This window comes from Plasmodium brasilianum, chromosome 12 (genome assembly GCF_023973825.1).
Source record: "Plasmodium brasilianum strain Bolivian I chromosome 12, whole genome shotgun sequence".
Classification (NCBI taxonomy): domain Eukaryota; phylum Apicomplexa; class Aconoidasida; order Haemosporida; family Plasmodiidae; genus Plasmodium; species Plasmodium brasilianum.
In genome coordinates this window covers 299257-440000 of record NC_090125.1, presented here as the reverse complement: position 1 = coordinate 440000, position 140744 = coordinate 299257, and the positions used below count along the sequence as shown (strand labels likewise).

General features: G+C 23.3%; 27 protein-coding genes across 27 annotated transcripts; 16 read left to right on the top strand and 11 right to left on the bottom strand.

Annotated features, from left to right (window-relative positions):
* Positions 1-139: 139 nt before the first annotated feature.
* Positions 140-1819, bottom strand: MKS88_004079 (AP2 domain transcription factor AP2-O4; the record flags this gene model as incomplete). Its single annotated transcript, XM_067217226.1, has 1 exon — positions 140-1819. The coding sequence occupies one exon, from the start codon at positions 1817-1819 to the stop codon at positions 140-142; it is 1680 nt and encodes a 559-aa protein (XP_067071676.1).
* Positions 1820-9056: 7237 nt separating this feature from the next.
* MKS88_004078 (phosphatidylinositol transfer protein) lies at positions 9057-15820 on the top strand (the record flags this gene model as incomplete). The annotated part of the gene is made up of 4 exons (XM_067217225.1): positions 9057-14852; positions 15186-15304; positions 15464-15529; positions 15736-15820. The coding sequence occupies 4 exons, from the start codon at positions 9057-9059 to the stop codon at positions 15818-15820; spliced, it is 6066 nt and encodes a 2021-aa protein (XP_067071675.1).
* A 705-nt stretch (positions 15821-16525) lies between these two features.
* Positions 16526-18330, bottom strand: MKS88_004077 (uncharacterized protein; the record flags this gene model as incomplete). The annotated part of the gene is made up of 6 exons (XM_067217224.1): positions 16526-16576; positions 17032-17143; positions 17481-17554; positions 17707-17770; positions 17930-18011; positions 18243-18330. The coding sequence occupies 6 exons, from the start codon at positions 18328-18330 to the stop codon at positions 16526-16528; spliced, it is 471 nt and encodes a 156-aa protein (XP_067071674.1).
* Positions 18331-20353: 2023 nt separating this feature from the next.
* MKS88_004076 (uncharacterized protein) lies at positions 20354-23023 on the top strand (the record flags this gene model as incomplete). The annotated part of the gene is made up of 1 exon (XM_067217223.1): positions 20354-23023. The coding sequence occupies one exon, from the start codon at positions 20354-20356 to the stop codon at positions 23021-23023; it is 2670 nt and encodes an 889-aa protein (XP_067071673.1).
* Positions 23024-23046: 23 nt separating this feature from the next.
* Positions 23047-25188, top strand: MKS88_004075 (uncharacterized protein; the record flags this gene model as incomplete). The annotated part of the gene is made up of 1 exon (XM_067217222.1): positions 23047-25188. The coding sequence occupies one exon, from the start codon at positions 23047-23049 to the stop codon at positions 25186-25188; it is 2142 nt and encodes a 713-aa protein (XP_067071672.1).
* Positions 25189-26188: 1000 nt separating this feature from the next.
* Positions 26189-27436, bottom strand: MKS88_004074 (uncharacterized protein; the record flags this gene model as incomplete). Its single annotated transcript, XM_067217220.1, has 1 exon — positions 26189-27436. One exon carries the CDS (start codon positions 27434-27436, stop codon positions 26189-26191), a length of 1248 nt encoding a protein of 415 aa, XP_067071671.1.
* A 3255-nt stretch (positions 27437-30691) lies between these two features.
* Positions 30692-32219, top strand: MKS88_004073 (uncharacterized protein; the record flags this gene model as incomplete). The annotated part of the gene is made up of 3 exons (XM_067217219.1): positions 30692-30731; positions 31008-31276; positions 31932-32219. 3 exons carry the CDS (start codon positions 30692-30694, stop codon positions 32217-32219), a joined length of 597 nt encoding a protein of 198 aa, XP_067071670.1.
* A 2092-nt stretch (positions 32220-34311) lies between these two features.
* Positions 34312-35817, top strand: MKS88_004072 (glycerol kinase; the record flags this gene model as incomplete). The annotated part of the gene is made up of 1 exon (XM_067217218.1): positions 34312-35817. The coding sequence occupies one exon, from the start codon at positions 34312-34314 to the stop codon at positions 35815-35817; it is 1506 nt and encodes a 501-aa protein (XP_067071669.1).
* A 3151-nt stretch (positions 35818-38968) lies between these two features.
* Positions 38969-43571, top strand: MKS88_004071 (inner membrane complex protein 1f; the record flags this gene model as incomplete). Its single annotated transcript, XM_067217217.1, has 3 exons — positions 38969-39013; positions 39283-39342; positions 39666-43571. 3 exons carry the CDS (start codon positions 38969-38971, stop codon positions 43569-43571), a joined length of 4011 nt encoding a protein of 1336 aa, XP_067071668.1.
* Positions 43572-45600: 2029 nt separating this feature from the next.
* On the top strand, positions 45601-46827 carry MKS88_004070 (uncharacterized protein; the record flags this gene model as incomplete). The annotated part of the gene is made up of 2 exons (XM_067217216.1): positions 45601-45676; positions 46199-46827. The coding sequence occupies 2 exons, from the start codon at positions 45601-45603 to the stop codon at positions 46825-46827; spliced, it is 705 nt and encodes a 234-aa protein (XP_067071667.1).
* Positions 46828-48053: 1226 nt separating this feature from the next.
* MKS88_004069 (uncharacterized protein) lies at positions 48054-49535 on the bottom strand (the record flags this gene model as incomplete). The annotated part of the gene is made up of 1 exon (XM_067217215.1): positions 48054-49535. The coding sequence occupies one exon, from the start codon at positions 49533-49535 to the stop codon at positions 48054-48056; it is 1482 nt and encodes a 493-aa protein (XP_067071666.1).
* A 559-nt stretch (positions 49536-50094) lies between these two features.
* MKS88_004068 (GTP-binding protein) lies at positions 50095-56215 on the top strand (the record flags this gene model as incomplete). Its single annotated transcript, XM_067217214.1, has 3 exons — positions 50095-50715; positions 50763-51545; positions 51596-56215. 3 exons carry the CDS (start codon positions 50095-50097, stop codon positions 56213-56215), a joined length of 6024 nt encoding a protein of 2007 aa, XP_067071665.1.
* A 1005-nt stretch (positions 56216-57220) lies between these two features.
* On the bottom strand, positions 57221-60469 carry MKS88_004067 (ABC transporter B family member 6; the record flags this gene model as incomplete). Its single annotated transcript, XM_067217213.1, has 1 exon — positions 57221-60469. One exon carries the CDS (start codon positions 60467-60469, stop codon positions 57221-57223), a length of 3249 nt encoding a protein of 1082 aa, XP_067071664.1.
* Positions 60470-61886: 1417 nt separating this feature from the next.
* Positions 61887-64704, top strand: MKS88_004066 (U3 small nucleolar RNA-associated protein 15; the record flags this gene model as incomplete). The annotated part of the gene is made up of 8 exons (XM_067217212.1): positions 61887-62051; positions 62320-62970; positions 63357-63442; positions 63658-63742; positions 63908-63999; positions 64159-64322; positions 64477-64544; positions 64630-64704. 8 exons carry the CDS (start codon positions 61887-61889, stop codon positions 64702-64704), a joined length of 1386 nt encoding a protein of 461 aa, XP_067071663.1.
* A 597-nt stretch (positions 64705-65301) lies between these two features.
* MKS88_004065 (uncharacterized protein) lies at positions 65302-67005 on the bottom strand (the record flags this gene model as incomplete). The annotated part of the gene is made up of 1 exon (XM_067217211.1): positions 65302-67005. One exon carries the CDS (start codon positions 67003-67005, stop codon positions 65302-65304), a length of 1704 nt encoding a protein of 567 aa, XP_067071662.1.
* An 823-nt stretch (positions 67006-67828) lies between these two features.
* MKS88_004064 (uncharacterized protein) lies at positions 67829-68511 on the top strand (the record flags this gene model as incomplete). The annotated part of the gene is made up of 2 exons (XM_067217209.1): positions 67829-67839; positions 68148-68511. The coding sequence occupies 2 exons, from the start codon at positions 67829-67831 to the stop codon at positions 68509-68511; spliced, it is 375 nt and encodes a 124-aa protein (XP_067071661.1).
* A 108-nt stretch (positions 68512-68619) lies between these two features.
* On the top strand, positions 68620-72996 carry MKS88_004063 (uncharacterized protein; the record flags this gene model as incomplete). The annotated part of the gene is made up of 1 exon (XM_067217208.1): positions 68620-72996. The coding sequence occupies one exon, from the start codon at positions 68620-68622 to the stop codon at positions 72994-72996; it is 4377 nt and encodes a 1458-aa protein (XP_067071660.1).
* Positions 72997-74885: 1889 nt separating this feature from the next.
* MKS88_004062 (thioredoxin-related protein) lies at positions 74886-75901 on the bottom strand (the record flags this gene model as incomplete). The annotated part of the gene is made up of 2 exons (XM_067217207.1): positions 74886-75376; positions 75766-75901. 2 exons carry the CDS (start codon positions 75899-75901, stop codon positions 74886-74888), a joined length of 627 nt encoding a protein of 208 aa, XP_067071659.1.
* A 1385-nt stretch (positions 75902-77286) lies between these two features.
* On the bottom strand, positions 77287-80655 carry MKS88_004061 (protein kinase; the record flags this gene model as incomplete). The annotated part of the gene is made up of 15 exons (XM_067217206.1): positions 77287-77324; positions 77666-77749; positions 77875-77964; positions 78062-78119; positions 78221-78324; positions 78523-78608; positions 78741-78799; positions 78935-78968; positions 79071-79133; positions 79246-79324; positions 79514-79561; positions 79670-79767; positions 79918-79964; positions 80144-80217; positions 80346-80655. 15 exons carry the CDS (start codon positions 80653-80655, stop codon positions 77287-77289), a joined length of 1272 nt encoding a protein of 423 aa, XP_067071658.1.
* A 2132-nt stretch (positions 80656-82787) lies between these two features.
* Positions 82788-90017, top strand: MKS88_004060 (intron-binding protein aquarius; the record flags this gene model as incomplete). Its single annotated transcript, XM_067217205.1, has 1 exon — positions 82788-90017. One exon carries the CDS (start codon positions 82788-82790, stop codon positions 90015-90017), a length of 7230 nt encoding a protein of 2409 aa, XP_067071657.1.
* A 1054-nt stretch (positions 90018-91071) lies between these two features.
* MKS88_004059 (vacuolar fusion protein MON1) lies at positions 91072-95556 on the top strand (the record flags this gene model as incomplete). The annotated part of the gene is made up of 4 exons (XM_067217204.1): positions 91072-93266; positions 93619-93640; positions 93817-94214; positions 95469-95556. 4 exons carry the CDS (start codon positions 91072-91074, stop codon positions 95554-95556), a joined length of 2703 nt encoding a protein of 900 aa, XP_067071656.1.
* A 372-nt stretch (positions 95557-95928) lies between these two features.
* Positions 95929-98210, bottom strand: MKS88_004058 (uncharacterized protein; the record flags this gene model as incomplete). Its single annotated transcript, XM_067217203.1, has 4 exons — positions 95929-97576; positions 97693-97748; positions 97869-97963; positions 98198-98210. The coding sequence occupies 4 exons, from the start codon at positions 98208-98210 to the stop codon at positions 95929-95931; spliced, it is 1812 nt and encodes a 603-aa protein (XP_067071655.1).
* A 3417-nt stretch (positions 98211-101627) lies between these two features.
* MKS88_004057 (tryptophan-rich protein) lies at positions 101628-103636 on the bottom strand (the record flags this gene model as incomplete). The annotated part of the gene is made up of 3 exons (XM_067217202.1): positions 101628-102339; positions 102412-103220; positions 103451-103636. 3 exons carry the CDS (start codon positions 103634-103636, stop codon positions 101628-101630), a joined length of 1707 nt encoding a protein of 568 aa, XP_067071654.1.
* Positions 103637-111605: 7969 nt separating this feature from the next.
* MKS88_004056 (uncharacterized protein) lies at positions 111606-112566 on the top strand (the record flags this gene model as incomplete). Its single annotated transcript, XM_067217201.1, has 2 exons — positions 111606-111692; positions 111958-112566. 2 exons carry the CDS (start codon positions 111606-111608, stop codon positions 112564-112566), a joined length of 696 nt encoding a protein of 231 aa, XP_067071653.1.
* Positions 112567-114789: 2223 nt separating this feature from the next.
* On the top strand, positions 114790-115690 carry MKS88_004055 (uncharacterized protein; the record flags this gene model as incomplete). The annotated part of the gene is made up of 2 exons (XM_067217200.1): positions 114790-114888; positions 115019-115690. 2 exons carry the CDS (start codon positions 114790-114792, stop codon positions 115688-115690), a joined length of 771 nt encoding a protein of 256 aa, XP_067071652.1.
* A 1658-nt stretch (positions 115691-117348) lies between these two features.
* MKS88_004054 (uncharacterized protein) lies at positions 117349-118390 on the top strand (the record flags this gene model as incomplete). Its single annotated transcript, XM_067217198.1, has 2 exons — positions 117349-117516; positions 117677-118390. 2 exons carry the CDS (start codon positions 117349-117351, stop codon positions 118388-118390), a joined length of 882 nt encoding a protein of 293 aa, XP_067071651.1.
* Positions 118391-137016: 18626 nt separating this feature from the next.
* On the bottom strand, positions 137017-138783 carry MKS88_004053 (uncharacterized protein; the record flags this gene model as incomplete). The annotated part of the gene is made up of 2 exons (XM_067217197.1): positions 137017-138564; positions 138700-138783. 2 exons carry the CDS (start codon positions 138781-138783, stop codon positions 137017-137019), a joined length of 1632 nt encoding a protein of 543 aa, XP_067071650.1.
* Positions 138784-140744: the final 1961 nt, after the last annotated feature.

Below are 140744 nucleotides of genomic sequence, written 5' to 3'. Positions count from 1 at the left end.
AGCACGAATTACGAATTATTTACTTTAATTCTTGGGTTTATACAGATATGTAGTTGTATGTTTATATTTGTATGTATATACGCGTATGTATATATGTGTATTCGTATATATCTGTGCGCACATGCAAATCGCAGTAGGGTTAATCTTTTTTCGGAGTATTTTTTACATATTTAAAAGCTAAGTTTGAAATTGTAGAGTAGTTCAATTTTGTGATATTTTTGTTTTGCTCTATTTGAGTTAAAATTAGATTAACTTCTTGAATGGATGACGATCTAATAAGTCTTGAAATAATAGCTAGATTTTTTGCTCTTGTAATTCCATATTCAGAAATTTTAAATGGTACTTTAAACTGCTTTTTTTGGTTGGTTTCCCACCAATTAGCTACATAAGAACCTTGATAAAAATATACTCCTGTTGGTAATTTTTCTGAATTGTTATAATTCTGTTTGGCTTTTTTTTTTTCCATAATATTTTTTTTTACAACTGTATTTTTAGATTCATTTTCTTCATTTTTATTTGCATGGGTAATAGTAATAGGACAAGTACTATTAATAATGTGAATAAAATCATTATTATTTGGTTTTAATATATCGTTAAATAATTTTTCACTTTTTTGTGTTGTTCTAATAGTTTGTAGCATTTTTTCTTTTTGGTCTGCTGTTAAGTTGTCATAATATTTTAAAGCATTGTTTAGATTACTTATTCGTAGGTTTCTTGAAAGGATAGCTAAAATCATACATTTTTCTACACCAAATTCTGAAATTTTATACGGCATTTTAATTTGTTTTTTCGTTTTATCATCAATCCAATTTGCTATAAAAGACCTTGATACCCTACTGTAGAAAACACCAGTAGGTAAATATTTATATTTGATAACTTTCCCTTCATCCGAATTCTCTTCATAATATTTATTATGATTTAGTACGTGATAATTACTACTATTATTATTACTATTATTATTGCTGTTATTACCGTTAATTTGATTACTATTGCTATTACTATTAATATTATTATTATTAGTAGTAGTAGTAGTATTATTATGGTAGGTAAGATTTGTATATAAATTGGGGTTATTATTACTATTACTGATATAACTACTATTAATGTGGTTATCAATTTTACATTTATTTCTATAACTTCTTTTTTCTAAGTAGTTTAATCTTTCGTACACTTCATCTTTAGTATGATACGCTGCATTTTTCTCTGCCTGGTTTGCCTTCTTTTTATGGGTTGTACTGTTGATATTGATATTCGCTTGAAATTTTTTCACATTGCTATTATTATTATTATTACTGGTATTAATATTAGTACTAATATTGGGACTAATATTAGCACTAATATTGGTACTAATATTTGTACTAATATTGGCACTAATATTAGTACTTATATTTGTACTATTATTATTAGCATCCATTACATCATAATTTTTTATATATTCAGATTCTCCTTTCTTTTTAAAATGATTTTTATCATTTTCATCCACATATCCTATAGCTAATTTACAAAAATAAGAGTTGTCTACATTTTTTAAATATTTTAAATTTTGATAATTTTTCTTATCTTGATTAATTATTTCATTTAACGTTTTTCCCCTCCATTTTTTGGAGTATAAAAGGTATTTCCTTCCTTTGAAAACACTACCATATAAAATAGACAATAATCTTTCTTTATCTCTTTTTCTTTTAGCAATATTTTTTTTTATTTCTTCTTTGCTACAACCAATACTCTTACTAATAATATTTTCCCAAACTTTATAGCATCGTTTTATTTTTTTCTGACTTTTTAAATATTTAACTTCGCTCTCATCGAAGCAATTCATAGTCCACTCGAATTGTTGGGAAGACGTAAAACAAATAGGTTAAAGAGGTGTAGGCATACACGCAATACATACGTACAGACTTACACACGTACACACGTGGGTGTATATATATACATATATATTATACGTACGTATGAGCATTTATATCACTAAGCACATGTGGGTAAACACATACATAAAATTAATATGGAGAAGGAATGAAGACGGACACTTGGTAGGCAATCCTCGAACTTCCCTTTTATCCTTTTTGGTTCATATGAATGACCGTATATATATACATACACGTACATACAAATATATGTACATGTATACATACATATATACATACATGTATACATACATATATACATATGTATATGCATATATAATACATCAAACTAGAGAGCCGCTTCTTCCTCTTAATAAGCTACCATAATTCTATGTATCAACTTGCAGGGAAAATGAAAAGTTCTATAACATACAAGCGTACGCAATTTTCTTTACATTAACAGGTGTATTTAAAGAAAAAAAGAGAAAAAAAGAAAAAAAAGAAAAAAATAAAAAAAGAAAAAAAGAAAAAAAGAAAAAAAAAAGAGACATAAAATTTGGTATAAAGGCGAAAATCTATATACACTTAAATATGCATTAGAACAAGTAAATATAAAGAACGTTATGTAAAATGAACTAATATTAAATAAAATAAAAAATAAAAAGTATATATTTTTATAATTGCAGCTATTTCAAATATTAATATATTTTTTGAAGATATGTAAAATTAATTTAAATATGTAATGTACTTCAAATTACTTTCATGTAACCATAAAAAAATAAAATAAAATAAAATAAAAATAAAACAATAAATAAAATAAAACAAAATAAAATAAAACAAAATAAAATAAAGCAAAATAAAATAAAACAAAATAAAATAAAACAAAATAAAGCAAAATAAAGTAAAATAAAGCAAAATAAAGCAAAATAAAGCAAAATAAAGCAAAATAAAGCAAAATAAAGCAAAATAAAATAAAACAGAATAATAAAATAAAGTAAAAACAGATCAAAAGATTATAAAAAGTATATTAAAAAATATATAAATCAATATAAAAATAAATAATTAAAAATCAACGCCTCACCAAGCGAAGGTACGTAAAACACATGTTACAACGTTTATATGTAGGTATACATTTAATTATACACATTATACATGTCGAGTATATGCATATATAAGTATATATAAACAAAACATAATAACGATAATATGGCTTAAAAAAAAAAAAAAAAATAAGAAAGTACACTACGAGGAATAAAATAAATGTAAATATAAATAAGAAAAGTTTGTCTTAATACTAATTATCTTTCTCCATTTACCAAATGAATGTATAACTTGGTTTTATCTTAGTTTAAAATTTTTTATTATTATTTTTATGTTTACTTTTATTTTCATTTTTTTTTTTTTTTTTTTGTTTAGTTGTCTACCATTCAAATATTCCACACATATACGACTATTCTATAATAAACGAATTAAATATTTTCGTGAAATAGTAATTTTAAAAAATAAATACATAATTAAATGTAAAACAAAATGTAAAGCAAAATATAACTTAAAAAGGTGGGAATAAAAATAAAAAAAAAATTTATACAATAAAATTAAACGTACAAAGGTAACTGTGCAAATTCATATGCATTTTATTTTTTTTGAAAACACGAAAAAAAAAAAGTACTCTCGATTGGGTTTATAGCTTATATACCCTTTTTTTTTTTATTTTATAAAGGCTCTTTTCAGAGAGACAAATGGTTCATGGAAACGGCATAAATGCATACAGGTACGTTAAAAGTGCAAATGTGCGGTCAAATGTATTTATGTATATACGTGCCTATGTATGTATGTAGTATATATAAATATATATATATATATATATATATATATATATATATATATGCACATATGGTTAGAAAGAACGACCTAATTCGAACGCACATCTGAAAAACAATAAAATTTATCTAATTACAAAATATTTATAGGGATACATAGAAAATAAAAGAAGATAGTGCAGTGAATGCATATGAAAAAGTGAAGGTGAAAAATAAAAATAGGTAAACATAAAAACATAAATATGTTCCTATACGCGTATATATACATATATATATACATGTAGCATGTAAAAATAAACATAAAATTTTTGATGTATTAGCGTAGTTTGCGCAAATTATAAAAAGATGTTAATATTAATTCAAATATATACATCGTCGTTGTTTATAAAATATGGAATTAATACAAAATTTTCTTTTTAAGGAAAATGACGTTATAAAATATTTGTACGTGTATATATGATATATTTTTTTTGAGTGCAATATTTATTTTTGCGAAAATATATAAGAAAATATTTACACGTATGTATATATATATACATATATATATATATATATATATATATATTTAAGCATATACAATTCATCATTGTTTTATGTAAGTATATCACTTAGTGATACAAGTATGTATGTATGTATGTCACTTAGTAGTGTGTTTGTTGAATAGGCATATATTTCAAGTATACATACATACATACATACATACATACATACATACATACATACATACATACATACATACATACATACATACATACATACATACATACATACATACATACATACATACATACATACATACATACATATATTTATATATAAATATATATATGTATAAAATGTATGTTTGTACGATTCAGGTTCTATATTTAAAAAAGAACAAAATTGTATGTTCTTTATGTGATAAATGCAATTTTTTTTTTTTTTTTTTTACATTATTTCTACTTTTTATGCGAAATACTTTTTGGAAAACATATATATCGAAATGTTTATAAAAATACGTGTAGCTAATTTTGAGATGAGAAAAAATGTCCATACATACATGTATAAGCATATATTCATATATGTATACATTAGTATAAATATATATGTTTATTTATTTATACATATATGATAAATTTTCTTATGTAATGTGAAGTGTTAATTTTCGATTAATCCATAAAAATAAAGAGAAAAAAAGGCGAAAATGTGAATGTATTTTGTTTACAACTAAAGTTGATGAGGGGATAAAATAATAATTAGCATAAAGAACTACATTTAATGGAAGGATTATATTTAGAATTATGGACTGTATTTAGATTAAGGACTATAATAGTATAGATTACTACATTCTTTCTTTCTTACATCCTAACTTTCTTTTTTTTTATGTAGTAAAAAAAAGGTATTAACCTCAAGTCAAAATCTAATACGTTGTACTTTTGATTGTTGAACTTATAATGTTCTCAAAATAGAAAAAAAAAAGAAAAAAAGAAAAAGAAAAAAAATCTATTACATTTAATATGGATGTAAGCGTATATATTTGTACGCTTTCTAAGTTACGCAAATAACACAATAGCATGTATAGTACACAAATATACTTCTACAATGAGTTATACTATATTAAAAGGAAAAAGGAAAAAAGGAAAAAAGGAAAAATTAATTTAATTAAGTAATTAATTTAGTTAATATGTGTTTATATTACTTTAACCCATTAAATTAATAAATATTTCAATTTATAGAAATATAATAACAATAAAATAACTACGTATTTTTTGCAAAATAACAGCATGTTCTTCTTTGAAAAAAGAATATTAAAAGGAAAGTAAGTGTATATTACTGCCATGTAAAATAGAAGTCCACAATAATATAATTTTTTTTTTTTTTTTTTTTTTTTTGTTCTTTCATCTAGTGAAATAAATATATTTTTTTTAAAATACTATTTAAATATTGTTCCACATCCACATGATAATTATGTAATATATTGCATAAATTATTTATTTTTTTTTTTTTTTTCTAAAGAGTTTTATTAAGATTATATTTGCTTGTATACATGTACGCATGTATGCATATATTTTATTACATACTCAAATATGTGAAAGCAAAATGTGCTCTTATTTAAAAGGGGTCTTAATTATTATTTGTCCGACGTTTAAAAAAAAAAAAAAAAAGAAAAAAAGTGGAAAATTGAAAAAATTACTTAGTTGGATAATCAAATAAAAGAATACACATATGAAAAAAGAGGTAAAAAGAATGGCTAAAAAATTACAAACAAAAGTTACTATTTTTTTTTTTTTTTTTTTTATTCCTCTAATTGAATTTATATGTATATACATATAATATATATTATATAATTACTTTAATAGTAGTAGCATTACATTTGCACAATTATATGTGTTAAAAGTTTTCAATGTGCTATATGTATTATGCGTGTAAAAAGTACGTATTATATATATATGTATATATATTACACTTTTTCAATTCGGTAATCTGCTGTTATGTTAAGAAAACTAAGGAACGCCTTTTCCATTTATAGCGAAGTGAGTTTTCGATATATAAAAGCATATATATATGTATATGCGCACTTAAAACTCTTTGAATGTTACCACTTTTTGTGGAACATACCTAATTTCCCCCTTCGATAAAATATATATATTAACTACTAGCATATAATAATATGCTACTCTTGCACTTAATTTCAAGCATACGCATACATATATAAATATATATATAAATATATACATATGTATATAATGTACATATGTATATGTACGTATTCCTACATATATTTGGTGCTGAAAAAGGTAAGAACAACAAAAAAAATAAAATCTTGAACAGCGTGAAAAAATAATAATTAATTAGACGCTAACAATAATAAAAATTTGATTTTCTTTCTCCTATCGTATATATGAAATATAACAAAATTACAATGTCAAAATGATAGAAAATATTTTCTTAAATTTGCTACGTATGGAATAAAACAAATTACAATAAAATTTCTGTTAAAAAACCACTGTACTCCTTTTAGCATGCATACATATATAGATATATTATAATACGCTAAGTACTCGTTAATATACATGTATATATATATAGTATAAATTTACAAATATTCGTATAAGTTTACATATAAGTATACACATACGAATATACGTATGATTATACAATATATACATAAAATATGCAAGTATACACATATTCTTATAAATATAAATAAATAAATAAATATATATATATATATATATAAACATTTGTAATTATTAACGTTAATATTAGAATTATACCTATATTTTAATTATTCAATTTATATTATATATCATATATTATTTATTATAATTTACGTAAATTATTTACATATTTTATTTACGTATTCTTTTTTACATATTTTTTACATACATTTTTTACATACATTTTTTACTTAAATTTTTTACATAATTTTTTTATATATTTTTTTTTATATAGTTTTTTTGTATAATTTTTTTATATATTTTTTTTATATATTTTTATATATATTTTCTATTTCATTTTGTTTTATTTTTTTTAGTCAAATTCGTCCATTACTTTTTTTTTTAGAAATTCTGTATATTTAATATAAATATATATATATACATAATATATATTATATATATATATATAACCATAAAAAAAAAAAAAGGTATACAACTATATATATAAAAACCAGGAAAAACACATAAACCACAATATTTGGATAAAAATATTAGTAAAAATAAACGTAAATATTAAACAATATTACGAATAAAATACTAGTATATATTTACATATATATATATATATATATATATGAGGTACATATGTACACGTATAGTATAATAAAAGTATACATATTATATAATAATTGTATACAAATGCTAATTCATTATAATTCTTAAGAGTAATTATGATATTCATTTAGCTCTTGAAATTTTTCTATATTATTAATAAGGAAATTTTTTAAAAATACAACATCGGAAAGGAATTATACTTATATAATATATTTTATATATATATATATGTATATATACGTATATATATATATATATATATATATAAATATAAATATATAAATAACTGAAATTACTACTTAAAATAATAATTTAATATTATGATTAATTATACTAAAATAATATTTAATTAATATCGTATAAATTTATTTTTATTTTAAATTAGAAAAAATATAAAGGAAAAAAAACAAGTTCCAAAAAAAAAAAGTTGCTGCGTTTATTTTATATATATATATATATATATATATCTGACTAAATTAGAGATTTATATATTACATACCAAAAATTAAAAAGTGTATGGTTAAAATTTATTTATTATGTATATTTGTAAATTTATAGTAAATTATATTTATATTATATATATGTATTATATACGTATTATATATGTTGTACATATATAATTATTATCCATATTCTTATAGTTTTCATGTTCAAAAACCTTTTAAAAAGAAAATAGTGTAAAGAAAATTTGACATATTTTATATTATTTGTTATTAAATTTATAATGAAATAATTTTTTGAAAAAGATTTTGTTCATTTATTTGGAAAAAATAAGTAGTAATTATAATATCTTACTAGTGAAATATAAAATAGTAAAAATATTTTTTTTTTTTTGGAAACAATTAACAGAAATTTAGAAGAGTACAAAAAAATACAAAAAAAAAAAATACCCAAAAAAAAAATCATTTAATATGAAATAATAGAATGATTAATTAGCGTAAACTATTTTACTACAACTTCGAAAGAAATAAAAGCTTTCATTATACAAACCGATAACGTGTTCATTTTATACATTTTTTTGAGGATATATATACATGGACGTTCGCATATTTTGCTAGTTTTCCAAGTTCACTGAAATTTTAGAGCGTGGAACGTTACATTAGTATAGCTCGGGAAGAGCTTTATAAATGTAGCTGTACCGCCTATGTAATTATATATATATATATATATTTATTTATTTATTTATTTATGTGTGAATGTATACGTACGTGTATATGTGAGTGCTAATATATTGGAAAACCCTTGAAGAAATATAAGTACCAATTTGCACGTTTGTGTGCTTGTGAGGAAATATTTATCAACGGATTCATAGTAGTTTAGATTTATATGTATAAAAATACGAGTATATATAAAAGGTATATGCATATGTAAAAGTATACGCATATAAAAAGATATATGGATATGTTTGTACATGTATGTACATCTATGTAAATGTGCGCGTGTATAAGGCAGATTAAGGCATATTCATAGGTGATATCATAAGTGTATGGAATTTTTGCAGCATTTTGTGTAGCTACAGCATAGACTAGTAGAACATATAATATATATATATATATATATATATATATGTATGTATGCAGCTTGTGTGTACGCATATATATATATAATAATATTGGAACAAGTTTTTTAAGAAAATGAAACTGGTGGAGTTTAGGCTTGCTATGCCCTTGACGCTTGAGGAGTATAGACTATGTCAATTATATTTAGTAGCAAAGGCATCGTTAGAAGATTGTGAACAGTTATTAAAGAATTCAGAGAATAGTAGTAGTAATACTGATGATACAAATAAAGGTATTGTTATATTAAAAAATGAACGATATGAAGATGAAAAAGGGAATACTGGGCAATTTACATATAAAAGAATAAACTTATTGAATAGATTACCAAAATGGTTGTTAAGTTTTGTTGATCCTAAATACTGTTCAGTTGATGAGAGATCATGGAATTTTTATCCTTATCTAAAAACAGTTTATGAAGCAATAGGATTTCCAAAAGCAACTATTAAAGTTGAGTCAGCACATCATATAGGTTTTAATACAGAAGAGAATGCTTTGAACATACCAGAGGAATTATTGCCATTAAGAAAAGTTGTATATATAGATATTGTTAATGATAAAATATCAAATAAGGATTATAAAGAGAAAGAAGATCCTTCTTTATTTTATAGTGAAAAGGCAAAAAGAGGTAAATTTGATGAAAATTGGAAGGAAAACACAAAAATTATAATGACATGTTATAAATTATTTAGTGTTAATGTTCCTTATTTTGGTATGTTTTGTTCAAAACTGGAAAATTGGATTATTGGTACATTGAGAGATAATATTTTAAAATATCATAGAAAAGCATTTTGTTGGATTGATGAATGGTTTGATTTATCAATTGAAGATATTAGAAAGATTGAAAAAGATGTCCAAAAGAAACTTGAAAATTTGTGGAATAAAGCAAAGGCTGAAGGATCTCTTTCTGATAACTTGACCCATTGTGATGAAAGTCTTTTCTTTAGTAATCACCTCGGAAACAAAAATGACAAGAGTATCAAAAGTAGTAATGGGGAAAATGAAAACAAGGGTGATAATGAGGCCTGTGGGTCGTCTATCCATGGTAAGGTCGTTGGGGAATCGAAAATGGTTTCAGGTAAGCACACTGCTAAGAAGAAGGAACAAGATAATGGTAATGACAACAGTGGTAATGGTAATAATGATGATAATAATGACGATTTTGATTATAATGACGATAGTGATAATAAAAATAGCAATAATAACAACAACAATAGCAATATTAACAACAACAATAGCAATATTAACAACAACAATAGCAATATTAACAACAACAATAGCAATATTAACAATAACAATAACAATAATAACAATAACAACAATAACAATAATAACAATAATAAATTAACCAACACATGCAAACAAATGATAAGAAAATCAGGAAGGAAGACATATGGTAATAATAAAAATCATGCATGTTTTGATGAAAAACAAGTATCAATTAGCAATGTTCCAAATGAAGAGGAGCATCATAATAACCACTCCCAACCGTCGACATTATCATATGGTACTAGGAGTAATAAAAGTATTTCATTATGTAAGGAAAACTCGCATACTACAATGTGTCCAGATACTTTAGAAAAGGTAGTAGAAAAGGAAACACTTGAACAACAGGAGTTTGTGAAAACAAGTACAAGAACCTTAAGTAACGACATCGATATTGATAATGATAATGTTAATGATGATGAGGAAGATGTTGATGATACACAGTACAGCCAAGGGACTAAAAGTGAAGATGATGAAAATTCAAAGGACAAAGATCTAGGGTTCAAAAATTTTAACAAATTGGAGGAAGAAGATATTATGGACTCAAGTAATAACTGTAAGAATGATATGAACTTAGAAGAACAATCAGAAAGACATTTAAGTTTGCCAAGGGAATCAAGAGTAAGGAGTAGAATGTTGAAAGTGAAGGAGGAGTTGTATATGGAACCGAATGAGGAGAAGGATGATAAGTTGAACTGTGAAGATATGACTGTGTGTATAAATGAGGATGTACATAAGGATACGCACAGTGAACCGAGTAATAAGAACAAGACATTTGTAGAAAGAGTAGACCCAATAAGAATGAGCGAACAAAAGGAGGAGTCAGACAGCTTTTTCTTTTTCAAAAAAAATATAGGCACGAATGCATATGGTGAATATTTGTACCGCTTAAACGATGGTATGTTTTACTCGTGGAAACTTAGGTACTTTGTTATTAAAGGCAATAAGTTGAGTTACTACATTAATGATACAAGAAAAGAGTTGAAGGGTGAAATGGATTTGTTGAATGCACAGATACAGTGGATTGGTGAGTATAAGGGAAGGAATAGCGTATTTGTTGTTAACCCTGTTTCGAAAAGTCTTAGCTATCTAAGTGCAGATAATGAAATCCAAACAAAGAAATGTATGATTGATGTTCAAATGGCAACTCTCATGAATAATGGATTTACTGAAGGAAAATATCAAATGAATCATAAGGACAAACAGATGAAGGAGCACGAGGAAGGTGATAATATTAACAGCATGACAAAGGACAGTCTCACTGTAAAGAATTGTTGCACGGATGTTGTCGAGATTTTTAATAATTCTCTTGAGTCATTCAGGGGGAATAGCGATGAACTTCGAGACGAGATGGGAATCGGATCGACCGATGCTGCTAGTTACCTTACTGGTGTTCATAAAATTGACAAGTTCGATATGAACAGTAGGAGTGATATTGTGAATGAAATTGCTCATGGTAAAGAGGAAGGGGAAGAGAAGGAAACGTTTATACATAGCGGTAGTAGTAGTAGTGTTATTAGTAGTAGTGGTAGTGGTAGTGGTAGTAGTAGTAGTAGTAGTAGTAGCAGTGGCAGTGGCGGTGGCAGTGGTAATTACTGTAAGAAAGAAGTAGATATGGAAAGGAGAGGATTATTTATCAATACCGGTGAATATAAGGAGAGGTCAGTGAACAAGAATGAGGATTACAATAAAAAGGAACAAAATGTTGATACCCATTACGGTAGGAGAAAAGATGCAGAGTATTCAGAAAAAAATGACTGTTATTTTAGCACGACAGATGAACAAGTTTTGGGTGAAAAGGAAGGCAAATGGAAAACATATGGCAGGGTATGCACAAATAACAGTAGTGATGGTAATAATGGTAGTAACAGGAGGAACATCAGTAAGTATGGTAATGGTGATAATGGAAAAGGTAGTGGAAATAGCGTTAACGGTATTAATGGTTTAGATGATAACTTCTTATATTCCGGCGAGAAAATTAACAGTGAAGCGACTCAGAATTTTTTCATCAAATTTAACGAGTATAGACAGAATTACAATTTAGAGGGAGGAGGAGGAGAGGCTTACGAAATGAGGAATAAATTGTTGAACCCATCAAATGAACATTTATATGAGAAAATTAATTCATTCAATAATAATAATGATATGAAAAAAGAGGATGATGATGATGATTATTATTATTATCAACATTTTAGAAATTATAACCATGTTGAAAAAGTTCATTTGGATGATAAATATGAAAATATGATACCATATAATGATGTAGAAGGTTTTTTGAGTTCTTTATTAAATATGAATCTAAATCATGTAGATCGTAACGTGTTAGATGATTTTTCTTATCATTTGGAGGATTTATATATGGACAATAATATAAATAACAGAAGGAAGAATAATGAATTGGTTTATATATTTTTTTATATTTTTTCTATTCTTTCATGTTTTTATTCATTTATATCATTATATAAATGTTTTAAATTTCTTTTTTATTTTTTATCTTCTCTTTTTTTATGCTTATTTGTGGTTTTCTATAATAAGTATTTGCAAAATAATTATTTTAGCAAAATTATGTATACCTGTTCAATGGATATCCCTATGAATATTAATTTTTTGGCATCTTTTTTAATGAGTGATGACAAATATTATGTAGGAGAGGTGGACAAGACTGTATTCAAAACGAAGAATTCTTGTTTGAGTTATGTGTATAGTTCTTTTAATCTTTATTTTATGAATCCGTTACTTAGTATCTTTTCCTATTTTTTTAGACCTAGAAATTCTTACAGTACTCAATATTTACAAAAATGTTATAGTCTGAATAGTACAGATAAAAAGGAACATGAACACTTGCGCTCGTATTTCTTTATTAAATATACTAGCAAAAATGCGAAGAACTTTTTTAAGCTTTTCAATTATGGAGAAGCAGATCGGGATGTTGTATCTGAGACACGCAGGGTGATGTTACCTCATAGTGAAGATGGAAGTACTGAAGGGACCATAAGGAGGAGAAGAAAAACTTATGAGAATGAGGAAACTATTGGAAATAGAGATGGTTCATTAGTTTGCACAAGTGGAGTAGACGCAGTAGCAGAAGAAGCAACGGTGGCAGTCTGCTTGAGAAGCGGTGCTGAGGAAAAATTAGAAGTAGAAAAAGCAAAGAACGATCAGGGTTATAGGAGCATTATAAATTTATCTAAGGAAGATTACAATAGAGAAAATGGAATGAATGGAATACCTACGATCAATTTGAAACATGGGGAAGTTAGGAGTATGAGCTGGGTTGACACTGTAATGAACAATCCAAACAGTGTTAAAGATAATGGTAATATAAATATTATGGTGAGTAGTAAAAGCGGTACGAACGTGAGTGATGATCGACAGTGTAGAGACAGTGGGAAGGTTGATTTTCGCTCGATGGACGGAGATGTATTCACATTTTGGTTTGGGCCAAATGTGGGGACAATTTTACGAAAATTGAGGAACAACTTTTTCTATTGGTCATTTGTAAAGTTGAAATATATTTTAAAAAATTTTAGAAATTTTAAAAATAATTTTTGTAAAAAATATGTACAAGTTGATGGATTTGATTTATTTCTAATCCATGAAAAAAATGAAAAATTGTGTAACGTCAATTATTTTACAAGTTATAATTTTAAGTCATTACTTTTTAATAATTTTTTAAATTATGCTAGGTGTTCAAGCATTAGTAAATCGTTACTAACAAAATGTAATTTAAATAAGCACAATATGGATGATATGTTGTATACTTTTAAGGAAAAAAAAAAAAGGCGAGGACAGGAACATGTTACATATGATGAAGATACAAAAAAAAAAAAAAAGATTGAAATACCAATACTACAACTATTAGAACTACAACAACTGCAGCAGAGATATGATATGAAAGAAGCGGAGAAACAGATATGTCGAAAAATTTTTTATAATATTAATAATGAAGAAATTTCAAAAAATATGATACGATACATATATGACTTAACACATACAGAATATATTAACTGTATGAAATGTATACCTTTGATAGAAAATGTGGATGATATTTTTTTTATTATTAATTTAGCTAAGATGTTTTTATACATAGTTGAGTACATACGTTTGTTTGACATACCGAATAAATGTGTCCTAAGTAATTACATAGAAAGATTAGAAAATAATAAGGACTACTTAAATTATTCAGATGATTTATTTATTAGTAATGTTATCCTCTTATTAAAATCGATGATTTTGTTGCATACCACTTTTGCAAATTCTTTTATTTTATCGAAACAAAATGAAAAATTGGAAGCCTCATTTGAACATTCAAAAATTAGTATGAGCATGAAAAATAATTATCCCATATGTTTTTCCCTAAATGCGGAAAATGTAAAAACAAGAGCACAAATTACTTCAGATTTTAATCTAAAAAATATGTGTACATTTGATGAAATTACCGTAGTTGTAGACAACGAGATACAAATAAAAAATAAGAAGAGTAACTATCAGATGAATCTAAAATTGCCTCACCTAACATTGAAGGGCTTGTTACACGGAAATCTGTCCTTTACCTTTTCCGACAAATTGGTTGTACGCGACTCCCTGCGCAACTGTGCGGATATACGGGTATGAGAGCAGCCTAGAGGGTGTTTTTCTTTTATAAACGAGCAGACGAACGTGTAAATGTATATATGCACCCTGTACACACAAAAGCGCAAACATGTATATATACACTTGTACACACGTATACACATACATCCATACACCCATACACGTGTGACGGGTGAGTAAACAAAGATTTCCCCGTAAAATTATGTATATATATATATATATATATATATATTTTTATGCCTGTATATATATGTAGGGTGCCACCTTCTATGCATATTGTAGTGAGAATATACATATGGACCTTTAAGGCGCATTTTTATTTTATTTACCTTTTCTTTACCTCCTTAGTTTGTAGATAAGACGAAAAGAAATGGAGAATTTTTAGGAGTCATTAAAAGAAAGGAAACGATTACGAACATTTTGAGTGGCAATGTTTTCAATAAAATAATTCTGAACAGTGATAAAGAGTAATGCACTTTTTTTTTTCATTTGCGTCGCGCTTTTGCTTAGCGTGGATGTGATGTGTATATCATAATTTATATTTATGTACGCGTATTATATATGCTTGTATTACGTATTTATGTTATAATATGTAAAACTTTTTTTTTATTTGGGGTGGTGAGCAGATATGGCGATGAGCAGGATATTAAAGTGAATCTAACCTACAAGGAAAACACGGCTAACTTAACGAAGTAAGGACTGACACATGCACAGTTATGTGTTGATGTGTATGCGTTTTTCGTTTTGCGTTTTTCGTTTTGCGTTTTTACGTTTTGCGTTTTGCGTTTTTACGTTTTGCGTTTTTACGTTTATATGTATGTATATATTTGAGCATACAACATGAGACTTTTAAAGAATGTGCCTTTATATAAATACGTCCCATTTGCACCGTTCGTAGGTCAAACCACGACTACATAAAATTACGAATCCTCATGGACAACTACTCAAAAAAGAAGAGAGAGGAAAAGACAACAGATATGTAAGGGCGATTTTTTTCGCCCCTTAAAAAATTTATACATTTTTACATGTGTATTTGTGAAAAATTAAAATATTATAAATGGAAATTTTTTTTATTTTTACTTGCCATAATTATGTGCATATTTTCTTCGTAGCATGTACGTTTCATTTGAATATTTACTTCTGAGCGTTTTTGTTTCATCTGAATATTTACGTCTGAGCGTTTTTGTTTCATCTGAATATTTACGTTAGTGCATATTTATTTTATTTTATTAATTATTTCTTTCTGTATTTATTTCATTTTTATCTTACTATTTTAGAGTTTTTTTATTTATTTTATGATCGTTTTTATTTATTTTATGATCGTTTTTATTTATTATTTTGTCGTTTTTATTTATTATTTGATCGTTTTTATTTATTATTTTGTCGTTTTTATTTATTATTTGATCGTTTTTATTATTTGGTTTTTTTTTTTTTTTTTTTTTTATGTGTATACATGGAATGTATTTAACAACACTATAATTTTTTGAAATTGATAAATTTAAGTTTATTTAATATAAAAGTAAAAGTGTTATTGTGACAAAATAAGTAAACAATAAATGTACGAATTCATAGTACATATTACTTGTTATATAAGTATAATATAGTATAACGTATGTGTATAAGGTAAATATGAAAAAAATGCATCTTATGCAGTAAAAGTTGTATTAACGTTTACACACTTCCTGGACCTAATTAATTTCATATTCGAAATTATATATCCCTACGCACATTTCATGATCCTTAAAAAAGAAAAAAAATATAATATTTATCTATTTAAAAATATATATATATATATATATTTATATATATATAATTTATTCTTTTAAAAAATAATAATTTACAATTTATCCTTTTAAAATATATTATAGCTACAAATATTTATGCCTTTCACATTTTTAACAAATTTGTGTGTAGAAATAAATGCAGTTGTTATGATGTTCGATTTTTCACGCAGAGTTCTTTCTTTGCATCACTTAGGTATGTGTAATGTGTATGTTGTATTATATATGTATGTTTTATGCACTTAAGTGTACATATAAATATATACATGTTGTATATATATTGGCACTCTTGTATTTTACTCCTTTTCCCTTTGCAACAGTACGCAAGGAAAAAAGGGAGTAAACTAATTAATATGCTCAAAAAAAAAAAAAAAAAAAAAAAAAATCCTTTTCAACATATAGTTTATACTTACCTGATTGTAATCACACCAATTTAGATCAGATAAATTTACATCATAATATATTTTTCCTTTTATATCTTCTACGATAAAATTATTAGTTGGGATAAACTCAACAATTTCTATTCTAAAAAAAAAAAATGAAATTATGAAGGGGTCATATATTTTGGGAAATAATAAAATGGATAGGTAGATGCACCGCATAGGTATAAAAAGAATATTTAATTTTATTCTAATTATTTCTAATTTATTCTAATTTATTCTAATTTATTCTAATTATTTCTAATTTATTCTAATTTATTCTAATTTATTCTAATTATTTCTAATTTATTCTAATTTATTCTAATTTGTTCAAATTTGTTCTAATTTGTTCTAATTTGTTCTAATTTATTATATTTTATTTTACAAAATTTTATTATATTTTATTTTTTATTTTATTTTATCCTATTTTCTTCATTCTTTACCCTCTGCATTCAAAACTAGCAAAGTCGTGCCATTCGTTGCTAACATCTTCACCATATGAGCAAGCATTTTTTGTCTAAGAGATGGACAAGAAAGATCGCCAAAAGGGTAATACGAACATAATAGTAGATTACATAAACTTAAGTATGTACAGATATGCATATATATATATATGTATATACGCATGCATGACTATTTGCTCCTTTGGACCCTCGTTCATATTGTTACTTCTACAAAATTGATGGTTGAGTACTTGGGATACTCTGTCCACTTAACTAAGAAATTAGCTGTTCTAAAATTCGCATAAAAAAATAAAAGCGAAAAGAATGAAGAATATATAAATATATAAATACATATACAACACATACATGTATTATATGGTGTAAAAAAAAAAATATACATATATATATATATATATACTAATACAGACGTCTGTTTTATATGCTTTTACCCTCTACTGTTAGGTATACTTAGTTCATCCGTTTTTCTAAATTGTATATTTTCCCTTGTTAAGGATGAGGAGCTATCCCTTACTACGTGAAAATAAGTGCACACACACATGCTCAGGTATACATATATATATATATATATGCATACATGTACACACTCGTACATATCTGTACGTAGGCACTTTTCAGAAAAACGAAAACATTACAATTATACATAAAATGAAATTAAGATAATAATAATAATATGTACATTCACACCCACATACATATACATAATCAATAAAGAAAGAATTCAATGTATTCTCATAATTTTACTATTAAACGTCCATAAAAAGTCGTCATCACAGAATAAGTTTTTAACGTTTTCCAACTCAGCTTTGATACGAACAACTGTGTATTTCATTTTTCTTCTGTTTTGTTTTGCTTCTATTTTTGTAAACAAAAATGGTTAATATAAACTCGTCTGTATTTTCATTCTATGGGGTGGTTTTGTTTTGTGCTTCTTTCCTATAGTATTCTTAAAATGAACAAGGAAAGGATTTATATAAATGGTCTATTTGTAAAAAAGGAAAACTCATAAAAGGGGCATATTTGGAACAATATTTTTTTATATTTAATTGCATGGTAGATTTTGGAGCAATAAATTATTTTCTGTTGTGCGAATAATGTGAGGGTTTATGTGTGAGTACTACTATATATTGTGTAAAATTTAATATGCATTTGTAAAAGAATAGATACGCATATATTTAAAAAAAAAAAAAAAAAAAAAAAAAGAAAAAAAAAAAGTACAATTTCGCATATATACGTATGCCCAAATAAATAGGTAATTTTATATATATACTTGTAAAGTGTATTTTGTCCCTTAAACTTTAGTAAATTCTATGCGAAATATGGAAATACAAAAATGGAGGTAGGTTCAGATATATGATAATGTTCTATATTATTTTAATTTTTAGCTAGTACTCTCTTCATGCTTTGTCATACTGAGTGCCCAAAAAATATAGCGTGCTCTTTATTTATTTATTTTTTTTTTTTGTTACATGTTGACAGGAAGAAAGAAGTAAAAATAAAGATATTAAAAAAATTTAATCTCAATTTAAAGATTACGCGTACGTATGTATGTATTATACGAACATACTGAATTTATTTTTTTTTTAAATTTAAGCATACTTGCTGTTTTTTCATAAAAAATTATCATATTTTTAAACCAGCATATGAGAAAGAAAACTCTTGGCGAATATGAGCCTAAGGAGAGCTTGTTTTTTTTTTTTTTTTTTTTTTTTTTTTTTTAAATTATACATGTTTAATACGTTTTAAGTAAAGTATTCGTAATATAATGATGACATGTTTCTTATTTTAAGTGAATATTGTTAATTTATATTATACAGTACGGAATACATTGCATAAATACAGACCTACCTATATATATACATATATAAGCATATATATATGTATAGATTAACATATACAATGCTATTTTACGGGTGGGGCTAAAGACATATGCATAAAGGTGTACCATATTTAAATGGAAAAAAGGAAAACAAAAAATATTAACCAAAAATGCCTAAAAAAAAATAAAAGAGTGAAAAAAGAAATGTAAAAAAGTGGATAAAATATATTTTTTCTTATTAAATTAGTTTCTTAGCTTTTTATTATTATATTATGACGCTGAGAACGTTTTGTTCTCACCCCATTGCTTAATAAATGCGAGCACTTAAAAATTTTGGACCCTTTAATAATAGTATATTATTTGTTGAGAGGTGAAGTGGTTATTTAAGAGTGCATATGCGTTGTAAATTGTGAATTGTAATTTGTATATATACATATATATATATATATATGTATATATATATATATATATACATATATTTTTTTTTTTCTGTATTCTTCATTGATGCATTAATTCATAGCAATAACGCTGATACGTTTTTCCGCATTTTTCAACCCTTTACATTTTTTATATTTTAATATAAGTCCCCCCTCCCCCCCGTTTTATGTTTTTATCTTTTCCAATTTTACTATAATGAACTTAGAAGAGAGTTTCCTTTACATGTGTATACATATATAGATGTCAATGTTTTTACGTGTGAGGAGCACATTTTAATTTCATGCATTTGATAGATATATGTGGGTATACGTAAGCGCATATATAAATATAAGCATAAAGAGAATGATTATGGTTGACCTAATGTAGTACCTGATATTTTGTTCGACACTTCACGCGTGTATACATGTATACGTACATGCATACATATATACATACGTACATATATACATACATACGTTGATGGATACATATATACATGCAAACACGCAAAAGAGCATAATCTTATTATCACATAATATACTCTAATTTCCACGTACGTACGTGTGTCCGCTTTTTCGAATAATCGAAACCATGAGCGTATTTTTAAAAGCCTGTTAAAATGAACCTTTTTTTTTTACTATGTTTTTCATTCCCTTTTTTTTTAAATTCAAAAATAAAATGCATTTATTCATATTCTTTTACAACGGAGAGCAGCTGTTTTAAAAATGTGTGGAAGAAGTTGAAGGGATTGTTTGTAGACAAGGAAGTGGAGAAGGAAAGGAACATAATAACGTATAATTTTATAAAGCACAATAGTTATAGCAGTAGCCGTTATCGTAGTAGTGATTATCGTAGTAGTGATTTTAGCAGTAGTGAATATAGCAGTAATGATTATAGAAGTAGTGATTATAGAAGTAGTGATAGTCATAATGAAAAGTATTACCTAGATGGTAAAGGTAAATGGGGGAGAATAGGATTCGAAGTAAGGCACGTAAATCGGTTAATTTATATTAACAATTTTAAAACGTACATATTAAGTGCATACATTCCGTATATCTATATGAGTGTTAGAGATATCTATATCGTTTTAAAAAAAATAAAAGAATTAAATTTCAATACAGTGTACACTTTTTTATTCTGGCCAGAAAATGAATATTTAGAAGACCATTATGATATTAGTAATTCTAAACTTTTCTATTTATTAAATTTTTGTGCGTCTAATGGACTGTTTGTTATATTAGATATAGGACCATTTATAAACAACATTTACAATTCTAATATACCTCCGTACGTTTTATTTAATAAAAAAGTTAATGATTATATTAATAATATATATATCAAAAAGAGAAAAAAAAAAATTAAAGAATATTTCCCATGCAACTTGTGGAAAGAGAGAACAAAATTATCTTTAAATGATTTTTTGAACAATATGAAAAGACAAAACTTAGAGAGAGTAATAGATAAAAAGAAAATTTTATATAGTAAAGGAGAATACTCATACAATAACATTTACAGCTTATATTATTTTCAAAGGGTTATAAAATGGTTTAACTACATTTTACCAAAGTTAAAAAAATATACGAATATAAATAATGGGCCAGTTATTTATATCAATATAGACAAAACGTTTGATAACTATTATATGTATATTATAATTGATTTGAAGAGAAAGGGGTATTTTCAAAATATTTGCAACTTGGAAAATTATTACAATAATTCTGAGTCTTCTTCCACCTCATCCCATTCATCCACCTCATCCTATTCATCCACATCATCCATTTCTCCCTCTTCTCTTTTAACATGTGTAGTGAATTTTTTTAAAAGAATAAGAAGAAGTTATATATTAACGGTAGGCTATTTTTTATACGTACGATTTAATAGATATATTAGAGCTATTAATGAATATGAATTAGGGTTAATATACGTTAACGAAATTAACAAATTAGTTCAAAAACATTTCAGTAAAATAAATATATTAACAACAAATTATCCTTATATTAAGGATGACTTCATTAATTCTTATGCAGGTAATAACTGTTATAATCATTTTTTAAATAATAATTGGTTTGATAATGAATGCATAAAATTAAACAAACCTTGCATATGGTCTCAAGTTTGGACAGGTGCAAAATATAGCATACATAATGTTAACTCCATAAATACTTTCAGGACAAAATTTACGGATCCAACTACCTACGAGTTGGCAGCATGGTCATCAATGGAAGCACCATCATCCGTGGATACATTGGACCCCATATCATCACGTGTTGTTAGTGAATCTACGAATGAAAGAGATAAACATGTAAAACCAGATGGGGGCAAAGTTCAGAGTGAAGAGAAAAAAGTTAGTGAGCCCTTCAATACATTATGTAAGGATGATAAGGAGAGAAAACGTCCGATGGATGTTATCAACAATCATACGGATGGGGTACAAATCGAGTCGGAGGAAAGAGAGGAAGAAGAGGAAGAGGAAGGAGTGCATGCTGATAGTGATAGTAATGGTCAGGAGGGTCATAAGACAGATAATAAACGGGAAAAAGTGATATCAAACAAATCGGGAAAAGTAGGCAACGTAGACAAAGTAGGAGAAATAAGTGTTGGCCTAAAAAAGGCGAAGAGTTCTTATAATAATTATATAGGACATATCCGGAACTTCAAAGATTTAACATTCAACATTTTAATATTTTTAGCGAAAGGTGGTGTGTTCATAAACATCTTCCCCTTTTATAGTGGGAGTAATATAAATAACACACACATTTATTTAGAACATTATAGCAAAGAAACAGGTCAACCGTTGGATGTATATTTTAATCAAAAAGAACCTTTATATTCTCATATTAAAAAAATTTTTAAATTTCTTTATAAATATGGTCATTATTTATTAAAATATGAACATTATGTGAGTCATATAAAAATCTCAGCAAATATAGAAATGTATGATTATGATGTTATTAAAATAATTTGTAATCATAATATTAAAGGAAGTAGTTTTGTTAAAATTGGTCATATCAATTATAATATTAACAGTTTTAGCTGTATTATATATAATGAATATAAGAAAAAAGTAATTTATGATACATCTTTTAATTATAATTATGAATTTTCCTACATAAATAAAAAGGAATCCTATGCTCCTATTGACAAATATTTATATTCGTTTGATGTTGTAAATGCAGGACCTTTAATGTGCTTAAGAGAAGAAGACGAGCATGAAAATGAGAAAGAGGATGATGATAATGAGGGAAAAAAAAAAAAAAAAAAAAAAAAAATTATGGAAAAACTAGTTTAATGTCAAAAAATATTATTAAGCATATGAACATTTTTCCGAATTTTTTTCCAAATAATCATTTACATTCAGTTTACGAAATAAATGTGCTAAATCATTTTTATGTAACCTTAGATATTTCAAAATTTCATTGGTACATAATATCATTGAAGGATAAAGTGAACTATGTGAAATTATTCCTGAGTAATTATAGCTTATATGTATATGTATTTGCCGACAATAATTTTATATATGCAGGATTTAATGAGTATAAATATGTTGAAATAGTAAATGCTAAAAATATTTATATAATTTGTGCTAATTTAGGTTTGGGTTTTCCTAACCAAGATATTCGAACGGATTTTCTCCATCACATCAATTTAAATCAATTAAAAAATGATTATCATTTTTTTAATAATGAAAACAGCCATAATAACATGAAAAAAAAGAATGAAAATTCTAAGTCGACTGGGCAAAGAGGCAACAGTGGCTTGAATGCGCAGAAACACGAACACACACACACACACACAGAAATACATACACACACAGAAATACATACACACAGAGATATACACATAAACACACGAGCACAGAATGAGAAGTGGAAAAAAAAAGAAAAAAAAAAGAACAATATCATGAACAGTTCAGGTGAAAATCCAAAAATAAATGAAAAAAGAAAAAATGAAAATAACGGAGTTGTGAATAATGAAAAAAGTGAAAACGGGAAAGAAGTCGAACCAGAAGTAGAACTGAATGTGGAGACGCAAGAAGATGGTGGGAAGGACTGGGGAAAAAATTTAAGCAAGGATAATAAAAATAAGAAGAATGATAACAATATATTTGCGGATTTGATATATGGCATGAATGATACTTCAAAAATATGTGCGAATGAAAACTGTGGTGGTGGTATGTTTGATGAAAATGAACAAAGCATGCATAATTATTATGAGAATGAAAGTACAAACACGTATATATATATTGTTACGAGAAATGATTATGATATATATAACTGTGTTGGTGTAAGTGGAGAAATAATAAAGAATGAGAAAAATTTAGATATATATAAAAAGATGTATAATATGGTTGATTATAGTTTTATTAAATTTTATTTAAAGAATAAAACATTCAATTCTTTTGAGAAGAGTAAGGCAAGTAAAAATGGTTCACAAAAAAATACTGGAAATAGTAAGGATATTCAAATAAACGTCGAAAGCAAGGGTAAAAATGTTCATCAGGAAGAAAATAACAAAAATAGTAGGGTTACCAATAAATGTAATACTAACAATATGGATTACAAAATTTTAGGTTATAATAATATCATTTCTGAATCTCCATTGTCCAATAAAAAAAATGAAATGAAAAATATTACGAAAGCATTTTTAAAAATGTGTAAATCAAGTTTTTTTTTTTCCTTTTTTTTTAATAAAATAAAATATTATTGTAAAACTGGTATATTTAAATATTTAAATAGATTTAGTAAGGTAAATAAAAATACCATAAATTTACCCCTAACTTGGTATACTTTATTATTTTTTATTAAAAATGTCGATTTTATAAGATCTAAATACTCTTTAAAATTATCTGCTTATGATATCGAAACAAATAAAATAGATGGACTATTTAGAGGGTTTGTTTATATTAATAATCATATATTAGGCAGTTTTTGGATAACGGACGATAGAGAAAGCTATGAAAATGAAATAAATGAAGAAATAAAATTTGAAAAAATAAAAAAAAGAAAAAAAGGAAAAAAGAAATTTTTAAATAATGAAAATTTGGTTAATATACCGTTAACAAGATATATGAGAATACCAACAGACTGGTTAGTTGAAGGAACAAATGTTGTCATAATTTTTGATGAATATGGAGGTAATCCATACAAAGTAGAAATAGTTAGGGAAGTGTTACATGGTGGTGTATATAGTTTAACTAAGAAAGAGAAATATGTTAATTGGCTTTTATTTCTTTTTATTTTATGTTTTATTATTTTTATTACTTACTTTTTTTTTAAGGCATTACATAATCACTTTAAGACTAAGGAAGAAAAGGAGAAAAACAAACAAAATTACCAAAATATTATTGAAAATATTATAACACATAATATTTATGTAAGTAGTTCATACGATGATGCTACTGAAGATACGAATACTGAAAATATTCAAAATGTAAGCGACTTTTTGGAATCATAATTTTTTTCTTTTGTTATTAATTTTTTTTTTTTTTTTTTTGATGTTTTTTGTTATTTTAATATTTGTGCAGGACAGTTATTGTAGGTGGCAACTTTGCCTTTATTTTGAAGATAATTCATTTTTACGTTTTTTTAAAAAAACAAAAAATTATTTGTCATTTGTGCTTTTATTTTTTAAGTTTTCATCCTTTTTTTTTTTTTTTTTTGAATGCAAAACGATTTAATGAGAGAATACATAAATATTTATTTTATATTTCAATGTTAGCATAGTATGCCATATGAAATAGCATATGTTTGTGTGTTAGCACGCATGCTTTAATTTGACATATTTTACGTAATTTTTTATCTATCATATTTTTTCATTACCAAATATGTACTTTTATTATTTTATTTTTTTTGTTATCTTATAAATGAAATGTAATCAATGCTCTTTTTTTATTTTTTTAAATTGTATCCATATACTTAATTTTCAGTAGTCTGTCTTACTTCTTTTGAGATATTAAATATGCGAAAAATTCGCATTATTCTTTTGGGATTTTATATGTATATATATATATATATATATATATATATATATATTATATATAATATATTTATTAATATATATATATACATTTTACATGAATTAGGAAATATATATTTGTCTGCGTATAAGCTTTTTTTCTGATAAATATTTTATATATTATTTGTTAATTATTTAAAACCAGTTTGTGCTTAATATTTTTTTAAGATACTACAAAGATAATAAAAAAAAAAAAATAATAGTAGAAAGGAAGAAATAAAAATGATAAAAAAATTAAAAACAAGTTTGTTTATATTAAAAGGATATACTAAAGGTACAAAAACAAAAGTAAGTCTTATAAAAATTAAATAAAATACGAAAAAAAAAAAAAAAAAAAAAGGGTTTGTTTATATAAGAAAATAATATTAAAGACAAATATGCCACGTATAAAGGAATTTTGAAAGAATGACTTGGTTTTATAAATTATGATATTATGAAATTATATCTTGTCGTTACTTACATTCCCATGTGGATATTGTCTTTTAATTATGCAATCAGTAAAGAAATATATGATAAAATTGAAAAAGAATGGTACTATAATCATTACTACTAGAAGTTTATATCGCATATCACTAATATGTGCTACTGAATGTAGGACAAGTATATTAAAGATTGGTGAAAAAAGAAAAAAAAGAAGTAATGATATACTTTTTGCCGTTAAAATTACAGATATCCATAAAAGTACACTTTGAAATAAATTCAAGTCTATATATTTCTCTTCAAAGTGTTTGGGCATATCTGAATTTTTATTTTCATATATAATTATTTCATCTTCATTAAATTGCATATTTTCATTTAATTCTATATGGACATCTTCATCTTGGAGTTCATCCGTTAGCAATTTCAGTTCATTTTTATAATCTTCATAATTTCCACCACCATATTTCTCATATTTATCATGTCCACCATATTTTTCATCATATTCTACGTGTTGTCTTGAAACCTTATCATCTGCTTGTTCTGCGTGTCCTGCCTCGTCATATGTAGTACAATTATGAACAATATTATCAGTGTTAAAAATGTAGTTTTCCTTAAATATTTTATTTTCATATACTTCCTTATTATTATTATTATTATCTTTACCTTTTTCATTTTTTGAATTATTTGAGCTGAAGGTGCTACTATTTTCTTCTCTTACATACTCCTTTAAATTAGATGAATATGTTCCAATAAATAGTACACGGTTATTCCTGTTGTCATCATTACTATTACTCTTATTATCATCATATTTCTGTACGTTATTATTGTTTGCAAATTTTACAAAAGAAGAATAATGCGATAGTGCATCAACGGGCTTATAAACAGATAAGCTGGAATTATTATATAAATATTCCTTTCTAAATTTCAAGAATTTAAATAATGAAAATATTTTATATTCCAAATATAAACCTACGCTTGCATCAATTATAATCTGAATAAAATATATAGAACACTCATCCATATCAATTTTGCTTATATATGATAAAATATGATATTGAAAAATAAATATACATAAAAATATATTAACAAAATGAAGTGTTGTTGATCCACATAATATAACAATTACATCTTTTATGAATTTGACAAATGTTCTTCTAGGTTTCTCCAAAATAAATTTAGTTAGTAATATACTCAATGACACAAACCCAATAATAACCTGAACAACTACACCAAATTCTCCTGGTAATATATAACATTGCTCGTTCATATTTTTAACTTGTAAATATTTTCCTGTTTTTCCTTTTAGTATTACTGATTATATTCTGTGTCAAGACATATCTATTTAAAGCACAATATATGATTACAAAAACTAATTCATATTTACATTTTAAATCAAATAAGTACTTACACAAAACTTCTCCTTTTAAAATATAAATTTAATAGTAAAATGAGTTTTTCATCAATATTTCATTTTTTATACCGTGCAGGAGGATGGCTTTAACTTAATAGCTAATGATCTTCATTTTATTGCTTCAGCGGTTTTATGTAATTTTACTCCTTTAAAACAGGCAGATAAAAAAATATGTATATATTTACATTTACGATATAAGTAAATGAAACTAAAAAAATATACTTTCAAATAATGACTGATGGACGCGATAGCATGGTATAAAAATATTAACATTTATGTTTTAAAATTAACTCAAAAAAAAAAAAAAAAAAAAAAAAAAAAAAAATTATGAACATGTAATATATTTTTTTTTTTTTCTTCTTTTGATAATAGCAAATAAATAATATAAGCAAGTACAAAGTTAATATAAATTACTAAATTACTTTTTAACTATCTTGATATGCATTTTTCTTTTCATAGGAATTTACATGCTATTAATTGAAACATATCCAAAGAAGGAAAAAAATAAGTACACATGTTTTACAATTAAACATGTAAATGGACGCACAAGTAAATACGCTAAAAATTGCGCAAATAAACAAACAAATGGGCAAACAAAAAACGTAAATGGACAAACAAAAAACGTAAATGGACAAACAAAAAACGTAAATGGACAAACGAAAAACGTAAATGGACAAGTAAACACACAAACGGATAAATATATACATAAATGAACATAAACAAATACACAAATATTTATATAAATATATATATATATACATAAATAGACTTGCCTTTTTATATAGTATAATTATTAGATGAAAACAGAAAAAGCGAGGAAAAAGGTTTTACAACAGTATTTTGAGTTTAAGATTTAATTTGTAAACATGCAACTACAAAAAAAAATAAAAAATAAAATAATTACATATATAATACATATTTATACATATACACTACCATATTTTCATGTCAAATAATGCAAAAGTACAAATGGCACTTATGCTTTTCTCGTTTTTCCTTTTTTTGTACATAATTGAAGAGAAACTCGCGTTTAATTAATTTTTTTTTTCAAGAAGCAAATAACAACTACATCCAAATTTGACTATTAAAAAAATTGTCCATACAATAAATATACTCATAAATTTTTATGTATAGTACGGATTAAATATTGTACAATCTTTTCATACACATGATATTCATTAATGTGCAAGATAAATCATTCAATTCATATTATAAATAACGAGATTTCATTTTTTAAGAGTAGAACATTTAAATATATTTATCCTGTTGAAGTTAAATGTTGAAGTTAAATAATACATTAAAGTTTTCATAATTATATTTTTGAACAGTGAGAGCTCACACACACATTTATAATGTTTTTTTGAACATTTTTTTCGTTTTTTCTCATGAGTTTAGGTGGTACTTGAATGATGACATATTATATTTAGAGAATATACATATGAATTAAACATGAATAAAAAGAAATAATTTTCTTAATTGAATTTATAAATAAATTATATATCATATGAAGATTTTTTTTTTTTTCATGCTATGGCTACTTATTAAAAAAGAAAAAAAAAAGAGCTACATAAAAAGGCTAGCTTGCTGTAGGTCCGTCTGTGTAATATCATGGCATGAAGAGAATGATTTTTCATTATATAATAATTTATAGAACTGTATTATTTTTTTAGCATATATTAATATATAACACAAAACAGTTATTCGTTTAATATAATTCATTTTTATTTTATGTATATATTAATACTGCTTTCTTATGAATATTGTTTTTATGATGAATAACACAGTTCTTTACTATCCTTTAAAATGTTAATAACTTATTAATATTTTCATAACTTGTTAAGGTTTAACATTTAAAAATTTTTAAGATTTCGTTCCATAAAAAATGATGTATCTGATGGTCATAGCTATTCTTTCTTTTAGGTTAAATAGAAAATACTAAATTTAATTACATTTCTTTCTGTTTGTGGATAACGCAAGTTTATGCACTATAAATAAAAATTTGGAGTCTCTTTTCAAAAGAATTTCCAATAACAATTATGATATATATATATATATATATATATAAATATACGTTTATGTAAATGTATACTGTGTATATATGTATTAGGTAAAATAACTAAGTATACTTAAAAAGTTTATTCTTGAATAATCGAGCGAAATACTACTTTTTATTAACAAAAAAAAAGCTTATTTTATTTATATTTAAAAAATAATTAAACAATAAAGTGTTATTTAATACACTGCCTCCTTTTTAATCCTTTATTATTTTTTTTAAATATTTTTATTCATTTTAAATGCTCAAAAGAAATTTATATATGTAAAACATATCTATTGTTAATAAAGGAAAATGGTTCGGTAGAAATTATGTGTACATATAACGTATCTAAGGAACTCATAGAAAAGAAATTATGTTACATATTTTTACTATTATATAAGTGTTAACAATTTATTTTTATTTTTAAATGTATGCTAAAAAGAAAAAGTGATTAAATCTTTATACAAATAATGAAAAAAAAAATGAATAATACCAATAGCCATTTCACAAGCACTTTGCTCTCCTTAAAGAAAGGGTTGAGGAATATATAAGAAAAAAAAAAAAAAAAGTATAAAAAATACATGTATAAAGTGGCTATATATGCACTAAAATAAAGAATAATATAATATTATGACCTTTCTTATATAAATAAAAATAAAATTATATAAAATTTTTTGCTTGATCAACATGATAATTATAAATATAGCAGTTGACACATGAATAATGTAGCTAATATATTGACATGTTTAACAAATAATAATAAATGTGTCATAATAAATAAATATATATATATATATATATATATATATATATATATATATATATATATATATATATATATATATATATGTATGTACATGTATATAAACGTAATTATGGTAATGGTATTAATTTTATGTTTGAATTAAAACAATATATTTTTTATTTCTAAAATTTTTATATATGAATATAAAATGATTTTTTCTATTAATTGAAAGGAAGTTTTGCTTTATGGTTATTTTTTCTTAGTAAGCTTTTAAAAAACGTATATTTTATTCTTGTAACACTTTTTCTTTTTTTTTATAACTTTTTATGAAATGGTTAAATATGCGAAGAAGTTAAGGGATCCAGGGAAATGTAATGAAAAGGAATCATTAGAAGTGCTTCAATTTTTTTTTGCATATGAATATTCCCATCATCATAATTTAGGATATATTTATTGAATATATTTATGAAATATGCATATATATATATATATATATATATATATATATTTTAACATTACAGATAAATTTAATTTATATAGTGGTGCCACATTCACATGATACATATCAACTGTAGTATATTGCATTATATGACATTTCAAATATTTATTATCTTAAATCATTTTCTCCTTTTTTTTTTTTTTTTTAGGTGCAAAAGGCGCAGGTATGGATTTGAGAGTCCATTTTAAAAACACGTATGAAACAGCTAGAGCTATAAGAAGAATGAAATTGTTAGAGGCCAAAAAATATTTAAATGATGTTATTGAAAAAAAAAGGTGTGTTCCCTTCCGTAGATATAATGGAGGTGTTGGAAGAACAAATCAGGCAAAAGAATTTAATCACACTCAAGGAAGATGGCCCGCGAAATCGTGTAAATTTCTTTTAAATGTTCTTGACAATGTGCAGGCAAACGCAGAGGTATCTTAAAAATTTACACCACGTGAAAAAAAAACTTAACAAAAAATAAATTTTTATTATTTTTTATTTTAATGATGAAAAGATGACGAGTATGAAAAAATGAAGATTATTTATTATTATTTTTAAAAACATGTTTTATGTATTTAATAATAGTTAGTAAATGTATTCTTCATTTTTCAAGCATGATTATGTGAGGCATTTGTCTGAAAAAATAGAAATAATAAAAATTACATTTTTTGATTTATACAAACATATTCTTATTTTACGGAATTAATATATATATATATATATGTGTGTATATATGTGTATATATATGTGTATATATATGTGTATATATACATATGTACTTTTTTTGTGTTTGCAAAAAAAGAAGAAATGTGGAAAATAAAAGGGGAAAATATTTCTCGTGTTATTTCCATTTATTTTATAACAAAATACAACGTGTATATTTTGTTAGATTATTTGTATACTTAGTGTATAGCAAATTTTCGCGTACATATACCTATTTGCTTATATATTATTATATGCATATGTTGCATATATATGTATACACATATGTATATCTATGCTAATGAACACTTTTTTTTATATTTGTAATTTGAAAAAATAGGAATATCTCTTATAATTTTAATTTTTTTATCTTTTTTCTGAACAGGCAAGGAATTTGGAAGTTGGAAAATTAAAACTAATTCATATAATGGTTAATAGAGCTCGTCAAGGAAGAAGAAGAACATTTAAAGCGCATGGAAGAATTAACCCATTTATGTCTTCTCCTTGTCATATTCAAATTATTGCAAAAGAAATAACAAGACCTGCTAAGAAATCTCTTTTGACAAATGCAGAAAAACAGAAACTGTTACCATTTAAAATTACATTAAAAAAATTAATAAAACTAGATATATCTAAGAAAAAAACTATGAAAAAAAAGATAAAAAAAAAGTAACTGAATAATTTTATAATTTTTTTTTTTTTCTTTTTTCATTCTTAAAAATGGTAAATATAAACAGAAAAAAAGATACTGTGGAAACATATATATATTTTTTAAGAATATAAAAACTGCTAATAAATGTAGTATACGTATATAATATATATATATATATATATATATATACTTCTACATATTTTAATGAAATAAAGTTATGTTTGAACATAACATATAAAAAAGTTATATAGTAATATCACTTTTAAACATACAACAGCACGAAACATATGGCAGCAAGCCGCATGTTTTGCGTTTAGAAAGTTTTAATTTTTGCACCTTTTTACAAAAGTGTTATCCTTACATAACAAAAAAAAGAAAAGAAAAGAAAAGAAAAACAAATAAACAAAGGAAACATAAACAAATGGAATATATATGCATGTATGTATGTTTACGTACAAATAAAAAGATGAACCGTTTGGTAGTATGTGACCATTTGGACATATTTGAGAAAAAGTATAAATTTTATTTGATATTTTACAGCTTATGTTTTTATATCTTTTTATTAATAATAGTAATATTAAAAGATTATAAAAAATTAAAATTTAAAACAAAGAGTACATTATCATTTAGTACACATTTTTTATTAAATTCTTTATTAACAGCTTGAAATCAATTTTTACAAAAAAGGAAAAAAAGGAAAAAAAGGAAAAAATTGTTTAACATTCAAGTGAAATTAAAAGCCGCATTAAAATGTGTACAAAAATAAATAATGTAAATATCTATCCAGCAATTCTTATCTATTGTTTGAAGTTGGAAAAAAAGTGTGAATGAACAAGTCGTTTAAAGTTTAAAAAGTTAGCACAAGGTAATTTATATTTTTAAAGAGCTATATTATGTTATAACAAAAAAATAAAATAAAAAAATGCATATTATATATATTGATATGGTAAAAACTAACAAAATATATTTCCGTGATATGTTAATTTAAAAAAAAAGAGTATAGCGCTTTTTAAACTCTAACTAAATTTTTATATTTTAACAGGTAGGAACATTTATAGTGCATGCTTACCTTTCTTTTTTTTTTTTTTTTTTTTTTTTACATATATTTCATTTGAAATACATTCGTTTTTTACAAAAATAGTCGTAATTAATTAGAATAGAAAATTATTATTTTACAGTATTTACGCGCACATTTCTAATAAATTGTTTATTTTATTTTTAAATATTCTCTAAAAAATAGTAAATGTGAATGCGCTAAATATTCTCCACAATTTTTAAAAATATTTGAGAACATCTCAAAATATTTAAAAATATTTCAACACATTTAACATTTCGAAATATGTAAAAATATTTGAGAACATTTCAGAATATTACAAAATATTTAAAGATATTTTAAAACATTTAAAATTTTACTTTTCATTTAAGGATTATAAAAAGTGTACTAACACATTTATTTTGTAGAAAAATATATATATATTTTTTTTTTATTTAGTATAAGCCGAAAAAGTTACACAAGTATTCTTCTTCTTTTTTATACGTCGTTACATATATATGTGGTACCCCTTTTTTACCTATTAAGTATTACACATTTGTAATATGATGTTTTTGTGTTTACATCAATACATGTGCATGCCTTTGAGATAAATTACGAATTCTGTTGTTGTTTTAGTACAATATTTTTTTTTTCTTTTTTTTTTTTTTTTTTTTTTTTTTTTTTTTTTTTTTTTTTTTTTTTTTTTTTTTTTTTTTTTTTCTTTTTTTTTTATTTGTTTATTATTTTGTTTATTATTTTGTTCATTATTTTGTCCACAAATTTATTCATAAATTTATTCGTTAATTTATTTGTTAAAATATTCGCTAAAATATTCGCTAAAATATTCGCTAAAATATTCGCTAAAATATTCGCTAAAATATTCGCTAAAATATTCGCTTAAATATTCGCTTAAATATTCGCATAAATATTCGCATAAATATTCGCATAAATATTCGCTAAAATATTCATTAATATATATTCCTTAAAATATCCATAAATTTATGTACCAACGTATATCCCCATCTTGTAGAGCATTCATAAGTATACAGTTTAAGTCGATTAATTATTCTTCTTAAAAAAATGAATATAATATTAAGCATAGACCAAAGTACACAGTCTACAAAACTGGTTTTCTTTAATGAAGAATTAAATGTTCTTCACATGAACCAGTTATGTCATCAACAAAAATGTTTAAAACCTGGGTGGTATGAACATGATCCGATGGAAATAATAGAAAATGTATATAAACTAATGAATGAAGGTTTAAAAGTATTAAAGGAGAAACATAAAGATGTAGTTGTAAAGTGCATAGGTATTACGAATCAAAGAGAGACGTTTATAATATGGGATAAGTATACAGGAAAACCATTGCATAATGCACTTGTGTGGTTAGATACCCGTGCAGAAGATATGGTAGTCGAATTTTCTAGAAAATATGATAATGATTATTATCAAAGAAAAACAGGAACATATTTCAATACATACTTTAGTGCCTTTAAAATTTTATGGTTAATCCAAAATAATGCTGAAGTAAAACAAAAAGTAGATAATGGTACAGTTATAATTGGAAATATAAATACTTGGCTTATTTATAATTTGACAAAAGGTAAAATATACACAGATGTTACAAATGCATCTAGAACATTTTTGATGGATATTAATACATTACAATGGGATGAAAAATTATGTAAAATGTTTGGTATTACCAATATGTCTGTATTACCAGAAATAAAAAGTAATTGTTTTGATTTTGGTTTAATCAAATCTGAGAAAGTACCTGATTATTTAAATGTACCAATTACTGGTTGCATAGGTGATCAACAAAGTGCATGTATAGGACAAGCTATATTTAATGAAGGGGAAGCAAAATGTACATATGGAACAGGTGTTTTTTTGTTAATCAATACAGGAGATAAAGTTGTATATTCATCATGTGGGTTAATTACAACAGTTTGTTATAAATTAAATCCAGATGACAAAGCTTGTTATGCTCTTGAAGGTTCAATTGGTTCTGCTGGAGCAGGTGTTTCATGGCTTGTAGAAAATAATCTTATATCCCATCCTAGCGAAGCAAGTGATATTATGGAAAACTGTGAAGATACAGGAGGTGTTATATTTGTTCCTGCTTTTGGAGGCTTATATGCTCCTAGATGGAGGCCTGATGCACGAGCATCTATATCTGGTATGTCATTTAATACAGGAAGAAAACATATTGTTAGATCTTTGTTAGAGGGTATTGTTTTTCAATTAAATGAGATAATATGTTCATTAATATCTGATATGGGTATCGAAATGCTGCATGTTTTAAGGTGCGATGGAGGTATGACTAAAAATAAAGCCTTTATGCAATTTAATTCAGATATAATAAATACTAAAATTGAAGTACCAAAATATGAAGAAGTAACAGCTTTAGGGGCCGCTGTATTGGCTGGTTTAGGCGCAAAAATTTGGAAGGACATAGATTCAGTTAAAAGATTGTTAAAAAATAGCGAATTAACATTTAATTGCACAATGGACAAAAGAAAAAGAGGTAAGAAACTTCTGGAATGGAATCAAGCCGTTGAAAGGTCGTTGCTGCCACTGTAATTTTGTCAAGTTGTTTCTTCATTCTGTTATTTATTTAAATTGTTTATAAATTTTATATTAATTGTTTTCTTTAGAAATTTAAGTTTATTTGTTGTACAACAAAAGAAGTCACGAGTATCCATTTCTTTCGCTCATTCGATCATTCTATCCTTAGTTCATTCCTTCTATCTTTTATTCTTTTTTTTTTTTTCTGTTTGTTAAAATTATTCAAGTTGCGCAATAATTATAACAAGTTACACTAATAAAAAACATTTGCATATATTGATGTTGTTCATGTAATTATCACTTAATAAAAAAAAAAAAAAAGGAAAAAAAGGAAATGGATTTTTCTTTTCATCTATTCAAAATGAACTATTTCGCCGTTCTAAGGTGTATATAACTTTGTGCAGAGTTTTAGTCTTCATTTTTTATAGATGTTCCACAAATAGTTTCGTTGTTTATTTTACACGTTAGTACAGCATTATCCGTGTATGGATCATCTGTATGTACGTAATATATATATATATAAATATATGTTTATATAATTAGTATGTGTTTACTTACATATATACATACTTGTTAATATTAATGTGAATTAACTACAGGGAATTAATAAATTTTGACTCTACGACGATAATTAAATTATTTATGAGAATTTGATCTTAATAAAAAATATTAAGTTACTATTCACTGATAAATTTCATATTTTACAGAATAAAAATGATGGAAACGAATTTAGATATTTAAAATAGTACTCTTTTTACGTGCATTAATATGATTATTTATTAACGAATGCATAATTTATTGTACCCCGTTCTTCAATTTATAACAGATCTTCAGTATATAGTTTAATTAATTAATTTTTTTTATTTAGAGAAGTGTGTGTAAATAATTCGAACATACAACATTTTCAAAATGTGGAATAAGAACCATATGTTTTCCATCAAAAGTGAAAAAGTGAAGTAGTTTTTTTTTCCCTTGTAATAAATATTAATGACCTTTGATGTAATTAAAAAAATCAGGAAATAAGGAAATCAACAAATCAGGAAAATCACGAATATCAAGGAAATCCGGAAAATCTGGGAAAACTATTTGTTTCCGCTGTTTTGACAGTAGAAAAAGGGCTTATTAGTATGAAGAGTTAATGAATAGGAGTACTTAAACAAAAATTAAAAAAACAGTACTGAAAAATTTTTTAAAAATAATTTTTATCTTTTCCCTTTTTAATCTTTACAGGAAAAAATTAATTTTGGTATAAAATCATTGTAGTATTCAATTTACAACAGTGAAAATTCGGGAAATTTGTAAAATCAAAGGTTTACACTAAACGTATATGCATGAATATATAGATAATATATATATGGGGAAGTGCATAATTAGGGGGTATTGCAAATTTTAAATCTGTTCATTATATGTATATATATATATATATATATATATATATATATATATATCATTTACATATTTACAGATTTTCGTTGCACTTGGTTTTATTATGCTATTAAAAAGAGAAAAAAAAATTAGGTAAAAAAAACAAGGGTAAAACAGCTATAACGCGAAAATGATGCAATTTATTTTATTTTGTTTTCTGTTTAAGTTTTATTTGTTTTACTGTGCACACCTATTAATAAACCCTTTTAATTATATTTTTTTACATTTTTTAGCTTTTTATATATTTACTTTTAATAATTTATAATTTTCTACATATATTTCGATTGGTAACAAGAGTTTACCTGCTAATTTGACGTAACCAAAAATTTTAAAATTTCCGATCTGTTTTTTGTTTATTTTTTGTTTTTGCTGCAACAGAACAAATGATTTACCTTTTTTACATTTTAAATATATATTGAAAAATGTTAATTGTTATTAATAATTTTAAAAAAGGATAGTAAAATTATTAATTTATTTCTTTCATTATTTCATTATTTCACTATATTATTATTTCACTATATTATTATTTCACTATATTATTATTTCACTATTTTATTATTCCACTATATTATTATTTCACTATATTATTATTTCACTATTTTATTACTTCACTATTTTATTATATTTTTTTTTTGTTAGGTAAAATTTACATGAACTGTTCATTAAAATTTGAAAAAATATATATTTAAGATGCGCAAGCATAAAATCACTAAAAAGTAAATTGTAGATTTTTTTGTTGATAAATGTACAAAAGAGTTTAAAATTTAGTTAGCTTTGAGTTGTACATATTTTTTTATTTGTTTGTTATTTTTTATTGAGATAAAGGTTTGTTTTCTGCATTTTTTTTTTTTTTTTATAGCAAACAACAATTAGAATTTTTTTTTTTCTGAACAGATCATATTTTTCTGTGTGTAGTAGTATTATTAGCTATTTTGTTAACACTTGAAAGAATATTAAAAGTATGTCGTATTATATTTCTATATATATACCATATATATATACATATATATATACATAAATATATGTATAAACATATGTATATATATATATATATAAATGTATGTATAAATATTTTTGTATGTAATTTTAATTTTCAAGAAGGGATTAAGCTAAATTTCATATATTTTGTTTTTATTTTTTTTTTTTTGAAAAATTGTTATTTTAAATTTACAAATAAAAAAAAAAAAAAAAATAGGCAGCTCAATATTTACCCCTTTTAATGTTTAATTTGATCTTCTATCAAATTTGCTTATATTGTTATTTACTTTTTTAGAGGAATATTTTGTGGAAGCAAATTGTTTTATTGTTCGTTGTTCTCATTTGTTCTCATTTGTTCTCATTTGTTCTAATTTGTTCCAGTTTGTTCTAATTTGTTCCAATTTGTTTCATTTATTTCGTTTTGTTTTATATTATATATATGTATTTTTTTGTATGTGCTTTTATTTTATATATGTTTTTGCAACTTTTTTTAATATATCCGAACACAATAATTTATTACTATAGTGTTAATACGAAACATTTTTGTGCACAGGTATAATGTTTTTTTCGTCTAAATGGTAGTATCCTTTAAATATATAATAGAGTAGATTTTGTATAAAAAAAAAAAAAAATCTATAGCTTATTTAGAATTAAAGCTACTGCATATATTTTATAAAAAAAAATATATATATGTATTTATTTATACTTTTTTTATATATTTTAATGTTAAAAATAATTGTTATTTACTAAATATTTTATCAATATGCTGAAAAGTACAACAAAGAGTGATAGAGCAAAGCGAGAACAAGTAAAAAAAAATATATATATATTAATTTTCCATCCATTTAAATATTCATTTAATTCTTTTCCTTTCAAAATTGACATATATTTTTTGAGTGAATTTATTTAATTTTGTTTTAATTTTTCTTTAATTTTGCTTTGATTTTGCTTTAATTTTGCTTTAATTTTGCTTTAATTTTGCTTTAATTTTGCTTTAATTTTGTTTTAATTTTGTTTTAATTTTGTTTTAATTTTACTTTAATATTCTTTATTTTTATTTTTATTTTTTTTTTGTAGAACAGGATATTATTAGAAAAAAAATTATCGAAAGACTCTGTTACATCTACGAAATTTTGTGTAAGAATAAAAATTCTGCTTACTATTCTTTTACATCTCTAATTAGATTTGTTATTTTGTAAAAATGGATTAAAGACTATTAAAAAAAATGGAGATCAATAATATGAAATATCTATATAGCTTATTTAAGATGTTTACACATGTTTACATACATACATACATGAACCTATATTGGATGTTCCTGCAATGATTTTTCATTATTCTTATCATATTTTTTTATTCTTTTTTCATATTTTTATTGTGTTTTTTTGTTTTTTTTCGTTTCATTTTTTTTTATGTGCAGTGGGGAAGTAAAATACACATAACATTTTTACATTTTATAGGATTCCTCCGAAGATAGAGAAGGCAGTTCCAGCACAAGCAGTAACGTTAGTTTAAATATTTTAGAAAAACCAAACGCTATAAGAACATTAGATGTTAATAAAACGGATTCTTTTTTACGTGACAAGAAGGCACATTTGAAAGGAGGTTCTAACAAATTAAATAAAAAGAATTCACAAAAATTAAGTAAATCGATTACACTGGATAAAGTGAATGATTCAAACGGATTATATAATAACGTGTATGTAGGAAAGTCGAAAAGATCCAATATAAAATTAGATGAAAGTAAAATTTCTGATAAGATAAGCAGTAATAAAGTGGAAGAATATAATGATAATAATCAAGAAGATAATATAAACAAAAAAATACAAAGAGACAATACAAATATTTTACATAATATTGAAGAAAATAAAAAAGGAAATTTAGGGAAATTGGTTCTTGTAAATAAATCCAGTGATAATAGTTCTCCAAGGAGTTTGTCTCGTACTATTTCATTTAAAGACAATTTAACGAGTTCTGAAAATAATTTATATTGTAGTAGTGATAATTACAACAATTCATCCTATCTTTATCCAGATAATAGAAGTAAACATTATATGAATCAAGTTAATTATTATAACACTACTACTATTCCCTCTGACATTTTAAATTCTCACCCTACTAATATCAGTTCAAATTTAAGATCTGGGAATAAGGCTAGGTCCCATCATAATGACATCTATTTGGATGCTGTTAAGCATAACGGTTTGAGTCCATATGCAGCAAATAATTTGAACTTATACCGTGGCAATAATTTGATTTCATTCGCAAATAGTTTGAATAGTTACGGTAACAATAATTTTAGTCCATACTCGAATAATTTGAATGTTCACCGTGTAAACAATTATTTTGGTACAAACGCAAACAATTTGAATGATCATTTTAGTACTATTACAAATTTGCATGAAAATAGAAGTAATATAGCTATTAATGAAAAATTGAAAAATCCCGCTTTCTACTCGTCTAATAATATTGAATATACTGGAAACGGCGAAGATATGTATAACACTGTTCTAGATGAAAAATATACTATTAATTGCAATTTAACAAATGAAATGGACTTTACAAATATGTATAATAGTAGAACACCTATAGGTAGTAATAGCAGTACAAAAAAAAATATCGATTCGTCGAATTATGTGAATAATGAAAATGCATATTCTTTTGATAAAACATCTTATAGTACAAATAATTCTAATGAATATGCATCACCTCCGACCGTTACTTTTGGTGATATAGTTGAAAGAAAGAACATGTACAATAATCATAAAGTAAGTGCAAACGTGAATCTACATAATAATAGCAGCAATAGCAACTGTGGCAGTAGTAACTATGGCAGTAGTAACTATAACAATAGTAACTATAACAATAGTAACTATAACAATAGCAACTATAACAATAGCAACTATAACAATAGCAACTATAACAATAGCAACTATAACAATAGCAACTATAACATAAGTAACTGTAATAATGATAATTATAGCAATACCAATTACAGTAATAGTGTTAATAATAATTATGCTAACGGTGTAGTGGAAAGTATTATCAAGAGGAAAGAAGCAGTAAGAGTCAGAACAGCAAAAGATGAAAGTTCGAACTATATTATTGGTGACGTTATTGAAAAGAGTAACAAAACATTAAAGGAAAATGAAATTATAGAAAAAGAAACACTTAAGAAAAATGATATTACTGTATGTGAAGACGTTAGTTCTCATACCGACTATTCTAGGGCAACACATAGTTCGCACATTGTAGATAAGAGAATAGTTCATGAAGGATTTGATACAATTAAGATTCCAAAATATAGAGAAGTTGAAATTGTTGAAAAGATTGTTGAAATACCAGTTGTTCACAAAGTTAATAAGTACATAAACAAATACGAAATTAAGGAAGTTGAAAAAGTAGTTAAGAAGCCAATTAATAAATATGTTGAAACCAAAATAGAAGTACCTGAGCTACATTTTCAAGACAAAATAGTAGAAGTACCAGAACTGCAAGAAATTGTTAAAATAGTGGAAAAACCAGAAATAAAGGAAAGAATAATATATAAGAATAAAATTGAAACAAAAATAATACCAAAATATATTGAAGTTCCAGTAGTAAAAATAGTAAATAAATATGAAAGTTATGATGATATAGGAGAAGTTATAAAGACTGTACCAGTGAAAAAAATTGTTGAAATACCAAATGAAGTAATAAAAAAAGTTAAAATACCTATTAAAAAAATGGTAGAAGAACCTAATTATGTGCCTGTAATTAAATATCGTGATATACCAATAGAAAAAATAAGATATGTTCCTAAAATAGAAACAGTAGAGTTGGTAAAAAATATACCTAAAATAATAGATATACCAGTTCCAGTAAAAATTCCAAAAGTAAAAATTATAGATAAACCATTTTATATAAATAAATATGTAGATAAACCTGTTGTTGTACCCATTTCAAAGATAATTAAACCAATATATAAGTACGAGGGTAAAAAGGTAATAGAAATACCTATTCACAAGCCATATATTGTTACGCATGATACTGTTGTACCGAAGCATGTAGAAAATAATATGAACCATGGAAGATACGCAGTTTATGCTAAAAAAGTGGATCTTAATTCTTTGGATCCTGTAAAAAGAAATGAATTATTTAATTTGGTAAATAGAAATAACCTCAATAATGTGCAAAGGTCGATGAGTGCAGATAATTTCTTATCCAACAGAAGAATTGGCGATGGTTATTTAGCTGACAGTTTTAATATAACTAGTGAAATTGGAGGTAGTAATAATAATAATAATAATAATAATAATAATTGTCATAATAACAATAATAGTAATAGTTACAGTAATAGTTATAGTAACAGTTATAGTAATAATGGAGGTGGTCGTGGTGGTATGCCTTTGTTGAATAACTTTTCCAAATCGGGCTACGATGCTGAGCCGGGTTACTTCGACCATCGTGCTGTCAATGAAGGGGGCGTTGGTATAGGAAGCATTAGGGGCAATAATAACTACAGTTGTGGTAGTAGAAATTTTAATAACGGTAATAATGTTAGCAACTCCAGTCCTCTAAACTTCTCGAAAAGCTTAAATAGTAACTTATACATGAACAACAGTCCTACATTCGGTTCACCAAAAAATGATTTCTATTTAAACACGCAAACAAATGATATGAACATGTACAATTCGAATGGAACGATTGATTATGGAAACGAGAACAATTCATTTTATTATAGTAGCAGCGCTTTAGAAGGAAGTTATGATACGAGAGAAATAGGAGCAGGAGTTGGAGAAGATCGTTCTCATAATACATTACCCCAGATGTACTACAATAATGACGTAAATTGCGAAGGAAAACGAAATAGTGATAATTATTTATCTATTCCAAAAAACTCTTTCCAAGCTTCTGGTAGTCATGGTATTAGCATAAACACAAACGATATGAAAGACTCAGGTTATATGCGCCATTTTTCTAATAGTAACAATTCATTATTAGAAAGGAGTAAAAATTTCGAAAGCCAACATAAAAATAATGTGATGAACAAATTGAACGATGTTGAATATATAACTAAGTGGCAATCGAATAGTCGAGCCATTGGACAATATAACGATTATACAGATGTAAATAGTAAATTACACAGCATGCAAGATACAAATAATACGACCTGTGCATCAAGATCTAGAAGTCCTAGTGTATATTCTGCTGACGGAATTAGTGCTTATGTAGTTGAGTATGTGGGTGACGAGGATGGGAGATTGGGCAATTCTGCTGTTTCGAATAGCTTAAGCAGTGCGTTACCTCAAGAAATGGGTAGTAACTATTCCTTCAGTGGAACAAATGGAAAACGTGAGGATTGCGGAATGAGGAATGACGCATGAGGAATAACGAACGAAAGTTGAGAAGAATGCTTTATGATTCAACAAAATAGTACGTAAGAAGTTTTCACTATGTTCAGGAAAGAAAAACATTAAAAAAAAACAAAACGTAAAAAATGAAATTGTAAAATGTTGTGAGATGTCGTGCGGCAATTGCATAACTGGAACTTTCAGAAATATATGTCCAATTAAAATAAAATGAATTAGATTAAAATAAATTAAAATAAATTAGATTAAAATAAGTTAAAATAAATTAGATTAAAATAAGTTAAAATATATTAGATTAAAATAAGTTAAAATAAATTAGATTAAAATAAGTTAAAATATATTAGATTAAAATAAGTTAAAATATATTAGATTAAAATAAGTTAAAATATATTAGATTAAAATAAGTTAAAATATATTAGATTAAAATAAGTTAAAATAAATTAGATTAAAATAAGTTAAAATAAATTAAAATGAATTATATCAAATTAAATTATATTAAATATTTTGCCTATTAGAACAGTGACGGTGTAAAAATTGAAGAAGGTGTGTTAAAGCTTGACAAGGGTGTGAAACTTGGAAAAAACGTAAAACTTTTTACCCGTACTTAACGATATATATACGCATATAAATGCATATTACGTGGTGGATTGGGAAAAGGTTATGTCGTACAATTTATGACATACTTCTTATATTGTGCGTTTATGCCTAAATTTCAATATGCAAAAAAAAAAAAAGGACTTTTCTTTTTTCAGTAATTTACTTTTCAAAGCATTTTTTAAACTATATATTTTTTTTCGTAGAAGGTATACCCTTTTTTAGTTCAATACATGATGTGTATAGTACATATACTGCGCATTTTTTGGTCGCTTGTCGACAGTTTGCTACATGTATGCATATACGTAAATATTTGTGTATATTTGTGTATATTTGTACATATTTGTGTATATTTGTACATATTTGTGTATATTTGTACATAATTGTGTATATTTGTACATATTTGTGTATATTTGTACATATTTGTGTATATTTGTACATATTTGTGTATATTTGTACATATTTGTGTATATTTGTACATATTTGTGTATATTTGTACATATTTGTGTATATTTGTACATATTTGTGTATATTTGTACATATTTGTGTATATTTGCATTATAACCAAACACATACTTGTGCACATTAAGTAAATAATAATATATATGTATATATATATACATATATTATTATTTGTTTACATACTTATTTCCTTGTGTACATCTGAGCACGATAATGTGCACATGTTGAGGAACATTTGCATTTTTACCAATATGCTTTTCCCCTTATTTTCTGCTGCAGTGGTTTCTTAAAATTTTGCAACACCTTTTGTTTTTTTTTTTTTTTAAAGAATAATGAAGCTATTAACACATTTTTTCATTTATTAAAACTAATATAATAAATTATATAATTAGAGAAAAGGTAATAAAATGCATGCACAACTATATTAAAATTTGTTATAAACTTTTCTGGCTTCAAAAAAAAAAAAAAAAAAAAAAAAAAAATTTAGATAGTGATATATATAAATAGAGAAGAAAGAACTTTTGTTTTTCAATTAATGAAAACCATAAAACAGTTAAATTACAGGGAATTTTTTTTTTTTTTTTTTTAATGACAAAAAAATGGGGCTCTACGCTCTACCATAGAGAAATTAAATTTTGAAACAATTAAATTATACACATAAACCACTATTATACATGTATATATATTGCTGGAGTTATGTTAGATAATATTAATAAACGTCCTTATTGTGAATGTTAAAACTGTGTATTAAAGCTAGATTGTAAAAAAAAAAAAAAAAATTAATTATACGTGTGGTGAACGTTATTTTTTTGTTCTTCAATCTTCTTTTGAATGTTTCTTTTTCGTACGGAATAATTTTAATGCATTACAAGCATTTTTCTTGTGTTAGTGAAAAGCCATACGTTCTCTTTTTGAAGGATCTATTATTTCACCTAATTTTTTTTTGTTTTGTTGTTTATTATTTTTTCTTTGAATTAAAATTGAGGAAATGGGTTTCTTACCTTACTACATTTTTTTTATTGTATATTCGATTAGTTCCCTATGCATCAAACAAAGAAAGCCTGGTATACTCTTAATTAACTGTTTTTTTTTTTTGGTTTTTTTTTGTTAAAACAGTTAGATTAATTTATTGTACATGTTGTATATAAAAAATATATATTTATACATAATTATAATAAAATATTTTATTTATATTATTTCCTACGAAAAATATAAAAAAAGTGTAATCATAAATTTTAGTGAATCTTTTTAAAAAACCTAAAATAATTTTAAACAAATAAATAAATTTAATTATTATATAATAATTAAATTTTAATACAAATTTTAAGATATAGAACCTAATTATAATTAATATAAATTTTTTTAATTTTTTTATTTAATTTATTATTTCTTTTGTTTAATTTTTCTGTTCAATTTTAATTTAACTTCTACCTTTACCTTTGCGCATTTACGTTTATTTTTATTTATACCTTTACTTTTTTTCCCCTACCTTTACGTTTTTATTTACCTTTACTTTTATATTTTTGTTTTTTGTTTTATTTTAAACATGAAGGCCTTTTTGTTTGTTATAGCCCTCTTCTTTTTAGGATTAAGTAGAAATAACATTAGTTTCACACTTGGAGTAGATAAATATAAAAAATTAGAAGTTGTAAGTAATGCTGAAGATTTAATAAGTAAATTAAATTTTGAAACTAAAAGCCAGTTTGTAACTTCTATTTATTATAGCTCTTTATGTTCGTACTGTACAAAAGTAAGCAGTTTTTTAGAGAACAATGAGAATGTTCACATTGCAAAAGTTGAAGATAATAGTAAAATAGAAGAATTAGTAAAAACAGATAAACCTATTGTTGTTTTATTAAAAAATATTAATAATAAGGATAATCATCTTGAAAAAAGTTCTTTTTATGAAGAGTTAGATGCAAAGGGAGGTAAAATCCAAGTACCAGTACTTGAAGTAAATGATTTCATGTTATTCGAATCTGATGAAATAATCAAATTTTATAATCAATTACTTGAAAGAGTGAGTAAAAAAAAAGAATCAACTACCCCAACTGAGCCAGCTACACCAACTGAACCAGCTGCTCCAACTGAACCAGCTGCTTCAACTGAACCAACTACTCCAACTGAACCAGCTGCTCCAACTGAACCAGCTGCTCCAACTGAACCAACTACTCCAACTGAGCCAACTACTCCAACTGAATCAAATAAAGCTTGAAATTCTGAAACAAAATAAGAAAAAAAAAAAAAAAAACATATATATACACATATACACATATATACGTATAAATGTATAAATGTATAAATGTATAAATGTATGTATATTAATATAAATTATAATGAGTAAAATGGGTAAAGTGATTATAATAGAAGAAAAGTATTACAACACAGAACAACTTTTTTATGAATTAAAAACATGATTAAATTTGTGTTATTTATATAATGTGTACATGCATATAGAGTGAATATTATATAGGAAAGTGAGGAGGGAAATATTGTTGTTACAATCTTATGTGAATGGAAAACGGAACAGTTATATATATATGTGTAAGTAGTTATACTTCCAAAAAAAAAAAAAAAAATACTTTTAATATTTTATCCATTTTTATTTATACTGTAATACGCAAAGATCTAATTTTTAATTCAAAGTTTTAATTTTTATATTTTTAATATAATAATATTTAGAATATATAAATTAATACAGTTTATTTATGTCGTGTGTATGCGTCCATATTTGTGTATATTGTTGTTATATCTAAATCCCATTTCATAAAAAGGGGGAATGCGCACTTCAATTTTAAGGAATGTTACAATATATGTACATATAATATATTATATATGTGTATATGGGCGTTCCTGTGTGTGATATCATTTACGTTAATTTTAAATTAAAAACTTTACAATTATAAAGAGTTTTTTGTTTTTTCATTTTTTTTTTTTACAAATGTTTTCATTTTGTTACCTATTTTTATAAAATAAAAAAATACATTTTATGTTGTGTATAGAATTAATCATATAAGTATTCATAGTCCTTATTTGTTTAAAAAATAACTTTTAAATAACTATAATTAAATTCAGCCATTTTTCGTTTTACACTTACACATATATGTGTATACGTGAGTACATGTGTGTACGGATATATGTATGCATGTAAGCATATATGCATATATGTATTTTTAATTCTCCTTTTTTTTTTTTTGAAATTTGAAAAACAAAGTATTTACTAAAAAAATTTTATGTCTGTGTAATAAAAGAAGGGGAAAGGGGGGAAAGTAAAGGAGAGGAAATATTGCTGTACGGTGTGAAATACAAAAATACACTGTACAAAGGAAACAAAAAAAAAAAAAAATTAAAACAAAATAACGTAAAATACGTTAAAATAGCGCATAATAAAATGAAATTAAAATACTATGGGAATGGAACAGTTTTAATATAATTTTACCATTACCACCCATATTTGTCGTTAGCTGTTCTCCTTTTAGTACAGTTTGTTTTCTGCAAAATTTCATATTCTTTTTCAACTGCTTCTTTAGCTAGCCAATTTATTTGATGTTTTCGTTTCTGATTTTTCCCATGAATAATAACTTTATCAAATGTATTATTAGCGGCATTATAAACCTTTGTTTTTATATTATACTTTTGATTTTTTTTTTCCTCTTGTATGATATTCGGTTTCCAGTCACTTAAAATTTCCCTTTGATCTACTACTGGAATATTTGCTAAATCCACATTCATCTCTTTGTTTTTTGAAAACCCTAAACAGTTGAATTTTTCAGACTTTTTTTTTACATTTATGTTATTCTTTGCATTATAGTTGTGTGGGTTGTTCGAACTATAACTGTGCGGGTTTTTCATGTTGGAATTATACATATTGCTCACACTATAGTCGTATGGGTTGCTACTCATATTACAACTACCCGCATTATAATAATTAAAACTTGGGAAATAATTACTATTATTTTGACATGTATTAAGTTGATAATTCTCATAAGTACTATCCACATTGCCAGTTACAATTTTAGTTTCATTAGAACGTGAATGTTCTTTTTTTATATCATTATAATTTTGTTTATATATTTTGTGTAATGAGTTATTCGCATTTATGTTGATACGCTTCAATTTTTGATTCTTCTCATTACCTGTAAGGTCATTTCTGTTGATACAATTTTCGGTATATGCATCATATTGATCGCTACTGGAGTCCTTGCTTAATATTTCGCTGTAATTATTCCTCATTTCAGCCTTTTCTGCTTCTTCCTTATTAATATTTTGTACAAGTTCCTTTCCCTTTTTATTTTTGTTCTCATTTTTTTCTTTGACTTGTTGATGATTATATTTATTGTCTTTAGCTTTTTTATACCAATGACTATGATTCTTGTTATCGTGTATTATATCATTGCCTTGATCAGAATTGTTTTCTTTAGATTTTTTTTCTTTAGATTTTTTTTCTTCGGAATAGTTTTCTTCAGAATTGTTTTCTTCGGAATTGTTTTCTTCGGAATTTCTTTCACTAGAATTTCCTTGATTAGATTTTCCTTCGTTTTCTTCATCACTGGAACAATACATGCCGAGTAGTTGGCCTAAATTATGTTTTGATTGCGTGCAACTAGTGTTTGACTTGGGTAATGACAATCCGCAAGGTATTCTTTGGTTCTTTTCTTCACTGCTTTTCGGATCACTTGCTTCTTTGCTTCTTTCGTCTTGCAGTTTAACTTGATTTTTTCGTTCGTTCACTAGTTCGTTTTTTCTTTCGCTCTTTGGTTCGCTCTTTGGTTCGCTCTTTTGTTCACTCATTTGTTCACTCATTTGTTCACTCATTTGCTCGCTCTTTAGTCTGCCTTCTTTTTCGATTTCCCTACTTAAATATTCTTCATCTTGGACTGTATTTTTTTTCTTTCCATTTTTTACCTTAACCTTATGTTTCATTTTTTTATTTTTTTTTTTTTAATTTTGAGTAACAGGTGAAAATCTGTTTAAGAAAATTTTTTATCGCCTTTTGCCTCATATTATATAATATATATATATATATATATATATATATATATATATATGTTTTTATTTATAAAAGAAAATACTTCTTTATTTTATTTTGCTTTGTTTTATATTTTTTCTTCACATTTTTTTGGCTATAAATATAAATATATAGTACACGTCCAAATGTCATATATGAATTGTTACAAGTTCGTTTATTTTTGTAGGCCTAAGTGTAATATATGTCTGTCATTTGTGATATTATACATGCATTGAAATATTTTTGCACAAGCTGCAAATGTGTTTGTTGATATTTTTTCCGTTTTTCTGTTTTTTCATTTTATGCTCCTTTTATTTTATGCTCCTTTTATTTTATTTTGTTTTGTTTTGTTTTATTTTGTTTTATTTTGTTTTATTTAATTATTTTTTTTTTTATTATTTTATTTCTTTGTTATTTTATTTCTTTATTTTATTATTTTTTTTTAATTTTGTTTTTTTTTTTTGTGGTTATATAATGTCCAAGAGTAAAATGTTTTTAAGAGTATACCTTTATTTCGTAGTTTTCATATTTTTGATATATACAAAATGTAACTCCTATTTTCTAAAAAAAAGGAAATTTGAAAATTTGTTTTTTGTGAATTATAACGTAAACAGTTTGAACATAAATGAGAATAAAAATATAAAGGCATTTGGCAAAACTGATTTCCACCTTAAATTAAGTAGGAACAATAGAAGGAAGAATAACGACAGATACAGGAATAATAAGAATGACCAAAAGAATACGTATGCATATGATGACTTTCCTCGATGTTTCCTTTTACCACTAAATAGAAGAAGACAAGGATATGAGTATTATGATGAAACATGGAGCGATAGAGCAAAAAGCGGTGGATGTGTTGGAGGAAGAGAAATAAAAAAACAAAAAATAAAAAATGAACTCTTTATGAGCAATTTTGAAAAAATATTTAAGGAAAACTTTAGTGAAAGTGATAGACTAAAGAAGACTGAGTTAGTTTCTATATTGGCTTGCATTTGTACAAATATTGTTATTGAATATTTGAAAATAAAAGAAGAAAGAAAAACGGAAGATTTTGAATATTCTTTTGATTACAGTATCATGAACTTACTAAGAATGGTTAATTTTGATTATGATGTTAACGAAGAAATTAAAAAAAAAAAAAGAATGAAAAAAAAAAAAAAAATAAAATCAGCAGTAGCATTGGCAACATGAATACCATGCACAGTGTGAACAGCAGGAATAACCATAAAATAGATTCAAGCAATAATTGCTTTTACAGAAGCACTACTTTTGTTACCCCCGAATTGGTTAATGATAAAAATTTTTTGAATAACGATAAGTTACTGTATAAAGAAACAGAGGAGGAAGTAAATGTAAACATCGATAATAAAAATACGAAAGAAGAAAATGAAAAACTAGATGAATATATTAAGAAGATAGAATATAATACCTTGGAAATTAGAGAAATTGAACCATATATTAATTTATTTTTTGGTAAAGATACCTATAAAAATGTGTTTGTAAAATACAATATAGACATACATAAAATATACAATACATTGAATACATCCTTACTTGAAAAGTGTCAAGAAAAAGAAAACGTAATGCAACTACAGAAATTTGTTGAGCAGGAAGAACGTAACCTCCTCAATAAAAATAAAAAAATTAATGTCCGAAATGTGAGAACGTTTGATAACTATCTAGACAAGTTTAGTTCATTGGAGGAGAGAAGAAATATTAATGAAGTTCAAAATATACTTAATGATGGGGATTACCAAGGGGAAGAAGAAGAAGAAGAAGAAGGGGAAGATCTAGTTCCCTCTAGAAAGGAAGAGAAGGAGAAGGAGAAAAAAAAAAAAAAAAACAGACAAACAAACAAACGAACAGACAAACAAAAAGACAAAAATATAGAGAAAAGGATAAAATATCAAGAAAAAACGGAAAGAGTAGAATGAACGATTTGGAACCAGGGGACCTTGTTGAGCAGGAGTTAAAGGACGACGAGGGTGGAGAGAATGGCAATGAGGACATTGACGGAGAGAATGGCAATGAGGACATTGACGGAGAGAATGGCAATGAGGACATTGACGGAGAGAATGGCAATGAGGACAGAGACGGAGAAAATGGCAATGAGGACAGAGACGGAGAGAATGGCAATGAGGACAGAGACGGAGGGGATAACATTGAAGAGAGCCGTGGAGGAAGTGGAAATAACTACAACGACGGAGGAAGTGTTAGAAGTAGTGGTTACACCAATGGTATAGATGGTGATGGAGATGTCCATAATGAGAGGGAAGGAGGAAGTAACCAGGAAAATGCCTATGGGAAGGAAACCGAAGGAGGTGATAAGGCATGTTCTAGTGAGAACAGAAATAATAAAAGAAACGATGATAGAAGTGAATATGGTGGACACATCCAATGCAGAGGCCCATCTGATGATGTAGAATATAATAACAAAATGAAGGGAAAGTATGATTATGATGAATTTGGAAAAGAAGAGGATGTTCAGGAAAAGATTTCTAGCGGAAATTACAAGCGTAATTATAGGGGAAAATATGAAGAGAGAAATGAAAGGAATGAAAGGAACGAAACGAATGATATGGAACATTTAAATTGCCTATCGTATGCGTTAGTTAAAAGTAATGATAAAGGTGAAACGGATAGTAGTGAAGAAAAAGAGGAGGAGGAGGAGGAGGAGGATAAAAATAAAGATGACATAATATTAATAAAATTTGTGTACAATAATAAGTATAAATGCGAATTTCGAACGGACGTTGGTGTTATAGCGTACGAAGATGGAGCAAACAATTTTGTAGATGATATGTGGGAAAATATAAAAGAAGGAAAAATGCACAGTGTAATTAGTAACGGTAATAGTAGCAGTAATCGTAGCGGTAATCGTAGCGGTAATAAATTTTTAAATGATGTTGGTTTAAGGCTGATCGACGATGCGATGCTGGATGAACTACAGTCTCTACCGTCATATAAGAAGAGATTTTATAAAAAGCAAAATATTATCAAAGAAATAAATAACAGAATTGTTAAAAACAAGGAATTAAATGAGGAAAATTTGGGTAGTTTGCTGTATATTTATTTAAATGTATGGGGGGATGATTTGCATTTTTATGAACTAAAGAAATTGGAAATTAATTATTTGTCTGAAGAAAAAAAAAATGGACTAAATGACACAAGTGAGGAAAGTAACAAGTTAAATTTTTTATGTAATTATAATTATTCTGATAAAGAGGAAATTCTAATTGATAGCGATATATATAACAAAATTATAAATAAAAAAAAAGAAAAGGGAGATAATAAAAGCATTATTTATTATAAATTACTAAATGAGCATACATTTTTTGAAAATGATTACATTTCTTTTAATTTAAAAGTATATATTAATAATAGAAAAGAAATTAATAACTACAATACTTTAATTAGTACTTTAAAATTGTATAATTCTAATCTTAGTAAAAATATACAACGTTACTTAGACCAATTAAAAGAAGAGAATAATATGAGCTTTATGTCATTTAGCGAATTTTTAAAAAATTACTGCTTCAGTGAAAAAGATGAATTTTTTAATATGAACGAAATTTTACAAAAGTGTAAAGTAGAAAACAAATATTTTAATTTATTTTCCAACTCAAAAGATGAAGTGAGAAAAGGGGGAAGAAATTTTAAATTGTTTTATTATTCTTACCATGGAACGTCAAATGTTAGTAGGGGGAAAAGGGGTAATGTTTTTTGGGGATGTAAAAAAAGGGGTAATGTTTTTTGGGGATGTAAAAAAAGGGGCCTGTTTTTCGGAACATATCGAAAGATGGTTTGTTTTTCCGCTTGCGCAGAGATGAACAAAAGGGGAGAAAAGGAAGACAACAACGAGGTAAAAAACGATAGTAAGGACAAAAGGACGGGCAGGCGTAGGAACAAACGCACGGACAAACGTACGGAAAAACGAAAGAATGTAAAGGATGCGATTGATGGTGTTGATATGGAGCAAGAGGTTGACGAGGCATTCAGTGCACAAATTGACGAAGAGTTGGAAAGTTTTGAAAATATTGATAGTATGATGGACTTGAAGATTGAAAATAATAGAGAAGAGACGAACAACAAGGAAAGTACACAGAATGATGGAGATGGTGATGGTGATAGTGATGGTAATGGTAATGGTAATGATTATGATAAGAACATATATAATGAAAAAAGTGTAAGCAGTAAGGAGGGTAAGAAAAATAAATTAAAGTTAGTTAATGAGAAGAATAATGGCTATTTGGAAAAGATGTTAGAAAGGCAAAGAAGTGCGGTTGACTTTTTAAGTCTGGAAAGAATTAACGAGAATGTTAAAAAATATATTAATATTGCAAATTATGAAGAAGTATATAAGCAGCTGAAGAATGAAGCAGAAAAAAAATCGAAACCGAAAAAGGTTACTAGTGAACATGACAGCTCAAATCAATTAGACATACAGGAAAATAATGTTGACGCTGAAGAGGAAATTGAAAAACGTATTAAACAAATTTTAAAAAATAATAATAATGACGATTTAAGAGCAAGGAGTATAGAAGATGAGAATGATGAAAAAAGAAATGATGAGGATAAAGAAAAGTCAAATAAGGAAAAAGAAAAAGAAAGAATATCCGAATTTTTTAAAAGTATGAATGTTAAAGTTCAGTTGAGTAAGGACACTTGTATTGGATGTGGTATAACATTTCAGTCAAATGACAATAAGAAATTTGGATTTTTAAAAAATCATATTTATGAAAAAATCATAAATAAAGATGATAATTTAGATGAAAAAAAAATATTAAGTGATATATATGAACAAAATGAAAATGAGAATGAAAAAGAGAAGGAAGAAAATTATAGGTACAAATTAAACGAAATTTTTAGACTTAGAGAGGAAGGTATTAACAAAATTTTACAAGGCACGGAAAGTTTTTGTTACACGAATATGAGGAATAAAAATAATGATGGTAATAAAACCGAAAAGTATGAATTAGATAAGTACCAAAAAAATGGTATTCTAATGAAAAGGAGCAAAGAGGAAGAAGAAGTAGAAGATGAAGAGGGTAACAACAAAAAAGCTTACATATGTGAAAGGTGTTTTGATTTAAAATATAAAAACAGGATAAACAATAATTTAATAATTAATTATATTAATAATAATGAAATTAGTGCACAAGATTTTGAAAAGTATGTTATAAATATTTTTAAAAAAAGGTGTTCTATTATATATATTGTGGATATACTAGATTTATATGTATACTCGAATTTGAAAAAATTATTTAATATTTATATGAAAATGAACAAAGATAAAAAAATGATGGAAGGGTTTTACTTTTGTGTAAATAAGATAGATTTGTTACCAGGGCACAAAGAATTCACTGTTAAAAATTATGTCTATAATTTTCTGAAAAATAATAAAATAAATATATTATTTAAAAACATCTTTTTAGTAAGTTCAAAAACGGGATACAATGTGAAAAAACTAATTTTTACTGCTTGTATGAGAAGTTGGATTGTTCCTAAAAAGAAGGACAAAAAGAGTAAGCAAGAATCGTCATTAATGGATAGAAAAAAGATGGATAGTAATTACCCAGGTTCACTGAGAACAGAAGAGCAGAGCCACCCAACCGTTGGAAACATTCTGAGGAACTCACGTCAGGAGGGGGAAGAAGTTGACGATGGAGAAGCTAAGGGGGGAGAAACTAATGAGGGAGAAGCTAATGAGGGAGAAGCTAATGAGGGAGAAGATAACGAGGGAGAAGATAATGAGGGAAAAGGTGACGAGGGAGAGTTTTACTGGGGTGAAGCTGAGAAAGGAAAAGGTAACTCAGAATATGCCTTGGAAAAATACAAAAATAGAGAAAAAAAACAAATTCAAAAAAAAATTAATATTTACATTGTTGGTAATGCCAACAGCGGAAAGTCGTCATTAATAAATTATTTACTAAAGAATATAGAAAAAAAAGATAACAAACATTTGTCAATAAGTAATAGTATTATCCCAGGAACTACTTTAAAAAATATTCAGATAAAATTAAATAAAAATATAACTATTAATGATACTCCCGGAATAATTTCGCATAATTCTCTTTTATCTTACTTAAACTTTGACGAACTGAAACATGTAGTGTGCACAAAATTAAAAAAAAAAATACCGTCCATTTATATAAATGAAAATGATTTCATATTTATTGGTGGTATTTTATATATTCAAATTTTAAGTATAAAAAAGTTTTACTCCATTATGTCCTTTTTTATGTCAGAAAAAATTCCTATCATAAAAAGAAAAAATTTTTCTAAAGATGCAACTAATTTTTTGAAAGAAAAAATAAAAAATGGTTTTCTTTATCCCCCTTTTTCAGTTGAGCGTTTTGACCAAATTAGTGATTTTAAAAAATGCTACTTCAGTATAAATAACCCTTGTGCAGATATAGATAGTAGCAATTATGATATATATGTACAAGGTTTGGGCAGTATTACATTTTATTCCTTTCAAAGCATCGAATTCAACTTGTATACGCTGAAAAATGTGGACGTTGTTTCGAGGCCATCTTTGGTGCCATATCATAAGAAGTATGGAATGTTAGATTTTTCAAAAAACAAGTTATAGGGTTGCGTAGGGGAGAAGACAGAATCAGTGGGTAAAGAGAAAAGAACAAACAGGTGAATCGGAAAATGCGAAATGAAAATGCGAAATGAAAATGCGAAATGAAAATGCGAAATGAAAATGCGAAATGAAAATGCAAAATGAAAATGCAAAATGAAAATGCAAAATGAAAATGCAAAATGAAAATGCAAAATGAAAATGCAAAATGAAAGTGCATAATGAAAATGCAAAATGAAAGTTCAATATGATTAACTGAAGATAATATAAAAGTTGCATAACTTCCCATGTTTATTCTTTTTGCGTATAGTTTTATATTTTGTCAAATGTGTATTAATTAAAAGAGTAAGGCTAATGTTTATACTGCATTTATTTATAATTTTTTAATCATTATGAAAAAGTTGTCTACGCATGTGTTTGTACGTATATACATATATACATATATGTGTACTCATATACATGTGTACAATTCATTTCTTGTAAAAAAATTAAAATCACCGAGAAATGTGAATTCGCAATAATGTAAATAAAATGTAAAGCCTAACTTTTACTCAGTACTAATTAAACTTTAAAACAAATATAAATTGTGCACAAAACATTTGAATAAATACAAAACATATTTAATATATATTTAAGTGTTCACAAATAATTCACATAAAATTTTAAGAAAAAAAAAATGGCAACATTTTTATAAGTCATAAAATTAGTGATTAATATAGGGAGGATTAGATAAAAATTACAAATAAAACCATTATGATGAAATACTTAAAATTTTTAATAAAACATGTACGAGTTCATAATTTTACGCATGGAGAAATGAAAATGGGGTAAATGGGAAACATATAAACATTGAAAAACTGTGTTCACGAGGACAGATATATGCGGCTATAACCATATAGGTTGTTATACAAATGAATACATAAATATATGCAAATATACACATTAATGTATGTACATTCATACCAACACATATTCGTATATATATGTGTATAGCCGTACCCAATTTGAAAGTTAAAGTAGCTCATTATTTTTCGAGCTGTAGTAATCCCGGTAAGTTATGTATTCATTCATCAGTTGGTTGTGACTACCTACATATATGTTTTTACCGGAAAAGAAAATAATTTTGTTCATATTTTGTAAATTATCCATTACATGTGTAATAATAAAAGTTGTTTTTCCCAAGCACAGATTGTGCAAAGCCTTTTCGATGGATTTTTTATTTTCAATATCTAAGTTACTTGCATGTTCATCTAGAACAATAATTTTTGAATTTTTTAAAAAACACCTAGCTATACATATTCTTTGTTTTTCTCCAATTGATAATTTGGTACCTCTTTCACCGACAATGGTATCATATTGTTTTTCCATTCGTAGTATTTTTTCATGTAGTTCTGATTTAATCGATGCTTCCATTATTTCTCTATCAGTACATTGAAAATTTCCATATTTTATATTATACAATATTGTATTATTAAATAATATAGTATCTTGTGGAACAATACTTATACTTTTTCTTAGTGTGTATAAATTAATATTTTCAATATTTTTATTATCAATATATATATTTCCACTATCTATTTCATATAATCTTAATAACAGTTTTACTAAGGTACTTTTTCCTAGGCCGCTTTTTCCAATAATAGCTACTTTTTCTCCATGTTCAATATGACACGTGAAATTTTGAAATATATAATTATTTTCCTTAAGTTGTGTTCTTATATTTTTTTTTATTTCATTGTTCAAATTTGTTCTTATATCTTCACTCATGGTGTTTATATCTGTATTATCCTTCCCAAGAAATTCTTTTGTTGAGATAATTTTTTTTTTATTCGTTTTTAGGTATTTGTCTTTAAAATTTGTAAAAAAATGTATGACGTTATTTATTTTTCTTTTGGCTTGGTTATCCCAACTGCTCCCCTTCTTCCCTTTAGTATCATTATCACTGCTACGACTGCTGCTATTGCTACGATTGCTGCTATTGCTACGACTGCTGCTATTGCTACGACTGCTGCTATTGCTACGACTGCTGCTATTGCTACGACTGCTGCTATTGCTACGACTGCTGCTATTGCTACTACTACTGCTATTGCTACTACTACTGCTATTGCTACTACTACTGCTATTGCTACTACTACTGCTATTGCTACTAATACTGCTATTGCTACTACTACTGCTAATAATTTCTTCGGGATCCATTTTTTCGTCAGGCACTGGGTACTTAAAGGAAACGTTTTCAAATTTGATGTCCCCCCTTTGTATTTGCAGCTTGTTAGAATAATCTGGAGATTTTATTTTTTTTACCAAAATTTTGACCATGCATTCTATATCAACTAGACTTAGCTTCGTTTCTCGATAGATAGTACCAAACATGTTTAATGGCATAGCTAGCTGAAATAGCAAGGTGTTTACTAATATCAAGTAACTAAATGGGAAAATGGCATTTGCTATATTTAAATAGGTCAAATATAAACAAAGAAATAAATTAAAATTTAAAATAATTTGTTGACCAAAATTTAAAAAGGACAAAGATTTTTGAACATTTATAGCTTCTTTTTCGTATTTTTCCTGTTCTTTTATAAATTTGTTTAATTCATGTATTTCGTTGGTATAATATTTAACTTGTTCTATATTCTGTATAGAGTCTAAAAATATATTAAACGTATTTTGTTCTGCTTTGTTCATATATTTTCTAATAATTGTTCTTCTTTTCGTTACTAAGGTTGTGAAAATAATATATAACAGCATATTTAAGCATGTGACAATGGAAACGCTGTAGTGTATTTTATAAGTTAATATACATAAATATAAAAAGAATTCTATAATGATTGGAATTATTTGAAAAACGATTACATTTAATAAATTAGTAATACTTTTACATCCTCTGTTAAATATGAAGGATAGTTCCCCATTTTTTTTCGACAATATATAACTTAAGTGTAAATTATGTATTTTGTAGAAAAACAGTTTACTTACGAAAGTTGAGATGCGTTGACTTATGGTATTAAAAACACTATTTCTTAATTCATTTAACGTAGATGACAAAACTCGAGATAGTATATACGATGATAAAATTATAATACTGGAATTATTTAAAAAGGACATATCTATTTGATCATTTAAACTTTTTTGTATATTCACATTTTCAATAAATGATGATAACAGGATGGGTGTATATATTATGGATATTTTGGAACACAGTAAAAAAATAAATGAAAAAAAAATTTTCGCTTTTAATTCCTTATTTTTATGTATAAAATTTTTAAAAACATATACTAACATTTTAATGTTTACATTTATTTTGCTATCTTTATTGTCGTATAATTTTTCTAAATTAAGTAGTGTCTTATCTAATTCTTTTACATTTACTTCTTCGTATTCATTCTTCAATTTATCCTCATTCATGTTAAATTTGTTTGCATATGTTTTGGAGCTTTCCCCCTTTTCCTTGTCCCATGATTTGACATGTTTGGCGTCATTGTTCTGGGGAGAGCTATTTTTCGCACCGTCCGCATTCGAGAAAATTTTCATCCATTTTTTTTGTTTTTCTTTTTTTTCTATTTTTTCGTTATTTCCCTTTTTCTCGTTTTTTTCCTTCCTTTCTTTATCCCCTGTTGCACAGGTTCCAAAATGCTTTTGATTAACGCAGTTGTATAAGAAATACCCTTTAGTTATTCCTTCTCCAAAGGGATAATAATTATTTGGGTATATCAATTTATTTTTAGGATGTTCTATGGAACAGTGCATTGAATTATAACTTTCTGCCTTTTCTTTTCCTTTTGTGTAAGTACTAAATAAGGAGGCATAGTTATCTGAAGACACATTGTTTCTAATTTTGCTTAGAAAAGTGAATTCCACCGCGTATTTATCGTTAGGGGATCTGTTATTTACAATGTAATCATGATTGCGTGTGTCAACTATTTTATTCTGATTTTGTTTTAGAGCATTTAATAAAATATGCTTGTCGTTAAAAATAGTACTTAGTGAATCATATAATTTTTTTTTTTTTTTCTTTTTTTTTTGAGTTATATATAAAAAAAAAAATTTATTTAAAGTGTTAGAAAGATATTCATTATTTTTGTTTTTCTGACTAATGTAGCAACCAAGTAATGTAAAATTGAAATTCAACTGTTTTACTTTTTTGTAACTTCTTTTGGTTTCTTCACAACTGATCTGAAATTTTTTATTTAAAGTTGGTACATATTGACAAAAAAAATGCTGTCGTAAAATTGCATTCTTCTTTAAACATTTATAACGTTGCATATTTCATATATATTCTTTTTCCTTTCTTACAATTATATATGTGTATATAACTTATAAGAACCAAGGATGAATAAAAAAAAAAAAAAAATACATTGAATTTATACATATATAATTTAAACACATAACAGAAACATCCTAATTCCCCTGCTTATAAATTGTATCTTGGTTTTTTCTAACCCTTTTCAGTTACCGCAAAAATGTATTTTTTTATCTACAAGTAAAAATAAATATAAAAATAAAAATAAAAATAAACAAAAAAATAACGAAATAATGTCTGCTTCACTAGTATGCAAGAGAAGTATATATTGTCGTATATGTGTTATAGGTTTCTAGTTGTGTGTGTTTTTTTGTTTATGTAATATGGTGGAATGATAAATTATCAAGTTCTTTGCAGTCGACATTTTAAAAAAAAAAATTGTAAAAAAATTAATCAAAAAAAGGAGAAAAAATATAAAAATTCGTTGTTAATTCATTGACAATCAAGAATAAAAAAAAAATTAAGTGTATATAAGTTAAGCAATTTAGGAGTTCATACTATATTTACAACAAAGTAGTGTTTTACAAAAAAATGTTACAATGTTTCCCACGTATATAATATATACATGTATACATATTCATGTGCGTGACGTTGTAAAGGTAACGTATTAGGTGAGTACATACGAAAACATACATATATATATATATATATTAATTATGGAAGAAGGAAAAGCTCGAGATATCAAACAAAGGAAAAAATATCTATATAAAAAAAAAAAAAATTTTAAGATGAAAAATGTGGAAAAAAAAGAAAAAAATTATGCTTTTTTATTTTTGCCTACAATATGAAAAAATATTCACATATTATTTATGTAAAAAAAAAAAAAATGATAAATGGGATGTTAATATGTATACGTATATTTATATATATATATATATATATGTATACATATCGGCGCAAACGAAGCTTTTCAAAATCTATAAAAAATATGAAGAGTGAACCCCACCCAATTTGAACAAAAAATAATATGCGACATGTTGCCACGTACATTATTATGTACATATAATTTTACTTGTATAAATACATATGTACATATATGTATTGTATATATGTATTTATGTAATGAATATACGCATACCTGCATATTTATTTAACTTTTCAAAAGGGTAAAAAGTTAGAAAAAAATAAAAGAAAAACAAGAGCCACGTATTGTAAGAATAAATAATTATTTGTTGAAAGGAACAAATAATATTTTTTTTATTTTTTACATAGTATAAGTTATATTTAACCATTATATGTAAGTTTCTTTGATTGAAAATAAAACGAACCATATTATTATATGTACAAAAAGTGAATATGTAAATTTTTATGTAAATCTGGATATTTTTTTATTTTATTTTTCCTTTTTAAAAAGCATTACAAAATTTAATTTTGAAAAGAATGTCGAGATTTGCTCCTATAGAATTAATAAGGAAAAAAAAAGTAACACACAATACAAATGATTATTTATTTGATTTTAAAATTTTAAAAACAGGAAAAGAACATGCTAGTATTAAGTCGATAAGTATTTGCAGCCAGTATGTGGCTATTGGTTTTAGCAATATGGTAATTAAGGAAAATTATATATATATATATATATATATAATGCTGCCTACATTTTGTTTATATCTTTATTCCACATTGATAATATGCATATTATATATATACATACATACATATGGTCTATATGTATGTTGTAAAATGAAAAGACATACATATTTGGTATATCGGTATATAGAGAAAAAAAGGAGATGCGAATATATTAGATAAAAATAGATGTTCATAAATTTGTTTATAAGTTAATTGCTTCTCATTTATTGTTACCCATTTTTAGGTTACATTTTACAATATGCAAGGGATTTATTTAAATAAAAAATATCAATGTAATGAAAATATAAGTAAATTAAAATTTCGGGATGATCAGATGCTCGGTATCGGTATGGAAAATGGTGAAATTGAATTGGTAGGGATGTTTTGTTATGATAGAATAAAAAATATGAAAGGACATAAATCAGCAATTAATGATTTAATTTTTAGTTTAAATTTTCAATATTTATATACATGTTCTCGAGATTTTACTATAAAAATATGGAATATATGGGATGGAAAATGCGAATGCACGTTAGACTATCATATTGATAATATAACTAGTATTTGTTTTTACAATTTGAATGATAGTAATTATTTAATTAGTTCAAGTTATGATGGCTATGTTTATTTTTATGACTTTAATTTGAATATTAGCACAAATAAATTAGAATTGAATGAACCAGTAGAATATTTAACTATTTTTAAAAATGAATATATAGTTTTATCGGTCAAAAATATAATTAAATTATATTCAATAGACAAGTTGGAATTTGTAAAAGACATAATAGTTTCTACGAAAACTATTTTTTATATAGGGGTGTTTAAGAATTATCTTGTTGAAGCTAGCTTAGATATGTCTGTTTATTTTATAGATCCCTTTCACAAGAGCTCACAGGTTGGTGCGTGCATGGTTATACTATGTTATGTATTCTTATCCATGAATGTGCATTTTACTTCTATTAAAAAAATTGAAGTAATAACAGTGACAATAATAATAATAATAAAGCAGAAGTAATAATAAAACAATAATAATATTAGTAACAGTAGTGATAATAATAACAATAGTAATAATAATAATACAACTAAGAATAAGATAACGAATAAAACTAAGAATAAGAATAGGAACAAAAAGGAAAAGAAATATTTGCATAAAACATAAACAATTTTGTGCAACACACATTTAAAATTTTTCATTTTTTCAAATATATAGAAATGCCTAAAATGCAAGTAAATTAAAAATTTTTAATTTTTAATTTTATGTTCATTTCATTCCTTTTATAGGGTATAAAAGTTGTAAGCATAGTTAATTTTCCAAAATTGGTCAAATCCGTTGAAATCTTTAATGATTTATTAGTATTAGGAGAAATGTATATTTAAAAAAGGAATATAAAAAAAATAAAAAAAATTACAGCATAATAACATGAAGAAATAATTATTTGCTAATTAATAAAAAGACTATATTAATTCGTTATTTTTTTTTTTTTTTTTGAACTTTAAGTTGCTGCATAAGTTCTAAGGATGAAATTGCATAATATAAGGAAATTACAAATATATTAATATAAACTTTTTTTTTTTTTAATAGTGATGGAACATGGTTTATTGAAGCTTACAATAAGAAGGAAAAAAAAAAGTCTAAAAAGAACAAGCGCACAATAATCGATATAGAGGTATTAATTATGTGCATCAACAACTTCAAAAAAAAAAAAAAAAAAAAATATATATATATATATATATATGTGTATGTGAGTACCATACATTGCTGCTTCTATGAAAGTTTTCCGCTTCCCATTCCTTTTTTGTAAAATTTTACCCTTTTTGTACCGTTTTTTTAGGAGGAAAAGTATGTTCATACCAACCGTAAGATAAACATTTTGGTTAAATCATTTAAGTACAAAGATGCTCTAATGACCTTAATAAATAAAGAGTAACATATTAAAAAATATTTGCAAATAAATACGAAAAAAATATACGAGAAAAATTGTGCTTTAAGTGTGCAATTTTTCTTATCAATATTATTTTTAATATTATTTTTAACATTTTTAATATATTTTTTATTCTTTTTAATATTTAAAAAAATTTTTAGGCCATCAAGCATTTTATCCCTATTAGATTATTTCTCAAAACACAACGTTTTGATTGTAGCATGCAGAACATATTGTATTAGTGAAACATCTAAAATGCTAAAATTTTTTAGGAAAAAATTTGAAAATAATGTTTTAATGTTTGAGTTCCTCTTTTCCTTTTTCCGTAAGTTGTTAAATTATATTTGGCTTCCATAAAAATTTTTACTTCTCTTAGAAATTTCAGTTTCACGTAAAAATATCTGATTTGCTTACTAATTTTTGCCGTATTTAAGCATTTCTCTTTTACTTTTTATGCATATTTTTCATAATGCATACAGGTGCGAATAAATGGATTTTGACAACAAAAAATGAGGACATATTGAATGAGTTGAAACTGCTGAAAAAGGTTAAAAATAAAGAGAATGAAAAAGTTCATTTCTTGAATATTAATTAATTATTTTTTTTTTTTTTTCTTTTTTTTTTTTTAACAGAATTTTGAGAATTTAAGAAATTATATGAAGTACTATTACAAATTAAAGAAAATCGCAGACCTTCTCAGGAAATAAGTAAATGAATCTATGTCTACAACGCCGGTATATATATAGACTCTTTTTATAATTAATATGTTATTCTTTGAAATGCTTTTTATTTTATTCCTTTTGAATTAACAATCGTAATTTTATTTGTATGTTGCATTTTAACTATGTTAATGTAATTTTTGTAAATATATAATATATATATGTATATATATATATATATATATATATTATTTATTTATTTATTTTTTTACCGCATAATATGTTCTGTTATTTTTAATCGTATTTATGTACTATTTCCAAGAAAAACTTTATTTTTTTAAACACTTGACAGCAAAAAGTGTTTGCTAATTAAATTTGACATTTATCACTTAAAAAATTGAAAAATGTAGTTTATTATAATTATAAATTTACGCATGGCAGTGTGTAAATATACATTTGTATATTGTGCATGTTATGTGGGTGTTAATAAAAAAGAAAAAAGATGAAACAATCTTTGTAATAAAAATAAAAAGAGTATAGATTTTTCAAAAAATTCAAAATAAACTGAAAGTTCATGTAGACATAAGAATAACTTGTGAATGAAAAAAAAAAAGAAAAAAAAAGATGCAGAATATGGTATTCAAATTATTCTGTTTTTTGTGTACGTTTCTTCTGCTGCAATTTTTTAATTAATCTCCTTTTCTTTTTTTTTTGATTTATTTCCCTTCTTTTTTTAATTATTCTTTTAAGATAAATTAGGTAAAAAAACTTACATTTTGAAAAATGATAAATATAATTTTCTTCATATTTAAAAAATGAACTTGGCATATCTATTTTTGTACATTTACTATTATGTGTTCCCTTGTGCTTGTAGTATTTGGATAAGTAAAGATTAAAAGAACAGGTAATTATTTTATTTATAATATTTTTGTAAAATATAGAAAAGTTAACATAACCAAATTTGTTATTTAATAAGTAGTTATTATATACGTAGTTGAATATTTCACAAGTTGTTTTTTTTTTCTTCAACAAATATTTAATGCATAATATTTGATAAAAGGTGTGAAAGTAATTTTTTACGTCTTTTTTTTTTAACGTTTCGACATATGATAAAATAGTAACAGGACACAAATCCACTGGAAATAACATATAATTCTTTTTATAATTTTTTTTAAATAATTTATGGAAATAAATAATACAGGAATCCAGTGAAAATAGTTTCAAATAAAAATGCGTAACCAAGAGAGGAACAAAATAGTATTTGAAATAGCAGTTCTTATTCAGTAAAAAAAATAACTGTTCAATGTCTTTATTCACCAAGAATAGGTTTTTCAAAACATTTTGGGTACGACTTACAGTAACTACATCCGTTGCATTTGTAGCAGCTTGACTTTGGTCTTCACTTTTTATATGAATGTGCATGTAATATTTATTAACTATCGCAAGTATTTTCAAGAAAAGAAATTGATATTTCTTATTATTGTTAATATATGTAAGTTGGTAAAAAGAATAAATAATATCTCTGGTTTTTATATTCTGAGTTTGCTCTATTTTATTTTGATCTTTGAGTGGTAATAATGAGTAATTATACAAGTGATCCCTATTACTATGTTCTAATACCAATGATAATTCTTTAAAATATAAATAGAATTTTCTTAACACCTTGTCCAATAATTTACTGTACTGAATTTTATATATAGTAAATATATTTCTTAAAATATAAATAAGAATAGAGAGATCCTTTAAATTTTGTGCATTGTTTACTAAATCGTACATAAATGTTTTTTTATTAAATGGAACAAGTGAGTAACTATGGAAAATTTCTTTTTTTTGAAAAAAAAAATAGTCTTTTTTATTATCTTTCTCTATTTGTATGAATTTGGTTATATATTTTTGTCGTATTTCATTTACATAGTATATGTCATATTGCAATAATATTTTACATAAATTCTTTAAAATATATTTTTTTTTTTCCTGTATTATTCTTTCACTTAAGGAACTTCCATCCTTTTCCCCATTCTTTGTATTCAGTATGGTATACAAAAAAATTAACTTAGACTTATAATTAAATTCGAAATAATTAAAAAAAAATATGTCCAAAATTTTTTGTAAAGAAAATATAATGTTTGAATTTTCTTTATTAATTTTTAAATGATTAGCTATTTTTCCTACATATTTATTTATGTTTTCATTATATTCTTTTTTCTTATTCGTTAACTTGGATTCTAAGTAGTCGTAAATGTAAGTACGAGTCAAATTGATTAGATAATTTTGCTCATCGCAGAACTTGTACAGTCTTTGCCTAGTTACCTTTTTACAACTAAGTAGTTTAACGAGGCAAAGATTCATTGAAGAGGGAAATGTATGTATTCATTGTATATATATATGTGTGTGTGTGTATACATAAATATGTAAATATACTGTACATATGCATGCAATGTATATATATATATGTACATATATAACAACGTGACGTATGTTAGTCTTGACTGTCCAGGAAGCAAACGAAGCGAAAACAAAAAAGCAGCACAATATCACATGAACACAAATGAACTATTTATTAAAGTATAAATAATTCAATAAAAAAACATACAGCCTATATATATTAAAAACATGTTTCCATATTACAAAAGAAAAAAAAATAATAATAATAAAATAAAACAAAACAACGTATAAAAAAAAAAAAAAAAAAACAGTTAATTTAAATTTTTATTCGAAATTTTTTTAACAAAAATTAAACTTTCCGCAGCGCGCGCCGCTTGAACTTTTTCTCTTTTTTTTTTTTTTTTGTTTAAACTTCAAAAATAAATTAAAAGGTGACGTACTTTTGCTTATTACAAGATTGGTAGAAAATATAATATATATGGATATTATATATGTAAATTATGATTATATCTTAATATACTTCCCTTCGTAATTAAAATTTCGCATTCATTCGTATATATTTTATAACATTATTTATCAAAAATATCAGTATAATTATTCTCATTCAAACTATTAAATACATACACAAAATATATTATATGTCATAAGTTACGTATATTATTTTATATAAGAATAATATTTATCCTTTTTTACGTAATTTTACATTTCTCCTATTTTAACTTACTGTTTTCTTCTTAAACCTTTTTTTTATTATACAAGTTTGGAAAAAAAAAAAAGGTTTATGTGAATGTTTTTATTGTAAATATATATATATATATAATACTTGAGCATATACATATATTTATATATTATTTTATTTATGTATATTTAATGAATACATGTAAAGTGAAGATTTTAAATAAAAGCCCTTTTCAATATACCCAAGTTTTCATTGTTAATTTGAATAATTACGCATTTTATTGTGTCCCAATTTTTAAATAGCTTATATAACTTTTTTCATTTTTTATATTACTATTTTTATTCCCCCTTTTTTTTTTTGACAAAATTTCAATTATACTGTTTTAAGTATTTTTAAAAAAGTTAAATTCTTAATTATATTTCCATAGAAATAATGAAAATCACAGAAAAGGATTTTTTTTATTTTTTTCAAAATATTGCCAATTTAAGCAGTTAAGACATTTGAGACGTTTAGGAAGGTTTGCAATTTTATTGAGTTTAACTAGTTTATCTAGTATAACTGGCATAGCTGGTTTAACTGGTATAGCTGGTTTAACTGGTATAGCTGGTATAACTGGTATAGCTGGTATAACTGGTATAGCTGGCTTAACTGGTATAGCTGGCTTAACTGGTATAGCTGGCTTAACTGGTATAGCTGGCTTAACTGGTATAGCTGGCTTAACTGGTATAGCTGGCTTAACTGGTATAGCTGGTTTAACTGGTATAGCTGGTTTAACTGGTTTACTAGATTAACAAGTTCAATAAGTAGGAATGTACAGAAGAAAATATATATAATTATATGTATATATAAAAGGAAAAACATAATAATATAGTACGAGTAGAGGACAATTGAAGGAGCAAATGATGAATGATTTTAGCGAAGAATACGATTTTATGCAAAGAATTCATAAAGTTGAAGGACATGCAAATGATTATATGTTAAATAAAAATGTGATTAGAAAAAAAGACGAAAATGTAATATTTGGGAGGGAGAAATATGAAAAAGATTTTTATTTGAAAAGTAAATATGACAAATACAGTAGTACATTAAATGGTTTTGATAAAGATGATAAAATATTATATTTGAAAAAATTAAAAAATGAAAATGAGAAAGAATTAATAAAAAGAGATACAAATTTGAAAAAAAGTAACATTAATGAGTTAGCAAAAGTGAATGAAATAGTATATTATGTTCATGCGAATAAAAAAAATGTGTATGAATATATAACAAATCAAACAGATTTAGAAAATAATTATTATCAAATTGAGGAAAAACCTCGTAATTTATCAGGGAATTTTATAAAAGAAAATGAGGAGTATATATATTTAAATGATAGCGCTTATTACAAATTAAAAATAAACAAAGAAGAAAAGGATGAAGATGGGGAAAATGATGGAATTGAAAAAATGAAAATAAAATACACATTAGATGAAAATAATAAAAGTAGTGTAATTGAAAATGTACTAGAACCAGATAGCATGTTAATGCATATCTGTAATATGTTTTTTTCGTTAAAGGATTGTATTAAAAGTGTTTTTTTATTTTTAAGTAAAATATTTCATTTTAATTTTTTAGATTATACTTATTTAAAAAATTATTCGCTGACGAATTATTTTGATAGGAATGTAAAAGATTATATGAAATATTTAAAAAAAACAGAAGACAGTAGATTAGTGAATCAAGATTTTCTTTTAAGAAAAAGATATGTTGCACCTTATTTCGTTTATAATTGCGTTGATTGCAATTACAATACGAATGACAATGGTATTATAATATTATCTTCTATTCTTCCATTTATTCATAGCTTTGATTATGATTACAAATTAAAACACATAAGAATGAAAGAGGATGAGTTGGACAATATATTAAATAATGAAAAGAGTAAAAATGTAGGTGGCTTCATCGAATATTTGAGAAAGATGAAAACTTTTTTTTTTGGTAGATTATACGAAGAAAATAATACTAGTAGTAATGTCAATGAGAAGGGAAATTGTAACAATAGTGAGTATTCAGAATTTTTAAAAAAATTTGAAAATAGTATAAACGAGGAAGGTGAACTGATTCAAGATATTCTCTTTTCAGGTAAAGCGCAAATGATATTTATTAATTTTAAACAGCTGGAAAATAATTTTAATAATGTTATTGGGAATATAGAAATAAAAAATGATCGTGTTCAGGTTAGCAATTTGATTTTGGGTTATGAAAAGAGGGAACATATCAAATATACGGACATTCTAATATCAAATATATTAAAAAATATAAAAAAGAAATATCCTGATATTGTTATCAAAGATGAAAATCCAAAACAATTTTTATATGAAGAAAATGAATATTCAGAAAAATTTTTGGGAGAAAATAGTAACGAGTATAATATAAGTAACAAGGAAGATACTTCTACCATTTCAGATAGTGTTGATATAAATAGGAAAGAATTATACAAATTGTCAGATTTAAAGGAGTATGTATATAATTCTCCATCCCATTTAATGAAGGAAAAAAAGAATAATTGTGAATATGTTACTTGTGTATGTTTTGACAACAACTCGAATAATTGTAACTTAATTAATAATTTTGTTTTAGGGTACAATACTGGTAAGATAGAATATATTTATGGGAAGATTTTATATAGTAATATTAGTCATTGTGATTTATTAATAGATTATTATTCTAAAAAGAATAAGAAATTTTCGTACGAATTGAGTAAGAGAATATTTTTAAACGGTTCTGTAATAAAAATTTGTTTTGCTCCTAATGGGTTTTTTTGTTTAATATTAACAAGTAAGACGTTATATATATGTAACTTTTTTTATTTTTCCATATATGAAGTTACAAATACTTGTTATAATTCTCAGTTTGTTAATTTTCTGTGGATTAATAATAATTGCTACTCTGTTTTTAATGATAATGGGAATGTGTATTTATACGAGAAGAATTTAAAAAATAATGGCCTTAATAGCTTCTCATTAGTTAGATCTTTTTTTATAGATCAAAATATTTATTTTAACTCAATTTGTGAGTATCATCTGTATAGTAATTGTATATATTTATACACGGGTGAAATAGAAATGAAGAGAAGAAAAAGTGCTAGTCATTTATTTAAGAAAAAGAAGAAGAAATTAAATAAGCAAATAAACGATTGCTTTTACAAATATGATTGTAATTTTATTATTATTGATTTAAATTCAGATATTCATAAAATTATTGCAAATAATCGGAATAGTGATTTGATAGGAGGTCTCTTAAAAGACAATGTGACAGATTTAGAAAATAATATGAAACAAATAAAAATATTGGAAAAGTTAATAGAAAATGGGAATAATTTTGAAGAGGATGATTTGAATTTTGAAAATATGTTACATATTAATATAAAAGATTTTAATAACTACATTTCTACTATTAAAGATGTTAATAATAATTTGTACATATCTGAGAGTGGAGATGAACGTAATAATATGATAGAATATGACAACACAAGGGAAGAATTTTCAGTGAAAAGGTTTGTTGTGAATTATTTAAAAGATGTGAAGAAGCATTTATATAATTTAAAAAATGAAAATGTTATTAATATTTTATTGCCTAGGTATTACAGTTGCGCAGATGATTATAGTCATAAAAATTTTTTAAATATTCGATTCTTTACTATTGAAAAATCAGATAATAAGCATCTTATAGCATTAGATACAGAAACAGATTATGTATATATTTATAAAATAAGGAAAAATGTGTACCTAGATGATGATACGTTGGATTTGTTGAAAAATAATCCGTACAGTATGAATAATAACGCATTAAAAATGTTCTACTCATCATATATGAAAAAAGAGTCGATCTTAAAAGACGAATGGAAAATATATAATGAATACATTTATGTAAATACAAAGAAGCTAAAGAAGTATATTAAATATAACTTGTTATATATTATTAAAAATCATAAAAAAGTTTTTTTCCCATTACATGTATATGTAATAAATACTAAGCTTAATGATACTGAATATTTCTTATTTATAAAGTGGGCTACAATAAAAAATTCGTTTATATATTCATCCTATAATTCTTTAAATAGAGTTACTAAGATGAAGGACTATTTTAAGAAAGATGAGGAAAAATTACTGAAGGTGTTGGAAAATCCAAAGAATATATTTTTATATAATATTAATGAACATAATGATTACCCTTATACACATGGTAAATATAAACTTAATCCATTGGTAGGAAAGAGTAAATTTATGGAGAAAGAATATTTGTCAGAAAATGGAGGTAACTTTTTTTTACCTAACAAAAGTAAGTTAAATGATCCTAGGGAGAATTTTGCCAGCCCAATAAAAGGTTATAATAATTTTGTCGATTTAAATATGAATATGAATATGAATGATGATTATTTAAATAAAACCCCCATGAAAAATAATATAGCGAGAAATTTTTATACCTCCCCAATTGGTAATATAAATCCCAATGCAAGTGTTAGTAACATGCCATATAATTATAAGGGATTTAATAAATTTAGTGAAAATGATTTCTATAATAATGATTATTATATGAACAGTAATAATAAGGATTCTACTTTTTTAAGTGATAATAAGAAGCAAAATGCATCTGAAAAAAAATGGTCTTATTTAAAGAAGTTAAACATTTTTAATAAAAAAGATGATATTATAAATGACAATTATGGAAATAGTAGACATCTTTACAGTACTACAGAACCTGAACATTTGAAAAATAAGCATTCACACATGTTTAATAATTTAGAAAATGAAAGCGTCTTAAGTGATATGAAAAATTCTAATTTTTATGTATCACCAAATCATTTAAGATATAATCGGTTACACTATCCAACAGACAGTTCCAAATTAATGGATGATGAAAACACAAATTTTAATGTGTTTTATAGTACTCATAATGACGAGAACAGATATAACGCAAATAATATTAGTGCTAATAGTTATGATCCTTATATATTAAAAAATGATTTATATAATTATAGAAATATTAATAATTTAGATTTAAATATAAATAATGATAATGCGTACATGCACAATGATTTGTATCGAACTAATAACGAACTTAATAATTTTCCAGGTGATATACATAATAAAGCTCATACAAAAATAGGAAATTTTTATAGCAACAGAGATGTTAATGATGTGAATCAGATATATGAAGAAGACGAATATAGAAATAGCTTTAAAAGTTTCAATCGAAATGACAGTTATTTGAGTAATATGCGGAAATACATGTAAAATGAAGAAGGATGGTGAGTTATGTTAACATTAAAATAGAGATTACTGGAGTTACATTTTGGCATTATTTCCTATAGTTGTACATTTCGTTTGTTTTATATCCCATGTTTATTTTTGCAATGAATTATAGCTTTTATAAAGTAGAAAATCAAATTTATTTATATGTTTTTCATTTTTTGTTTTACGTACGTATTCATAAGGGAACGAGTGTACATATGTACATGTATGCTTATATATATATATATATATATATGTTATACATACATATTATTAAAACTTTTGAAGAACAATTATTTTTACCTAATTTTTTTTAATTATACATTTAAAAAAGAGGAAATCTTTTATTGTTAAAATATATTTTATGAATGAACAATTACGACTTCGCAAAACTGAAATATTTTTTTTTTTTTTTTCTATATATGCTACTTAATTCTGCTTAAAAGTATATTTTTTTAATTTACAATAAAATGGTGTAAAAAAAAAAAAAAAAAGAAAAGGTAAGTGAAAATGGACTTGCAAAATATATTGATTTTTTAAGATACGTAATTTTTCTCTTTATAATTAAGAACACACATATACGCGTAACACAAGTGCAGTTATTCAAGTATGTGTCTAACTAAAAATGTTATCATATTTCACACTTTTTTATTTTTGTAAAATTTTCGCTATATCTGAAACACCTTTACGCGAAGGCTATTTTATCATTTTTTGAATAAGACTTAAAACGAAAACTATTATTTTTAAATGTATACATACCTACCTACACCCACATATATATATATATATATGCGTATAAATTCTCCTGCTTTTGTAATGAATATATAAATAGGTTGCTAACTTTTATTGTAATGCGCACTTTTTAAGATATACCTTCTTTACATTTTTCGTCTGTATGATGGTTTATGCTGTTTCTTTGTTTTTACGGTTCGCTTTTTTATTTCTCTATATTTATACTTTCCTCGTGTATTCGTTGAATCTTAATATTATAGAATTTAAAAAAATACAGTTTATACCATTAAAAGGAAAAAACATTCATATATTTACATATACATATATTTATATGAGATATATATTTATATATACGTGTATATATGTGTATGCATTTTTAAAGAAAAAAATTCAGAATTCTTAAACTTGTCTTTATAATATATATATATTAACCAATATATACATGTAAATAAATGTAGTCTTTTTAAGATAGAATTTTTTTTGATTTAAAAAAAAAAAAAAAAAAATGTACAATTATAATGATGCAATGAAGATGCTTTAAAGTTATACTTTTATATATTAAAATGGATATAAGGTATTTTTAATTTTATTATTTTTATAAATTTTTGAGCGAACCATGTACTGAGCATGAAAAAAGGAGATATTATACGAAACTACTATGTTAGGAATATTGCATGTATTAAGGGAGCTACATACTTAGGACATGGTGGATACATTATATGGTCACTAAATGTGTATATATAAATATGTATATTTATACAAAAGATAAAATAAAAAGGAAAAAAAAAAATATATAAAAAAATAAAATAAAGTGCCCACGAAAACATAAAACACCGTTTTACATATGCTCTCCTTCTATATAACAATATCTTGATGTTTATTACTTTTTTAATAATTTGCTAGGAAAACATGGATAACTTTACATATATTTTTCTTTTCATCACATATAAACATACACATGTTAAAACTGTTTTAATATATTTCTGGTTATGAAATGCATTCTTTTTATTTGTTTATTTTTTCATTTGTATGTTAATTTTTGTATTCAATTATTTTTTCAATTTTGTTCAAATGCTTTTTCATTTGACTATTCATTTATATATTACTTTTATTTTTTATGACTTCATTCCTCTACTGATCTTTGTTTGTTTTTCTCCAATTTAATCTTTTTTTTTGGACACTTTTTGTTGAGAACAACTACTTGAACAAAATTTAAACAAAAGAAAACATGTAATGAATCCAACTAAAAATGATAAAACTATAATAACCGCTAGTGATGGAAAGGCATATTTGTATATTCTATCTATATTTAAAAAGGTTTCATTTGCCATGTCTTTGAATATATCCATATAATTAAGAGGTTTGGGTGGGTCAGATGGTTTTACATTTTTATACGTTTCTAGAACAAAATTTTTAAATGCTTCCAATGACCTATCATGATTTTTGTAATCGTACATTTTTCCATTTTTAAAATATACTAATGTTGGAAAACCTTCTATTTTAAATCTTTTTCTTGTTTTGGAATTTGTAGTAACATCAATCTTCGCTATGTTTACTGTTCCCTTTAATTCAGCAGCTAGTTTGGCCCAAGTTTTGGTCATGGCTTTACAGTGTGAGCACCAGGGGGCATAAAATTTTATGAACCACGATCCTGTTGATTCGAAAAAGTGATATACCGTGCAAAAAGGTAAAATAACGTAACATAACATAAAAAAAAAGTAAAATGAAATAATAATATATATTATAACAAAACCATACAATAATAAAAAAAAAGAACATTATTATGGTTAGGGAAAATACGTAAAAGGAAAAGAAATTATATATTTATTGGACTAAGAGCAATTGATCACTTCCAATAGAACGGAAGCCACTGTCGGGAGGGAAAAAGCATGGGTAACGGTTGTAGCAAAAAAGAAGCAAAGGAAAACAGAAAAGGAATAAACACAAACAAGCAGAACAATACATATAAACGGCAGTTCCATTTTCAATTAAAATAAAATAAAACAAATAAATTACGAATAAAATAAAAAAAATTTTAACCTGTAGTGTTTCCTGTTGACATTTGTGTCAGATTTTCAAAATTTGAATCATTCAGTTCAATTACATCTTGAGCATAACAACAATTTAAAATTATTAAAAAAAGAAACAATACAAAACTTTTTGTAATTCTTGCCATTTTAAAATTTTTACAAAGGTGATAAATAATTATAAAATAAATTAAAATAAAAATACTTTTCCAAATAATACTTCTTTCGTATTAATTAATTGTATTCTTATAATTTTTCTTTTGAAATAAAAAGTATTAAGTTCAATCAAAAAAAAAAAAATAATAATAATAATGAAAATATAATAAAATAAAATAAATTAAGTTAATCTAGAACGTTCAATGAATGTATTATTCCTTTTATTATAGTACTCTTCATAAAAAAGTTAAATGTTAAAATTTTATGCACATATATATATATATATATATATATATGTATATATGTATATATAATACGTACATGTACGCATACGTATTATACATAATATAAAATATATTATTATACATATTAGTTTTGTCTTACGTATTTTTCTTTAATTATAAAGAAATTTAATATTTATGTACAAAATTATTTTCGTATTGTCATTTTGAAAGATGGTTGCAAAATAATTTTTTTCTTTTTTATTATTATTATATTTTCTTTATTTTTGTATTTTACTTTTTCAATTATTTTTTATAATAAAACAATTTTTTTTTTTTTTAACTTAATTTTTTTATTTCGTGCACACAACCCATAATGTTCTTAACATACTGCTAATGAAAAAAAAAAATATATTTTTTTTAAAAAAACTGAAAAATATATACATTTTTCAACTCAACATTTAGTTTACATATTAAATTATTCGTTTTAATATGAAAAGTAAAAATAATACTTATATAAACGTAATGAAAATTTAAAAAAAATACATATAGCACCAGTATGTATGCGCATATAAATTTATATATATATATATATATATATACATATATAAACATTGTATGTTTATACGTATATGTACATATTAAAAAGGGCAAGTGACGACTAGTTTATTCAGAATACAGTTTTTACCTAAGTAAAAATTAAAAATTTTCTTTTAAAATATTTTAAAAAAATTAAAAATCTTGAAGTGATAATTTATGCAGGTGATTAAAAGATATATAAAAAAAAAAAAAAAAGAGCAAATAAAAATGTAAACATATTTAAAGAGATAAACAAATATAGAAAAAAAAAAAAAAAAAAATGAAAATAATATAATGTAAAATATAAATATTTGTGTACACTAATTGAATGCACAAATACTAAAGAATGGTTTTAAATAAAAATAAAAGGTTAAGGAATTAATTAAAGAATTAGAAAAAAGATATTTATTTAACAATTAAGAAAAACCTGATAAAGCAGTAAAAAATTCTTAATAAAAAAAAAAAGAAAAAGAGTTGATATTTCTTTCGCTGTATCCTTGAAAAATACCTTACATTGATTAACATTTTTAAGGAAATAATTGCAATTATGAAGAATAAAAAAGTAAATGCTATTTCATTTATTCTTTGCTAATATAGCTATAGAAGTCTTCAAAATCTGAATATTAAATATACATATATTCCATATATACGTGCTGTATGCATATATATGTATGTATGTATGTACAAATGCATATATGAACATTTATATATATGATAAATAGATGAATATAATGCAGTATTAAAAAGGGGAAATATATTTACATAAAATGCTAAAGGGGAAATACTAATAAACATTGAAGAATATAAAGACAATAAAGAACCACTATCGAATGAACATTTTTAATTTTTATTTTACACATGTTTGTATGTATGCATATATATGAAAATAGGAGTACGCATAGTAATATTTAAATAAATAATTAAAATGAAAAAAATTGCGTGAATTAGGATACTTACTAAACTTTCTCTTATCGTTGACACTTAGATCGCTTTTTGTTGTAATGTTATAAAATTTGTATAACTTTTTTTTAGTGATTATTCCTAATTATTGAAGGGGAAAATAGAACAAGCAAATAAATAAGTAATACGTTAACATGCTTATATATATGTATAACAGCTCCGATGAAATACTTTAATAAAAATAGATAAGGAAAAAAGTAGCTTACCTTCATTATTGTAGTCTACTTTCTTAAAAAATTTAAACACTACTTTTTTATCAATTTTTATAAAATTATTTAAAAGACATGCTATAATATCTGAAAAGAATATAAGTATTTTCAGATATATATTACAAAAATGATAAATTTTTAGCGTTTACAAAAAAAAATGATAAAAAAAAAAAAAATTATATACTGCTAAATTGTATTTGGCCTCTTTCTGAAACATCTAATCCATTAAATGATTCTTGTACCTGGTAGTAAAAGGTGCAATTTAAAATATTTATGTAAAATAAAATAGAATATCGCATGAACATAATTCTGTGAGAAAAAAAATTAACGAATAAATGATTACATTTGCATCTATAAGACCTAATTTCTTCATCGTTGAGGAATATTGTTCATATTTTATTGATCCTTCTTCCAATAGGTCAAAGTAAAAAAATAAGAAGTTATATTCTATATAAAGAAATATTAAGAAAACAACATGTCCACATATGAGCGGAACAAATATTGTGAGTTCTATGCGTATTTAATATGTAAAATAAAGGTACGTGCATTAGATTAAATGTGCACATACATATACGCGCAAACATCCATATATATGTAAATATATATATACAGTAAAAGTGAATGATTCTACTTATTCCGCCATACTGTATATGTCCTCTTTCACCATGAATTTAGAAATGTTGTTCAGTATGTATCTTTTAAAGGTATTTTTTTTCCAAAAGTCGTAAATACTAAGGGCAGGTTTTTCGAATTTTAAATAGAACAAAAATAAATGAGAATAAAGTTATAAGTTTATATTTGTATGTATATATATAAGTGTAAACTTGTAAGTACAGAAAGGGGGAAAATTTTATATTGCGCACCTTCTTAGCATGTCGAAATTTATGTAAATGTTTTTTTTAACATTTTCTTTAAACCATTCCTTTAAAAAAATAAAACAAAAAGTAGGTAATATTACTATTCGTCCTTTTTTTTTTTTTTTTCCACACCCTTTTCTTAATATTTTAATAAAACATGGGAATATATTAGAAAAAAAATTTTATGTGTTTTTCATTACATGATCGAGCGCTTCTCTTATGGTAATCATTGAACTTTTAGGAAAAATAATTTGTCATAAATAATGTATTTTGATTTAAAGAATTCTTATTATAAATATATGTAAGTACGCATGTATAGACGTTTTAAAAAGTAACCTCAAATCGCTTAATAAAATTCTTCTTAGAAAACTTTGTCCCTTGTGTGAAATATTTTCATGTCTAGAAGAAAAATTAAAAAAATATGAAAAGCGTGAAATGGTGAAATTACGAAATCAATTTAGTCTTCTACATATTTCTTTATTCTTGAAATATGTGTCAAATGAAAACTAACAATTCATTTAAGGGTAAAACTTTTTTTTTTTTATTTTCAAAGCAAAAGTGTGGATATTTCCCACAAGCTAAAAAATACACTACAAAAAAAAAAAATTGGAAAAATAAGAAAAATATGTCTAAACATTATATATCTTTAATGGGAATTATCATTATTAGTTGTACATGTGTTAACGATTTATTTTTAGGGTACACGTAAAACAGATCATTCCTGTAAATTTTATCTGTATCTTCTTTTTTCTTTTTTTCTTTTTTTTTCTTATTGTTACTTATTACTCCAATACTATAGATATTTTCACTTTTCATTTTTGAATTTACTGCATATGGGGAAAAATTTAAATAAAATTAAAAAGTAAAACAATGAGACAAGAATTTATATTATGATTATAATGAATTTTTTGTGATTTTTGTAAAGGAGATATAACATTTTGTTGATAGGGCCTTAATATTATAAACATCTTCTAATTTAATCATCACTTCATTATTCACAATTTTGATAAGAAAACTGTAAGGAGCTAAGTTCCTGAACATTTATGCAGATTTCATTATATGTCAAAAATTTAAGTTATGTTATTATGTATAATATGTATAAACTTACACACTTGTGTATACACATATATATGTATGCATTTAAGTTATTGCATATTATTATTTGTGTGAATTATATTATCACTTGTGAAATAAGTTGTTTGAGTGCAAATAGTTAACTGTCAAGAAAATCTGTAAAAAAGAAAAGAAGATAAATGTATACTAATAGAAGATGTAATATAGAGGATTATACAAGTCATTCGTTGATGTATAACATAGCAATTTTTTTTTTTTTTTTTTTTTTTTTTTTTTTTTGAAACGTTTTATTTTATTATGCTATTTAATCCTGTTATACTATTTTCTGAATAAACCTGATATATTATATTTTTTATTTTCCTTTCATCATATTTAGTAGAAAATATTACGGATGAATATAAAGTTATGTCTACAAAGTTTAAAAAGGGTGAAAATAAAATAAAAAATGTTAGAAGTTAAAACTAATACTAAAATAGGAAAGTGAAGAAATATATTCTATCACTAATATTAGTATATTGTTTTTTCCTATGAAAATACCTGAGAAGAACTCAAAGACACTAATATAACAAGAGGAATATTCACAACAGTGAATTAATTTAACAATATATGGATGGTCTAATGATGAAATAATAAATTTTGTGTTATTTAAATTATTTTTTTTTCTTTTAACAATGATTTTGTATTTATAACCATCAATAATATTATAACTGTAGAATACTTTTTTTTTATTATTTTCTTTTAATGTGGTGATAGGAACATGGTCCTTAAACACATTTGTTCCTGATTCCAGACAAAAGGAATTTAAAAGATTATTATTACTATTGTTCAAAAACTTCTTTATTTTCATTTTGATTTTTTGGGGATGTTGATAGGACGATCTTCTTATCCTTTGTTTTAGATCTATGTAGCTACGTATATACATGCACATATATAAATATATGTAAATTTTATATGCATAAGCAGTTATAATTTTTACGCATATATATATGTGCGTATGTATATATATATATATATATTTTTCTCTTTTTAGCATAATAAAAAAAAAGAAAGAGTAAAGAGAGATTTTTCTAAAATTTTACATTAATTTGGTGGAAAAAAATAATAAATATATGCGTAAATATGCATGTGTTTACGTGTGTAACTTTGTATATATATTTAAAACAAAGAAAAAAAAAGTACACCTTTCACTCAAATTAATATACGACTTCGCGTTTTAAGGAACTACAAAAAAAGTCCTAAATTAGCAGAGAGTACAAATATATTCGTCTTTTACAAAACGACGTATATTAAAACTATATATTGCACAGACTTATTACTATAATTTAATTCCCATTTTTATAAAAGGGAATTAGGCAGTATTATTAGAAGTATATTTTCACTGGATTTTTTTTGTTTATATAAATAGTTTGCATTATTTTTATTGAACTGTATTCACGAAATTATTGTAATTGTTAAGGGGAATTTAAAGAAAAAACAAAACAAAACGAAACAAATTAATTTATTTCTGCATTAAATAAAAACATTTTTTTTTTTTTTTTCTATGACAATTCTGTAAATGAAAAAACTTCAACTGTGTATGCACGAAAAAAGCAAAAAAATAAAAAAAAATAAAATAACTTGAACATAGGACCTTTATTTAAGGTGCGGGTTTTATTATAACAAGCATGCTACAAATTATGATGGTATATTTGTAAAAAATAAGGAAATAAACAAAAAAAAAAAAAATATATACATAGGAACGAATGTTAATAAATACGTTGAGTCTTATGTTTGTGTGTTTTTGAAGACGTGGAAAATAAATATAGGGTGTGCTTGTTATATATAAATTACGAAAACTATATTTTAAAAAAAGAAGAATAACTAGGTTATTTCCAAACTGTGATAAGTGATTAATTTAATATTTTAAAAAATTATAAAAAATTATAACACATGATTTATTACAATTTTTTTATTTGTTCTGCAGATTAAAAAAAATTAATAAATAAAATATGGTGCTTACTTTTACTCCTTCAAAAAGTTGGAAAATTTATTCTTTTCCCCTTTTTCATTCTTTTCTATATACGGTTTTATAATGAATGTCTCCTTATAACGAAGGTTCAACCTTGTAAGAAAATAATATATCATAATGTATAGTCCAATATTATATGCATATATAGATGCATATATATATGTATACATTATTTTAACGAATTATCGTTTTATCGCATAGAGGGTTGAATTCTGTTTAAATATAAAGGCAACTGTTCTTATGGGTTTTTTATTTTTTTCCAGTAATTATACCTTAATATTCCATTTTTACATAAATAATTAAGTAAATAAGATTAAAAATTTACCGTATTTCTATTAAGAATAAATTTAATAAAATAGGAGGTAAGTAGAACTTCATTTAAAGGAATTTAAAAAATATGTTTTTATTTCTTGCAATATTACAGAATTAAAAGAGCTTAATACAGTATGAAATACACAAATAAGAATATATGCTTTAAAATTTTTACGAAGTATGCGAATATCCAAATGAGGCATTTTTTATTTCTATTTTCTTTTTCTTAAATGCTTTTTGGCCCTTGTGCTTAAAAGTGTTTCACAGGCAATTTTATGAAGTGTCAAAATTTATTGAACATTCTAAAAAAGTTTACATATACGTATACGTATATATATATATATATATATATATATATACATATATACCTACAATAAAGCTGTAATAAAAACTAAGGCAGTTGTACATAATATGTGTGATAAATACTCTTTATTAAAAAGAGAGCAACATTTAAAAATTTAAACATATTTATGGTCACAAAAAAGATCATTTATTTTGTTTTTGCCTTTAAGAATAAGTTTTGAAGGAACAAGTGTTAAGAAATTCTCTATACAAAATTGAGAAACAGGATTTGTGAGAAGTAATTATAGGGAAAATAATTTTAATAAAAAGATATGACTATAAAAAGAGGATGAGAAGGAAGAAAAGTGAATGAGAATATGAAATCAAAAAATTTAAAATCAGGTAATAAAAGTTCATCCATAAGTAAGTCAGGTAAAAATGTAGATGATAACGATACGATTACGTATAAAACTGATGAAGAAAATAATTCAGAACAAGTTGTAATTGAAAAGGAGATCAACTTAGAAAACGATTATCATAATTATACGTATGTAATTGAACACTTAGATTTTAGCCTTTTTTGTAAAAAAAATGGAAGGAAAAGTGATGGCATGAATGGAAGTTCTGAAACAAAAGAAGAGATTACAAAAATAGATGGAAAAAGATTAAGTTTTATTGGAAAAACTTATGACTATTTGAAAAATAAAAACTTTAACCCAAAACATTTAAAAAAATTAGAAATTTCTCAATATTTTGAAAAAACGCTGTGGGCATACTACAATATGTATGATGAATTGTATACTTTAGGTAACAACAGTATTTTTTTTTACAACGAAGTATCAAATGAGAGAGTGAGCTTTTTATATATAAAACATATATTATCACTAATTGTCTTCATTTGTTATAAATATGAAGAAAAAGGAAAATATGAAATTTGGGATGAAATAATTTGTAACAAAATAGATGAATTTGAAAAATTAGTGGAAGTGGAAAAGGGGAATTGCACAGAAAAGGAGAATTGTAATATATATGAAAGATATGATTTATATAAAGATTTTTTGATAGAAAAATTTAATAGTTTATTTTTTAATACGCTCAAATTAATTAATTATAATTTTGTTTTAAATGATTTTGTGGAAAATATTGACAATAAATTGGAGAACCGTCAAATGGGTACTAAACCAATCAGTTATAGAAAAAATTTATACAAATTAAATTTTTTAGAAAAGTCGATAATTATTCAGTTTTTTATAAATATATATTCTAGTATAGATAAAAAGTTTCTTTTTAAATTGTGTGTAGATTTGTGTAATCCTTTTATATGGAACCATATACATTACGATTACTTAAATAAATTTCTTTTTGAAAAAAATAAAGAAGCGAAAATGCTTTATAATAATCTTTTAAAAATTATGGATAAGAAGTATATAAATGGCAGAAGTTACAGTGTGTTAAATGTATATATGAGTAATTGCTGCATAATGTCTCAAGACGATACATCAAATACTGATACTAATGAAAAATTAAAAAATAATGGAAAGATGAATCATTTAGAAAAGAAAACAAGAGAATATGATGAAAATATTATTTTACTTGTGAATAAAAGTGAATTTTTTTATAACTTAATAAATTACTTTCTAATTGTTTTAGATATCATTGAGCGGAAATCTGAAGAATTGGACGATCTAACAAGCAGTTCATCTTCCTTGTCCTCTATGACTGATAACGAAATTGAAAACATCAAGTTAGATGATTATGATAATTACGTGGATAAATTTATTGATGAAAATGTTGATCTTCCTTTTTCGGGCAAAATGAAATTAAATAATGGCAGTACAAAAGAAAAAACTATTCTTTCAAATGGTAATACAATGAACGGTACAAATGATAGAAGCAAAGAGGAAGTGGTGCCTATTAATGGAGAGGATATAAATTGTGAGGAAAATGCTTCCAAAAATGGACGTTCAAATAAGCGTACAAGATGTGGTATAAATAATAGTATTGATAATTACGAAGTGAAGGTAGGGGTAGAGGAAGACGAAAAGGAAGAAGAAGATGACTATTTAGAACGCTATTCGAAATATGCCTCTAGCGAAGATGAAAAGAACGAAATTTATTTTAATCACAGTGAATATAAAAAAGAAGAGATATTACATATGTTTTCTAAATATGAAAGCAGAATAAAACAGAAAAGTAAAAAATGTGTACGTGAAAAGATTAGGGAAAATGTTAGAGAAAAGAAGAAGAAGAAGAAAATATATGATGATGATAGTATGAATGTTGTTATTTTATTTGTTGAAAAATGTATAGAGTTTTTTATTGATCTGTTAAGCCAGCTTTATTCAAGAAGAGTGTTGTACATTTTTATGAAATATTTTAATGTATTAATATATTGTAAAATATCTAGTTTGAACAAAAAAAGGAAGTTCAAAGAATTAATAAAACTGCTGAAATACTATCTTGAAATGTATATAAATAATTTTTCAGGGAACCCATTAACTTATTTAGAAATAAATAATGAACATTATAAGAATTTTGAATATTTTCAAATCTTCTGTTATAAATATTTTAAGGATCATAAAATATTAAAAAATTATTACCTAAAATCAGTTTTTTTAATGGATAAAAAAAAGGAATTACTGGAGAATTTTTCGAAATTAGAAAAAGAGGAATTATTATTTTTATGCGAAAATTTAAAATATATTATTGTGACCCCGTCTGAGCAGAAGTCGGGAAAAAAGAGATGTACGGAAAAAGAGACCAAAGGGAAAGAAATGGAAGAAGAGAGTAATCAATTATTTGACATTAACACGCAAGACAATAAAGCACAAGGTGGCAAACCGCACGACGATATGTCTCACAACGATACGTGGAATAGTAGCAATAATAGGCTGTTTAGAAACGTGCACATATTTAGTAGGAAGAGAAAACTATTTTACATTACCTTACTAATTGAAAATTTAAGTTTTAAAAAAAATATTTTTGAAGAAATTGATAAGAACTGTGATTACCCAAATGAAAAGGATTTATTTGAAAATGTTTTGATTGATACAAAAGATGATTTGAAAAAGAAAAGAAAAACTTTCCTTTATACGAAACCTTTGTTTAAGTTGAATTTACAATATTTATGCATTAATGACTATATTTTTAGAATATATAATTTATTCAAATTACAGAGTTACTATGATATAAGGAAAAATGTAATTGAGTACGTGTATGAAACAAATCCAAAAAATAAAAAGGTAAATGAGAATACTATATGTAACTATGTTTTCGAAATAGATGAAAATAGTAATTTAAATAAAAGTGAAAATGAAGGGGAAAGGAAAATAAAAAAATTATATTTTGAAAGTGGAAAGCATGGTGCACATAATAATTATAACGATGATGAAGGTTTAAAAATGAATAAAAAAAGAAAATACGAAGAAGAAAATTTAGAACAGAATGTTAATACTGCAAATCACAGCGATGACTTATTATTAGAGAGCAGTAATATGTATAATGAATATCAACTGAACTCTATAATTAATGATGTTAATAAGATTGAAAATACTTATTTTACAAATGAAAGAAGAATGAGCAATAAAATTGATTCTTTCAAAATTGTAAATATTGATAATAATAAGAAAATGATTATGGGAGAAATAGTTATAGATCTAAAATATAAATATCACGAAAGAGTTCATAACGAATGGAACATGATTAGACCGTCCGATATATTATTTTTAGTTTGTGTAAAGAATTATACAAATCATTATAAGAATAAATTAAATGTTATTAATGATAATGATTTAAAAAAATTATTAGGAATTAATTATGTAAGAGGATGTGAAGTTATTAAATATGCAAATTTTGTAGAAGATGATAATGAAATGGATAATGAAAAATGTAGCATGAAGAAAATTACCGTGTATTTAGATTATTTACAGTATCAAAAGGATATTATAAATGCGCCTGAAATATATAGCTCATTTAATTTACTGGTAAGAAGGAAGCAAAAGGAAAATAATTTTTTTTACATTTTGAACAATATTAAAACATTAATAATGAACCCAGATGATGCAGTTATACCCTACTGGGTGCATGATATCTTTTTGGGGTATTGTGATAATTCCTTAAAATATTACAAAAAAACGTTACCACTTAGAGGTGAAGAAAAAGAGGAAAACTTATCTGAAGAAAACTCGGAAAGCGTGAGCTCGAATGGAGAGCACTCGGGTGAGGACTACTCAGATGAGGACTACTCAGATGAGGATGACTCAGATGGGGATGAGTCAAATGGGGATGAGTCAAATGGGGATGAGTCAAATGGGGATGAGTCAAATGGGGATGACTCAGATGGGGATAACTCGGAAGGTGGAAATTATAATCAAAAAAGTGTTCTTAAATCCAACGTAGGAAAAGTGTCAAAGAAAAAAAAGGGGTATAATAAAACGAAATTAAATTATATAAGAAAGAATATTGATGATATTAATTATCTAAACACCTTTTTAAACATCAAACATATACTAGAAACAACGAATGTCGCATATCTATGTATTGACTCATCATATATAAATGTATCAAATGGTAATAGCGACAAAGTTAGTATAAAAAATTTGCTGAATGAATATATTGAACCTTTGTTTTTAAGTTATATTCCTATAAAATATGATAATCAAAAAAATTCTCTTCAGAAAAGTGTGTTACATAGAAACATAATTGAAAGTTTATATTATCACATTTGTGTAATTAATAAATATAAAGTTGATGATATGAATTTCATTTCAAAATTTATATCAAACATTAAAGTGGCATATCACTGTGAAAAATTTTTCGTCTTTCAGTTTGAATTTAAGCAAAAGGAATATTTTTTAATTTTAAATAATTATTTAAATAAAGTGAAAGAGGAGGAGAAAAATAATGCAACCACTTGTTACAAGGAGGGATATTGTGATAGTGAAGAAGGCGCTGTGATAAATGATCATAAAAATGTAAAGAAAATATTTGATAAAATCATGGAAAACTCCATAAAGTACTTAAGTTTGAAAGATGGAATATATAGAATACAGAATAAAATATATGATGATGAAAACTATCCATTAGAAGGGTTATTAATCCATACGACAAAAAAAAATAGCACAAATATTGAATTTGGTAATAAAGAAAAGGATGGAAATAAACTTGTAAAAAATAAAATACATTATACAGAAAGACAAATCGAATGCATAAAAAGTGGTTTATATAAAGGCATAACAATTATTGAGGGTGTTCCAGGTAGTGGGAAAACCAGTATATTAAATAAAATTATAAATATATTATTTAATAATAAAAAAAAAGAAAAGATTCTTATATGCACACACAGTAATAGTTGTTTAAACTACATTTTTAATTTACTTGTTAAGGAAAATTTGATTCATCAAAAATATTTATGTAGAGTAGGAATGGGAGAATTAGATATTGAAAATTTAAGAAATGAGTATGAAGAAATAGAAAAAAGTTTAAAAAAAAATTATCATAATGACAAAGATCATCTAGAGATGATTAATAACTCGGATAATATTTTAAATGATGAAGATGATAATTTTAATTTTTCAAAATATGGAAGAATAAATTATATGATTGAATTAAGACAAAAATTATTGAATGAAATAAGTTTGATATCCGTGTCATGCAATAACAAAGAAATATTTAATTGTTTATCTGCTACTCAATATTATGAAAATAACGTTAAAAAACGTATTTCCAAATTTTTTATGTTTGTTGATATATTTAAAAAAAATGCAAATATTGATAGTTTTTTTAAATTATACATATCATCGTCCATTGATGACTACGATATATACAACTTATTTTTGTGTCCAAAAATGTATGTAAAACAGTTCGAAAATGTGGAGTATATTGTGTGGAAAATGGACAATGCAAACGTATACTGCAGTAAGGAAATAGAAGAACTGCATATATTAGAGGAAGACAAATCGTGCTTTTATTTAATTCATCCGGAACATCAACTAAAGATATTAAATTTGAGCATATATAATATTATATTCCCTTTTAAAAAATATATAACGTTGAAATTAGAAAGAATAAGTATTGATCAATATTTGGATTATAAAAATAGGTTTGCCGATAAAAATATCGGAGCTGAACATGCCGATAATTTGGAAAACTGTACTGGCACAAATTTGAGTGCAAGTGGTTTATGGGTAAATGATGCACTGGGAAAAGAGAAAATGGAAGAAGAGGAAGAGGAGGATGTAGAGAACGGAGAAGGGGAAGTAGAAAGAGGAGGAAGAAAAAACTCGAAAGGTAATGCTATTCAAAAGAATTTTAAAAAAGAAGAGTCACTAACTAATAATGAATTTAAAAGAATAGAAGAACAAAGAAATAGGACAAAAGATAATCAGGATAAGCATAGCATCTTCAAAGGAGAATTAACTGGTATGACGTTCAAAAATAATGAGGATGATTTATATGTATGTAAATATTATTTAGCAAAATTAATAAAAACGCATGAACATTTGAATGACTGTAGAGCATTTGAAGTTTTAAAGAATCAGCGAGAAAGAGGCGTTTACATAATAGCAAAATTAGCAAGGATTATTGCGATGACTTGTACCCATGCAAGTATAAATAGAAGTAAAATAACGAAATTACAATTTTATTTTGATAATATTATAATAGATGAATGCACACAAATTACTGAGAATGACACATTTTTGCCATTATTGCTTCAAGAGAATAGATATGATAAAAGCAAATTAAAGAGAATTATTTTTGTAGGGGATTCAAACCAACTACCGCCTATTATAAAAAATAAATATATAAAAAATTTTGCTAATTATGAACAATCTTTGTATAAACGATTTTTAAGATTAGAATTACCTTCTATTTATTTAAATGAGCAAGGACGTATGAGGAACGAGATATGTAACATTTATAAATATTTCTATAGTAAGTATAATATACAAATAGCAAATTTAGAATGTATACACAGAGATAAATTTTTAAAGAATTTTAATCCAGGATTCACATATACTTATCAGTTTGTACATGTTGAATCGGAGGAATACACACCAGTACCTTATTTTTACCAAAACTTGTTAGAGGCTGAAATGGCGGTTGCTATTTTTATGTATATGAGATTAATAGGGTATTCTAATGAAATTATAACAATATTAACAACATATAATGGTCAAAAAGAATTAATATTAGACATTTTAAAAAAAAATTGTTTGTATAATAAGTTAATCGGAGTTCCTAAAAAAGTGACAACTGTTGACAAATATCAAGGTAAGCAAAACGATTACGTAATAATTTCATTAGTTAGATCAAAAAGTATAGGTTATATGAAAAATATTAAAAGGTTGATTGTTGCATTTTCAAGAGCAAGATTTGGTTTATATGTAGTTGGTAATTATAGTTTATACAAGAAAAATTATGAATTTAAAAAGCCTTTATATTTTTTTAGGAAGAATAAATTAAGTCTATCCTTGCAACTGAATGAACATTTTAACACTAAAGAAAGAGACGGTAACAATTCACCTGTTATTATAAAAGACTTAAATCACTTTTACACAATTTTGTACTCTTTGTCAAATGCATATTTTCAACAAGGAGCTAGTTAGGAGAAACCCATCATGAACAAAAAAAAAATAAATAAATAAATATATATATATATATATATAATATATATATATATATATATATATATATATAGTGTACACTCTAAATATGTAAAATTTTATTATGGATTAGAATTAACTTTAGTGAAAGTATATGAGAAAAAGAAGAATTATATTTTTTAAAATAAAAAAAAATATTATTTGAACATTTATAGAAAACCCCTTAAAATGGTTATAATTTGTTTTATTACTTTACTTTTTTTGAAGATGTATTATACAGAATTTCGTTGGTGTGTTATTCCGCATTTATTTTATTATTTAGGGCCTTCCATTTTAAATACAGTTCATCGTTACACCTTTGCAGTTCACATCTTTTTGTGTATATCATATGGTGTTATTTATTATATATTTTCATCTTCATTTTATAAATTTGTGCCACGAAAACAAATATATTTTGTTTTATATCATATTGTCATTCTAGATATATGTTCTTCCCTATTTTCCATCTTCTTAATTTGGTGAATGATAAGTACATTTTTCTTTAATTTTCGTAAATTTCTTGCCTTAAAAACTTTTTAATTTTAACATTTTTTTAAAACAAGTTCTTTTTGTTTCTTTTTCTTTTTGTTTCTTTTTGTTTCTTTTGTTTCTTTTCTTTTCCCTTTTTTTTTTTTTTTTCAAATGAGCAAAATAGAATTACACAAACCAAACAGTTTAAATAAAACCAATATAGTAATCAGTAAACGCATATTAAATGTATGCGGAAAAAACAATATTTTTATTATAGAAAAGGGAAAAAGGAAATGAAATAAAAATGGAATGGTTTACGCAAAATATATATTTATGGGGATTGCTGGTTCCTTAAATTGCATACAAAAAAAAAAAATTAAAAAAAGAAGGAACAAAAAAGAAAGAAAAGTAATATGATATTTAACTATACATGATAAGATATAAAACAACTTTTATATTTTATTTATTTTTCCTTTACATTTTTTAGTTTTTTTTTTTTTTCTTTTTTTTATGTTTCAGTGTTTACGTATATGATATATATAAAAAGATGGAAATTACATACGACAAAGGAAATGAAATAAATGAAAAGAAAAATATAAACCCATCTTATGTCACATGCATAACTGATGAACGTGAAAAATCAGTTGCTTGTGTAATTAAAAACGATGAAAGAATTATAAACTCATCTTGTGCTGAAGATGGAGATTTTGTAAAAAATAATGATACAAATTTTTATGATGTAAGAGGCTTAGATGAAATAAAGGAGCATTATGAAAATAGTTTCATTGTGAATAATAAATATTCGGAAGAATTACTGAAAATCAAGGAGCCAAAATTAGTACAGTACAATGAAGTATATAATTCAAACACCGATGATGACCTTGAACATTTTTTTGAAGATAATGAAAATGAAAAGGAGGTAAGTAGAGCCATGAATTTTAAAGCAAATATCCTTTTAGGAAAAGAAGATAGTAATAATAGTAATAAAAATAGTAATCATATTAACAAATATAGTAATAATAATAGCAAAAATAGTAGTAATAATAATAACAATAGTAACTTATTGGGAGAATATGACAATTCCTTCTTAAATGTTGAAGATGAATATGAAAATTTTTACAATAACCATGATTTCACATCTTCAATAAATAATGAAGTGAATGTTATGAAAATGCTTGATCCTAATAAGAAGGAAGATTCAGAATGTTCTTTTCTTAACGATACAATGAGCAATAAAAGTTATGAACAAAAGTCCTTGATAATAAACAAAAAGTTAACCGTAAATATGGACATTACACATGTGAAAGAAGTGAGTAACGAACGTGATGACGATTTATCCTTTATTAGTAATTCATCGAACAGCTTAATAAGAACCAACCTGGTGGATGAAGAGGGGGGAAAGGAGGAACAAAAGGAGCAGGTCAGTGAAGGAGAGAAGGATGAATTTAAGGAGAATGGGAATGATAGGTTTAATGAAGAACAAAAGGACGAGTTTAAAGAAGAAAGAAAAAACAAGTTTAACGAAGAAGAGAAAAACAAGTTTAACGAAGAAGAGAAAAACAAGTTTAACGAAGAGGAGAAAAACAAGTTTAACGAAGAGGAGAAAAACAAGTTTAACGAAGAAGAGAAAAACAAGTTTAACGAAGAGGAGAAAAACAAGTTTAACGAAGAGAAGGACGCTTTTAAGGAAGAAGAAAAATTAAGGAATTGGAATAAAAAGGCGAATTCAGGAGAAGATAACAGATTAAAATGTAGGGAATCATTAAATAACATGTCGAATAATTCTGAAAAGGATTTTAGAATAGATGAAATTGAAGAAAAAGTAATTTTTCAAGAATCAGATTTATACAGTAACAAAAATAGTTATGAAGGAAAAGGTGATCTAGGAAGTTTAAAATCAAACAAAGTGAATATTCTAAATTATTTTGAAAATAGTGAATCTCAAGATAATATAAATAATTCCAAATTTTTATTGAGAAAAAAGAAAGTTAACGAAGATCAAACAACGCCATTATGGTACAAACATAAAAGACACTTTTTTATTTTTACCTATTCAGGAAAGCCTGTTTTTACAAGATATGGAAATGAAGAAAATCTTACAAGTTTTTATGGAACTTTACTAGCTATAATATCTAAAATAGAATCATTTACTTTTTCAGATATAAATTCAGACAATAAAACAAATAAAAAATTTAATGAGACAAATACAAAAAACTCGTTAAAATATATTATAAGTAAAAATACGAAAGTAGTTTATTTAGACAAAGAAGTGTTATGCTTAGTATGTATTTCTAAAGTTAATGAGAGTAATAATTATATTATGAATATTTTAAATTATATGTATTTTCAAATTATATCTTTATTAACAAAGAGTATTGATAAATCATTTCAAATAAAGCCATCTTTTGATATAAGATATTTGTTGGATGGTGCTGATCTACTTATGTGCAATTTAATATCTTCTTGTTCTAAAAATATGTATTCCATATTTGATGGTTTTGAGCCTTTACCCTTAAAACAAGAGCATCGTAACAAAATACATAATTTGATTTCATCTTTCAAAATTAGTAATGTGCTACTGTCCTTCTTAATTATTAATGATAAAGTTATAGGTATATCAATATCAAAATATACCATAAATTCCATGGATATAATAATCCTCATAAATATGATAACATCAATGAAGTCATTTAAAAATGCGGAATCATGGACCCCCATCTGTTTACCAATTTATAACCCAAAGTAAGAAAAAAGTATTTCTTTTAAATGAGTTATATTAACCATGCACAAGCAAATGCCTACATATGTATGTACATGAATGAGCTTGTGCCTGCATCGATATATGCACATGTACACGTACGTATATACATATATATATGTATATATATACGCATATTCACACCACAAAAAATGTGTAGGAAAAGATAATTTTATAATAAAAAAAAAAAAAAAATTAACGTTGAATTGATAAATTTTTTTTTTTTTTCCCTTATAGCTTATTCTTATATGCCTATATTAATTACATTAAAAAAAAAATTTGCTGTGTGTACATATGTTCATATGCGTCTTCTCGAGATTTTTTTCACCTTTCAAGACATACCTCTATGATTGAAACGGTATTCCAAAATATTAAATAAGAATAATAAATTTTATGTACATAATGATAAAAATGGGGGGGGGGGAAAATAATGCATAAGTATTTTGTATAATTTCCTTGGTAAATTATAAACTTTTATTATGTAAATTTTACATGTTTTTTTTTTTTTTTTTTTTTTTTCCCCCGTTGTTTTAGATGTTATTGAGTTCAGGATGTTATGATGAAATTGTAAAAGCGTCAAATAGTTCTCCGTTCGTACTACCTGAAATTCCTGGAATAGATATTATTCATTTATGCTATTATATTCCATATTTAAAACAATATTATAGCTCGAAAATTAGTCATGATAAAATAAAAAGAATTTTTAGAGTATACCAAAAGTGTGATGACATATTAAAAGATTCTAAATTACCTGCACAGATATACATAGAATCCGAGTATGAAAAATTCTACTCCATTAAAACGAATCTTTATCACTTGTTTCTAGCAGTTCCTTTCCATGTTCAAGTTAATGATGAAACCATAAATGAAATTTTAAGAGTCATAGCAACGTATCATAAAGAAATATTTATTAATAACATAAAGCAAATCACGTCATAGCTGTAGTCTCGAACGTGTACTACTACTTCTACTTTAACGTTTACGTCTTCTTTTACTTTTACTTCCATCTTAACTATTTTTTTTTTCTTTTTTGAATACATCCTATTTCCTAATAGTACATACGGTTTACTATATTATTTTTACTATTAAAAATTAACTGTGAAAATATTAGTTTGAAAAAGTTTTATTTCATGTTATATTTTTTAAATAATAATAATATTGCTATTAATTTAATAAAAAGTGTTTTTTCTAATTCTCTTCTTTTTTTTCCTAGTTTGGTTGTTATTTAGCATAATATAACATTTGAACGTCATTGTTTTTAATTATCGCATATGTTTATCTATCTATATTATATTATTATTCTTATATAAGAATTAGTATAATTGCATATTAAATGAACTTTTTATGCTTATTTTATTTGAACATTATGATAATCTTTGATTAAAATTTTCTTGAGAATAAAAATATTTGAACATGAGAAAAACCAAAGAATATCTATTTATTGTTAATAATAAGAAATCAGTAAATAGTGTAGAAGAATAAAATATCCCCAATTTATTATTATGTGAACTAAAAGAAAAAAAAAATAAAATAAAAACAGATAGTTTAATCTAAATATAATGTAACATAATATAATACAAAAACGAAACAGTTATTCAGAGCTCTCTATTATTAGAACTTTTTTTGTACTTGAGTTGTATGTGATATCTTTTATTAACCATTTTTTCCAAATAATAAATTTTAAATTATAGCTTTTTATTATTTATTTTATTATAAATTTAATAATTCTTCTTTTGGGAAACCATAAAAATAAGTAATGTTCTATATAACACTAATTAAAATTCACCACTTTTTTAAAATGTAAATCCAACCAATATTTTTATTCAGTATATTAATTGATAATTATTATTGTATATCTTATGTGAAATAAAATTTTGAAAGGAAGTGCATATTGCGATTTATCACAGTTTCAAATGAAACATCGAATACAATTTTCATGTATTGAAAAAAAAATATATGTCCTATAGCATTTGCACATTTTAAAAATTGATGTTTTCATACTCTTTTTGATTTGTCTATTACGAAAAAATAATATATGAACTAATAAAAATTTTAATTTAGTACTATAAACATAACTAAATTTTGTGCATTCCATATAGTCTGATTCGTATAAATATTTGTAGACAAATGTAATTTTTGTTTAGCATCAAATTGTAAGTTCGCTTTTTCTATTTGTGATATTATAGCTGTAATAGTAGAGGTAGTAGTAGTTGTAGAAGCAGCAATAGCAGAAGTAGCTGCAGTTTTATATTGTTAATTGTTATATTAAGCTAAATCGTGTTAAGGTATCAATAAACGAACTTTGTGATTAACGTTTTTGTAATTTAAACCCAAACATTTTAATAATATGCGTAATGTTATTACATATATATATATATATATATATATATTACTTTTCAGCATATAAAATTATATATCATTGTTCAATTTGTTAAGAAGCCAAGGATATCAAGTATACGTACACATAAACAAAAAAACTGTGTAAATGCACATATTTTAAAAGGTTAAGTTAAATGCAAAAAAAATTTTAACATATCAAATGGAAACACCCAAGCACATATCATTCACTAATGTATATACATTAGACGCAAGCGTGATATTTCGATTTTTACATAATAATTAACAAAATGACAAAATTTAGACGCGTTAATAAAACCATTGATCTTTTAATTCTCTAATTAAATAACTATAAAATATGATGGCTTTTTTATTTCTCTCTTTTTCCCCCGGCGTAAGTCGAGAAGTATCCTTTATTTTAATCATTTCATTATTTAATGAACATAACAACTTATTTAAAATTTTAAACTTATTTATTTCAATTTTTATATTTGATAAGGTCGATTTTATTTTATCATTAAAACTTGGATTATTAAAATTAAAATTACTATCTTCTTTAACTTTCATATACTCCTTTAATAACTCGTCATACTTATTTTTCGATAATATGAGATTACTGTCATTATTTTTTAATAAAAATGCATTTACAACTTTTTTAAAAAATGGTTGATCTTTATGAGCAGCTTTCTTAAGTAATAACACAAAGCTGATGTAATCATTTACTACCTTCCTAATAAGTATTTGGTATGCAATAATACAAAATGATTCCATAAGCTGTTTTTCTTGAAAATTATCATAAATCTTTTTTTCTAAAGATTTAAGATTTTTATCATCCCCATTAAATTTAAAATTATTTTTTATAAAAATTTTAATTTTCAGTTCTGAAATGTCAATATCATTTTTTTCTATTAAAAACAATTCAAGAGCATTTGATAAAATTTCATTCTTACCTATGGTATTAATATCACTTCTTAAGGATTTTATTATCATGTTATTTTTCATTTTTTCTCTGTCAAACAAATATAAAAAGAAGCCTATAAAGGATTTTAAGTCTCCATTTAAAACCTTATTTAGTTTTAAAAAGAATGAATGAACACTATGATCTATACTATGGTTTAGTACACCAATCATATCATAAAGTAAAAATTCAACTGGTAGAACATTTATATGTACATTATCACTTGAGTTTTTCATTTGTTCTACATATTTCGTATAAAATGTATTATGCAAATTTTCTTCAAGGATATTCATTGCATTATCCTGAAACATAACTGCAAAAGTATTTACATCACGATAGTATTTCAAAGGAAATCTATGTAAAACTAAATTCAAATATTTTAAAATATGTTCTTCAATATTTAATAGATTATTCGTATGATGTTTCCATATTTTTTCATTATCACTAATTAAGGCGTTGTTCTCCATTGTCGAATATTCTTCCTTTTGTGCAATATGTAACTCGAATTTTGCCCCAGCAAAATATTTTTCTATTTTTTTAGTGTTTACCATTAAATTTTCATCATTAATATTCAAAGTAATATCTGATCCTGTCATTAATTCTAATGCTTGTTGATTATGTAAACTTGGATCAGAAAAATACGTCTCTATATGTTTTCTTGCTAAATTATGTCTATTCTCAAAATCTTTTGATATATTTTCATGAATCTCCTTCAATAAATTATGTGAATTTAAATACAATTTTTTTTCCATATCTAAACATTCATTATAATTTGAAAAAAATAATTGATCTATTAGTTCTATAAAAAATTTTCTCAAATCATTAAATTCATCACCGTCATATGCGCGTGTCCCAATACATATATCACCTCTGTTAATTTTATGTTGCACATCATTTATTGTTTCATTTAATTCATCTACAATTTGATCACTTGGGCAATACCATCCTTCTGATAAGCTTCTTTGCCATCTCAGTTGTGTGTTTTTGCCTTCATTATATCTGGTGAAATGTATGAGAAATAAAAAGATAATAAATGGAAAATTATTTTATGCTTGTTATATATATAACAAAATAGCACATAGCTTTTTTAAATTACAAAAAATTATATCTTATACTTTTTTATGTCATTATATGGACTAATTCTATTATTGGTAATATATACTATTTCGTTCTATAAAGTTTTTATAATGGGAAAAAAAAAAAAAAAAAAAAATGAAAAATGAAAAATAATATAAGGTTCTTAAGTTTATATCACTTTTTTGTAAAAATATTTAATTAATTGCTTATTTACCAATGATTCAAAGGAAAAGAGCAAAAATCTGTAGATTTTCATTTGAATTTTGTTAGTTAATTTATTGTTTACTTGTAATTCTTTAAAGTTTAAAACTTATAAAAAAGAATAAAAAAGAAAGAACTTACACTAGTTCATTTCAATTTTTATTTGCATGTCATTTTGAACAAAAGTATATATTTTTTTTTTTTTGTAGCCTTTGTATTTGCTCTTCAACAAAGCGGAAGGAAAACTAATCTGTTTCAAGATAAAAAAGTATTAAGACGTAATATTTTTTCCAAAGCAAAAAGAATAAAGTAATTAAAACATTTTAATTCTTTTATTTTAACTTATTTTTTCCATTTTAAAAATTTAATATAAAAGAAGTTTTATAGCACTATATTTTCAAGCAAAATGTCGAAGGATTTATATTTCAATATTACAAGCCTATTCTACTTTTTTTTTTTTTCCTATTATTGTAAAAATAAAATAATATATTATGACATTTTTTTAATATATTAAAATTTTTTTTTCTTTTTTGGATGTTGAAAGGATAAGATTAAATTAGAATAATTTTTTTTTGAAGTTAAATCCTAGATTTAATACGCTTAAATATTATATTTATAGATTACGCGTGGAAAAGCAGTTCAGATAAAACTTCAGGAATTACTTTATACATTTTTTTAATCGAATATTCACCAATAAATTATTATGTACGTAATGAATAATGTATATGTACATATATGTATATATATATATGGAAAAAAAGCAAAAAAAAAATTTTATACATATAAAAAAAAAAAAGGTTTATTACAAAATTGGTGTGATTTCTCCTATTTTTTTTTTAATTTAAAAAACCATAAGTTTTTGAACAATGAAGACAACTTCAATAGTAGTTTTGAATTTTCTATAAGTTTTCTTTTGAAACATTGATTTTACATTTTTTAAAAGGTAAAATAAAAAAAAAAAAAATTGTACAAGCAATATTGTTTTTTAAAACCATTTTTTATTATTAAAAAAATAAAAAATTTTATAATTTTAATGAATTAAAACCGAAGAAAACTGAAGCTATAATTTCATTCCACATAGCTGAGAAAAACTTAATTTTATTGTGAGAGAAAAAAAAAAAAAAAGATGTAAAAACATAAACGATAATTCCTTTTCCTAATGTTTAAAAAGAATATATTTAATTTTTTTGTTTGCTTTTTCAATGGAAAATAATTTTTATATTTATTATATTAGAAGTACTTAGTAATTTATCTTTAAAAGATCACTGAATAATTAGATTTATAGAATAAATTCAGTTAAAATATAATATATGACTTATTGACGAACTTATATTTAGTTACTTAGAAAGTATACTGTGATAATATGTTCAATCAGAATTTACCTTACATTTATTCGTTATTAATGGCTACAGTAAATCCTTAACACGCAGTTCACTAGAAAAAATATAAGGTAAAAATTTAAGAGGAACACATTATCATTTTATAACAAAAATCATTAATGAACATATATTTACTGTGTAATATAAATGAAGAGTATTATTAAGAAGTATTAAAAAAATTTACAAAGATAATGCTCTCTTTTTCAATAGAATTAGTTTTTGTGGAATTTTTTAAAATACTATTTTGAAAAAATAATTCATTACCAAGTTAACTGCAAGACACTCATGAAGAAGAGAAAAAAAAACAAATAATAGATTTTATTTTTAAAGTATAAATAAACCTAATTAAATAGATTATGCACACAAAATATATATTCACCAAGTTATAACAATAAAAACGATGTGCGATATACTTTAAATACTCTTTTGAATGATTAGTCCCACATGTTATGTTATTAAATTAACTTATATTGTGTATATAAAGTTAACAGTTAATTTTAATAAACGATTATGTATGCATTTTATAAATATTTTCCAAAAAACAAAATTATAGTTAAAATTTTTAAAGAAATTTTCTTTTTTCCATATTTGATCGATTAGTTTATGATATTTATTTATACTATAGTGTTTCTGCTTGTCACTTGTACATTTTTTCACAAAGTAGAAATTGGAGTTATGCATTGAAATTATTGCAGTGACGTATACATCTTTTGTTCATAAGAATAAATTATTGAAAGTGTTCATTTGTTAGATAAGAAAAAAAAAATAACAAAGAACTATTAATTTATAGGAAGGCCATTTATTCAAAGGATTATTTTTATTTTATACGGAAAATTAAGGAAGGAACGTACAAAAATTGGCTTTGCTTAACTTTTTTTTTTTTATAGAATGTTTGAATAGTGTATTAATTTTTCTTAATAATTTTACCTACTTAGACAAATGTAGAGTGTAAAATATTATATAAAAACAGCTTTATTTTATTTTATTTTTTTTTTTTTTCCTTATCTTTTCTTTAAATTGTGTAAATAATTAGATTCACAAATAAAGTATAATTTTTCAATATATACGTAAATTTAAAAATTGTATTTTAATGGATAATTAAACTCATTGATGACGAGTGTTTTAAATTACAGTTTAATGTTTATTCTTTGTGTATATTATGTAAAAGTATTTATGTAAATTTATGTTTAACGTAATATGATTTTGTTATCTTAGGCAAATATATACAAATGGTAATAATAAAGGTTATTTAACATTTGTATCATTTTACTTTGTAATGTCTTTTTAAACATATTTTACTATTTTGCTTATCTTAATGTTATATAATAACCTCAACTCAATTTCCCATTTCAGAGATATATGGGATGTTCTTATTTTTTAATTATGAAGGGAAAAAGAGCCTTATGATAACACTGTTTATAACTTTTGTATAAAATATATGTGCAAATTAAGGTGTTTAAATATATGTGTTAATCCTTATACATGTGTACATGTAGGTATGCGATTTATATTTAATGAAAAAATAACAAAATATCTAAAAGGTAATATATTTATGGAAACGTCATAGTTTATGTTACAATTATAGGAAATCAAATTTCCATTGATATGAAGAAAAAATATTTTAATGCGTAAGTATTTTGATTAGGAAACAGTCATTGTATGCACAGAGTAATTATTATAAAATTGAAATTTTTTTTTCTTTTTTTTATATTTTTTTTATATTATGAGCAGAAATATTAATTAGACTAAATTACGTCGTATAGATTTAACAGTGAAGCAAAAAATAATTGTAATGAAAATATTCATACTCGTAATTAATGTGCAAATAGATGTAATTACCTATTTATATTTACATATATGGGTTTATTACTTATTAAAAGTTTTGTGTATGACAACATATATTAAAGTATAATAATTCTGTAAAAATATAAATTTTGTATAATAAAAAAAACACAAAAACAAAATTCAAACAATTAGCTTTTTCTAATTTTAATATATTAAAATAAATTTATTAAAAGAAGTGAAAAAAAAAAAAAAAAAAAAAGTTAAAGAAAAATTATAGGAAGCACTTAAACAACAAAAATAGTTGTTTTTACATTTCCCTTTCAAACAAAATTATACGTATGAAATACCATATTGACAGCACATAAAAATAACATATATTTATGAAAGGAAAATTCCACAATTTATTTACAGCAACACCGTGAAATTATCTTTTTAAAAGATGTGCAACCCATATTTAATGTTATTGATTTTTTTGTTTACTTATTATTTAATTTCCGCTTTATTTATTCATTGTAAAGGCATATAAACTCTAATAACGTGTTTCAATAAGATGAGAAAATAAATTTTGAATTTCAAGAATTGAATGAACTTTTTTCTTCACTGTCATTTTACATAGATACCTCTTTTTCATGTGATTCATAAAGACTATTCCTTTCCTTCATCCATGTTTCCCATGGTTTCTGGTTTAACCACTCTTGTTCAACCCGTCGCAACCATTCATTTAAATATTTCCATTTGTATTCTTTCCATTTTTCCCATTGTGGCCATTTCATATCCATCAATATATCTTTTTTTTCACTTATCCATTTTTCCCATTCATTATTTTCCTTTTGTAGTCTTTTCTTCCATTCATCAAACTTTGTATCATTCTGTATATTTTTTTCTGATTTTATCCACATTTCATATTCATCACATTTCCAATGTTTACTTTTCCATTCTTTCAACTTTTTACTATGCCATTTATCCCAATAATAAAAAACTTTTATTTCCCAAAAATTATCATTTTCTTTTACCAAATTGATCCATTTCACTTTCATATGACGTTTCCATTCCATTTCTATGTATCCTTTCCAATCCTTTTCTTTCCAATTATTCCAAATGCTTATTTTATCATTTATAAATTCTCCTTCTAATTTATTAATAAATCCAATCCAATTATAATGTACATTTGTCAACCAATTATCCCATTCAATTTCTTTGCTTTGAAGCCATTTTTTTTTATGATTTTCCAATAAATCCAAAAAGCGTTTCCATTCAACTTTTTCCATATCATTCATCCAATTTTTCCATTCCTCAGATTTCCCTTCTACTACTGCATAGCTACTTTTATCTGTTTGAACTTCCTGTGTTATAACATGCGATTCTTTTGTTTCTTTTTCTTTCTGATCTTACAATTTATTTTCCTCATTATATTCTTTTCCCTCTTCTTCTCTCTGTATATATTGTGCTTGTGGTATAATATCAGCTGCAACTTCTTCCTTAATTTTATCTGTTTCCTTTTTTATCATTTTATCAATTTGTTTTATCCATTCTTCTACTAAAGACTTCTTGTCATAAAATGTTCCTTCTTGTTCCTTAGATAATGACTCTTCCACCACATTACACTTACGAGAACGTGAAGAAACACGTTTTTCACCTTTATCTTGTTCTTCAAATTCAATTTTTATTTCGTCTACATCTTCTCCACCTGGATAGGATTTTACACGATCTTTAATTAAATTTATTCCTTCTTGAAATAATTCTAATCCTTCATCAAATTCTTTCATCTTATCTTCAGGTATTTCTACTACGTGGCGATATGATCCTAAGTGGTCTTTAAACACTTTTCCTGAACCATTATCATATTTTTCCATAAGTTCTTCAATTCTTTTTAACCCTTTTTGTATTTTATCGACTCCCTTTTCAATTATTTGTTTTTCATTTGTTCCATCATCTAATTTAATCTCTTCTTCTTGGGTAACTGTTTTATGTGATGATTCTTTTACGGGTCTTGTGGATTCAGCTGGACAACTTCTTGTTGCAACTTCTATCTTTTTTGTTTCTTCGTTTATTCTTTTTTCCACATCTTTTAACCAATTTTTTGCTGCATCTACTTTTTTTTTATGATTTTCTATTTTTTTTAAATGTTTTTCTACTAACATTTCAGGAGTTTCTTTTAATTGCGAGCTTGTTACATCATATAGTATATCCTGACCTTGTATCTGCGGAAGCTACATTATATTTTATAAAAAGGGATTAAAAAGGGTTAATTATTTTTTTTTTTTTTTTTTATGTTAACGCAGGATTTTAATTCACATCGTTAAGGAAAATGAGAAGAAAGTACACAATGTCTTTACATTTACATATATATATATATATAATATATATATATATATATTATATATATATGTATATATGATTATATACTAAACATATATCCGTTTCTTCTTACTTTTAGATTTTTATAACGGTTAAAAATTTTATAAAGAATGAAAAAGGTTGTGGTTAATAATACATTAGAAACTGTACGGTAATCAAGTTTTCCTGAAATTGTTTTGCCAACATTTAGTCCTTTATTTAAAATAGGAGTAGCTAAATGCATTGGATAAAATCCGCTTGCCTGTAAAGCATCTCCCATAATTTTAAATATTTTACAAAAGAGTAATAATTTCTTTTATTATTGAATAATTATTCTCCTTATTTTTTTTTACTATAATTTAAAATATGGTGCAGTTACAATTTCTAAAAAATGGTAACCACAACAATGAAAAAAAAAAAAAAAAAAAAGGGAAAAGAAACACTAAGGGAAAAGTAAATCTAACAATTTTTCTTATTACTAAAATACAAATAAAATTAAAATAGAACAAAAAGATGAAAACAGATAAAATTAATGTAAAATTTTTTTCAACTACAACTTTTTTAAGGCCTTCTATACAAATACCTCTGTATTATTCTCAACTACATGATAATGTTTATGTTTTACAACTAATATTTTTTTTGAGCATAAAATATACTATTTCTTAATAATAAGGCCTATTCTTTTTTAATTTTTTAAAAGAAATTTTAATAATTTTATACTTATGACAATTTTAAAAAATCTCTTTTTTTTCATTTTTTTACCTTAATCCATTTAATAAGTTGACAATTATATTATTTAAACTTCTTTTTTCTTTTTATTTATAAAGAATAAGATATATATTGAAAAAAAAAGTAGTATTTCACATAATGCTCTAAAAAGGTTGTAAAACACAATAAAAAAAAAAAATAAAGGAATTTTATAAAAAATTTTTTTAAATGTAATTAAGTTCAAAAAATATATTATTATTTTTATGACATATTTACTAGTATATATTTTTTCTGTATATAATATAATTACCTTTTTTATAATAATGTTAACACAACTTATTAATCTTATTTATTAAGAATGATTCTAAAATGATTGACAAAGTTAACACATGTCCTAATTTTAAAATAATTTTATAAAAGAAAAAAAGAAAAAAAAAAATTTACATATATTAAAATAAGTATAAACTTGATATTGGGTAGTTTTTTAAAACCACACCTTCTGTTACTTGTTCCAACTATAAGATATAATATAATTTCATATACTTTTTAAAATTTAATTAGTAATTTTTAATTTTATTTTTTATTTTTAAGTAATTGTTATAATGTTCTGGTACTTTCAAATTTTGTATTAATATATATTTTTTTCTTTTTTTTAGTTGTACTAATATACTTTTTTTTTTTCAGTGCTGTAATACTATTTTAGTAGCTTTTCTTCTATTTTTTTTATCATTATTTTTAAGATTTTTTCTCTCTTATTATATATAATATAGTAACCGAAATTAATATATAAATCTACTATTTAGTGCTTCCATGATTTTTTCGCTTTTTCTTTTAAATGTTTTTTTAAATAGGAAATTTTGAATTGTCTGTGATGAACAATTTTTTTTTTTAATTTACTCTTTACTGTTGGTTCGTATGCAATAGCATTCATAATAAGTTGAAATCAAAGGACAACGGGAACATACAGTGATGGTAATATATTTTTTGAAAAGAGGAAAAAGTATATTTTATATTCAAAATAGATATTAATAATAGTTCGATCATTTATAAATGGACATTCGATTAAATAATATTTTATATGTTTTCATAATATTCCTAATAAGAAAATAACCTTATTAAAATAAAGCTTAAAAGTGACGTGCTAATGATTTTTAAATTGTTATTTCTTAAAAATGCTTTTTATTTTTTTTTTTGTTAAAATATATATAATATAAATCCCCAATTCATTTTTTAATTTTTGAAGGTATGTTATATTTTTGTGATGGTAAGAGTAAAATTAAAAAGTGAAATTCATATGAACATAAGGTTGACATACACGTAGAGTATATAAAGTAACTACTCATCGATGCTACATAATATATTGCGAATTAACATGAGTATTCATAAATAAGAGTTATTTTATTATTATATTATATATTTTCGTTAAGATTTTTGTATATATTATTTCTTTAACAATTGTGTAAAGTTTACACAATTTAAAATATTTTGGCACATCATTTTCCTTAAAGTGTAGACACATTTTCTTAATATATTTTATACAATAAAAGTTAACTATAAATAAAATAAAGCTGAGTTATGCTTATGTGCACATATATATATTCGTTAATATATGAAGGGGTGATTTTACGAAATACTACAATTATACTATGTAGTTTTGTAGTAATATTATATAAACATAACAGAAATAAAAGGAAGAAACATTATTTTAATAAGTAATGTAAAAAAAAACTAAATCATATCCGTTATTAGTATAATCAAGTTCGGCGAAGTTTTTCTTTTTTTTAAGTAATAGTTAGTTTACCAGTTTTTATATACATTTTTATAGTTTTTTAAGTAAAATGCAAAAATTAAAGCTCATTTTAAAATGTTACAACAAAAACAACAACAAAAAAAAATGTATATATATATATATATCCTTTTAATTTGCATAAATTAAATATAATAAATGTCAATAAATTCATTAAAGATAAAAAAGGAATAAAAAATAAAATATTAAAATAAAACGAATGTTCTTTAATTTTTCAGAAATTCACAGAAATAAGCTAAAAAAAGAAAAGAAATTTTAGTATTATAACAAATAATAACACATCACGTATATAATTTAAGTATGTATATATCATAGAATACGTATGCGTTATTAACCATATGGAATAAAAAAAAAAATTTCTTTAGCTATTTATTTTATTCTCTATTTTAAAGAGATGTTTATTTTTGCTCTAACTCATATTATCCCTCAATTGTTTAAAATTTAATTAAAAAGAAAGGGAATCGTAAGTTATTTTATATGGAGATTTTAATTTAAAAATGTATTGCATTATATTCTTTTTCTCTTTGGGTAATAATGATAAAAAAACTTTTCTTAAAAAATGGTTACGCAATTAATTATGGTGATATATTTATGAAGACTTTTATAAATTTTACTCAGTATGAATTTTATAAAAACCGTAAATAAAAAACAAAATGCAGAAAAAAAGTTATTTCACTTCAGTTTATTTTTTGGTGAGTTCAATATACAACCGAATAAATATATTTCATTAAGAATGAATTTTTTTTTTTTTTTTTTTTGGACATGACAAATTACAAGTTCACACATGGAAAAAAAAAATATTCATTGATGTAACAATGAAGGAAAAAACACTACTGATATAATAATTATAAATTTTTTTTCTATTCATAAATGCATATATTTTTATATAATACGTAATATGGTAATATTATAAACAATTAATTAATCTTTAGATTATTTAAAATAACAACCTAGCACTTCTTATATACCTTGACATTCTTTTTCTTGTGTTTCGAGGTTCTCTAATTTTTCTTTAACTTGTTCTTCATCTCTTAGTTCTGGTTTGCATTCAGTGTTTTCTGCATTTTGTTCGTTATTCTGTTCCTGTTCTATTGGGGCATTCACTGGATCTTCCTCTTCTTCGTTTGAATTAAACAACCTTTCTACTAATCTACCTTCGAAAAACACCTATAATATTAAAAAAAAAAATTAAATGTATATAATATATATACATCCAAATGTAATATTTTCCTAATTAACTAAAATACAGTATAAAATATAATAAAAAAGGCATTATCCCTCTCTTATTTTAGTCATGTATTTATAATCTTATTATATATATACCGAATCAATTAATCTGTAGCACATTGATAAAAATATGAATAAAAACAAATAAACAGTAATTATATGGGCGACTGAATTATCATTTTGATTATAAGTGTACAAATAATGATGATGTGTTGTTGTTTGGGGAAAAAAAGATCTAATTGAACTAAATCTTTGGATTACGCTCCCATAGTAATCGTATTCTGGGAAAAAACTATCTGAATTAATTCTCATTTTTATATATAAATTTTATATAAAATTATATGCTTTTATATTAAAAGTTGTATTTGTATTCGTATATATATAATAATATCCTTATTTCAATATTAAATATTAATTCTAAGTAAAAATAATAGTAGTGGTAAAAAAATTATATTATAGTAATATACTACTAATATAATACTATGGTCCTTTCTTTTTAATAGGAATTTCAATTGTTGGTATATATATGTATTAATATAGCCTATTATCAATATAAAATACAGATTAAAATTTTTCAAAAAATTTTGATTGTTATTTTTTTAATTTAATTTAAAAATATTAATCTTGTTTTAGTAATTATTAACTTTTATATAATATTTTTTTTAGAATTCAAAATAATTTTTATAAAAATATATTAATTTAATTATTGTTTTTTTAGAGTTCTAAAAAAAAAAAAAAAAAAAATTTATATATTGCTATATGAATATCAAATATCAATATAATAAATATAGGGAAATTTTGTTGATTTTAATAATTTTAAGATAATATTATCTTTTTTATATTAGTATTTTTAAAACTATTATAATTTTAAAAGATATATTTTTATTTTCTGTTTTTACCATGGGGATAATAAATTTTATAAAAAAAAAATATACTTAGATAAAATATGCATTATTCTAATTCGATGTAAAAAAATGGGTAGAATAAATTATAATTTTTTTTTTTTCCTATTTTTTCTTAAAATTTTTAAAATTACTCTCCGACAAAAATAATTTAAATATAAAAAATATAAAAAATATAAAAAAAATAAAAAAGAAAATGGAGAATACTAATGAAAAAATGTCATTAGGTAGCACTTATTACATTTTTTTAATGTTATGAATTTAGCATTTTTTACTCATGCAATAATAGTTATAAATATATATATATTATTATATTAATTTTTCTTTTTTTTTTTAATTAGATATTAATTTTTTTATGTTTGTATTTTTTAAAATATTTTATTTTTAATGAAATTTTTATATTGTATTATTATTCGAATTAATATATAAATTTATTTTACAAATTTTAGGGATGAATTTATTTTAAATAAAATTAATAACAGGATTGACAAAATGAGTTCTGTTAATTGTTTAATTATTAAAATTATTTAGTTTCACTGTTTATAATAAGCCTTTTATTTTTTTTTTTTTTTAAAATACAGGAAATAAAATTTAACATACAAAATTGAATGTAAAATAAGAAATATTCTTTATTTTTGTATTTATTTAAAATTTTTTTATTATAAAAGAAATTGCAAGGCTACGATACCAAAAAAAAAAATATATTACGTCTATATTATTTTTAATAAATGATTATTTTTAAGGTGCATATATTATAAAATTCATTATAAAAAAAACCGTATTATTTTTTTTTTCTATTTTTTTTATAGAGACCTTTTAGTGTTCCGTTATATTTTGTTTTTAATGTATTATCTCTATTATTACTCAAGGATGTATAAATTACAACTTTTTGCCCATAATTTGTACTATTCATTAATGATTTATATGTACATTATAATTATTTATCAGTTATTATTTTCATGTTTATTAATTTTTTTTTAACGTATTGAATTGATAATGGACAGGTTTATTTATATAATAAGAATTTTGAAGCAATTTGGAGAAAAAAAAAAACTTTTAAACACCTGTAAATAACAATCAATTTGATTTCAAAAAAATGTATATTATGTACATGATGAAGAAGGATATTAATATATACATAATAAATACGTATATTATTATAAACTTTTTATAAAGTACAATTATTATTTAAAAATAAATTCAAAAGAGTAATTTTTATATGATTTATCTAGATATAATTTCTTTCAATAAATTATATTAAATAGGTTTTCGAGTAAATTATGGTTGCAAATTATATATATGTAATGTGTTTTGTTAAAAAATATAACTTTTCATGTGTTATATTTTTAAAATCTTTTTCTTGAAGTACTTTTTTATATAAACAAAAAAAAAAAAAAAAAAAAGAAGAAAAAACTTTAATTATAAATACTTTGAAATTCTGAAAAAATTGTTATGATTATATGGTTGTAAAAATTCATTAAAATTACAAATTTTATTATATTGTTAGAATTTATATATTTGTTATTTAATTCTGCTTTTTTTACTATATACAAAAAGGGGAAATTATGTTCTAAATTTTACTATTTATCATCATTGTGTAAGAAGTTAGATATTTTCTTCATTTGTTATCACAGATATTGTTTATAGGCTTTTTAATATCTGTCCAATACTTTTACAATATTTTATTGTGTTTATTTAAAATATCATTAACTATTTTTATTTTAAAAAGGTAAAAAATAAAATATATAAAATAATAAATAGATTTAACGCGGAAGCACACAGTATTTCTGTTCTTTTATTTAATTCCTTAGGAAAAAGTATTTTTCACTTCATATGTACAACAATTAAACCTTCTTGTCAATGCTTACTATTAAAAAAAATTCTTAATATAGTAAAATATAACGTAAGAGAAAAATATTAATATTACTTAAAATAGATAAAATAATTTTTAAAAAATAATTAAAGTATATTCAATAACTATTATGTTGCAAATTTTTTTTTATATGTAGTCTGTTTGACGATGTTTCCTTGATGGTAATATTTAAAAAAAATAAGTTAGTAATTTTATAAATGTTAGATAATTAATATAAAATCTTAATCTGCATAAATATATTATTATTTCCATTAAAAGGACTAGGTAATATAAAAACTAAAAGTTTGGAAAAATAACTATTTAATAATAAGTCGTATATATAATTTTATTGTATATTGAGAATAATTTAAAAAAAAATTATAATATTCGTTTGAAAAAGAAAATGTTATTCATGTAAATATTATGATAATGTATATAAATTTTTCTATTTCTTTTTATTTTTTTTAAATTTAAAGTTCTTATGAAATATAAAATTTGTGATAACTATAAAAAATAAATATAATTATTCATTATATATTTTTTAGGGAAAAACCTTTTGCTAATAACATTTAAAAATTATGTTCAAAATTTTTTGTACAAAATTAGAAAGAAAAAAATACGATTATTATAAGAATTCTTAGTATAAATGTAGAATATTTTCATAACTACTGTTTAATATTTTTTATCTCAAATGAAACTGGTTAATTATTTTCCCATTTTATTATTTTGAAATTTAATTATAATCCTTCTTTTTCTTTTGGTATTTTTTTTTTATATTAATAATAAAGATATAAAAATAAATTATGAATTCAATTCAAAATGATTTTCCTTTTACGTTATATCTTCTAATAGCAGATAAAATTTTTTCTATACACATTTTTGTTTCTACAATTTAAAATAATCTATTGATATATATAATAAGTACCATACTATATTAAAGAGTTTCCATAAATGAATTTTTTTTATAGTACAAGTTTTTAAAATCATATTTACTTGTTAATATTTGCTAGAGTTTATCATCCTTTCTAAAAGTATTATTAAAAAACATCTGAAGGTATATGTGATATATTAATTTGTATTACTCTATATATTTTTTTTTGTTTTTAAGCATACATTTCTTGCATATAAATACAATAGATAAAAAATTTGTTTTTCTAAAAAGTAAATTTTTTTTTAAGTATTTTTTTTATAGTACTTTTAAAAACTGATATTATTCGAATTATATATATAACGATTATATTAGAAAATTATTAATTAAAAAATAACGGATTTTTAATTAATCTGGATACTCTTATAAAATTGTAGCGTTCAATCGTATAAAGTATATTACATTAATTTAAAATTTTTTAAATTTTATATCATATATTATATTTTTGTACAAAAAAGAAAAAAAGATGTTATTATTCTTTTCTTTAAATTTTTATAATTTTAAAAATTTTCAGATATTACTGAATAAAGGAATAATGGAATTTTAATATTTCATATTTATGATTATTACACTCTGGTTTATCTCTAATAATACGCTACTGAGATACAATCCATAGAAAAATAAAAATATAGTGTATATATTTCTATATAAAATTAGTATTTATTTTAACAGAAAGAGCAGCATTTTTTTAAAAGTTTTATATTGTTGTTACATTATTAAAATGTTCAATAATAAAATTTTCCGTTTAAATTATTGTATAAATATTTATATATGCATATAAAACCAAAAATATATAATAATTTAATAAATTTTCAAGGTAAAAAAATGATAAAGAAAAATTATAATTTAAATTGCGCTGTTCATTTAGGGAATATTATAAAAAGAGATAACTGTTTAGTACCAGCACATATGGTTGCCTCAAAGAATTATAATATGAAAGAAAAATTTAAGTTACATCTTTTTACAAAATTTTTTGCTATTATCCTTTTTATTTGTATATGGCAGTATTACAACAATGTAGGAAAATAATAATAATTGTCGCAATTTTTTTATGTGAATTTTTTTTATTTTTTTACGTTATGTTTTTGTTTTGTAAAATTAAAGCTTTATTAATATAGAAAAAATACTTTTTTAAATAATATATTTTTTTTTTTTTTTTTTGTGTATTTCAAATAAGCCTTTGGATGAGCAAATCAATTTAGGTAACATATCATTATGTTTTAAAACGGACAGAATATTAGCAACAAATGAAGAGAAATCTAAAGAAATAAAAAAAGAATTAACAAAAAGCGGAGATGAAAAGAACGAAGAAATAAATAGTGAAATAAAAGAAAAAAATCATTTGGGAAGTAAAGAATCAAAAGTAACGTCATTATTATGTGATTCAAATATTTATGAGTTAACCCAAAAATATATATGTGCTCCATGGAAACGTGGTTTTAGAACAGCAGATTCTTTTTTTGAAAAGAAAATATTGGATGTCTTGAAATCGGGAAGTAAAAATATTAAGGACAGTATAAATAGTAATGGGAATTTATTAAATAATGTAAAATTTTTACAGAATTATGCACTTTTTTTTTCACAGGTTATAATAAATTTGGTATCAAATAAACTTTTCCTATCAGGACATTATAATGCATCTTATTTATTATCAACTATATGTACTATATTTTATTTTTATAGCCTTTTAAAATTACAAAATAATATAATGGATAAAACTCCTAGGTTTGAACGATGTAACAATGAAAAACGATGTCGTAAATATGAGCGCGAACAGATTGTTTAAATTACATTAATTTCTTTGGGAGGCTACTATGAGAACGTAAGTGTTATATTGGAACATCCATAAATACGTATATACGTATATATATATATATACGCACGGAGAGGTGTAAAAATATAAGCATAATTTATATTGATCTTGATATATTTATGTTTAATTTTTTATTTTAAAATAATTTTCTAGATGATTTTATTTTTTTTTATAACCGTCAAGTTATTTTTATTAATTTTATACAAACATGTATTTTATTATATGTATATTTTTATATGAAATATAGTTTTGTAAGGTGTGATATGTTTTAAAATTTATGGGGGAAAAAAATTAATGGTGTTATTCTAGTTCATTTGTGAAACTCTGATATATTTTATTAGATGGAAACTTAACTGTTATATTTATGAAATTATATTTCAAGTTATATAGTTATATTTAAACTTTACTGCTAGATAAGACATATTGGAATAACATATTATAAAAAATTGTAACTTGCATTTAATGGGGCTATTTTTAATTACTATTCTTTTTGAAAAAAGTAAAAGGAGTTTCATAAGAACATGTTGAAAAAACTAAAGCACATGAATTATAAAAATATATAAAACAACTTTAACAAAATTATACATTTGTGATTATTTGTATGTATAAAGTTTCTTTGGTGTATCTACCCAATTTTGATAAAGTAGTTGTTATCCTGTTTTACATTGTTTTATATATTTGGAGTAACAGAGATATAATGATTATGTATGAATATTTTCTACTATAAATAACAACCATCATGTAATTTAGTAAATGCATTATGAACAAAAATGAGAGATAAACTTTTTATAAATAAACTATCAATTAAAAATTATTTTATTTTTAATATATTAACATAATTCTAAATGGGGATTTCATAAAATAATTGGAAATTCTATGACTTATTTAAGAAACTTGTGTGTAGTCAGAATGTATATTCCGTTTTTGCGCATAAATTTTTTTGGAAATAAAATAAAAAATTAATAAAACTTGTTCATCATATTTTTGAGTTTTCTGTTTATTGCTTTAAATGCATATGTTACTTAAGTAATTTACATTTTCATCGATGTTTTTATTCAGACTTATCGAAGTTAATTTATTGTTATTATACATAAATAATTCATTATTTTATTTTTATATTATTTTTATTTTATTTTATTTAAAATTTTTATTTAATATTACTTTATTATATTATATTATTTTATTTTTTTATATAATTTTACTGTTTTATATAATTTTACTGTTTTATATAATTTTACGGTTATATATAATTTTACGGTTTTATATAATTTTACGGTTTTATATTATTTTACTTTTTTATTTAATTTTACTATTTTATATAATAGCACTTTTTTATATAATTTTACTTTTTTATTTTATTTTATTTGTTTTTTCCCTTTTTGTCATACAAGAGTATATATATTTTAAATTATTGATACTTGTATTTAAATTAATAAGTGCTAAAACACTTTTTACATTTTTAGTTTGAGTCTCAATAAGATATAAAAAAATAATAAAAAAATTTGTTATGTCTACATACAAAAGATATAAAACTTAATTTTAATATTTAAACGTAATTAACTAAGTACATAAACACAAATAATTCTCGTAAAATATAGATCTATTCTTAAGAAATGATAGAAAATGTTACTCATGTAACAATATTTTTTGTACTGTTATTTCTTGAATGCACATTACACAGAAAAATAAAAATAGCTAATCAGTTTTTCTTGTTTTAGCCCAGATTATATGAATATAGTTTTGTGTTAAATATAATATGGAAAGCTTAAAAATTTGTTTTATTTATTGAAAACGAATTGAAAATGCTTTTGTTTTTAGAATAGTTTATATTTTCAGGAAATGTAAATTTAACAAAACGTTGTACCATTTAAAAATAAACAAATATATATATATATATATATATATATATATATATATAAAACATATATTATTAATTTTTAGTATACTTTTTTTTTTCTGTTTTTTAACCCTTGTAAGTTGCTTAGTTTTTCTGAAATATTTTTTCATTTTCTAAATAACATAATGAAGGAATTTAAAAAAAAATTGAAGATCAGAAAAACATTTTTTATGTTTTAAATATATAATAATTAAATATTTCCTGTTTTAAATTTAAAATTGTTTTTCTCCTTGAAATATTATTATTAACCATTAAACATATAAAGCTAAAAGTCAATATAAATATAATATTAAATTATTATGGAGGGTAAACAATTCAATAATAGAAAAATTTCAGTCCTTTTGAATTCTATAAGATGTGCTGTTTTAATGATTGCTATTATTTTTGTATTATTTTTGGTAAGATTAAAAAAAAAAGTAAGAAAATTTTTTAGTATATAAATTTTTACACATTATTATATTTATCCATTTAAATTACAACTTAGTGTATTAATTTTTTTTTTTTAATATTTAAAAAATTTTTTAATAGAACATATATATATATAAGGTTATGTCATTTACAAAACTACATTTAAGTAGCAGATATTCAAGGAATTTATTTGAGCTTTACAAAAGTGGATACTATTTTTTGAGAAGTAATAATATACCTTCAAATTCAGTACATTCAGAATCAGAATTGAATTATGATATTTCCAATAATTTAGAAGACAGTAATTATATAATAGAAGACGATTTAAATAATATTGATGAACTTACGTTACACGAAAAATGTCAAGAAGTATTCCATTATTTAACAGAAGAACAAATTAATGAAATTATTAATTCAGTGAGTAATAGTCAATATAAAACAGAAGCTCTTAATACATGGTTGCGAATGCGTCAAAATGACAAACATAAAGTTGATTATTTAAAAAATTACTTATCAGCATATTTAGAAGAATTAAAAGGTGAATACAATGTAAATGAGGAGAAAGCACAGGAAGAAATGAACAAGTTTAAAGTTACTATAGATTCAACGATACGAGTAATGGAGGATTATTACAGTAAACTTTTTCATTATTGTATTATAGATGAACAATTGCCTCAAACGGAATATGATAATTTTATAAATAAAAGTAGACTTTTTTCTAATTTATTTATAAGGGATCTACGCATTACAGGAAAAAGCAAATTAAATAATTGTATAATTTATTCTAATTGAAAAAATTTAAATAGTAATCAACGAAAGGAGCAAAATTTGCATGTATATATATATATATATATATGTACTGATTAAAACTGGACGTCAATAAGAAGGGCTGAAAAAGAAGATACTTGTAAAAATGTACATATATATATATATTTTTATTGCAAAACATTACAGCGTTAATTACAAACTAACTTGTTATACCATGAAAACTATATTTCATTAGGGTAAAGAGTTATTTTTAATGAAGTAAATAAATTAAAATAATATTGAAGGTGAATATATTTTTATCATGTTAATTTTGAATATGTTAAAGAAAAAAAATAAAATTTATATAGTGTGAAAAATTAATTCAACTATTTTTGAAGTAAGCTACATAATAAAAATTGTAAAATAGCATATAAAATAGTATATAATAACTTCCTTTAATTATAATCATCATACATAATGGTATATACTACGCTATATTATAATTATTTTAACATAAGAATTTACACATTTTTAAAATTAATAAAAGAAAAAAATTCCTAGTACTTTTGCCTAAAATTCTTTTCTATTCAATTTGAATCGTTCTATTTTTATATATTCATATGTTTTATGCAGCAAGCTAGTTGATATATGAAAAAATATTTTAAGTTATAAGATGTGGTTTATGTTGATACTTCAAAAAATATATAAAAGACTTGCATGCTATTGTATTAACTATAATAATAATTTTATTGTTTTTTCTTAAATAAAATTAATATACACATTCAGCAATAAACAAAATTTAATTACAACTTTTACTTATTTTTATTTGTTTTTTTCAAAATTGTTATAAATAATAGTAAGAAAACATGTGTTTTAATACGAAAATTAGTAAAACAACAAATGTTAAAAACTAAAAATAGTTTAGTTAAAAGTAGATTTATGCATTAGCTATGCTATAATTGAAAAAATAGAATATATTTATTTATACAATGATTAACTTTTTTTAAATGGAATGAAAATTTTTTAGATTACTGTTTTATGAATGATAATATAAAGACAAAAAAAAATAGATTCAAGCTTTTCTTTTTTTTTTTATTCTACAAAAAAAATAAAAAATACAGCTTATCCTTATAGATAATTATAGCTATAATTAAATTTTTTTGTAGTAATAATATAATATGAAAGTGTACATGCACAAAATAGAACGATTTTTAGGTTATAGAAAATAGTTATGAAAATGTTTCTTACAAGATTACTATCCTTCTTTCATATAAAACAAATAATTAAAAATTTTTATTTCATTTTTTTTAAAATTAAAAGAAAAAAAAAAAAAAAAAATGAGTTGTTTCATATTTACATAAACTAACAAAAAACATGTAGAATTCTCGGTTAGCGAACAAAATAGTTTCATAAATAAAAATGCATTCTTGGCTTTTATTGAGTTCTTCAAGTTTTGCATGTGAATGAAAAATAATTTGTTTTATTTTAATTATATTTTGTTTTATTTATTATTTTATTTTTTTCATTATTATTTTTTTATAATAATTTTAAATAAATATTTTTTATTTTTTTTGTAAATCATAATTTCTTATAAATTATACGTTATATTCTGTATTACGAGGCATTAAAATAAAATAAAAATAATGTGTTAAAAAAACAATTTCTTTTTATGTAACTTTATATAAAAAAGCATATTAAATAAAATGTATATTTTTAAGGGTTGCAATTCTATTTTAGCTGCAAAATTTTTAGCTAAAAATAATGGAAATATTAAAAAATTCTCTACGAGTTTTTTTCCTATAGAAGAAAAGAACAATAATGGCCGTAAATCTGGTGGCTGTTTCATTCCTTTACGATTAGTTGTATCTATGGTTGCCATATATTGTATATTGTTACTTGTAAGGATATAATTTAGCATTTGTAAATAAATAAAATGTTTATTCCGTTTTAAATTATGTATTTATATATGGAAACAATATATATGTGCATCATACTTACATTTGAATAATTTTTTTTTAACTTTTCGTATAGAATAATATATCGACATTTAACAATGTGGAACTTTCACAATTGCAATCAAGTGTTCTGTATTCAAGAAAATTATCAGGGAATAATGATTCTGAAAAACAAAATTTAGATAAAAAGAATGTAAATAATACTCTAAATGCGTCTAATAAATCAAACGATAGTGAAGATGATGAATCTGATGATCTTCAAGCTTCAAATTATATAGATTCAGATGATGATTTTGACGATGACGACTTCGAACAGGAATTATATGATAGTGATTTACTTGCGCAATTAGATGATTTAACCTTTGATTTATCCCCTGAAATTACAGAAGAAGAACTAAATGCAATGCTTAGTTCATTGAAAGAGGTTTCATCAAAAGATGTTTATATTAATATATGGAAACAAGCATTTAAGCTAGAAGAAAGCAAAATTTATAATTTGTTAAAGGAATTATTCGAATATTTTGAATCATTAAAACAAAAACGTAATATGGATGAGATTACTGCAAATGATAAATGGAACAATTGTGTTTCAAAAGCGTTCGATATGCTACTAGAGAAAGAGGATCATTATGTTAAGCAATTTAATGACCTCCTTGAAAAGGAACCTTTGCCAGCAAAAGAATTTATAGATTTTGTTAATAAGTGTAGAGTTGAATGCGACAATTTAAGAACAGAATTACACAAAATGATTAAGGATCAAATTGATATAGAAATGGCAAAAAAAAATTAAAAAAAAAGTAGCACAGAACTGATGAAATGAAAAATATTTTAATACATACAATAGCAAATATATAGTATATATACATATATACATATATCTATGCTGTAGCAAAGCCGTGTTAAGGAAAGACAAAAAATATATAAATTTATCTTATTGGAACGCTAAAAATATATATATATATGTAATAAAATGAATGAATAATGAACAATGGCTTTTTGCATTTTACGAAGTGTTGTACAAAAAATAAGAAGGAAAAAGAAAAAAAATTTCGTACATAATTGATTTATAATCGTAAGCCCTTTATTGATGTGTACAATATATATTATTTGATGGAGGAAAAAAGGAATTAAAGAAGTAGGAACTATTTCCTCTCATTAAATAAATTAACATTATCTTATTTTTTTAAAACAGCTTATTCGATAAGTTATAATTTATATATATTTGCGTATTATATATTTAATTCGAATTTTTTTTGTTTTTTCTGTTTTAATTTGTATTTTATTAGCAATAATTTTTTACTTGTAAATAATAGTCTAATTTACTTGTCATTAAATGTGTGTTCGTGATAATATATGTATTTATTAAAGTAAATATTTTTGTATATACTTACGTCATATATGTTGTATATAATTATTAAATTTGTTTATTTTGCTGTTAATTTTTTTTTTTTTTATTGAAACTGTTAACACTGAATATTCGTTATTTGATGTATATAAGAAAATCTTTGCCGTTTTAAATTTATTAGAAATGAGGTGTATGTACAATATAATTATGGAAAATGAAATTTAATAAGAGTTAAATTTTTTTATTAAAAACGAACGTTATCATTATCGTAAATTTTTAATTTCTAAATTTATATATGTTTTATAATATATGTGGAATGAGCAATTTTAAAGATTATATATTAATTATCATTTTTGTTTAATGAAACATTGAAGAAGTGCTAAAAGGAGGAGGAAGAGGGTAATTGTACTTTATTAGGAAAATTATAATAGTAATAATAAAGTATTTTAATTAAATTATTCTTTAAAAAGCCTGTTTCAAATTTTTTTTTTCATTGAATTTTTTCTCATTGAAGAAGAAGGGTATTATCTTAGATTTCGTAATTAAAATTGTGGAACTATATTAGCATATATCATTAAGCATATTATAATTAGACATTATACTTTTTTTTAAGTATTACTGTATCTACTCTTTTTAACTAGAAAACTTTTCCCATTTTATTAATTTTTTGTAAAAATTTGCTTATGTATAATTCATCTGTATATAGTATTATATTCCTTTTATACATGAATATTATATTTTGATAACATTTTTTTTTTTTTAAGGTTTAATTTATTACGTTAGTCTTTTCGTGTATACAACTTACAAAAATTACGAAATAAATGACCTGAGAAATATAATCTTTAATATGACATTTATTATAGAAATTTTAATGAACTGAATGAAATAAAATAAAGTAAATATTTTCAGGATTATTTTGAAAATTGTTAGGATTATTATAAATAGTGAAATACGTGAAAAGGTTGAATTTTGTAAATATATAATATATATTAATTCTTTTAGTAAAATATATAAAAAGAATGTGGAGGGTGATTGCTATGTTTTGAAGACGCGAAAATAGTCTTCTAAATATTATATTATATACACTCCCATACAAACATTTATCTACATAAAATGTTAAAGTAAAGGATTATGGAATATGCTAAATTAAAAGGTTAAAGAATTACGTAAAAACTCAAAACAGGATGCTAAAAAAAAAATAAAAAAATGCATATGATTAAATATGATAAACAATAATTATATTGAGCATTATTAGAAAATAGAATAATGATATAAATTGGAAAATAAAATTTTATGTGGCAAAATAGCTATACCATCAATTTTAAGAATTCAATTATATAATTAAAAAAAAAGTTATATTGTAGCTATATCATATATTTTATATATTTGTTTTATTACACACTAAAATTAATTCCAATATTTTTTCTTTTTTTTGATTTATTTTCTTATTATTTTATATTTAGTAATGTATCAATCTTTAGACCTAATATTTTTTTGTTAAATAATATTATGATTTCGTGGGCATATTTACCACTCTGTAAAAATAATTACTATGAATAATGTTAATTTATTATAGCAAATAATGCTGTTCTGTATAAATTTATTAATAATACATGCGGTATTTTTATAATATAGCAAATAATGCAGTTCTGTATAAATTTATTAATAATACATGCGGTATTTTTATAAAAATATATCAATTACTTTTTAGGTTTTAGATTTTTTGTTCACGTCTTGCAAGAGTAAAAGTCATATGAAGTAAATGAGGATATTTCATTAAAAAATATTTTTATGAATTATTCAGTGTTGAATGTTTTTTTCTTTAAGATAAATAGACAGAATTTCTTCGTAAGTCTTCTATATCTAAAATGTAGATAACATGTTTTGTTTTCATTAAAAGTATCAGATCCATATATTAGATAATTTTTTTTTTTATTTATTTCTCTACTATGCATACATTTCTTATGGAATAAATGACATTTATCATAATTTTTATTATATCGTCTTTTCAGTGCAGTAATAATAAAATTAGAATATCAAAATAAACTATAGATTTTTTCTGTTAATAGGTTTCATTGAGATATAAAACTATGAATTATATCACTATTCGAATGAAATACAAGTAGGGAATGTATATATATAATTGCGTTAATTCTTATTGTATATTAATTAAATTTAAATAATTAAAATTACAAATATTTTTAAATAGTTTAATCTGAAATAGACAAGAAACATGTTTTAATCTTATAAAGAGCATGAATTATTATGGGCAAAGGAAAACATGTAAATTAATTACAGTTCTTGTTATTTATTAATCAGAATATATAAAAATAATTTAAAATTTGTTCTTAAAAAGGATGCATTATACAAACAAATATTGATATAATTGGTTTTATTTGGATGATTAATAATAACATATTAAGTTCATTACAAAAGTAATTCTAAATATTACTTCGTGTAATAAACGATTATACAGATAAAAATATAAATAATAATGAAAAACATATAAAGCAGCACTCTGTAATTCTTTTGTTGTGTTATTGATATAGCAAGGTTTATTTGATGTCTCTGTTTTATAAGCCCAATAGCTACATATTCAAAAAGTATTTTAAACCAATTTTCAGGAATAACAGAATTCCAATTAAATGTATATGTTTGGTTATTTTAAAGATATATTTATTAATATTTGTATTATACATCTGTATAGAAATGTAAATAAATAAATAAATAAATATATAAATGAAACTACATTTATCTTTAAATAAACATAATTTTCTCGTTATTATATATATTTCTGTAGTGTGTTGTTGCCTTTGTTAATAAATTTATAATTTTATTTAGTTTTAATAAAACAAATTGATTAGCTTGAACAGTAAGTATGGTTATCCTGTCAATTATAATTAATATGAATTAAAATATAACAAAAATATGGGATAAATGATACAATAATAAATCATGTAGTATTAAGTCCATTGTTTATTATTAGGCTATAATGTATGTAGATATTGATTTTTATTTAATGAAAAAAAATTGATGATAATCTAAAAATATTAAATTTTTTATGGAATGGTAAATTAAATGATTCCTTCTATTTTTTGAATATACACCAGGAGTTTTACAAGAATTTCTTATAACTCATTTTGTGTTTCATCGTCGTTCAGGTGTAACATCCTATTTCTTTGCTTGGATTTCGGCTATATAACCAAGATACAAAGATAATAAACCGCTATATAAAAAAAAAAAAAATCAATAAATTATTTAATTCATATAAATTATACTAGAAATAACGTATTGAAATTTTAATGTTATTAATGAAACAATGCCTTGATAATTTTTAATGACAAATTTTATATCGTTTTACGTATATACATATATGTTATTGTTAAATATTAATAACTGTATCGCTTTTAGTACTTTTATAAAACTATTATGTATGTTATTATTTAATTTTGTACGTAAAATTTCTCGTATATATGTTGTTTATATAATACATGAATGTCTTCTAAAAAGTTAAAACAATTATTGGTAAGGAATATACAGGATATAGAAATATTTAAAATATTTAGTGAAATTATTTCTTCTGATATGAGTGTATTATTATAACACATAATGATTAATAATTTATCTAAGAGGTTCTTATATTTACTTAAAAAAAAAAATTTATATTAATAAAAATATATATGTTCATAGATAAGTAACTATCCATACATTATTTCTTGTGAAACATATAGAAAATAAAAGCAATAAATTAAAAATTATATTAACAAATAATTGTAAACTTGAGTATATATATAAAAAGAATTCAAATAAACAAATTATTAGCAAGAAAATATTTAGAACAAAATACATATTTTCTTATTTGATATTGTAAACTTATGAAAGTTACATATTTTCAATGGGTTCCATAAGCCATAAATTTCCGTGATAAAATACCTTTTTTTGAATTCTTTTTATAGTTGAGTAAAATAGAATTTAATATATAAACGTAATGGATGATTATGGAATTATGCTATATAATAATTTCAAAATATTACGAAAAATTAATTTTTCTTAGATCCATTAAAAAGTCATGAATTTATACAAAGGAAAGATTAATTCACATGTAAAATATGAACCGTCAAAAATCAAATATATAAAATTTTTTATAAGATTTGTATAAAGAATTTAATATATATGTTACTAAATATATGATACAAAAACTAGTTATACTTTTATATTCATATATTTATTAATCTATTAATATTATTACATTATTATTTTATTTGTACTATTTTTAATTAGTAGTTTGAATTAAAGAGTTAATCTTTAATAACATGAATTATAAAATATTTATAGTACGAAGTAATAACTAAAATAAGTAATGTTTCCTTTTAGTTTTTTATTTTAGAATTTTCAGTTTTTTGAGTATTTCCCTAGCCCGTTCATTGTTAACATTGTTATAAAATGGTATAGATATCATAATCCAAGAAATAATTTAGTTCTTTTTAATAAATTTTATCTATATAATGTTATCCATTTATGAGTATTAATGAATAACTAAAGGAATTTCGAAATTAGTTATTACACTATTTTTTTTTTTAAATATACATTATTAGAACTTTCCACAGTATAGACAGATCTATCTTTTTTACTCTTTGTATAATTTCTGGGTATAATATTCTTATAATATATATTGGAGATATAATTTTTAATAATATATTTTACAAATTAATTAAATTATATAATATAGTGTAACACTTGCTAAATCCAAGGAATTTGGTATTAAGCCCCTTTCAATGTATTTTATTTTTAATAAATACATATTTCATTTAAAATTTTCTCATTATAGAACTAATATTTCTTTTTCGTAATACATAATTCCCTTTATTTCATGTATATTATTTTTTATAATATTGGTATTATTTGCTATTTTTCACTATCTGATTAACAAATGAATTATTTTTTTCAAATTACTAGATATTTTGTTATCATTCCAATATCATTACATTATGAAGTATTTTATTTAGCTACATTATTTATAACTTTTTCATTTATTCATTATAAGTTTTTTCTTATATATATATATATATATATATCTTTAATGTAAACAAAAGCGAATTCAATTAAATGTATTTGTTCTTACATATTGCTGAAATTCTTCATAATCATAATCAAGGCTAAGGGAAATATTAAATTTCTAGTTTTCGAATTTTTGTATTTTTGGATCACTTGTAGTTTTCTAAATGTTATTTTATGTTATTATTATTTCGTTTGATTTTATTATTATTTTTTTTTGCCAGGTTCATAAAAGTATTTTACATAATTAATTAACACCATTACAATCTTCTTATATGTTATCTTTATGAAAGGGGACTTTATTTGTTGTTATTATTGCATATTTACCATTTCAATGATTAACTTTCTAGTAATTTCTTCTAAAATGACTGTATGGTAATTTTTTATATTTTCTTTCATATTACATAATTTCACTCTTATTTTTTTTAATCTTTAATTGTAGGTTACTAAACTTTTAAAGTGTACTAAAAAGCCAAGTATCACTTTATTTTTTTTGAAAAATATATCTATTTATTTGTATTATATTATTGATAGAACTCTGGATTTTGTTACTGTGCAGAATATAAATCCGTACATACTATGCTGTAAAATAATAAATTTATATTACATTTTCTTATTTTTTGTATTTATACTGATAATAATGTTCTTTGAAGATTTAAAAGAAATTTCTACTTTTAAAAAAATCTCTATTGTAAAAGAGGACACACTGTTGCGGAGGTTTTGAACTACATTTTTAATATTTTTTAGATGATAAAATTTGCAATATTTTAATATGTTCATTATATTATCTATTTTCTACTTCTTTCTCATTTTATTTACGTATAAAGGTATAACTACATTTCAATTTTTATGTGCTTTATTATTAATAAAATTGTTGTAATATACATTACGTGTTATTTTTATGTAATTGTCCCCGAGAAGTGTCGAAATGTATATTTATGTACCTTTCTTAAATTATATTTATTAGTTCATTTACATGTTCTAATGATTTGTTTGTTACTTATTCATCTAAGTTACATGGAATGATTTTCTTTTTTTCTTTTTTTGGAAACGATAATTCAACAAGGATATAAATGTTGTAAAATAATATATAAATAAAAAACATAAGAAAAATGACATATGTATATGATATATTATAAATAGTTATTAAATTATGTAACTAATTCTAAACTATGAAATTTATATTTTTATAAGTTATTTGTTTTAATTTAGCACAAAATAAAAAAGGTTCATAGAATTCCACGAATGGAGCATAAACAATTATTATTATATTATGTATTCGGGGAAAAAGTATGGTCTTATGATTTAATTTCTAAATAAGTACTAGATTCATACTTAGTTACATATTTAAATAGTGTGTATATGTATTTAATAATGGCATATTTTCAAATAATTACATCAGCAAATGGAGAAATATATTGAAGTTATTTCTTAAAAAGATAAGGAAAATAAAGGAATTTACATTTTTATAATTTAATTTTGATAACTTCTATTTATTATCCTTATGAACACCGTTCAATACAACATAACAAATTTAATTGTTTTCTTCAGATTTTTATTTTTCTACAATGTGTAATCCAACAATTCTTTAATGTAACTGTCATTTTTAGTATTATATTAACATCAACATAAAGCAATTTTGTTGTTGTTGGTATTATACTTAAGATATTTAGATAAAATTCATGTAATGCATTTTTTTTTTTTTTTTTATTTGTAAAGGATTAAACAGGTTACACAATTTTCCCATGTTTAGTGTGCTTCCTGATTATCTCCATATTATCTTTTCTCTCTGTTTCCTTCTGTGTGCAGATGTTGATACAATTATTTCATTATTTTATGTTTTGTGCGTGTTCATTTGTTATCCCTACTATAGTTTAATTTTCATTTGTTGTTATAAATTTTATTAACTTTTTAATATTATTATATAATGAAATATATAGTTTGTTATGTAAATGATTATTTATAACATGCTTTGAGAGAGGCGTGATTTTGAGGTAATACTTAATTGTAATAATAAATTTTGTTTTCATAAAAATTATATTATGGTTGTATAAGAATTTATTATATTATAAATATTTAATTGATAAAATATTTATTTATTTTTTTTTTACTTTTTATTACATTTGGAAGGATATACCACATAAACCTTAAAAAACGAGTGATGGAGGAATAATTATCACATTTGAAGTTATTTTGTATTAAAAATGTATAAAATAATAATAGAATATGTAAAATTGCTCCTATCCATTATTTTTTATAACTTATTAGTAACAATGTATATTTAAAGTTTTTATTTCTGGTGTTTGCAGAACACTTTAAATTATAATATCATGAATATGCAGGAATAATTTTTCTTTGTACACTATATGGTTATCCGTGAACAAAGAAAGTACAGCTTTAATGAAAAGCAACTTATAATTTTAATACTTAAAAAAATTTTTAGAACTATCTTTTTTTTCTTTTTTTTTTCTATGTAGATATTTAGTAAATGAAAAATGTGCATGATATGACATAGAACATATAAATGAAATATAGTAATTTATGTTTAATCCAAGAATACATATTGAAAGATTCAGTATTTATCTATATTTCTTATTTTATGTTTTTTGCTTATATTCTCATTTTTCTTTGTTTTTGTTGCATAATTTCTTTTTTTTTTTTGAGGCTTCTATTATTTTGTTCAAAATTTTTGCTTTAAGTAATTCATTAATTCCTCAGTGGTGGCAACATATTTTTTTAAGTACGTACTTTTCATTATTTTTATGTGCAATTATGTTTTTTGGTGTAATTATAAATGTATACGTAAAGGGTATACGATGTCATTTTTTTTTTTTTTTTTATATGACTTTTATTTTTGGTGCATTCTTTTTACCATTTTAATAATTCAAAGGTATATAGCTAGTTATAATAGTTTTTTATAAAAAAAAAGATATTATGTTTGCATGGAAAGAAACTCGGGAATTCATGTAAAACAAATAAATATATAACGTTGGGGGTTTTGCCCCATAGATAATCTGGGAGTAATCTAGTTAATTTTTTTTCCTTAAGTACAAAAGTTAGGAAAAAAGAAATTTATAAATCTTGAAAAACTTTTTGCAGATTTTTTGATCGAATTTTTGCGAATTTTTTCAAAACTTCTTTATTAAATTTTTTCAATTTTTGTAAAATTTTTCTTATTGAAATAATATAATTTTTATATAATAAATTTGAAATTGATATTGAGAGAATATTTTGCAGTATGTATATTTATTTAATTATACTTTATTTTTTCTTATGAAAATTATTAAAAACACAATTTTAAAAAAATGACACTTTATTTGCGTGTTTAGGAAGTTTTTTTAAATAGTAAATTCTTGCAGTTATACCCAGATTACAACTGAAAATATGGTTCACTTCCCAAATATATTTTTTTCTAAATAATACAAATATTTGAGAACTAAGTCCTAATTTTAGTATTTTCGCAAACTATATACGACAAATGACTCACGTGTGCTATTTGATATATATTTATAATTTTTATGTTATAATGTTATAAATATATTTTGGAAAACAATGGATTTTATATTTATTGTTATATTATTATAAATTATTATGCTTTGAGTGTATATATATATATAATTAATATTTTCCTAAAAATAATAACGTATGCTTAATTATAATTTGTCATAGATAAAATTATTTTAAAATTATAACAAAACAAATATTATTACGTATTGTTATTAAAGATTATTAAGAAATAATCGGATCCATTACAATTATTATAGGAACGTATAAAAATATTGTTATATGTGTATAATAATACTTGGGATAACATAGTTATATGAAGGATTAATAGTTATTAATTATGTATATCTCAGTAGATAAATGTGGAAGAATTATGAAAAACATTAATAGAATAGGTGTACAGGAAAGCATACATATATATTTATATATATATATATTAAATATATTTGTTAAATATCTGTCTGAAAAAACTTTAATATATGTATATATAGTGTGTGAGTGTGTGTAAATTATGGTAATAATGATAGAGTGTCTTACTGGTAAAAATGATGTGTATTGTGTAAATAAATGTTTAACTATGACAGCACCTTAATAAAATATATTGGGAGTGGAAAATGTTTATTTTAATAAAATATGTTATAAATTAAATATGTTAGATGCATTTTCGCGAGCAAATCTAAAATTTATAACACGTTTTGTATTATAGAACAGGTTGGAAATAGAATAATTTTTAATTGTTATTTGTTTTTAATATGTTAAATTATAATTAGTTAAAAACTGATTTTTTTACGGAGTACAACGAAATTTTTTAATGTTATTATGCACATTACTTGATACTCTTTGTAGAATCGTTGGAATAATAATTTTATGGAAACACATGTGAATGTAGAAATGTAAGCTAAATTAGATATACATCTTACTAATTTGCTTTAAAAAACCATTATATTATTGAAAATTTAGCGTTATGTGTTCAATTTTCTTTGCATAGATTTGATATATTTGAAAAAGTTTAACCATTACAAAGACGCCCAAAAAATTATGGACAGATAAATAATACATATGACATACATAATTATATATTGTGCATTTAAGCAATATTATGTGTCCAATTTATACTATTAAGAAAGGATTTGTGTTCTTATATATTGGGAAAACTGTTACAAAAAGAGTACCATTTCTAATAACTTTGTTATTTGTTTTTAATTTGTTAAATATTAATTTTTTAAAAATTAACCTTACCGGAAGTACAATGAAATGTTTTAATGGGAATCACTCACAGTGTTTGATACTCTCGGTAGATTAATTGAAATAACAATTTTATTGGAAAATGCATTAATCCATTGTGGAAAACGTAAAAATCGTTTGTGCTTATTTTGCTTCAAGATCCTTTTTTAATACGAAACAAGTTTTAGGACAATTTCATATAATGAGTCCATTAACTGCTTATATATATAGGTGGATAACATATTGTATATGCAAAGGAGTCTATAATTTCTTAGCATACTGTGTAATATTTGTCTGTATTATATATATTGAATATATACAATATTTTTATTGAGGCACTTTGATAAAAATTAGACTTTCTTTTTTATCTATTTTATATCAATGAACTCTAAAATATATCTATATGATACTTTTATTTTAGATACTACGATAAAAATTGGATATTCTTTTTTGTTTATTTTTTTACAAAGGACTCTAAAAGATATATATTTGTTATATAAAACTACTAATGGAAAGTATTACATTTTGAAATAATTGTTATTTGTTGTTTGGGGTTTACAAACTGAACTTTTTAAACTGAGAATAAAGAAAGCATCTGAAAATGGTAACATAAAAAAAGTAGTTATATATGTGGAGGATTAATTAAAATAACTATTTTAATTGAATACATTTAAGAATTTTGTAAGTGTGAAATAATGCGTTTTAGGTGTTATAATAAAATGATACATAACCGTCTTTATAGTGTAGTCTTGATATATTAGCAGACTGCAAAGAAGCGCATATAAATGTGGATATATATATATGATAAATTTTAAAAATTAGTTCCAATACATGATTAACTCGTTCCTCACAGTGTTAAAAAACAAAAAGGGTTGTGTTATATATGAGGAACATATACTGTATTTGAATATCATTTATAATAAAAATTAGTTCATAAGTCATTAAAAATTTTTCCTTTTTAGGGGGGGTTTTCTGTAAAAAGAAAAGTTGAAATGGTATCATATAAAAAGTATAACTATATTTATGGTGGATTAATTATTATAACAATTATTCAGAAATTTTATGCATATAAATCTGTTTATTTAGAGGTATAACTTGTTTCATAATAGTAGCTATTTTCCATAATTTTATAAAATTTGTTTTTACATTGTGCAAGACTATATTTATATGTAAAATGGACAATATCAATTTACCTAGAAGAACACATGAGAAAAGAGGAGATATTTCTCGTACTTGTATAATTCTAATAATATTTATCCTATGAGAAATTAATTATGATACTTAACATAATATTTTAATAAAGATTTGTGTACAAATATATAATAAATGTAAAATATAATTGGAATTTAATGGATTTCAACATGAAAATCTAAAGAATATACCATATCTTAAATAGTGTAGTAGAAATACAAGCCATTATTATATATGGCTATATTTCTGTTTCATATTTGGTATAAATTTGTATTGAATACATGTACGTTACCGTGTGTATGAAAATTATCATAGACAATAATGTTGTATAAAATAAAAATGTACAATACAAATATTATTAGATATTTACTATACAATTAGAAATGAGGATATCGTTCGGAAAAAAAAACAGTAAAGTGGATAATTTTATATTTATATACATGCAAGAGGAAGAGAAAATACATATATAACTATGATTTTTTAGTAAATGTGAATGAACAAAGTAAAACTTTATGAAATTTTTTGTATAGGGAAAATAGTTTGGAGGAGTTTTCTTCATGTGAAATAATTTAAAAAGTTAAAGAAGTGTACGTAACGTTAGAAGTTACTCATAAAAAAAAGAAGTTTAGTGAGATAATTATTTTTTACGGGATATTTATTATTTCTATTAGTAAGATATACATCATTTAAACTTAACGATCAAGATGAAAATAGTTACGTGAAAATCTTTTTTTCATTTTTTTTATATGTGTAATGATCACTTAATATAAGTAAAAATAGTTACTTTTGAATATTTACTATGATATATTACAGCTAGAGAGTGAATCGTTGAATTAATTAGGATAAAGAAAAAGGTAAAATCCACTGAGTATTATTAGGGTATATATGATGCGTTTGGGGGAATGATTATATTTTATAATGTAAAGATCAATTTCTAGAAATAAATGAAGGTAAAATTGATGCAAGAAGAAAATTTCCTGAAGTACATTATTTTATACTGTGGAGTAAGTTATTTTTGGTACGTATATTTGGTTAGAACTAAGGATAAAAAGTGTCATAAGCTCTGAGATACTTAATGGTGGAGATGAAGCTTGATTAATATAATTAACAAATGGAGATACTCTTTAATGGTTATTAAGAATTGTCGAGGGACACTTCTTTATAGTTCACTCTGAAACTTGGAATATAGGTATAAAATGGAAAAAATAGTAATACTAAATTCTAAGGGTTACTATAAAATTAGTATCTCTCTTAGATAGGAGGATCTATTACAAGACAAATACTTGATTTTTATATGATTATGAGTACTTTATTCTTTAGCGCATTTTTTGTGAATGCCGAAATTTTTTTTAATACTTTATTTGTGTACACCTATTATACTTCTATATTTTCTTTTTATTACATTAAATGTTATTTGAATATTTTTTTTTTTTTTTTTTTATACATTTAAAATTAACAGTGAAATAGATTAATTTATTATTCTTTTTAATTAAATAAATAATTTGAATAAATATTTAAAGTTTTAATTCTTCTTAATCAAAAAAAGATTTAATGTTTTAATTTATCTTAATTCTGTGGAATTTGGTATATAGGTTTTCTGTCACTATTATATATATATATATACTATATACGGTTCTTTAAAAAAAATGACAATTTTCTTATAAAGGTGAATATAATTCTATGTGATTCTATGTTCATAAATAAATATCATTTTGATATATATCAAACATGTACATAAAAATGTTAATGAAAATATGCTTATGTATTATTATGTATTCGTCATAATAGTGTTCTATGAAAATGTCTTCGTAAAGAAAAAAGATAAGGTTAAACATATGCTTAACTTTTGATAATTTTAAAAAAGGCTGATTAATATAAAAATAGTTTTTAAGAGGGAAATAAATAATAGGTTTTAATAAAATTGAAATAATCATGGATAATATATTTTGTACATTAACTTTAAATATGAAAAAATGTATATTTGCAATTATTCATTTATTTCATAAAAATTACCAAAAGAAATATAAGTGCAAATTTTATGTCAAATATTTTTCTGTTTCTTTTAATAATGATAATGTTATTATTAAATTCATAATTTTAAAATAAGATAGACGAATATAGAATACCCACAAAAAAAAAAAAGTTTTAAAAATTTGTAAATTAGTATCGGTAATATTTTGCATTTTCAGGTGAAATTTCGAAGTATATATATTATGCTTGTATATATAATACCTAAGCGTTTATAATAAAATATTAAAGTTCAAGGTTTAATGATTAAAATTTTACATATTTCTTTTAAGAATGTTTATGTCATTATTAAGTTCGTAATTTTAAAAAGAGCTAGTTTGCTGTATACAAAAATATCTTAAAAAAAAAAAAATAAATAAAGTTTCAAAAAATTTTAAATTGGTGTTGGTATAGTTTGTTATGTTGAAAAATGAAAATGTATATATTGTGCATTAAATTTATTTATTTCGTAAAAATTAATAAAAATATAAGGGCAGGTTTTTATGTCAGATAGATTTTTATTTCTTTTAATAATGTATGTGTCTTTATTGAATTCATAAATTTGAAAAAACTAGTTTACTGTATATAAAATGCTTGTAAAAAAAAAAATCATAATAACAGGGTTTCATAAAATTGTATAAAGAATAAATAATATGTCTGTTTAGGCGAAATATCAAAGTATATATATTATTCTTGTATATTTAATTACTAAACGTTTTTAATAAAATATGTAAGTGCAAGCATTAGTGATCAAAATTTTTATATTTTTTTTAATAATGTTTGAATCACTTTTGAATTTTTTTTCATGTATACTTTAATTATACACTCTATTTTATATAAATATATATAGTTATTTCTCATTTAAGTGTACAGTGGTTTTTACATAATATATATATATGATTTGTTTTAATGATAAGCTTATATATATATATATAATAAATACTTATGCAGTAATTTTATTTAAAGCAATTTGGTTGTGAGCTTTTTTATGATTAGTAACTATTCGTAAATTGAACTTAATCACACTGCACATTCATTTTGGAAAATCATTTACATATATTTTTAAAAGTGGAATTGAATTATTATTTCCATTTATGAATATTTGTATATCTTATAATCCTTAACGGTTGGTAAAAAGTAGTGTATATAGAATTTCTTAAAAACATTTTTGTTTTTTATATATTCCTTAAATTTTTCTATGTGTCACAAGTCTGAAGTAATGTAAGATCTTATATTTTGCTTCAATTAGTTATAGAATAAAATCGAATAAAATTTGAATTAATTAATATAAAAAATAATATACTTCTATATGTATATGGAATTAACTAAAATACTTTTAGTAATTGATGGTGTATATAAAGTAACAAAAAAGGTATGTATTTATAAGGATACATAAGCATTATTATTTAAAGTTAGAGAAAATTTACAATGTCCAAGATAACGAACAATAGAGAAAATTATCGATGAAAAAATATGGGAATATGCTTGTTATGTTTTTTGTAACAAAATTTCTTTATAATTTTTATATGCTTCCCCTAACTTTACTTCTTCTTAAGGGACATATTTATAATGAAAATATACTTGTAATTCTAGAAATATTTTGATATAATATAAATCTATATTTTATACATTTTTAAAATTCAGATAATAATAAAAAAAAAAAAAGAATAAGAATAAAATTATTTTAAAATGTTACACATACAATTCTTATATAATTATTAATGTGCTCCTTTCGTTATATATTTTAAATGATATAATGACCTATTACTTCTCACATTGATAACAATCGGCGCAACTTTGTTTAATAATATACAAGTTTTTTTAAATCGAATTTTGAAGTTAATATTTTTTAGATATGGTGAAGTGATATCCAACTAAAATACATAGAAATAAACAAATATAACTAATAGCAACCTTATCGTATAATTTTGGTTCCTTTGATTTAAATTCAATGATATATAATATTATTTTCAATAACTTGAATTATAACTATTTGTGTTTATATACTAATTTAAAATTTTGTAATTTTTATAATGAAAAGAAATATACAAATGTTTCAAGGAATTTACTATGTTTTAATTATAAACAATACGAAGTACAATTATATAACTGAGAAAAGAGTATTACGTAATAGCTGTACAAATTTCTCAAATAGTACAAATATTGCACTATCTAACATTGAACTTTAACTCCATTGAATGAACACAAATAAACTGTTAATAAAGTAATATATAAAACAAATCTTGAAGCCTTTCTGTCATAAATTATAAGGAAGAACTATAAATTGACTATGTAAGTGAGAATTTTTTTGAAAGATTAATAAAATATATCAAAAGTAAATTAAAAATTCAGTTATTTTCTCTCCTTATATATTTGATAATAGGATATATAATTATTTGTAGATATCTTTTTATAATTATACATTTATCAATATATGTCTCCATTAGGATGTTTATTAATAAAATTTTTAAATTATTGAAACTAATTTAATGCTTTTACTTGGTAGTAAATATTAATTTTAATGTATAATTTTCATTTTTTAGTAATATTAAAATATAGAAGGAAATGTAAGTCCTTATCATATATAATATACGATAAATTGTGATTTTAGTTTGTTTTTAATTAATATTCTTATGTGTGAATACAAGAAAAATAAATATAATAAGCCACATATAAAAAAGTGCATATACAATAAAATGTATTAGTATAAAATTTATATAAATGATTATTATTTAATTGTCATTTTAGGTCACTAATTCAGTAATATTTAATATACGTTATTTTGTGAAACATCAGGAAACCTTAGCTGAGCTCAAATGATAATATAAATTTATGTTCGCCCTTGATTATAGGAACTGAATACATTTTAGCATCAATTGTTTGATATTGAAGTTTTTCTTTCTTTTTTGTTATAATTTTATGATTTATTAATATTAAAAAATTGTGTGATACGTAAAATTTCTATGTTAATTTTTGCACGAGTGGGTTAGAATTGAGTAAATATATTAAACACTTATTAATTATATTAATATAGAATAGTCAATAACGGTATATGTTTGATTATTTTTATTAGGAGAACTAGTTTCTTCTGTCAATTTTGAAGTTACCCTGTTCTTTCACAAATACGAGAATGTTCTTCATCTTTTGTTGTGTTTCTCCAAATTCATGAATATTTACTGATGGTGTATATATACACATTATAGCTGTTAATAAAATGAAGTTTACGACTAACGTGGTAAATTTTTAGAACGTAAATGTTTATGGTAAAACTATTTTACAATATTTCAAAGTGTTGAGTTGGTGAAACCTACAAATAATTAACGATTTAGTAATAATGAAATATATAACCTATATATGATATATTTATTAAAGACTCAATTGCATATGAAATTACATACGATCTTTTTTTTTTTTTTTTTTTGAAATGTAATTAAGTGATTCACTACTTTATTTTATATCTACAATGATAAATACTGTTGAATATTTAAGAATTAGTATTTTCGTGCCTTATGATATACTTCATAACATCTGCTATCACATGAATGTGGATGCTCATTTTCAGAACTTTGTGTTAGTATTTGGTTATCTTTTTCATCTATATATTTAATACTATACTATTTGTTTTTATATGAAGAAAAAAGAATAGTTGGAATGGTGAAAACTGATATTAAATGAATTATATATTTGTAAATAAAATTCTTTTGCAGCTGTAATTTCTTATTGTGATAGATTACAGGAATTGTAAATAAATATAAAAAATTTTAAGTACTAAATATTATTACCTTATAAAATAAAATATATAAGAAATAGTGTAGTGAATGTTATTTCAATTATTGAAACTAAGGGGATAAATTCGTATACCTTGGAACAAATAGGTACTTCTTCTTGTGACAGTGAACAGTTAAGTTATTATTTTACAGTAATTGAATTTCACTGATATGGAGTAGTTGAATACAATTCACTAACAAATTTTAAGAATGGAAAACTTATTCCTTTAGTCATATGATTTACACATATACTGTGTTTATTTTTGATGTTTTAAAATTACGTAAAAATATTATTGAATTTTGTGTAACACATCTATTTATAAAACTATTATATAATGTATCAAACATTTTAGCGTAGTTGAAGAGATAGAATGTATTCATTGATGTAACTGAATTTATTAGATATAACAGAACAAATAAATTATGATAGATTTAACGTTTAAATGAAAGTTAGAGTTTTAAAATATTTATAGTTTATCGTGAAGAAAAGTATACAAACATAAATGCGTTTAGAATCTCCATTTTTTATAAAATTTAGGAATAAAGAGAATTATGTATATATATAATACACATAATAGAAATTTTTAGTGAATATATATATTTAAAAAAATGAAGTCAAAAAGTAAAAAGCACGCGTCATTTAAATGAAAACTAATAGATGAAGTAAAAACCACAGAAAATTTAATTTGCATAAAAACTAAAAAGCTTCTTATAATTAATAAAATTAAATTACTTTTAATATATATACTATAACATCAAATTTATGTGATGGGTGGATAACTGTAATAGGAAAACTGCCCATTCCATTAAAATGTTATAAGGTAAACTTATTTATATATGTGGAACAAAAACCATATAACGAAAAAAATACATAATTATAGTTTTATTAAATGTTGATAATAACATTATATTTTACTTTATTAAAATAATAATAAACTTTAATTAATAATTAATATATGTTATTAAAGGTAAAATACTAAAACAATAATTTTTTTTGTGAAAGCAAAATGTAAAATTTATTTTAATTACATGAATTATTATTTCATATTGTAAAGGAAAACGAAAACAATAGAATATTGTTGTTACATAAAAAGGAAACAAATAACAATAAAATGGTTTAAGTTTATTTTCTTACAATAATAACAAAAAATAATTATTTATATGCAGAATTAAAATACATGTTTGTATACATACATTTGGGGGAAATATAAAATTATACCAAATATATTTTTTAAAATAAAAATTAAAAGAAAATTCAGATATCATTTATATATTATAACTCTTATGGATTTATATAATTATGTACAAATTCAAATACTCATGTTAAATTTTTTTCTTTTCTAGAATTTCCATTTTATCATCCTTAATATCAGAATTTTCATCTTTATCCTCAATAACTTTATATTCTTCATCATCATCATCATCAGATTTTTTTTTTTTACCAAAACATAAAAATCCTCTTTTTTTTTTTTTTTTTTTATTAGGGGGCTCAAAATCACGATATGTTAAGTGCGGATTTCTTTTAGCTTGAGCTTTAACTCTTTTAATACAAATTATTAATTTGTAAATTAAATAAACTAACATAGCAACTGCTATAGCTAGAGCTATAAATGAGCTAGGAGAGCTTTGACCTACAACACCCCAATATTGGAGTCCCCAAGATATTGTTAACGAAATTATTGAAGAAACAAAGCTAAAATATTTAAAAAAAAGAGCTATACGTGATTTAATAGTTCTCTTTTTCCCATCATAATAATGCTTAAAATACCAAGGTCTTATTAATTTCATTAAATCTTCTTCATATTTTTGATCCTTTTTTTTAATCATGTTAATGATTAACTTTTTAATGGAAAAATCGTTCATATCAAGTTGAGCCAAGAACTCATCCATATCATCAATATTAGATAAATCGGATAGTGAAAATTTTCTTTTAACTTTTACTTGTGCATCGTCTGATATTTCACAAAGTTCACTAGATTCGGTTGGATTATCTAGTTCTTCGGATTCCTCATTTTGTGTTAACTTACTAGATTCTTGATCTTTGTTATCATTCTTTAATCCATTTGGACGTTGTGGGTTATTATTTTCACCTTTCTTTAATCCATTTGGATGTTGTGGGATATTATTTTCACCTGTCTTTAATCCATTTTGATCTATGTTATCTTTCTTTAATCCATTTGGACGTTGTGGGTTATTATTTTCACCTTTCTTTAATCCATTTGGACGTTGTGGGATATTATCTTCACCTTTCTTTAATCCATTTGGACGTTGTGGGATATTGTTTTCACCTTTCTTTAATCCATTTGGATGTTGTGGGATATTATCTTCACCTTTCTTTAATCCATTTGGACGTTGTGGGATATTATTTTCACCTTTCTTTAATCCATTTGGATGTTGTGGGATATTATTTTCACCTTTCTTTAATCCATTTGGATGTTGTGGGATATTATTTTCACCTTTCTTTAATCCATTTGGACGTTGTGGGATATTATTTTCACCTTTCTTTAATCCATTTTGATCTATGTTATCTTTCTTTAATCCATTTGGACGTTGTGGGATATTATTTTCACCTTTTTTTAATCCATTTTGATCTATGTTATCTTTCTTTAATCCATTTGGACGTTGTGGATTATTATTTTCACCTTTCTTTAATCCATTTTGATCTTTGTTATTTTTCTTTAATCCATTTGGACGATGTGTGTCATTATTTTCTCCATTCTTTAAATCATTGTTTACTCTTGTACACGTTTTTATAGGTCTTGTTGGAAATGATTGTTCAACTTCTGGTCCCAGTAATAATCTGCTAATACTTTCATTTAATAAATTATTTTTCCTGTTTTTGTTATTGATTGATACATTTAAGGTAGAGTACTAAAAATTAATATAAATAATTAAAAAATATATATTCATTTAAATATTAATAAAATGTTAAATTTTAAATGTAAATATAATAGAATTACTAGAAGACAGAGCAAATTCCTAAATTTATTAATTATTGTATGTTACCTCATAAGTATAATTCAAGAGCCATATAAAAAGGGTAAAGGCAAAAAATTTAATAAAAAATAACTTTTTTTTTTTTTGTGCCATAGGGCATATTTTGACTTGAAGTTCCTATGTATTCACTACATAGTAAAAATTTTAGTTGAGTGAATAATTTTTTTAATAACAATACAGTCTTTATGCTGTTATATTTCTTGACCCTTTTTTTTATTTTTTTTGCCAATATTTAAACTTATTTTAGCTTTTTTTCATAATTATAATTTATATACGCTAAATTATTAAAAATGAATAAAAAAACACGAAAAATAAAGGCAAAAAACGAAAACAAAACACAAAAGCAAAAGAAAAAACAAAACACAAAAATCAAAATCAAAATATAAAAACAAAAAAGCCAAAAAAGAAAAGCTAAAAAAAGCAAAATATTTTAGTAATTATTTTATATAAATATTTTTAAAAAATTATGTTGGTTAACAATAAATTGAATAAAATTTAATAAATATTAAAATTTTTAATTTAATAGAATAATTCTAAATATAATAAAAATAATGTGAATAAAATTATTTTAAGTACAATATATATGCCACTCGAACGTGTACATTGATATATATAGAATATCAAAAATAGTTTTTTATGTTAATTTGGCTATAATAATATTGAATCAAATTTAAATAGAACCAGATGTTCTATTATTATAAATATATTATTTTAAAAAAAAAATTGTATTTTAGGATCTAGTGCTAACAATAAAATATAATAGAAATAGTTTAGAAATTTATATAATGCCTTATATGTTTTTTGATGTTTTGTGTTAATAATCGTTAAGAATATAAAATGTAACAAAAGAACAAATCTAATTATTACACATAAAAATTAAATATTAATAGTAATTAATAACTTACCAATATATATATTAATAAAAAATATAAACAATAAAACATGCGCATTTGTTATATTTAATTTGGAGTACTTTTTGTTAGGTAAATTAATAAATTGATGGTATATTTTCAATAATAATATTAAAACGTATAACACTCATTAAGCGCTTAAGTAGATATTTTATATATGAACGCTTAAAAATTCACCTATTCAACTGTTAAAATAAGAAACAATTTTTAAAAAATAAAATTATGACATGTTAATTATATTTTTGTAAATTTCCTTGTCAATATAACAGAAAATGTAAAAAAAAATTAAATAAAATAAAAATTATAGATTTTAAATGTATAAATAAATTTAATGTTTTAATAATTTAATATAAAATAATAGAGAATTTTGTTTTTAAAATAAAAAAATGTAAAAATTAAATTAATAATTTAAAGGTATTTGAAATATGTATTTTTACAGAGTATTAAGGGGTTATAAAATTATTACATTATTAAAAGTAATTTTATTATAATATTTTTATTGAGGAATTTTTCATTTTTTCCTTATTTTATATTATTAATCAAAATGGATTTGTTTAATGTGCAACAATTTTATAATAAAAATAATATTAGTATTTATTAAATTAATCATAAATATGATGATTTGTTATCTTGATTAAAAATATTTTTTAAGTTTTCAGCTTCATGATGTATATAGCACAATTAGTAATTTAAAAAATTATTTTTCATAATTCTTAATGAAAATTTTAAAAAGAATTATAATAAATAATTTTAATAATATGTAACATATGTTCTTAAAATATATTTATATTATAATATTTTACAAAAAAAAAAAAAAATACAATCAAAATATATTTTTTTCAATAAGATTGTAATTTGTTAAAGATTTTATGTACGCATAATCTTTTTGTTGTCATGTAAATAAAAGTATGTTTCATTATTAGTCTTTATTTAAAATTTAATAAGTGTACAATTGGTTTTCCATTTAAAATTTAGTAAAATTTTTTAGTTTATTATTTTTTGAAAATAATACGATAAACACAAGAAATCCTGATGTAGATAACCTTTGGTATTAATAAACCTAATTAATTAATTATATTACAATTATTTAGTAAATAATTTTTAATGAGCATTACAATATTTTATGTGTATTAACTTTAGAGA